Raw genomic sequence first — 144,179 nt, forward strand, 5'->3', positions numbered from 1 at the left:
TCTGGGCTACTGTGGATCCCTGCCGCATTCCAAGAAATAATTTTTAGTGAGGTGTTAAAGATGATGAAACAATTTGGGATTATCTTTTGTTTTTGTAGATAAGGCACTATGCAGCCACTTCCACCGGTTGTTATCCTCTACGAAAGAGGAGTTCTGAGTTAGCGGGAGTGGCTTCAAGTGCGAGACCGAGCGTTTTCCCCTAGAGACCCAAATTTTCAGGTCTCTAAGAGGAGAGGCTACCCCATTTTGCTCATCACCCCCAGACACCTTCCCAAAAGAAGGATTTGTATTACCAAGGTTAGAAATCGGGAGAATGTCGATACCTGTACGTTGAAAATTCTCGGCTTGCTGTAGTATCAGATTTACTATGATAGGAGAATAGAATTTAACCCTTATGCTCAATACCCTGACTCCACCCAACAGGGAGACTAACTCAATGTCCCTAGATTGAATATGGTGAAGGCTTTCAATCTCGCTAAAGCGCTTAAGAAGCCAAGCTCTGTTTAGGGGTAGGTCAACATCGAATAAAGGTAAAAAGTCTAACACAAGAACGTCCACAGGAGCCTTTGAGTTTTTTAGAGGACGGACAGGAAGGGAGCGGTCTCCAATCTCTAAAGCTACGGAGAAAGGAGGGGCCAGGGGGTTAAGGGCCCCAGATGGGTATAAGATTGGAGCTCCTGTCACAGTCAGTGAAGAAGGGCATGGGAGAGAACCCCCCATTTGTGGCATAGCTTCCAAAGACGTTGGTGGACACCGATCACTTTCCACCTTTAAAGATGTCGAAATGGATGAGTTCAATTCAATATCCGCCTTTAAGGAAGTGGAGGAGGGATCCAAATCAATTTCTTCGTTCTCCAGTGCAGCCAGAGAATTTTGGAAGATTATCCGACGCTGCCTTTTCTTCCTGTATTTTCGAATTGGTTTCCTTTTATTCCCTTTATTATTTTTATGTTTACCATTTTTTACCTTTACCTCATGTTTATCGTCCAAAGGTTCTTTTTTGTTTTCGGACATGAAGATAGGGAATAAATCTTGAACCACTTTGGGACCGGAAGTAGATTTGTTTTCTTCCTCGATCTCTAGAACTGAGTTCTTAATACAATTAGGCACTGCGGTTAAAGGCATAGCTACGGTATGTGTTTCCAAAACTGCTGTTGCAGCCTTCATATCAGACTCCACTATAGGCACATTTATTTGCCCCTTTGGCAAGCTGTGTTCGGCCATGGGGGGGGATACACTCCTCTTATCTGGCGACTTTTGTAACAGTGTCTTCAGTATTTGGGTAACTGAATCCAAGATACAATCCGAGCTGCCTACAAATTTCCCCAGAAGAAATAAGATGGAGGCTAATAATTGTTCCAGAGCGATCATGGATTCAGAAGTCGGTTTTTCACATGCTTCCGCTGGACGACAGATACCAGATAGATTGAGATCCGGGCTCCTGGAGCCATTTAACAAATCGGACATGTCCTGACCGTTTAACGAAGGGGTACTACTATACAACATTAACCCAGATGGAGTAGCACCCCCCGAGGGCTTAATAGGGTCCTGAGTCTCCACTTTAGCTGTGTTTACATAGCGGCCACAGAGTTCCAGGTCAATGGATAGTGAGGACAAATCGCCACCCAACCTATCATTCAGAGGGGTTTGAGGCATAGAAAGTTGATTCGCAGGTTCACTTACAGGTACCGGAAGTTCAAGAATATTCTCCACCTTCCCTTCAGAAAGAACAAGGGAAGAAGACACCGCTGCCGCTGATTGTAAAAACACGGGCTGCACGGGAGGAGGCAGAGGGTCTGTAGAATCTTGAGTATGAACGTCCTGGGCCATGGCACAAGGAGCTTCTTTAACAGCAAAATTAGATTTCTTTGAGGGAGGCAGGTCCCATAATTCAAAGAGTTATGTTCCGTTAGTTATGTTGTGTCACCTGCAGACTACATCTTCAGCAGTCTCCTTTGGACATAGACAGCTAGCGCCGGGACGCCCCTTGGCTGGGGCAACCATGCGCTATACAAACATTTATAACATAACATAACATAACATAACATAACATAACATAACATGCACGTCAATGCCACTGCCTATAAACTGCTCCCACCTTCCCTAATCAGGGCACCAGGGTATAAAAGTTGGACCTCAGACACCAACTCTTGCTCCAGCTAATCCAGAATGCTGTCAGGTTGATTTGTGGTGTATGCGGACACGAACATTTTACATTCGGTCTCAGATTCTTGCAATGTTTGACACTAAGCATAATATTACTTTCCAGGATAGGATCATCATACACAAGGCAGTATATACAAGCATTCTGTATTTCTGGGCAGTTATGCTCACTTGGAACATCCCAGGCCATAGCTTGCATTCTGCCTATCAGCCCTTATTCCAGGTCTCAAACATGAGACCAGTCCTTTATGGAGGCAGAGCCTTTCAGAGGTTGTAATAAATAAATTGGATCTGCCTCCACAAGCATTGTGTACAAAGCCAAACCTGATGAAGTTCAGGAAGTAGCTTTTCATTTCAACCAATAGGATCCACTTTTCAGTTGGATATGTGGTGCTCCTGCAGATGCTTGAAGCCATGCGGACATTATGACAATTAAAAGCAAATAATGAGAGACAACAAGAATTGACATGGCATGACATGACATAGCATGACATAGCATACAGTACTTGGAGGAGGTGTGATGCATTGCAAAGAAGATGTGTGTGTCGTTGGCTTAAAGATAGTATGTAAATCCATGGTAGGCTGTACATATTGAAAATAGCAGTAAACCCAGGACCACGTCTTGGGCACACCAAGGACTTGATCAATGAGCAAGGAAAGCCTTGAATCTCTAACCCCTCTACAGGCTTGACGGCGATGCCTAACTAGGTAAAGCAAGAAGGTAAAGTGGGACGATCATTGGTATCAAGCATGGCACAAAGGTCAATGAGTAATCAATGATGGATTAGTTATGGTGAAATCATGCAATGAAGTTGACTAGGGGCTATAACACAGGCCTCTGCAGCCCCTGCCGTGCAGTGGCCCCCCACCTCTACAGGGGGTACAATTTAGCCCAAGACTAATGAATATCTGTAAAATATGGGAGACAAAGGGGCCCATCTTGATATTCTGAAGGGGGGCATCATTTTGTTTCACTGCACTATGTCAGACTGACTGAGAAGATGGGTCTAATGGAGATTTTCTTTTTAGAAGCAGTATATCTTATTGCAGTTTTGAAACACTTTAGGTAATAACTGAGTGATAGAAAGGAGAAGTAAGGCAAAGGAGATCTTCAGAGGGGAGTGTCAGCCATTTAATGCTTTGCAGGGTGAATGGACCAAACAAAGGATTAACAAATTTGATCAGCTAGGTAAGCACTGCTGCTGAAGGGTGGTGAGTTTAGAGAGCGCTTCACAGTGGTACATAATAAAAAAGAAGTAAAATATATGATGGCCCATACAGTGAAATAGATGGCCAATAGATAATCCATAAACATATAAAGGGAAGTTTTAGAAAGCAGTAACACTTGATTATGTATGAGATACCGAATGTTACGGATAGGCTACAGATATGCTAGGTATGTTGTTTTATTATAAATCAAGCAGAGAGGAGTGCATCTCTTGGTTATACCAGGATTTTTTGTAGGAGATGTAGGAAGGTACATCCTGACTATGGTTGCCCCCAACTTTTTGCCCTGTATTTTAGCTGGTTTTGGACATAGTCGACCTAGGACCCTGCCAATCAGGACCCCAGGCCTACTGCTCTCTCTTTAAAATGGATTCCATGTACCCTAGGTACATTTCCAATTGGTACTGGGCCACCTTATCAGACCCTGTAACTCAGGGCATAGGTGTACCCAGGGCTGCCAGGGGCTGCAGCATGTATTATGCCACCCCTGGCTGGCCTCCTAAATTTGACACAACTGGCTGCATGACAGCTGGGGCAAAGTCGTGTAATCACCCTTTGCTGTAGGTGTAGTATACCTATACCTAACCCTAAAATGGACACACAGATTCCTATCAGTCACTCCTATGGCAGGCCTTGACAATCCTGAAGGCAGAGTGCTTGGAATCGTGTGAGATGGTGCTCTGGCATGAGCTGAGCCTGTCTGCAGCTTGCGGAACCAAGTCCTAATAGCTGTTCCATGATATCGCATACCATATACTCTTAAGTGCATTATAATCCTCGCGGTTAAATGCTAACTTTGGTATTGCTTTATCAAAACATGTCGAGTAAGGTGTCATACGAATTGGAATACTAACCCCTCGCCAATTCTGGCGACGGGGTTAGCATTCCACCCTTCTAGAGGGACACGACATGTATGTAACTGTGAACCCCGGTTAAAGTTAAGCAAAGCCTCAGCTCCACAAAATGGATGCTGCCACCACAGACACGAGTCTGACCCCCTGCAGCTGGGAGTCCTCCCAGTGAGGGGAGCCTGGACAAAGGGTTTCCTGTCAGGGGCGGTGCTAGCACCGTCCCAGACATGGTTTTGTGTATCCTGGGTAGGCAGGGCTTTTCAGGAAGGTGACTGCTGAGTGGCACCCCGGTGCTCACTACGCATAGGCCAGTCAGAACCAGTTCCAGGGGCACACCAGCCCCTGGCCTGGGGAAGTCCGGCAGGGGAGAGGGGTGTAACCACCCCCCTCCTGGTCCCACCCATAGGCAGGACCTAGTCACCGGGTCAGCCCCCTTTTTTAGTATAAAGATAGGAGCGGGCCCCCTGTTCAAATCAGATCATCTTTGGAATCAAGACACGACTTTCTGCGAAAGACATCAAGATTTCCTTCTTCAAGATTCTCCCTTGTGGCTAAGGAGTAGTCACCCTGCATCCGCAGGCACCATCCTAAGAACACTGCGGTCTGCTGCAAGTCCTTCTTCACGAATCCGACGACCCAGCTCGACGAGACCCGGCTTCCCTGGCACCTCTGACCTCTACTCACCTCTGCAGCAAAGCTGAGAACTGTGAGTGCGACGAGACCTCGAGGGACCGACGATCGCCAAGACTGCACGACTTCTTTGTAACAAGCCCACCGAGTCTTCCACTGGTGAGTGCTTTGGGGTCCGAGAAGCCCCAACCCTGCGCAGCTCCAGGACCCAAGATCAGCCTCCCTGCATCTCCACGATCTGCGTGGGGCCCTTCTGCTGTTTGCTGTGCACCGCGTTGTTTGGCTACTAGCCGGCTGGCTTGTGGCCTTCTACACGACGCCCGACGACATCACTGCTGCTGGTCTGGTTGCTCCAGACTGGCCCTTGCTTCCTTCTTCAAGAGAGGCACCCCGGACCATCCTGGTCCACTCCAGACGCCATTTTAGGTCCACCGCGTGGGCTTGAATTTGCCAAGGCTTTGTTGCCCAATCCTGGGTCCAGCGACGCCGACAGCTTCAATCATCGTGGGACAGCTCGCTCCTCCATCCTGGTCGCCGACAACGCCTCCTGGTCCGTGAGATCTGCGAGCACAGCGTCACCCACTCACCTAGTCGAGGTGGCTACCATCCGGTGCCCTCCTGGTGCCCACTGACTACTGGCTAGTAGTCTCGAACTTGGTCCCCTCTGCTTTCAGGTGTCATCTTCCATCGATCCAGGCTTGGATCCACCGAACTTTCTTCACTGGTCGCCTGCCAGCAACTTCTTTCTTCCAGGCTCCTGGTCCGTCAACGAGGATTCCCGACGTCCTTTGAGTCCTATGCAGCTGCAGCCCCTGGGCTAGGTAACTTCGGCATTTCGGTGCCCCAGCATAGCCTCAGTATCCAAGGGTCAGAATCTACTTTCGTTTTCCTCCTACCAGGTCGGGTTCGCCCGAGAACACTAACTTTGCAAATTCTAGCTACCATAGACTTTGTCCCGCATCCCGCGTGAGAGTGCACACTCTGCACCCGAGTCCCCTAGGCCTCCTGTAAGTAATCTGAAGGTTCTATAGTCAAGACCTAGCGATTCCAAAGCCTATTAGTACTGTACTTACCTGCTAGTAATTTCGCATTCCACTTTCAGAGTATATGGTTTTCCGTGCCCCTCGGGCATTTGTATATACTGTGCTAACTTAAGTATTTTCGTAAGAGTTTTGTGTTGTGCTTAGTACCCTGTCCTCATAAAGAGTACAGGGCTGTTGTAATTCTTAATAAATATCTCGTTTATTTTCATAGCACTTGTGTGGTGTCCTTTCACTTGGTATTCAAGGGGTATATGTGTGGTAAACAGCTGGCTTAACACGCCCTCTCGAGTCTTTAACCTTAGACTGCTCGTATCCACGCTACTAGGATAGCTGGTCTATAAGGTTGATTTACAACCAATCATCAATAAGGGTTGCTGGACTGATACATAGTGTTCACTAGAATAGTGAGCACTGCATATCAGGCCACCTTCTCACATTGGTGAGCAGCGGTTGGGATTTGAGCTTGCTGTTGTTTTACCACACGTATCCTAAGAATATCTTGTTGAAAGATCACATAAGTACTGTTAGGTACATATAACTTAGCTTAGAATACTCTGAGTTCTACTGAACCAGCTGTTGTAGCTCCTCAAGGCTTAGCACACCTTGGCTGCAACTCTTAGCAAGGGATCAGTAGGCAAACACATAGTGTAGGTAGGTGCATCACTTACACCACACTAGAATCAGCATGTCAGACAAAGGAGGAAACTCTGAGTATCCCCTTGTGTCAGTGGACCCTCCACAGGTCCTTACTTCAAAATATGCTGCTCTTAGCTTCCATGAGATGAGACAAGTGTGTACTCTCAGGAAACTAAAACAGGGGTCTAACCCCACCACTTCCTTTCTGATTGGTCTCTTAGAGGCTTATGATGCCAGTAGGGCTGGTAACCCAGACCCTTCTAATCCAGATGGAAGTTTTCCCTCCTTACAGGGACCCTTTGATAGCCAGGAACATCCCCTCCAGGAAGCAGATGATGCTGAGGAGGAGGATGAGGACCAGTTGTCAGGGGATGAGGCAGATAAGGGACAGGTAGAAGTCAGTAGACTAACCAGGTCCAACTTAAGCAGACATGAGCTTGGTACTAGGGGACCCCTGGGCCCACTCTCAGGTCAGCTTAACATTGGGAATGGACGAGTTAGGTCTCTATCAAGAGGCTCTAACAGATCCTTTCGAACCAATGGCTCTCTCAACTCTTCTCACAGAGGGATGTCTTCCCCTAAGAGGAGAGTGTATGAAGCTGAAGAAAGGGCAATCAAACTGAGGATTGAAAGGGAAGAACTTGCCCTGGCCAAAGAGAGACTTGCCCTTGCTAGAGAGCAAGAATTATGTGGGCTACAGCCCACTGGTGGCAGCAATAAACCTAGCAATAGGGAAAGGAGTTTTGATACAAAGCACCTGAATAAGATAGTGCCCCCTTTAAAGAAGGGGATGACATCCACAAATGGATTACTGCTTTGGAGAGAGCCTGCACTGTGCAGGGTGTTCCCCAAAGTCAGTGGGCAGCTATCTTGTGGCTCTCCTTTGATGGTAAAGGTAGAGATAAGCTCCTCACCACAAGGGTGGAGGATGCTAACAATTACAAAATCTTGAAGAATACACTGGTTGATGGGTTTGGTTTAACCACTGAACAATACAGGATGCTGTTCAGAGACACCCAGAAAACCCAGTCTCAAGATTGGACTGACTTTGTTGATTGTGCCACTAAGGCTTTTGAAGGCTGGCTACTGGGTAGTAAGGTTACTGATTTTAAAGGATTGTATAATCTAATTATGAGGGAGCAAATCTTAAATAATTGTCAGAACCAGTTATTACATCAGCACCTGGTAGACTCTGAGTTGACCTCTCCACAGGAATTGGATAAGAGGGCAGACAAATGGGTCAGAACCAGGGTTAGGCCTAAAAACCAGGGTGGTGACCAGAAAAAGGAATCAACCAAGCCTCAAGAGAAGGGTGGGGATAAATCCACAGAGAAGACTTCCCAAGGGCCCCAAAACTCCAACAAGGGTGGTGGGTCCCAGAACACTCCTTCAGAACAGAAGAAACCTTATTGCCATACCTGTAAACAGGTGGGTCATTACAAAAGTGATGCCAGTTGCCCTAAAAATGGTAATAAGTGAAATATACTCCCAGGTAATACTCCTAAACCTCCTGTTACCACTAGTGGTAATCCCCCAGGTGGTGGGAGTGCCCCCAAGAATGTGGTGGGCATTACTTTGGGCAATCAGGAGGACTATGGCCTAGCCAGGTTCCCTGACCACACTCTTGTCTGTGAGACTGGCATGGGGTTTGCCAACTTCACTACTGGACCCCATATTTTGGGAAAGTATAGACAAGAAGTTTTAGTGAATGGTCAGAAAGTTGAGGCATTCAGAGACACAGGGGCCAGCCTCACCATGGTGAGTGACCATCTGGTCCCCTCTGCTCAACTGACCCCTGGTTTTACTTATCAGGTGACAGACATTCATGGAATGAAGAGAAGGCATCCCATGGCAGTAGTCAAGCTCAGCTGGGGTAATGTCACAGGGCCCATGAGAGTGGCAGTGACAGATAACCTACCTGTAGATTGCTTACTGGGGAATGACCTGGAACTCTCAGCCTGGGCTGAGGTGGAACAAGAAACTCATTCCGGAATGATAGGCCTATCCAGACAGGTTAGTGGGGCAGTAATAGCTACAGCCCCAGTCCAAGCACCATTCCTCCCTGAAAAGGTTGGAAGGGCAGTGGTAGCCACTGCTCAGGCTCAGACAGACTTTCCAGAACAGGATAGGAGGGCTGTGACAGTCACAGCCCAAACACAAACTGAGTGCCCTCCTGAAAAGGTTGGCAAGGTTGAAATGGTCTCAGCCTCTACTCAAACAGACAGTGAGGTTGTGAAGCCTGAAACAATGGATCACTCCACTCAAACAGAGAGCATTGAGGAGGAAGAAGAGTCTTCCCCCTCCCAGACACTAGGTGAGAGCCAGCCTCCTCAGGGAACTGACTCTACCCCTGTTGAAGGAACTGCCCCAGAGGTAGTCAGGCCTAGCCTGGCAGAGCCCCTGATGGCAGTGGACCCTTCCCAGGTGGGACCCAGTCTGGAGCAGGTAACCTGCACCTCTCTACCCTGCCTCAGTCAGCCCAGGGCTGAAGAGATCAGGGAGGCCAGTGGTGGACCCAAAAGTGCCCCCTGTCCAAGAGAACCCCTTAATCAGCAGATTAGGATCACTGAAGCTGGTAAACCTAGCCAAGTGAAAATAGAACAGACTCCTGAGGGATCCCCCTTAAAAGTAGTTAGGGAACTCCCACAGCTGGACACTGTTGGGCACAGCCAAACATGGGGCCTAAAAACCCCAGACCTGACCTGTCCCTTCAGTAAGCCAAACAGAGGGACTCAGCCTCCAGCTTTAGGTAGCCAGAGGCTGACCCTGAGAGCTCAGTGCATCTCAGCTAAAGAAAGAAAGGCACACATGATGGATGGTGATTGGAGGAAGTTGAGCCCAAAGGTAGAGGAGTCTCACTTCAGTACTCCACCCCAGCATCAGCCTTCTTCTTTCCCAAGACACACCAGAGACAGAGATTCCCTATGGTGGAGACCCTCAGATACCCTTAGGGTGAGGGGTTGCCTAGTGGACCATGACACAGGGGGAAACCAAGCCAGAGCTGGTCCTTCCTTATATGGCCACTTAGGTAATAGAGGCTTACCTGGACAAGGATAGCCTTATCTCCTTTCGTTTGGGGGGGGGTTGTGTAGGAAGGTACATCCTGACTATGGTTGCCCCCAACTTTTTGCCCTGTGTTTTAGCTGGTTTTGGACATAGTCGACCTGGGACCCTGCCAATCAGGACCCCAGGCCTACTGCTCTCTCTTTAAAATGGATTCCATGTACCCTAGGTACATTTCCAATTGGTACTGGGCCACCTTATCAGACCCTGTAACTCAGGGCATAGGTGTACCCAGTGCTGCCAGGGGCTGCAGCATGTATTATGCCACCCCTGGCTGGCCTCCTAAATTTGACACAACTGGCTGCATGACAGCTGGGGCAAAGTCGTGTAATCACCCTTTGCTGTAGGTGTAGTATACCTATACCTAACCCTAAAATGGACACACAGATTCCTATCAGTCACTCCTATGGCAGGCCTTGACAATCCTGAAGGCAGAGTGCTTGGAATCGTGTGAGATGGTGCTCTGGCATGAGCTGAGCCTGTCTGCAGCTTGCGGAACCAAGTCCTAATAGCTGTTCCATGATATCGCATACCATATACTCTTAAGTGCATTATAATCCTCGCTTTTGCTTTATTTATTTATTTATTTATTGCTTTATCAAAACATGTCGAGTAAGGTGTCATACGAATTGGAATACTAACCCCTCGCCAATTCTGGCGACGGGGTTAGCATTCCACCCTTCTAGAGGGACACGACATGTATGTAACTGTGAACCCCGGTTAAAGTTAAGCAAAGCCTCAGCTCCACAAAATGGATGCTGCCACCACAGACACGAGTCTGACCCCCTGCAGCTGGGAGTCCTCCCAGTGAGGGGAGCCTGGACAAAGGGTTTCCTGTCAGGGGCGGTGCTAGCACCGTCCCAGACATGGTTTTGTGTATCCTGGGTAGGCAGGGCTTTTCAGGAAGGTGACTGCTGAGTGGCACCCCGGTGCTCACTACGCATAGGCCAGTCAGAACCAGTTCCAGGGGCACACCAGCCCCTGGCCTGGGGAAGTCGGGCAGGGGAGAGGGGTGTAACCACCCCCCTCCTGGTCCCACCCATAGGCAGGACCTAGTCACCGGGTCAGCCCCCTTTTTTAGTATAAAGATAGGAGCGGGCCCCCTGTTCAAATCAGATCATCTTTGGAATCAAGACACGACTTTCTGCGAAAGACATCAAGATTTCCTTCTTCAAGATTCTCCCTTGTGGCTAAGGAGTAGTCACCCTGCATCCGCAGGCACCATCCTAAGAACACTGCGGTCTGCTGCAAGTCCTTCTTCACGAATCCGACGACCCAGCTCGACGAGACCCGGCTTCCCTGGCACCTCTGACCTCTACTCACCTCTGCAGCAAAGCTGAGAACTGTGAGTGCGACGAGACCTCGAGGGACCGACGATCGCCAAGACTGCACGACTTCTTTGTAACAAGCCCACCGAGTCTTCCACTGGTGAGTGCTTTGGGGTCCGAGAAGCCCCAACCCTGCGCAGCTCCAGCACCCAAGATCAGCCTCCCTGCATCTCCACGATCTGCGTGGGGCCCATCTGCTGTTTGCTGTGCACCGCGTTGTTTGGCTACTAGCCGGCTGGCTTGTGGCCTTCTACACGACGCCCGACGACATCACTGCTGCTGGTCTGGTTGCTCCAGACTGGCCCTTGCTTCCTTCTTCAAGAGAGGCACCCCGGACCATCCTGGTCCACTCCAGACGCCATTTTAGGTCCACCGCGTGGGCTTGAATTTGCCAAGGCTTTGTTGCCCAATCCTGGGTCCAGCGACGCCGACAGCTTCAATCATCGTGGGACAGCTCGCTCCTCCATCCTGGTCGCCGACAACGCCTCCTGGTCCGTGAGATCCGCGAGCACAGCGTCACCCACTCACCTAGTCGAGGTGGCTACCATCCGGTGCCCTCCTGGTGCCCACTGACTACTGGCTAGTAGTCTCGAACTTGGTCCCCTCTGCTTTCAGGTGTCATCTTCCATCGATCCAGGCTTGGATCCACCGAACTTTCTTCACTGGTCGCCTGCCAGCAACTTCTTTCTTCCAGGCTCCTGGTCCGTCAACGAGGATTCCCGACGTCCTTTGAGTCCTATGCAGCTGCAGCCCCTGGGCTAGGTAACTTCGGCATTTCGGTGCCCCAGCATAGCCTCAGTATCCAAGGGTCAGAATCTACTTTCGTTTTCCTCCTACCAGGTCGGGTTCGCCCGAGAACACTAACTTTGCAAATTCTAGCTACCATAGACTTTGTCCCGCATCCCGCGTGAGAGTGCACACTCTGCACCCGAGTCCCCTAGGCCTCCTGTAAGTAATCTGAAGGTTCTATAGTCAAGACCTAGCGATTCCAAAGCCTATTAGTACTGTACTTACCTGCTAGTAATTTCGCATTCCACTTTCAGAGTATATGGTTTTCCGTGCCCCTCGGGCATTTGTATATACTGTGCTAACTTAAGTATTTTCGTAAGAGTTTTGTGTTGTGCTTAGTACCCTGTCCTCATAAAGAGTACAGGGCTGTTGTGATTCTTAATAAATATCTCGTTTATTTTCATAACACTTGTGTGGTGTCCTTTTACTTGGTATTCAAGGGGTATATGTGTGGTAAACAGCTGGCTTAACACGCCCTCTCGAGTCTTTAGCCTTAGACTGCTCGTATCCACGCTACTAGGATAGCTGGTCTATAAGGTTGACTTACAACCAATCATCAATAAGGGTTGCTGGACTGATACATAGTGTTCACTAGAATAGTGAGCACTGCATATCAGGCCACCTTCTCACAGGAGACACAATGGGCCTCAGGTTTTGCCATAGCGCAGCACCGCATGCTGCTGTGCTGCCCTACTGCAAAAGAAAAGGGCAAGAATGCACTGTATCTATGAGATAATAAAGATATTTCTCCTCGCTGTGCCTCCCAGGCGTACATTTTTGGCGCTGCCTCCAATTTATGATTTCTCATGATTCTGGGACAGTGTAAAAATGCCATGGATGTTGCTGGGAACGCCCCCAGCAATACCCATTGCATGCCTTTTTAATGCAGAAGACTATGTTAAAGGGGACAATATTTACGAGGCAGCATTAAGCCACAAAAAGTGTCTTAGTGCTGCCTCGTAAATATAGAGCAGGTTCCTGGCCCCGGAACGTCACAAAAAGTGACCTCTCGACTGCGCATGGGGCCTCATAAATGAGGCCCAAACTATCTGGCTCTTTAATGTTGACTGAGCTCCTTTGAACAAGTAGCAAGTTGAATCTGACTTGGGAGAAAGCTTCGTACATCAGGCGTTCCACCGCAAAACCCCTTCATTCTGATGCTGCCCCCATATTTACAAGGGAGGCCTAAATAGGAGGCAGCACCAGGGAAAAACTGGTCTTACCCTGGCGCAACGAGGAGAAATGTTTCATTTCTCCTCGTTTTTGCTGTTTTCATGTGTGCAGCGTTGTGCATCACACATGAAAACAGCAAAAGGCAAATGATTGTTTATGAAAAGTAAGGAAGATCCCGCTTCCTGCACATAAAAAATCATTTAAAAAAAATGCTGTTTGCAACTTTTATGTGTGCTGCATTCGGCAGCACATATAGAAGTTACAAAACAGCATTTAAAGATTGTTCATGTGCAGGAAGGGATACCTTCCTGCACATAAACAATATTCCCCTGCACACAGACACCCTTGCACTATGGTGCAAGGGTGTCTGCGTTGGCACTAGGCTTCTAACTGTAGAGCCAGTGCAGGGGGAAACGCAGGGCAGCAACATATTCTTATAAATATGGTGCAGCCCTGCATTTCTAAGTGAAGCGTTAAGCCAGGGAGGCTAACGCCTCACTCCGCCACTTACATTGTAAATGTGCCCCTCATTCTCTTTGATACATAATAATCCACGGACAACTACATGAGGTTAGTTAGTTTATTACAAAGCCAAAAATAACTGGACATAGAGACACCTCAACATGAGGATATAGAAATACGAAGGAATTAGCTTTAAGCTAAATTTAGATATGCAATTTAGATGGTGCAGCATGGACAAAACTATTACTTCAAGAAGTAGGATACAGAACATCAGTAAGCATAAGTCCAAATTTCCCTGCATCGAGGGTAGGTTAGTGAAAAGCATGAAATCTATCCCTACTCTAGCACTAAAATGACAACCCTACATAAGCATTTTCAATAGAAAGAAATGGTGTCAGTACATGGAGTCTTCCTAAGAAGACTCCACCATCAATGGGTCAAGTAGCATAAAGCCACACTCGAAAAGAATGAGCTTGTTCTAGGATGCTCTCTCTCTGAATGCAAGAAAGAAGTGGGCACTTCCTTAGTTTCAACAATCAGATATCCACAGGTAGAATTCCCATAGTGCACCTCGCACTCGCCATCCACACCTGGTACAGTCCTAATCGTACTTTTCCACGGTGTTGTCCATGTATCTCCTGTGCAACATTTTGTCTTTGGCTCCCAGGCCTTCTTCCATGTGATTCCCAATGTCCTTCCTTTATCGACCCAAGTCACACGATTGTAGCTTCTTCTCATCTTGCCTTGCTAGTAAAACAAAGATATTATTCTGCCTAAAAGAACGCTTCTTCACCTGCAATACAAAACGTGTGAAAGAACGGCTTTCACAGCACACATGGAATTCAAGCTATGAATTCTAAAGCGAGAGTTGTCAGGTACCTGCATTTCAAGCCTACGATTTCAGCTAACACATAAATACATCATTTAGGATCTACAAATCCACATAATCATTAATACATTTTCAACTAGTGCATTTGGCTACGTCTGCATTGTCACCATTAATAAAAACTGTTAGGGCCTCATTTATGAGGATCTGCCGTAGGGAAGCGCAGCAGGCCTCCCTGCTGCGCTTCCTTATGACAAAAGAAAAGGGCAGGAATGCCGCATATCTATAAGATACAACACATTCCTGTCCTTTTTCCCTGCACCAGCGCACAATATGCTTCCTGCGCCAACGCAGACACCTTTGCACCATGGTGCCAGGGTGCCTGCGTTGCGGGGATGATTATTTTTGTACAGGAAGGGAAACCTTTCTGTACAAAAATATTCTCTAGAGGCTTTTCCTCTTTCTATATATGCTGCGAGGAGAAATAAAGATATTTCTCCCCGTTGCGCCTCACTCACGCCCTCCCCTGAGGAGGCGTAAGATTTTGGCACTGCCTCAGATTTAGGATTTCTCGTAAATCTGTGGCAGTGGCAAAAGGCCATGGATGTTGCTGGGAACGCCCCCAGCAACACCCATTGCACGCCCTTTAACACGGAACACTGCGGTAAAGGGACTGATATTTAACAGGCAGCATTAAGCCCAAAAAAGTGTCTTAGTGCTGCCTGATAAATATCACGCAGGATTCTGCTCCACGGAACGTCACAAAAAGTGACGTTCCGATGGCGCAAGGGGCCTCATAAATGAGGCCCTTAGTACATAAGTATTTGTAAAGATCTCCATGTTAACGTTTTCTGCTAGTTACATTCCTTTCCTACGTTAATTCTCCATACTACTTATCAACAACCTAAAATACGTCACATGGTTACGTTAATACATTTCACAATTCTAACACTGCATGTTAATATAGTCACATATTATATGTGGGGACACTCTCCATATGATTATAATGAACCTTTACAAATGAAATGAGATTTCTGCTCCAGCACCACAAAAATCAGTTTTGGTGAATGTATGAGGAAAATTGCCACCTGAATGACCCTTATTTGCCCACAGCTGAATAGAGATATCACTGAAATTCTGCTGTTTGGCAAGGCCCATGCATATTGGTCAGATGACTGGTGGCCTTCTGAGTTGGGCTCGAACCCCCACCCTAAAAAGGTCGTACAAATCTCAGAATCCTGATTGATGAGACCCTCTCTACGAGAGAGCATTTATGATTCACTTGCGAGCCTGTTTTGAGACCATGCATAGGCCCAGAAAGGTCTTTCAGTGGCTCCTGTTACACACTAGAAGACCTCTCACAGAGGTATTCATTTAAAGCCGTCTGGAATACGGCAAAGCCCTCTTGGTAACAACTATTGAATCGCTACTCTATTTCTTCCTCGCTCCTCACCGGAGCCCACAGTGAAATGTCTTCACTGGTTTCCTGTGAGCAAACTTTCTCTTTTCAAACTCCTGTGCCTGGTTCACAAATCTTTGTGTGGTAAGGGCCCTGTCTATCTTCAAACGAAGTTCTGTCCATTTCTTCCAACTAGGAACCTCAGATCTAAAGGCCACCTTTTGCTTTGCCCTTGGTGTATACGCATGACCAAATATGGTGGGCAATCCTTTTCCTATCCTGCTTCCCACCACGGAAACAGACTAGCTTTCCATTTACAGTCCTGCTCTCACTTTGCTTGTGTTAAAAAACTGCTTAAGACCTTGCTCTTCTGAAACTCTTTCTCACTAATATTTGTGCTCCAATGATGAGACACTCTTTGAGGGTGACTGGTTGCGCTATATTAAATGTCAATAACATAACATAACATGACATGCAGAGGAATAAAGTTGCCCCTTTTTTTTGGTGAGGTCCTGGACCTGTCCTGTGACCTGGAGGGGCACCCCTACTGTGCCCTTATTGTACAGACAATGGACTATTGTCCCTTTCATGGGTTTAGTACATGGAGTGGTGGTGACAGTGTACCATGTTTTGTCATTCCATACTTGAGATCTGACCTTTTTATCTGTGTAATAGAAGACCTAGTGGCCCAGACTAGTAAAGTTCTACCTCTATGCATTAACCCAGATCTTCAAGTCAAGTCAAGTCAAGAAATTTGTATAGCGCACTACATACCCAGAGGGTTTCAAGGCGCTTAGGAAGGGGAGGAAGATTATTTGTCAAATATCCATGTTTTGAGCTGCTTTCTGAACGCTAGGTGGTTCTGGGTGAGGCGAAGGTAAGCGGGGAGTGAGTTCCATGTTTTAGCAGCCAGGTAAGAGAAGGATCTGCCTCCCATGGTGGTCTTGTTGATGCGAGGTACAGTGGCGAGGGCTTGGCTGGAAGAACGTAGTTGGCGGGAGGGGGTGTAGAAGGATAGTCGAGAGTTGAGGCAATCTGGTCCGATGTCGTAGAGTGATTTGTGTGCGTGGGTAAGCAGTCGGAAAGTGATCCTTTTATTGACGGGTAGCCAGTGGAGGTCTTTAAGGTGACCAGAAATGTGTTTGTTGCGTGGGATGTCTAATATGAGCCTGGCTGAGGCGTTTTGGATTCGTTGGAGTTTCTTCTGGAGTTTAGCGGTGGTAACATTCCTAGTGTCTATTGTGTGAGTTTGTGCATGTGTCATGGGTGCTATATGCATTGTGTGTATGAGTGAACTAGAGTAATGGAGGCCAGAGGAATCTGTTTTGGATACCTCAAGTCTGGCATTGTGCACAAGATTGAGGTGAGATCGTTTTCCTAGACAGTGGAAGTGAAGTTTATTGCTGACATTCCTAAAGTAGGAGGGAGATGACCCAGACACTCGAGTTGGTAGAGAGGTAAAATGCTCCTTTAGAAATTATATTAGGTATTTTCTTAAGAGCAGCTGCTGATTAGTCTTCTTATAGCACCGCCATTTGGAAGATGGAAGGAGACAAGGACGGGACTGCAGCCTCTATCGTTTAAGGTAAAATGGACCCTTCAGGTGAGGCCAGCCTTTTGTCTTTCACTTGTTCACTTTTTGGCAGGCTGATGACAGCCTGGTGCAGAAAGCTCACATCTTCATACCTCTGTTGTAGATGCTCCAGGAAGGAGACTACCCTTCAATTAGGAGCACCCCTCTACAAAAAGTCTGTATCTGGAAAGAAGCCTGGAAACGACACTTGAAAGGAGAAGCACTCAAAAACTCTGAACTTGCTGACAATGGATCCACATCTGCTGTCTGCTTTAACTGTAATAAAGTTGGACCAACTGACCAACTTTGAGAGAGGGTAGGAGCCAGGGTTGGACAAGCTGAAGAGGGCACCAGGTGTTTTCCCGGTGGGCCTGAAGGGTGGGTGCCGGTTCTGGACCGGTAGGGGCTGTTTTTGTTACTGGGGGCTGGTTTTGCAGCAGTGCTGCAATATCACCCTCTGTAAGAAAAGCGCTGCAACAGTGTTTTCCAAAAGCACTTCCCACTCCCTGGACCAGTCCTACCTAATTGCTAGTGCTGGTTTGCGTTGCCAGTCTGGACCTGGAAGGAGCATGCCAACTCTGCAGGAGTAGTGACTATTTAGGAGGAGTGAGGGGCAGCATGACCTAGGTGTGGTGGGTCTACAGAGGCATAGAACTGTGCAAAGCGATCTGTGTGACATAGTGTTGACGGGCCCCAGACTGTTCAGAGCAATTCTTGGTAGGAATTGCAAAGTTGAGGCGTGACCTGAGCTGCCAAACTTCATCTGTGAAGTTGCAGCATAACTTGATCTGCTGTTCCTGAATTGTGAAACCACACATGGCCTGAAGTCACTGCATATCTCTAAAAAATTAAAAAAAATTAAACATTAGACCTCTGTCCGGCTGGACAGGTTTAACCAATACAGTACTGATTGGGTCTGTATTCATTTATACACGCTTATCTCTAATTCGCTAGGGATCACTGTTGTTAAATACTTAATTCCCGAGGTCTCTGGCTGACTTTACTTGGGTCCCCTTGTTGTTTAAAAATATAAAGTCACTGCACCTGCATCCCATCACAGCATGACCCAGAGCTGCTAAGCTTGTGCGAGGCCACACCATCTGCTTGAACTAAAGCCCTGCATGGCCACATCGCCCTAGACCCAAACAGCATGAGCCGGCCTTCCCCGAGCACCTGCTGAACCAGCTTTGAGGAAAACCCAGTACTTCTCTGAGCATGTGTACTCGATTGCAGCTGTATCACCCAGAAACGACCACTGAGGAAGCTGAGATTAACTGTAGGCTAATGCTGAGCCTCAGAGAAGCTAGACGGTCATCCAAGAAGCATTAGCCTGGTCACGGACTGGGTGAGAACGAGTGAACGATTAAAAAAACTGCATGCTAACACAAGAGTACAGTGGTAAACTGCTCCTGAGCTTAAACACTCTTGAACCATAACCAGGGATGGCACTGACCAGACCGTAAGGGTGGAACTAAGGTCAATAACGGGAAGAGGCGATAACTTACTCTAGCACCAGAACACTAAATTGCATTCTGTGCATTTTCCTACGTGTCATTTTTTATTCTAAAGTGCATTAAAGTACTTTTCTTCTTAAAATTCAAGCACTGGGTTGGACAATTATGGATATGGGGATGCTGTTCTAGCTCCTGGTTGCACAGATGGAAAAGGCCTGTTGCCTTGTTTTTTCTTTCTCTAACATCTTAGGCAGCAGTCTAATGATGTCTTTGCTACAGGTGTGCTAAGAACCACCAGAGATGGTTAGCTTGTGTGCAACATAAGCAGGAGTGCTGGTAATGATGGCTTTGTAAAGGATGCAGCTTGCTTTGAAGACGGCGCAAGCTGGCAAGGGAAGCTGGTGGAGTTCCATCAAGATGGGAGTGGTGTGATCATATTTCTTCAGGCCCTAGTTGAGATGCCTAAGAGGCCACAGTGCAGGATATTACCACAATGTAAATGTGGTAGTACAAGGGTTTGAACAGAAGTTAAGTTCTGAAGTCTTTTTCTGGAAGAAACTGTTTCACTTCCTTTAGAAGAGAGAGCTCATACCAGGCGGATTTAAGTTTTAATTGTTGTTCCTTGTGGGTAGAGTTGGTGTCTAGGATGAATCCAAGTGACTTGGCATTTGGGGTCCAAAACCTTCAAGCTTTATGTCCTTGGTTTGCAGTATTTCTTGTTTGTTTTTCTTGATAAATAACCAAAATTCTGTCTTGATTGGGCTGAGCTTCAGGTAGGCATGGAGCATTTAGGTCTGTATGAAGTGCAAGCAGTTTTGAGGTATTGGATATCTGGAGCAGAGTATATTTCAAGTAGAGTTTTGTGCCATCAGGAAAGTGCTAAATCTTTATACTGTTATCTGTGAGCAGAGAGCCCAGAAGCTTCAATGAGAGGTTAAAAATGACAGGGGCCAGTATGGAACCCTGGGATCCTCTGTAGGTGACATGGATCGTTTGTGTCCTGGTGCTCATGTGATGGTGCTTATGTGGTGTGTTAGTTGAAAAAGTAGGAAGAGAACCAGTGAAGGACGTTGCAGGTGAATCCCATTCAAGACTCCAAGGTGCCAACGGGGATCGGATGGTCAACCATGTCAAAGGCAGCTAAAAGGTCCAGCATTATCAGTAGCCAGGGGTCATCTTCATCTGTGATCAGGAGGGCAACATCTATGACGTGTAAGGTAGCAATCTCCATGCAACAGCATGAAATTAAGTAAGACTGGTAGTTATGTAGAAGTTGTTTAGTCTTATTCTGATTCTGGAGTTGAACATAGACTGCTTTTTCAAAGACCTTGCCGATAAATGGAAGGTGAGTGATGGGCAGGTATTTAGCCCGGTCATCAGGGTCCACTGTAAGTTTCTTTAGGGTATGGAGATCTTGCGTGTATTCACAGCTTCTGGCAGGATCCTGTTGTGCTCTGTTCTTGAATAAAAAGTTGGAGCATTTTATTCGAGAATGAGACTGGGGGTGAGGATGGTTGCAGGAGGACTTCATCCCGGTGAGACATGTTTGAATAAAGTACTTTCCTTCATTGTTTCTGGATGTGTCATCTTGTTTCACTGGTAACAAGGAGCATTTCTACGATCTACCACCACCGGGAGGAGAGCAGTGGAAGAAGCCTGCATTATTTGGCCTGTGTGTTGTCGGCAGAGGGTGAGGTCTTGTCTTTCCCCGAAAGAGTGATGTCAGGGAGTGCTTAAGTGACACATCCCAATATTGCAGATGTTGGCTATCTAATGGGTTGTCGTTGAAACTGTTTCACTGGAATTACTGTCAATCTTTGGCAATGGCAGTTATGAGCTCTTGAGTTGTTGATGAGTGCAGGCTGCTTGCACTTCTTATTCCATCAGCATGTTTGCATCGGTGAGGTGCCTAACAATTATTTGCATAGCAACCACAAGCTTAACAGTGCTGGGACTCAATATGCATGTGCATGCGTGTTATAAGTGTGTGCAGGCCATTGATTACGAAACAAAGTCAACGTTCTTTATGTATATGGAAGCTTGATGTCAGGTTCCTGTCGCACCTCGCTGGGGACAAAGGATACAGACGGGGAACAAACTACAAGTCCCAGAAAGCTTAGCGATATAGGAGGCGGGGTATAAATTGGACGCCACTTCCGCCATCCGGTGTCGGATATTTTGGATGGTGACCGTCAGTGTTCGTATCGACTCTTCGTTTATGGAGCGAGTTTATAGAATCGTGTTCCGGCTTTGGAGTTCTTCCTTGTTCTCTGTTGGCAAGCCTTGCTGACGGCTTTTGCGAAGGACAGACGTTCTGGTGCTCTGATTACCTTTCGCGTGTCTCCGTTGGCGAGCCTTCTTGCATCGGCTCTTGCGGAGGACACGCTTGCTTAACCCCTGTTTGGAGTTTCATTCCGATTCCCACGAATTATAGTCCTCCTGATCAGCAGAAAGGTTATGGTTACTCTGGACGAGGTGATGGCTGCTTTAGTAGTAGTACAATCTGAATTGATTGCATCCAGGCAGGAAAGCACAGAATTAAGGAACCGGTTAGATAACATCCAGAAAAACCCCTTTAGTGCTGGGGCTTCAGGGTCTGGCACGGCCGGTGCGGTAGTGGTAGAAATACCCCCTAGCATTCCGCTAGCTAATCCAGAACGATTTAACGGGAAGGCTGGGTCAGTACAAGTATTCTTGACGCAAGCAATGATGCATTTTTCTTGCAAACCCCGATCGTTTCCCACCAATCAGTCAAAGGTTGCCTTCATCATTTCTTATTTAGTGGGGGACGCGGCTCAATGGGCAGTTCCGATTGTCAAAAGAAATTACCCATTGTTACACGATTGGGATGCGTTTCAGGCAGAGTTCACGAAAGTGTTCGACAGGAGGGCAGACACGTACACGGCTGATAAAGAGCTGTTAGAATTGCGTCAAGGGAATCAAGACATTGTGACCTATTTGAACAACTTCAGAAGGCTAGTTACGGAAACAAAGTGGCCCGAAGCTAAGCAAGCATCACTATTCCATCAGGGTTTAACAGAGGAAATGAAAGACATCATAGCTCAAATAGACCCCCAGCCAGTATCATGTGAAGATTTGATCAATTTGGTCTTACGATTAGATCATAGGTTGAAGAATCGCAAAGGCGATAACAGATCTAAGAACAAAGCTATTCCCTCTTCTGTACCGGTGAAGACCACTGACAGTTCCGTCTCTCACAACCCGGAACCCATGGAAATAGGAGCTGTCCGAGCGGCCTTAACCGCTACTGAAAAGGAACAGAGGCGCAAATATGGTCTTTGTTTGTATTGCGGCAAAAAAGGCCATTTCGTTAGAGAATGCCCTGTCAAACCCAAATCCTCCAAATTTCGATTAAACCGGGGGGTTTCAGCAGCCACGGAGAAGCCGGCGGAAAACTGAGGGGCTCTGGGGGTGATGAAGGGGTTCCCTGGAGTCATGTTAGTATCCCTTCTATGTTAAGCACTGTAGTGGGAGCGCAACATTTATTCATCAATATTGTGTTGATGATTGGCATGATGGAGGTGCATACACAAGCCATGGTGGATTCAGGGGCTACTGGCTTCTTCATGGATATGAAGGAAGCTGATAGATTAGGCATTCCCCTGGTCCCTAGAGAAGACTGTACCGAGGTGTTTGCAGTAGATGGCAGGAAATTGAATACAGGGCCCATCAGTTATCAAACGGCCATGACAGAGATGAGGTTTGGGTATCACAGAGAACGAGTGTCTTTCAGCATAGTTGAGGCGCCACAGTATGGGGTGATTCTGGGCATTCCGTGGCTGAAAAGACACAACCCCGACATTAATTGGGAAACAGACACTATTGTGATGAATTCCAGATATTGCGAGGAGCATTGTTTTCGATATACACAGAGTCCTTCGTTTGCTTTGGCATGTGGGGATAGATTGGCCACGGCAGCTGAGAAGGCCGTTACTCTTCCAGAGGTATATCAGGACTACAAAGGGGTATTTGATGAAGTATTGGCCGAAGAGTTGCCCCCACACAGGTCATACGATTGCCAGATTGAGTTAATTCCTGGGGCTGTGATTCCCAAGGGTAGACTGTATGCGTTGACGGAACCAGAAAACGCTTACCTGAGAACATACTTAGACAAGCTGTTGGAATTAGGGTTTATCCGCCCATCCAGATCACCGGCGGCATCCCCTTTATTTTTTATTCCCAAGGCTAATGGGGAATTAAGAGCTTGTGTAGACTTTCGAGCCCTCAACGCGGTAACGGTGAAAAATAGATACCCCTTGCAGTTAATTAACGTACTCTTGGAACAGGTGAAAAAAGCCACTATATTCACCAAATTAGACTTGAAGGGAGCATATCATCTCGTACGAATGAGATCTGGGGACGAATGGAAGACCGCGTTCCAGACCAGGTATGGGTTATTCGAATACCTGGTCATGCCTTTCGGGCTTTGTATTGCCCCTGCTGCGTTCCAGTTTTTCTTAAATGACGTACTAAGAGAAATACTGGATCGGCATGTCATAGTGTATATTGACGATATTCTTATTTATTCCGAGTCTGAGGAGATACATGTGCAACATGTCAAATCAGTACTGAGAATACTACAACAACACAGTTTATACTGCAAACTGTCCAAATGTGACTTCCATGTCACCACAGTCGAGTTCTTAGGGGTTATGCTCACCCCTCAGGGGCAGGAAATGGCTGAACGAAAGATCCAAGCTGTTCGTGACTGGCCTATTCCTCAAAATATCAAGGATGTTCAATGTTTTCTAGGATTCGCCAATTTTTATAGGCGCTTTATCAACCAATTCTCGAAGGTGGTGGCTCCTATAACAAGACTGCTGAAAAAAGACCAAAGGTTTGTGTCGGATGAGAAGGCACAGGAGGCGTTTGTGTCTCTAAAAGAAGCGTTTGTCACTGCTCCAGTATTGACTCATACTAATCCAGACATCCCGTTTATAGTTGAGGCCGACGCTTCAGAGGTTGCTATAGGAGCCATACTATCACAACGGAATAAGAACACAGGGCAATTACATCCAGTGGCTTTTATGTCACGGAAACTCACAGGGGCGGAACTCAACTACTGTATCGCAGAAAAAGAACTCTTGGCGATTAAGAACGCATTCACGGAATGGAGGCATTTTCTCATGGGGGCCAAGCACGTAGTGACGGTTTATACCGATCACCGAAACCTCCAGTTTATGTCGGCTGCTCGACATCTCACCCCTAGACAGCTTAGGTGGATGCTTTTCTTTTCAGAGTTCCACTTCATCATTACTTTCAGGCCCGGAGCGGACAACAGAAAGGCGGATGCCTTAACCCGGCAATCATCCACGAAAACACCTGAGAAAGGGTTCGTTACACCTATAGTAGACCCTGTTAAGGTGATCTGTGTTATCCAACCTGATGCCTTTTTGCAGGGCATACGGCAGGGGATGAAAATGGATCCTTGGAAGAGATGGTTGCAGATACATCCGGAATGGCAATTGCGACATGGTTTTCCGATAAACCAGGGGCGATTGTTGATTCCTACGGAACCCTTGCGGAAACAGATGTTCATATGGTGTCACAATTCTCCCAGTGCGGGACACGTTGGAGGGGATAAGACTATGGACCTAATTCAGCGTAGATGTTGGTGGCCAACATTAAGAGGCGACGTAAGGAGGTGGGTGACTGAGTGTGACGTGTGTGCCCGAGCCAAGTCAGATCATCGTCGTCCTGCGGGGCTTCTGCAGCCTATACTTACCCCTTCTACTCCGTGGGAGCGTATCTCATTGGATTTCGTGGTGGGTCTGCCCAAAGATCAAGGTTGTACGGCCGTGCTGGTAGTCATTGACTATCTGACTAAGATGGGGCATTTCATTGCTTGTCCGCAGGTACCCACAGCAGGTCAATTGGCGCGTCTTCTCATGATCCATATTGTGCGCCTGCATGGCTTACCGACTGTCATCGTGTCAGATAGGGGCTCTCAATTCACCGCAAGGTTTTGGAAGGCATGGTGCTCCTCTCTTCATATAAAGACGGCCCTGTCCACGAGCTTCCATCCTCAGACTGATGGCCAGACAGAGCGTCTCAACCAGACATTGAAACAATTTCTGCGGTGCTATGTGTCCCAGGGTAGGAACAACTGGGTGGAGCATCTATGGCTGGCGGAAGTGGCGTACAACAATGCGACACATTCTGCCACAAGAGTCTCGCCTTTCTATAGTACATACGGACATCATCCCAGGTTTCTTCCTTTCGTACAGCCCTGCATAGAGGAGACAGTGCCTGAAGTCTCCAGGAGGGTTTCACACCTAAAAAGGGTATTGGAACAGGTTCAGGACTCACTAAAAAGTTCCAAGGCAGCATATAAGAGTACGGCGGACAAGAGACGACGTCCAGGTCCTGTGTACCATGTTGGGGATTGGGTATGGTTGTCCACCCGGAACTTCAGATTCAGGCGCTACAGTGTGTTTAACCCTCGTTTCATTGGTCCTTTCCATGTGGTGAAACGCATCAACCAGGTAGCGGTGAAGCTGCAGTTGCCGATGCATCTGCGTGTTCATCCTGTCTTCCACGTGTCCCTGATCAAGCCTGCGGCAGCGGTGGTGCGCCGCCTTCCTCCACCTTTGTTGGCTACTGATGGTCTGGAGTACGAGGTGGAGGGCATTCTGGATTCAAGGTGGAGGGGACGTGGCCTTAGTTATCTGGTGGCTTGGAAGGGTTACGGTCCCAAAGAGAACTCGTGGGAGCCGGCGGCTGGTGTCCATGCTCCTCGCCTGGTGGCTGCGTATCATCGCCGATATCCTGGGCGTCCTGGCCCATTTTGGCGCTCTAGGTGAGGGGGGATGTACTGTCAGGTTCCTGTCGTGCCTCGCTGGGGACAAAGGATACAGACGGGGAACAAACTACAAGTGCCAGAAAGCTTAGCGATATAGGAGGCGGGGTATAAATTGGACGCCACTTCCGCCATCCGGTGTCGGATATTTTGGATGGTGACCGTCAGTGTTCGTATCGACTCTTCGTTTATGGAGCGAGTTTATAGAATCGTGTTCCGGCTTTGGAGTTCTTCCTTGTTCTCTGTTGGCAAGCCTTGCTGACGGCTTTTGCGAAGGACAGACGTTATGGTGCTCTGATTACCTTTCGCGTGTCTCCGTTGGCGAGCCTTCTTGCATCGGCTCTTGCGGAGGACACGCTTGCTTAACCCCTGTTTGGAGTTTCATTCCGATTCCGTTTCCTCCGTTGGCGAGCCTTCTTGCAACGGCTATTGCGGAGGAAACATCTTTTGTTTGAGTTCGTAATCCCTGGGGATCCTCCGTTGGCGAGCCTTTTTGCACCGGCTATTGCGGAGTATTCCAGACTAAGTTCCCAGATTGGGACGAATTATTTTGTTTCATTACCCTTTCCGAACAACTATCCAGGTAATCCTTGGTTTTCCTTATCTTTGGGTGACGTAACCCGTGTATCGTTTCAGGGAGAAACTGTGTACTTGCCTTAGTGTTTTAAGCACTGCCTACGCCCCTTCAAGGCTCTTTGGGAAAGAGATTAGGGTATGTAGTATCTTTCTCGTTAATAGCATAGATCTGTTATTACCTGGGTTTTGTGGGTTGTTACATAGTAAGGTTTGTGTTTAATGGGGAAGACAGACACAAGCTGAACTTATATGTTCTCAGTAGAAGAGAAGTATCTTCTGAGTTTTCGCAGTCTGCTTTCAAGTTACAGGTATAAAAACTGTGATGTCCTATTGCTATTCATGACCATAACATTAGGAGATCATTCATTAGAATTGATACCAATCATTGTGTATTCTGTCTCCACAGCTCTCCCTCCCCGCAGTCCCCTCCCTTTCCTTCCTGTTTTGCCCTCACCTGATCCTTCCCTAGCCCACAGCTATAACAGCAATCGGGGCTTGGATAGATCTGGAGGTGGCCTATTAACACCACAAGCTGATTCTGAGGACGGCGAGGATAACACTTGAAAAGAAATAAAAAGGAAAAAATACAGATGAATATAAGAGCACGTACAGGAAAGAAAACATTATTAAAGGTGACAAGTGGAAGAAAACATACCTTGTTCACCCTACACCCTCTCAACACACGAACCCATTGACCCACAACAAAATCCTCATCTCCACTAGCCTCCTCCTCAATATGGAATATGTACCTGGAGAAAAATATCTTGTCTGCTTTTTTGTCCATGTTGCAGAAAATCAAACGGGGGGAGCTAAAAGAATTAGGAAAGGTCACTTGGCTCCCACTGTTGTAGCATATCTTAATCACAAGAGAGTGAACTTCAGGATTTTCTGGTGCCTTCATGTACCAGTTATCTACCCAAAACCCTAAACCAATATTTGCCACTGGTGTTGTTAAGTGGTTACCTCTACGGTTATCAGGCAGCATCAATGTTCGGTTTTGCACTTAGGAACTCGCACTAGGTGAGTACCGGCTCCTTTTGAGGGAAAGTACTGATGGGACCTGGGTGGTGAAAAAGCTAAAATGACCTCCGGTATATAAAAGTTAACTCAGCTGACTCTCAAGCAACTATTTACGTGTCTTCTCACCGATCAATTTATCATGAGTGTCAATGGCTTGCATTGAGCCTTTTCATGATTCTCTATTCTCCTCCTAGGTCATGGACGAGGCAAGGGTGTTGTGACTATTTGTCAATGACCGCCCTCAGTGGCTCCACCTAGAGTGTCCTCTTCTGGCCTGAAGGCTCAATGCAAGCTGTTGATACTCATGATAAATTGATCGGTGAAAAGACACATTAGTAGTTACTTGCAAGTCAGCTGAGTCATAACAATAGATCTGTTGATCTCGAAAGCTGGTCCTGACGAAGGCTTTCACCCTAATGGGCAATAAAGGGCCGAAACATGTTGACCATATATGTGTGATGTTAAAGACAATTTACACGTCCAAACAACATCACCACCTCACTTTTTTATCGTTCCCCTGCATACTACACCCACATTAAACGTCAATCTTGCACGAGGAATGGAAACATGCATTATGATGAAGAAGATGATTAAGTCATGCAAGAAGTAATGAAGAACATAACTGATGGATGGAATGTCAAGGGAAAAGCATATGATGGGGAAGAGTTTTTCTATTGAGTGCAGAGTTGTCAATTGTGGGTGGTAATTTGTATAGGGGGGAGTTGTTGGTGGTGCTAAGGATGCTGAGAAATTAGTTGTTGAGCTTGCCCTTGAAGGCCGGATTGGGATGAGTGCCACTAAAAGATGCATGAGAAAAGAGTATTGGTGGCCTAGAATGGATCATGAAGTGGAATGGAGTATACAGAAGTGTATCATGTACCTGGTGTGATAAGTCTCAGAAAATGGTAGGTTTCCTGCTGGCAGTGTCTGATAAGTCTGACGAACCTTGGAAGAAAATTGCCATTGATATTAGCAGTCCATTATACATATTGGGGACAATTTCTGAATATGCTGTGGTGGTGGTTGGCTATTTTTCACGGTAGCCTGAAGGAAAGTTCATCGAATGGATCCAAATTAATGTTTTAATTGTTTTTCTGTGTGAGTTATTTTAAAAGAGAAGCTGTTCTGAAAACTATTGTATCTGAGAATGGAGTTCAATTTGTGTCAGAAGGTATGAAAGAATTTTTGATGAAGTTTGGGGTTGAACATGTACAAAAGTCTATTTATTATCCACAGAGTAATGGGTTAGTTGAGAGATGGAATAGGACACTCAAGAAGGGTTTACAATTGGCTTTGAGTAGTGATAGTGAGTGGAGGAAAGCTGTAAGTCAGTTTATTTGGTTGGATCTCACCACACCCCACACAGTAACTGGCAAGTCTCCTTTTGAGATGATGAGAGGTTGTAAGTCTTATTCATTGTTGTTTAAAGTGATTGAGAAGAAGGGGGTAGTTGAGGAGCAAGGTGTTGAAGTTGAGAATTGTGTTGTGGTGATTGGGTTTGTGTGTTGAGAGGGTGAAGGTTGAACCATTGACAACATTAAGTAGGAACAAGAGAGCATCCCCGCAGAGAGCATGTGTACAAGATGGAAGTTGGGCTCCTGTCCTCAGTTAGCAGAAGTGTATTTCTGGCAATCTTGAGACTGGAGGGGGTATAACCAGACACTAGAGTGAGAAAAGTGGAGACAGACATTCCCTTAGATGTTGTTCAGATTATTTCTGATCTAGAGAGCTATTACTTAGTCCTCCTGCACTGCCATTTGGTTGATGGCAGAGCCGTAAAGGGTGAGGACTGCATGATGAGGTTTTCAGGGCTGAAGGACTCCTTTGAAGGGCAGTCAACCTTTTACTCTTCCTGATCTTCGTCAGAAGTGGTTGCAAATAGCCATGATGAAACCTGCTCACACCTCTTTTCTCTGTTTATGGTGAATGCTCCACCTGGAGACTGCGCTGCTGTGAACATCATCACTTGAGCTAAAAACTGGATCAGGAAGGTGGCGTGGCTGGGACACATGAAAGAGAAACCAACCCAAACCAGATTGATGAAGGCAGCTTTGGAATCCACATCTGCTGTCTGCAAAAACCATATAAAGGTGGGAGATGCTGAACCACTTGTTTCTGTTTTTCATTTCCGAGTTTTCCTCAACCGAGGAGGGGGTACTCCACAGAGTACTCATGGGACTACTGCGCATTCAAGGGTTGGCGTCTGTCGGACAGCCTATTTCCCAGAGGTGAGGGAACATTACCGTAAGTCCGATCTGAAGGAGGAGTGGCTGAACTTCTCCTGGGAACCAAGGAGTTCCTGCCTGTGTGAGAGGGAACAAAGGAGCAATCCTGCAAGAGTAGAAAAAGTAAGGTACTGCAGTAAATATGTTTCATCATTAGGCTCCCTCCTCACATCGGGGCCACGAGATACCAGATGTGGGATACAACTCTCCACCTAGTAGAGTGGGTGGAGAGGAGCTGAGGTGTTTTAAATAGGGGATGCCACTGAGCTGTGTGAGTGAGTGAGGGGCAGAGTGCAAAAACAAAATCAGTGAATGATTAAAACTATCTCAGGGTCTCAATTTCGGCAGTCACCCTAGATACCTATTCAACCTGGTTAAATTTAAAGGAATCCCCATTAGAAGTTCACCCATGAGTCAAGCAAAGTTTCCTTACCATTCCTAGACTTATTGCTGTACCCAAAGAATGGAAGCATTTATTCCGAACTGTGCACCAAACCTATAGCTCGTAACTCGCTTTTAAAGTACACAAGCTTCCATCCCCACTCATTGAGGAACAATTTTCCTGTGAGCCAATTCCTAAGATTGCGGCGCAATTGTACAGAAATAAGGACATTCAAGGAACATGCACAAACATTGATCTCCCACCTACAACAACGTGTCATATAGAGAGCACAGAAACGATGCAACAAACAACAATCGCAATGCTCTACTTGACACAATAACTAAGAGCCCTATGGAACGGTTGGTTTGTGTTAGCTCCTATAGTCGCCTAACAGACTTAGTGAAGAAATCCATCAATAGCAACTGTAATATCCTTAACACTGGCTCTGCACTCCTCCCCAGGCCCCTTTTTGGTAGGTAGTCAGAACATCAAGGACATGATAGTTCATACACGTCCACACAGTACCATCTCTGTGACAAGATAAAACACACTATGGTCATCTGCCCCTGCAAAGGGACACTATGATTTTGGTCCTTGCTCGATATGTGCTTTCACATCAAGATCACTTTCAATAGATCGGGTTTGTCTACTCCTTGGTCGTTAAACTCTTTGACAAGCTTCAACACAGAAGGGGTAATTTATCTTTTGTGAGGTCCATGGAATCCATACTAATATAATAAAGAGAGAGCCCAAACCTTTGAGGCGGGTAATCTCAGGAACTACAGCACCAATCATAACACCCAATACAGCGTTGGAAAGGGCAGTTGCAGCAGAAGGACATAGGCTATGCAGACGCCCACCATATACATTTAAAAGGTGAGGAGGAGCTTTGCGCGTTTCCAAGATGGACGCGTGAGCACAGGGCTCCCGAGACCCTCTTCGCCTCCTGCATCTATCCTGCCACAAATCCTGATTTGGACGACGGGTACCTTTTGCTGATGCCCTGCTGATCCCAAAAACTTTTTGCGAAAATCAATTTGGCCGCCGGGAACCGGACTTATTGCGCCTTGAAGATTGCGGCCTACATCGTAGACCATCCACTGGCTTGAGTCCCCGAGGTACCCAGGTGGCAATTGAACAACAACGGCTGGTGTGCCACGCCTATAGCCCCTGTGGTACTTTCGGTTTCGCTCTTGGTCATTGTTGACGGCGATCTACGGCCGCTCTACACGTTTGTCCTGATCTTGCTGCCGGTCCTACGCTTGCTTTGGACCCTAGCCCTCTCGCCTTTGTGAGCTTGCCGTGAACGGGACCATTTTGACCAGATCTCACCGGTTCCGTCGGAGCTCATCGCTCATCATGGCGGGCAAGGCGGACGCCGAGAAACGGAACACCAAGGGTTCATAACGTGGTGGAGTTCCCCAGTCCCAGACCATAGAGCGCTTTACTCGCCTTAAAGGATCCCCAGGCGGAGCGAGCAAGGCCCTTGAGGGGACCGGCGATGGTCCTCCTACAACTGAAGAGCCGACATTGAAAGATGTTATGGGCGCCATCGCAAGTGTTAGAACAACTATGGGTCAACAGTATGAAACCCTTGCTGCTAAGATCGACACGCTGGCGATCGAGGTCAATCTTATTAGGTCGGACTTGGGGAAAACCAATGAGTACCTGGATATTAAGACCGCAAGCCTGACCACAGATGTCTCGGACCTCCAGGCTGAAGTTCGCAATCTCCGGACCTCCAATGATTTGTTTGCCCGCCGGCTGGATGATTTCGAGAGCCGGGCCAGGCGCAATAACGTCCGCATCGTGTGAGTTCCGGAGAACTCTGCGGATGTGTCTACAGACCTTCTGGTGGAAGATCTTGTCTTAAAACATCTTATACCTAAGGGCCTCAGCAACTTTTTCACGGTGGAGCGCGCTCACAGAGTCCCCGGTGGAAAGCCCAAGCTAGGGGCCGCTCCAAGGCCTATCATAGCCAGGATTTTTAATTACGGGACAGGGACGCTATCCTGCAAGCTTCACGTACTAATGGTCCCACTAAGTTTGAAAATGCGTCAGTCAGTTTTTATCCAGACTTCACGCAGGCTGTACAGAAACAACGCATGGGTTTTACGGGGGTGAAGAGGCGGCTCAGAGATATGGGACTGAAATATGCCATGCTTTTTCCGGCCCGCCTGAGGATTGAATATGAGGAACGTGCATTCTTTTTTGACCGCCCGAGGTGGCCAGTGACTGGTTGGACGTATTGCCTGCAAACCGTACCAACAACGAGAGTTCGAGAGGTGCCGAAGGTGGCTTGGAAGAACAGGAGTAGTGAGTCTGCGCCGGCGAGCCAATTTTTCTGGACTTATGGCAGTGGCTTTGTGTTCGTTCTGTTCTACAGTGTAGATACCCGGGGGTGGGGGGAATCGGGACTCTTCCTCCTCTGGGGACTTTTTTCTCTCTTCTTGTAGGTTAGTTTAATGGGGCGACAGGCACACTGCAAGTTGAGGAGGCTTTCTGGTCTACCGCAGGGGTGCAGGGTGGGGGAGGGTTTAGGGGGGTTCATTGGGGTGGTGGGGGGGTCTTTTCCTTTTTGTTTCTCTCGAGGCTGCGCTTTGTTCTGGCTTTTATCCTATGTGCCTGTTCCGGGGCGGGGGAGGCAGAGTGCTCAATGCCGGGATGGGGGGTAGGGGGCTAAGGGTGCTGAGCTGGAACATTAACGGTCTTGGTGATAGGATAAAACGGGGGACAGTTTTGCAATATTTGAAACGATGTTCCCCAGATGTGATTTTACTCCAGGAGACGCATTTAGTAGGAAATACGTGCCATGCACTGAATAGACGCGGCTACCGTTTGGTGGCCCACTCTGGATTTACCACTGGTTCGAGAGGGGCGGGTGTCCTGGTTAGAAATTCCCTCCCCCTAGAGATAGATGCCGTAGTGTTGGACGACAGGGGCCGCTATGCGGCTATTACGGGTCGTGGGAGGGGAAGACGATCTCCATTTTGTCTGTGTATGTTACGCCTGGCCTGCAATCCACCACATTTGTGGATTTGGGTAAGGTGATCCTGGGGTTTCCTGACGGCATACTGGTTGTGGGTGGCGATTTTAATTCTGTAGTCAGTGGGGATGAAGAGCGTAGCCCCCCAGAACCCTGCCCGCGTCACAGCTATGGCTGGGGAGTCTCTTGGACACGTTTGGTCTAGTTGATTGTTGGAGGCAACTGCACCCTGGACAGCTCCAGTATACTTTCTACTCGGGAGCTTATGGGAGTCTCTTGAGACTTGATTATATCCTCGTGCCAGCTGTGCAGATGGTCTCTGTAAGGGAAATCAGGCATTTGGCTAGGGGGATCTCTGACCACTCTCCGCTTTGGCTTACTATTGATATACAGATGGGGGCCGAGGGCCGGATCGCTCCGATCAACCCCTAGCACCTTCGTAATCCCAAGATTAGGTCGGAGGTGGTTAAGTGTATGGATTACTACTTCGCTGAGAATGAGGGATCGGTATCCTCCCCTGTCTCTTTGTGGGAGGCGTATAAAACTGTGATTTGTGGCCAAACCCTGTCCCTAATTGCTAGCGAGAGAAAGCGTAAGAATGCGGTGGTGGTGGGCCTGGAGAATGAAATCACCGAGTTGGAGGAACGGATGGAGTCTGGAGTCACACCTGAGGGGCTACATTCTTTGGCCCTTAAACAATCTGAATATAGGGCGCTGGTCACTGACGCGGCCAAGGTAATGAATCATGAGCAGCAGGGGCGTTTGTATGATGTTGGTGATAAAGCGGGAAAGTTGATTGCTTGGCTGGATAAAAGGGATAGATTGAATCGGGTGGTGCCTGTTGTTGAAAGGATGGATGGTACGCGAGTGGTGGACCCGATTGAGATAGTCCAGGTCTTTGCCCAGCATTTTCAGGCGGTTTATGCGCCGGTCTCGGATAGGCCGGAAGAGGACTCGCATTTGTTGCTTCGAGATATTGCACTGCCTAGCCTGTCGGATTCGGACAAGGAGCTTATGGAGGCGGAATTTTCCACCGATGAAGTAGTGCTCGCTATCCGCTCACTTCGTTCTGGGAAGGCCTCAGGTCCGAATGGAATACCAATAGAATTGTACAAATTGTGCCCTGACAAAATGGTGCCATATCTTCGTCGGATGTTCTCGTCATCGCGAGATCTTGGATCTCTTCCCCGAGATCAGAGATTAGCGTCCATTGTGGTCATCCACAAAGACGGCAAGCCTCGTGAACACTGCTCATCGTACCGGCCGATTTCGCTGTTGAACTTAGAACCCAAAATCCTGGCAAACCTTTTGGCAAATCGGCTGATTACGGTGATTAATGACTTGATCCATCCGGACCAATCCGGCTTCATCCCCCACCGCAATACCGCGCTCAATCTTCGTCGTCTTCATGGCGTCTTAGCAAGGGCGGGGTCTCCTGAGGAGCCGGCCATCTTGGTTTCACTCGATGCCTCGATGGCCCTCGATACGGTGGAGTGGGCATATTTGTGGGCAGCCCGTGCTAAGTTTGGTTTCGGCCCTAAATTCATTGGGTGGATCATGCTTCTGTATGAGCAGGCACTGGCTCAGGTGGTGGTTAATGGCAGGGCTTCGGAACCCTTTGCTCTCGGATGCGGTACGAGACAGGGATGCCCTTTGTCGCCACTCCTCTTCGCGCTTGCCCTTGAACCCCTGGCCGCATGGCTTCGCTGGGAACCTTCCCTTAAGGGCATCCGATGGTCCCCCGACTTCGAGGACCGAATATCGCTATATGCCGACGACATATTGCTCTATCTTACCTCTCCCCGTAAGTCACTGGGTGTCCTGTTTGATGTATTGCGTTCCTTTGGGAAGAACTCTGGTTTGGTCATTAACTGGGCCAAGTCCTGTATCTACTCGCTCACGGGAGACTTACCCCCTCTACCCCGCGTTTGCCCGATACCTGTTTCTAGAGTCGGCTTTAAGTATTTGGGGATCTACATCTCACTGGACCCCACGGTCCGCTATGAGCGGAATTTGCTACCTCCGCTTTCCCGGCTTAGGTCGGATGTTGCGGCGTGGTGTGGCTTGCCTCTATCCCCTTTGGGAAGAGCGGCCCTGTTCAAAATGATGTCTCTCCCCCGATTCTTGTATGCCATCCAAAACACACTTGATTTGGTACCGGCCAGCTATTTCCGTGAGATCGAGGGCCTACAGAGGAAGTTGATGTGGGGCGGGCGACCGCGCATCGCGTTGGCAAAATTGACTTTGCCCTGGTACGACGGTGGTATTGCGTTGCCTAACATTAAACGCTACTACTGGGCGTCCCAGTTGAGTGCTGTGAACCACGCTATGTACGGTCCTGTCCCGAATCCCGCGTTCGAGATGGACAGGTGGCAGCTGCCCAGAGGCAACTACAATAGAGCGCTCTATTCTAGAGCCGACAGGAAGCACCTGACGGGCCCCACTGCGGTCGCGGTGCGAATATGGGGAAGTGCGACCGTGGCCACAGGATGGACAGATAATCTGACTAATTATCCAGTATTTGGGTGTCTTTCATAGATTCACATGCCTGAATCATTCCCCGTCGCCGAGACGGGAGCCTCCGGTACATAAAAAAGTAATGTCCTAAGGACATACATAGAGAATATAGGCCGAAGGGCCTCCCCTTTGGGGCCTTTCCACGTCCTTATGTAAAAAGGACCGAACTCTCATCGTTAGCCAATCAGCTCCGACCTCCCTCTAGAACCTTCCCGGGAGGAGCCTCAGTCCCTCAGATTTTCTACCGCACGTTGTGCTAGGGAGTCTCCAACCTGAGCTCTTCAGGTTTTTCTTGCTTCGAAGTCTCAAACTTCGCTGGAAGTACACCTTGTACAAACAATATACATATCCGATCTTCGACTACTGTCTCCCATGTCGGAATCCAATAAGAAGGCTTCATCCATGGCGGACTCGCAAAAGAAAGCCCTTCTCAGGGCCTGTTCCTCCTGCGGCAAGCAGCGGATTCAAGCGGAGGACAAGCACGATCTGTGCTTATATTGCCTGTACCCTGACCACGTCCCTGACAAGTGTAGGGTGTGTAGAGCCTTCCCAAAGAAGACTGTTAAGGAAAGAGAGGCTCGCCTTCTCGAATGGCTCGACAGGCTTAAGGTCCGAGACACTCTGGAATCTTCCGAGGGTAGTGTCTCCGTGACCTCCAAAGTCTCCAAGAAGAGACCCAGGGTGCAGTCCCCTGGAGAGACAGACACTCCTCCTAAGAAGGCGCACAGGAAACCTTCGGAGGCACGTTCCACCACCTCCTCCGTGTCTGTTAAGGATGGCCAGAGGTTCAAGAAACCCGCTCCATCTACTAAGCGGACCACCTCGGTCTCGACCACTGTGTCGACCACTACGGCCTCATCGCCCTCCGCGACGGCCACAACGACCACCACTGCGTCCTCAGGCGCACCGGTCTCCTCGACCATTCCTCCGAAGCCTTCGTCCAAGACTAATACCGGACCATCGGCGTCATCGTCACCTAAGAGGTCCAAATCTAAAGGTACGCCTTCGCCGAAGACATCTCAAAACGAAGGATCGTCACCTAAACGGTCGAGGTCAAGTTCAAAGGGTCCGCCTTCACCCAAGAAATCTCAAGTCGAAGGCTCTACCACCAGTAAGTCGGCGATTCCCTTATCCCCGCAGAATTTGATGCCATCGACACTAACGGAGGCGTTCAAGTCACCAACACACACGGCGGGCGCGCCATCTTCACGCACGTCGTCGGAAGAGACCCCGGCGCCATCTTGGAAAGAATCTAGATTGGTCGAAGTCTCCATTCACTCGATTCCAACTTCCTCGGTTCCCCCAACGGTAGAGTTGGCACCCGAGCAAGAGCAGGTGACACTGCAGAGTGAGGAGTCCGACGAGGAAAACCAGGACGTTCACGAGGACCAGGACGAAGTTATGTATCAGGAACGCTCCTTGAACGTCCCCACGGAGAACACCCCGATGATCTGTTTGCCCCTGTCTCTGGTCAACGATTTGCGCTCCCTGGTGCAGGACTATAAACAACGGTTCCCGGATGCCGACAGCGGAACCCAGGTGCCGGTCACCCAAGCGCAACCGTCGGCCTCGCGCCCTTCCGCTCTCCAGGCCCGTCCTCGGAACCAACCCAAGCCTCGCACTCGGCCCCAGCCTCAGGTGGAGGACTCCTCGGAAGGCGAGGAGGAGGAGACGGACTTGGAGGAAGGCGAAGTGCAAGACGTTGACTCGGACCACAGAGACGACGATGCCGATGCTGCGTCATCACACCATTCGTCTACACCGGCATCCCCGCGACCGCGCCAATCTGAGACGGCGGACGTTGGGGGTTTCCACAAACTGGTGGACAGGGCAGCAAAGAGGTTTCACATGGCGGTGGAATCCACGGAAACGGAATGCTTCCTCCATGATTTCAAGGAGCACAGCCAGAAATTGGCCAAGTCTATTCCACTTATAGACTTTCTGTGGGAACAGGGCAAGAAGCTGATGCTTACGCCTGCCTCGGTGCCTGCGGTGGTTCCGCGCCTAGACAAAAAATATAAGGCCCCGATCACCGCACCAGCCTGCCTGACCGGCCACCCCAAACCGGACTCGGTTGTGACTCAGGCGGCCCAAAAGCAATCCCGCAACCCCTCCTCGCCGCTGTCCGCACCCCCAGATAAGGAAGGAAGGAAACTGGACACCATTGGCAAACGGTTCTCTACCACGTCCGCCATGACCATCAAAGTGGCGAATTCCATCGCCCTACTTGGGCGCTACAACCGCCAGCTATGGGAAGACATAGCCCCCTATCTGCAAGGCCTGCCATCCACGGTCCAGGACGAAGTGAAAGCTCTCCTAGCGGAAGGACAAAACTCCGCGGCTGAAATCATCGACTGCGCCATCGACGCAGCCATGACGGGATTCCGCCAGTTGGCCGGGGCTGCCGTGCTCCGCCGCCAAGGCTGGCTCAAAGCAACGTCCTTTCGACAAGAAGTCCAATCTAAGGTGCTGGACATGCCGTTCGATGGTCAATTTCTCTTTGGGGAGAAGATAGACGAAGCACTCCAGGCTATCAAGAAAGATACCGATACGGCGAGGGCTCTGGGCTCCCTCCAGTCCCGGAACCAGTCCTTTCGGGGGGGCCGCTCCAGAGGTCAGTACTCCTACAGAGGTTCCTACCAAAATCGGTCGTCCTACTCTTACGGCAACAGGAACCAGCCCCAGCACAAACAACAGACCCGACAGTCGTCCTATGGGAGGTCGTCCTTCAGAGGCAAATCCGCCAAGAAGGGCACTGGCGGCCGCCAGTGACCATTTACTCCAGCCAGTCCCACCACCATCTCAATCCTTTCGAATTGGGGGAAAACTGACCCACTTCCTCCAAAATTGGCGAAAAATCACTACGGATCGGTGGGTACTACAAATAATTCAACTTGGACATTCCCTCGAAATGGTCAACACCCCTCCCAACACTCCTCCGCTGAAGCGTGCTCACAAACACCTGCACCTCCTTCTCAAGGAAGTATCCGCCATGTTGGTCAAAGGAGCCATCGAAAAAGTCCCAGAGTCCCAGAAGGGGAAGGGTTTTTATTCCCACTTCTTCCTAGTCCAACAGAAAGGGGACAAATGGAGGCCGATCTTAGACCTCCGGGCGCTCAACGCCTTCCTGCGGAGTCAATCCTTCCGGATGGTCACAATCCAGGAGATCCTGGGGGCGCTGGAAAGAGGAGACTCGATGGTCTCCCTGGACTTACAGGACGCCTACTACCATATCCCCATCCTCATACGGCACAGGAGGTACCTACGGTTCGAAATAGCAGGCAGACATTACCAGTTCAAGGTCTTGCCATTCGGCCTCAAATCTGCACCACGTATCTTCACGAAGTGCTTGGCACCGGTGGCAGCCTTCCTGCGACAAAGGGGTCACCAGGTATTCCCCTACCTGGACGACTGGCTGGTGAAGGCGCCTTCCCCGGAGGGCGCAACTGCTTCCTCCAACGCCTGCAGCGCTCTCTTTCAACAGCTGGGTCTAACGATCAACCTCAAAAAATCCTGCACTACTCCATCAACGAGGATCACCTTCCTGGGGGCTACCTTGGACACGAAGCGCGCAAAGGCTTTCCCCTCGGAGGACAGGACCAACAAAATACTGTCTCTGGCCGCGGCTGTGGCCAAGAAGCCTCGCATCAGAGTCCGGACATTCACCTCCTTGCTAGGGATGATGTCTTCCTGCATTCTCCTCATACCACACTGCAGGCTTCGCATGCGTCCCCTGCAGGAGGCGCTGGCGAGACAATGGAAACAGAGTTCCGGCTCCTTCGAGGACATTATCACAATCACACCGGCCATCACAAAGGCCCTTCGGTGGTGGAGAAACCGGACACACCTGACGGCCGGCTTGCAGTTCCTCCTGCCGCCGGCACCTCTGGTCATCACGACAGATGCCTCACTGGAAGGCTGGGGCGCGGTTCTGTTGGACCTTCGAGTCAGCGGCAAATGGGACGCCCAAGAGAAACAACTACACATCAACCTCTTGGAACTGAGGGCAGTGTATCTGGCTCTGCAGGCATTCCTGCCACGTATCGGAACTTCCCCGGTGCTCGTCAAAACGGACAACACCACGACGATGCACTACCTGAACAAACAGGGGGGAACGCGATCTCTCTCTCTCTCAAGAGAATCGCAAAAAATCTGGAACTGGTTGGTGGCACACGGGCTCTCCCTCAAAGCGGAGTACGTTCCCGGGAAGGACAACACCATCGCGGACGCCCTCAGCAGACAGACCTCTCTCTCCCACGAATGGGAGCTGAACGGCGACACGGTGGCCCACGTCTTCTCGCAATGGGGGACCCCGAAGATCGATCTCTTCGCGACGGCAGGGAACGCAAAATGCCCAAGCTACGCAAGCTGGCATCCCCAACGGGGGTCGCTGGGAAATGCTTTTTCCATCGGCTGGTTCAGCGTGTTTGCGTACGCTTTTCCTCCGTTCCCGATGATACCGAGGCTCCTCCGGAAGATGAAGACGGAGCCGTGCACCCTGATCCTGATTGCTCCGTACTGGCCGAGACAACACTGGTTCTCGGACCTGCTTCGCCTTTCCATCAAGCCCCCGATTCACCTGCGACAACACCCGAACCTCTTAACGATGTCCGGAGGCCAGGTACACCACCCGAACCTCCGTTCGCTCAAATTATCGGCCTGGCTCCTGAGCACCGAGAGTTCGGAGACCTAGAGATCCCGCAGGACTGCAGGGCCGTACTAGCCAAAGCGAGAGCGGGCAGCACGAACAAGACCTACTCGCTGAAGTGGAAGAGGTTCTGCTTGTGGTGTTCGGAACAAGGCTTACACCCTCTCCGGGTCACCCCAGTACAGTTGCTACCATACCTCCTCCACCTGGCTCAATCGGGGCTGGCTCACGCCTCCATTAAGGTTCATCTGGCTGCGATTTCTAGATTCACCAGGACCTCATCTGGACCTTCCCTATGGTCCAGTCGACTGATAAAGCAATTTCTGAAAGGGCTCTACAGATCCTTTCCGAGGCCTCGGAAAGTCCCTTCGACCTGGCAATTGAACTTGGTGCTCAACCAACTAATGAAACACCCTTTCGAGCCCATACACCGGGCCACTCTCAAACATCTCTCATGGAAGACGGCACTCCTGCTCGCCCTGACGTCGGCCAGACGAGTCAGCGAACTTCAAGCGCTGTCTATTCAGGAACCGTATCTCCAATTCAGGCACGACAGAGTGGTACTCAGGCCCAACCCTAAATTCATTCCTAAAGTGCCGTCAGACTTTCATCTGAACGAACCAATTGTACTCAAGTCATTTTTTGCGAACCCTTCCACAGCGGCAGAAAGGGCGCTGCATTCCTTGGACCTTAAAAGGTGTCTCAAATTCTACTTGGACAGGACCAAAGAGGTCAGGAAGTCTTCTCAACTCTTTGTAGCCTACAGCAACCCGCGCATGGGTTTGCCCTTGACAAAACAGAGCATCTCCCGCTGGATTTCTTCAGCGATTGCTTTCTGCCATGATCAGGCCGGACGGCCTTTGACGGACCGAGTGGCTGCCCACTCTACCAGAGCGATGTCAACGTCAGCGGCGCTCTTCGCTGGAGTGACGATCCTGGACATCTGCCGAGCGGCGACCTGGAAGTCCCCGCACACCTTTTCCAGGCACTACTGCCTGGACATCGAACTGCAGAAGGACGCTGCAGTGGGACAAGCGGTGCTGCGCCATCTCTTCCAATAAGGTGAGCCTTACCTCGTCCCGCCATCCAGGTATGCACATTCTTCATGGATTTGTTCTGCTATATGCATGACTGTATATTGCCATGTTTTTCTCACGTTGTCTGTAATTTATGCAGGCCCGCTGGTTGTGAGAATGTGCTTTACCACTATGCATGTATAACTGCTGGCTACTCTGATTCAGGCATGTGAATCTATGAAAGACACCCAAATACTGGATAAGAAATGCGTTACTTACCTGTAACAGCAGTTATCCAGTATTGGTGTCTTTCATAGATTCACATGCAACCCTCCCGCCTCCCCGGTAAGGACTCACGTACCTCTATGTCTACATTGCGACACCCTATCTGGGTGCGTACGAAAATCTGAGGGACTGAGGCTCCTCCCGGGAAGGTTCTAGAGGGAGGTCGGAGCTGATTGGCTAACGATGAGAGTTCGGTCCTTTTTACATAAGGACGTGGAAAGGCCCCAAAGGGGAGGCCCTTCGGCCTATATTCTCTATGTATGTCCTTAGGACATTACTTTTTTATGTACCGGAGGCTCCCGTCTCGGCGACGGGGAATGATTCAGGCATGTGAATCTATGAAAGACACCAATACTGGATAACTGCTGTTACAGGTAAGTAACGCATTTCATCGACCCCCTTATATGCTGCGGAAAAACTGGGTGGCTTATGGACGTCGAAGGGTTTCGATAGATTGGACCTTATTGGTATTAGTAAAGTGGGCGACCTCTGGGCCAAGGGCAGAGTTAAGACCTTTGATGAACTCCAGCGGGAGTATAAATTGAGAGACAGGGAATATTTTTGTTATCTCCAAGTCCGACAGGCACTTGAATCGGTTTTCCCGGCTGGAACTACGATCCCGGAGTCCTCCCCCCTTGAGGATAGAGTGCTAGACGGGCACGTCCCCGACAGCACCATCTCTCTTATTTACAAAAAACTGATTAACGACCGCTCTGACCTTCTTGTACAACTTCGGGGTGCCTGGACCAGCGATGGGCTGGAATTGGACGATGAAGACTGGCAGGCGGCGATAACCTTCCCCAAAGAGGTCGCGATTCCGGCACGTCTCAGACTGGTGCAACTTAAGATACTGCACCGCATCTATGTCACGGGTCCACGATTGGTGCATATGGGTTACTCTATGGATGGGTTGTGTAGGCGTGGTTGTGGTATGCTGGCTACATTCCTTCACATTCTGTGGGAATGTCCGGAAGTGGTGGTTTTCTGACACCGAGTGCATGTGGTGATGGGTGAGGTGACGGGTGTTGCGTTACTGCCTGAGGCCAGACGTTGCCTATTGAATGTTTGGGAGCCGAATGACTGCACTGTTGCTCAGACTCAATGGGTCAAACTAGGTAACATGGTCGCAAAACGAGACATAGCCCAATTGTGGGGTTCTCAGAGGCCACCATCACTCTTAACTTGGAAAGAAAACATGGACTGGTCCATGTTTAGGGAAAAGACTGTGTATGTCTCCCGTGGCAGGCCCAAGAAATGGGGTAGGATCTGGGGTCAATGGAATGCGTACCGTGGAGAGATTTGCACCCCCCCCTTTCACTGACGCTCCTGATCCGCTTCACCTCCCTTGACTGTGCGTTTCAGATTCTCAGCTTCACGATGTCTGTGTTGTATCGTTTTGCCCTTGCCCCCCCCCCCCCTCTCCAGGATTTCTCCTCTTTCATAGTGTTGCACATCCATCACCCGTCTCCCCCTGCCGTATGGGACAGCCAATCTATTGCACAGTAATGCCTCGATCTTTTTTGTGTTCTGTTTTTTGTTATTATTTATAAAAATACAAAATGTGAAACCTTTCACTCATCCTCTTTATGCCACATGCTTCTCACATTATCGTGACTTTCCGCTGCCGGGCCCTCGGGTTGTCGGCTGATGAGCTGTGTATTATTGTGCTATTACTGATTTGTGTAACTGACCAGCCTCCGTGGTTGTAGGTCTGTAACTGTACCTTCTTTTTACAAAATAAAGGTTTTAAAAAAAAAAGGTAAAAGAACCGTGCCAGCAAAGTAGTCCCTTGTGGGCATGTCTGCGTTGTGCTGTGGGCGTGTGCTGGGGGCGTGTGGTCCGTTCCGCCCTTCATGCCATGTCTCATATCGTGTGCTAATCCCACCCTGCTCCCTTTAAATACCCATGCACCCCATAATCATAACCCACCCTTACTCCTTAAAATATCCCAACACCCTTAAACACTAACCCATCTTAACCCTATAAATATACCCTGTACCCCAAAACCCAAACCTATCCCTAAACCCTAAAAATACCCCTGTACCACAAAACCCAAACTTAGCTCTGAACCCTATAAATACCCCTGTACCTCAAAACCCAAACCTACCACTGAACCCTAAAAATACCCCTGTACCCCAAAACCCAAACCTGGCGACCCTGGAACCATGCTTGAGCCGCCATGCGCCGCCGGACTCAGATGGATCGAGAGCGGCCGGGTTGGCCCGGGCGGTGCCGGCGGTTGGGAAGAGTTGCCTCCTGAACGGTATACGGACCGGATTGAATGGCTCTGACATTGTTATCGCACAACGCGATTGCAGCACGCTTGCGAGGAATGGGCATACTGTGCGTGCTTCTTCTTTGTTCTGCCTTGGAGGTGTGCCGTGCAGACTCCATTACTGATCTTGTCCGACATCGGCGGACCACTCCTGGTTTCGCCCCAGCTCTGTACTTGAGACGGGATGGCTCTCTGCACAGGTCGCTCAATTATGGTTGGCCTTGCTAGCATCAGTGGCTCAGATTGCAGCTCCCTTATGCCGCACCCGCCCCAGCTTTCTCATTGTTTTATCGGCGGGATGGACGTGCCCGATGGCTCACAGCATCGGAAAGAATGCTCACCCCTGCCCTGGGACTGCAGTACCCTGACTGAGCTGGGAGATGGATTGCATGAGTCCTCTCGTGATGTTGAGATGGGGGGACCGCAGTCTGTAATGTCCTACGGAGCCGTCCTAGCTGCCCTTTGTGATCTACGGTCTGCGCTGGAAGATGGCTCCCGTGTATTGGGTGAGAAGCTTGATGACATCATGTTCGTACCGGGGCGGGCGCGGAGGGTCTGCTCACAGCAACGTTTGGATTTGCCTTTGCCGGTGATTGAAGGAGATACAATGTTTCCACATGTTCATAGCGAGGAGTGGACTGTTATTGACTGTATTGGCACCTGCGGACGGCCGTCTGCCAGCTCTAACTGTGCTACAATGTTTCTTCCTCCTTCGAGGAATGAGTCTATGTCTACTTTACTGCCACTATTGACCCGGGCACCGCCTATGCAGCTATTGGCCCCCTCGACTGCTATCTCTTTGCGGCCTCCGTTTTCCCCACTGTGGAACTTGTGCCGTCGGGCGAACCTGGAGGCGCTCTTCATTGAGGAAGACGGAGCTAATGGTGACTGGCGACGTCCATTTTGTGTTTACGTGCCTCTCCTCTCCCGTTCGTGGCCATTTTGTCTCTTTGTTTCAAAGGGGGCTGGCTTTCCCCGGAGGGTATATTTTGGGAAGCATCCAAGATCGGGCCAGGGCTAGGTGGTTTCCTTCGTGGTTGTGATTTACTGGCTGGCGGAGACTAGGGTTGGAATGCTTTTATAACTGATTCGGATGCGCGATATGTGATGACTCTCCCCATTTGCATTCGTAACTGTTCTTTGCTATTTTACTACTGTTTCATGGGGTGGAGGATGTATGTGTGGCTGGGGAGACCGGGAGCATATAGATTTGGCCCTCCTCTCGGTTCATATGTGACTCTTTTTTCTTTTTCTTCCTTTTCTTTCTTGCCTGTATTTCGGGTACTCTTTTTGGGCGACAGGCACACTACAAGGTGGGGGGGGGGTAGGCCGTCGCCTCTGCATGCGTGTAGGGTGGGGGGAGGGGGGAGGGGGCTTTTGTTTGTCTTCGGTTCTATGGGCCTTATTTTTTCTTCCCTTTTTGATCTTGCTACTCTCTTACCTCTTTCTTTGGATCGATGGGGTGGTTAGGTGGAGGGGGGTAAAGATCGGCACGCAGTATGATTAGTCATGATCTGTCCTTATATACTGTTTCGTGCCGCTACATTGACTATGTTTTTGCCTGTTTAAATGACTACTGGTGGTTGTTGCCCGCTCCAGTTCTAGATGGTTGTTTGGTCCCTGATCCTTCTTAGTTTCTATTCTTTATAGTATATTATAAAAGTTCTAAAAATTAACCTTCATACCTCCTGTTTCTCGGCAGTTCTCCTATGTTCAGTGTAACTCGGACTGATTGCTCTTTTGTACTGTGATACTGCTGGGATCCGTCTACCTGCAACTGTGCTTACAATGTTATCGAGGCCGGCCGGATGGTTGTAGGCCCGTATTTGTTTGCTATTTTTGAATAATAAAGGTTTTCGAAAAATTTTAAAAAAAAAGAAATGAGTACATTTCGAGACATCATCCTCTCGCCAGGACACCGTTTCACACATTTAACTCGGCTAAGTACTGTGGTAAGTTTGTGCGCTCTTTCCATCTGTTCTTATAGAGATTTGGACTCCGTGACTGCGGTGAGTTTCTTCAAGATCGGGCTTCATTCGCTCTTGACTCTTCCTTATTATCGACGTAGGATGGTACTCTTTCCCCACCAGTCCAGCTTCGTTGTGTAGCTTTTTTCCACATAGTCTCCACTTGCTTAATACTTGGCAGTTTTTCCACAGGTGGACACTTGGACTTTCAGGTGGTTTTGGGCCACATACTGTGGCTGGAATAACTGCCTTCATGACCGTTATGTCTAGAGGGTTTGTGAGGCACATGAGGAATAATGACTGCGTCCCTCTTTGTATATAATATCGTATCAAAGGCGGTTCCTTTCCCTTATGATGTTAGAATATATGGGAGTGCACACACAATGGAAGTGGCTACAGTGTCTTGGACACTTACCTTTATGTATGATTGATGTGTCTCCTTTCCTTGCACCTTGGTCAGCCAGAATGATGTTCAGCATGTTTGTGCTAACTAGGCTTCTTTTTCCTTTTATTTGCTCAAAACACTAGATGAACATGATTGCTTTTCACATTTCACTGCCATTGTTTTTTAATTTATTTGTTTTTCAGTCTTATTAGCCGAACTGGCCGCAGGGTACAATGTGGCTGTAAAGAGGTTAAGCTTATCTCCTCAAACAGGTAATCTTGGGGCATATTACCAAGGGCCATTATCGCCGCTTTAGCTGGACTTTTTCCCGCTAAAGCGGCGATAATTGTATCGCCCTATTACCAAGCTGTCACTAACACCAGTTAGCGACAGCTTGTAGGCGAAAGCGGGCATTTTGGGGCCCGCTTTGCATGTCAGCGATAATTATCGCTAATGACATGCAAATTGGGCGTGCCAAAATGTCAGCGACTGAAAACAGTCGCTGCAATCGCTATCGCCTATGATCAACACAGGCGTAGTTTTGGAAATATTCTCGCTAAGCGCGAATATCTCCAAAAGCTAACGCCTGCCCTGACCAGTTCTTAGCCATGTTATCCAATGAGAGGTGGATAACATGGCTAAGAGCATTGTCACGGTAATGCCTGAATATCGCTGTATTGACAGCGATATTCACGCATTTTGCCCGTTTTTTATCGCTTCTGAGATAAACCTTGATAATAGCAAGGTATCTAAGCGATAAAAACAGGTGAAGGGCGGCGTTAGGAATATTCCCGCTAAGCCAACATAGCGATAATTATCGCTAGTTGTTGGTAATATGCCCCCTTGTATTTTATAAAATGTTAATGGCGGAGATTGTGAATGTGCCTTGGGGCATCCCTTGAGCAACATAGTTATATAAGGCGATGCCTATTTTTTCCTTTTTTTCACCTGGAGGTGATGTATTAATTACCCATTGTTCTGGTGACCACACATGATTACGGCCATGATAGCCATCTTATTACATTTTTTGTGGTTTGCAAAGTGATTTGTACTGAAGTCTGGTCCTGAAGACTGCATAAGAACTCTGGTTGGAGTCTAGCAAAGGCAGAAACATGTTGACCATCGAGGGGGTATATATTTGCTCTGAACCTCCAGTACTCTCATTTTTAATCCTATTCAAAGGCACTACTGAATAAAGAAATTAAGCCCCTGAGATAGTTGTAACCATTCACTGATTTTGTTTTTGCACTCTGCCCCCCACTTCCTCACACAGCTCAGTAGCATCCCCTATTTTAAACACCTCAGCTCCTCTCCACCCACTACACTAGGTGGAAAGTTGTAGCCCACATCTAGGACCTAGCGGCCCGATGTGAGGAGGGAGCCCAATGATGAAGCATGTCACCCTTGGGTGAGTGAGGGTTCTCGTCCTTATAAAGGATCTGTTAATGTCCTTATAAAGGATCTGAGAAATCAAGAATCATCTCCAGTGACCTCGCCTCTAAAAAGGCTCTACTACATTTTACCATTGCTGCCTCACCCATTGACTCCTCTGTAAGGCATAAATCAACCTCCACGAATTCCACGAACATTGCATAATAGGGCACCTTTACCATATTTAGTGAATATGATATCTTCAAGATTCTTCAGAATACCAACCTTCCAACCACTTCAGCGACCTGCTGCCCCCTTCTATCTTCAAAGAAATCAAGAATGCACTGATTCCCACATTGACTAGGATTGTAAATGCTTCCCTAGCACAAGGCATGATCCTAGAATGCCTAAAAGCAGCTCGGGTAACACCCATACTAAAAAACCTAATGCTGACAAATCTGATCTCAATAACTTCCACCCCATTTCCAACATCCTCACTTTAGCTAAACTACTAGAAAAATGTGTGCAATCCCAACTCTGTGCCCACATAGAGAATTACCAGCTCCTAGACCAGCATCAATCGGGTTTTATGAAGTGGCACAGCACCAAATCGGCTCTCACTCACATTTTTGATGACATTTTAATAAAGCTCGATCAAAATGAATCCTGCCTCCTCGACCTCATATCCATCCTGCAAAATAGAATGGGTTTTTCTGATCAGGTGTTACAATGGTTCTCATCCTTCCTTCATCACAGAACTCAAAGAGTCAAGGCAAACTACTCTCTCTCCCAGTCCTCTCCCGTACTCATCAAGGATCCGCTCTATCTCCTATCCTCTTCAATCTTTTCTTGGAACCTCTTGCACATTCTCTAAATTCCATGGACATTCTCTTCCACAAGTATGCAGATGACACGCAACTATGGCGGAAAATCTCATCTGCGGAAAACATCATCTCACTCAATACTACCCTAATGTTTACTCACCACTAGTTAACGGAGAATCATCTACTGCTCAACACCTCTAAAACGGATTTCCTGCTCATCTCCCCTCCGAATATCATCCCCAAACTAGACCTTTGGCTGAGTCACCTTACTGCTTACAACTGTATGCCTCTCATCGTAGACGCAGCCAAGTCTCTCAGTATCACCATGGACAAGCACCTGAACATGAAAGGTCATATCAGCAATGGATGCAAAGGAGCTAACCGCTTGATGAGATCTCTCAGAAATATTAAACCTTTCCTTCCTCTAAATGATTTCAAGCAAGTGGTACAAGCACTTGTCTTGTCGAGGTTAGTTTTAAACAGCGCTACCCTCTGTGGCCTTCCTAAATACGATCTGGCTTCACTAAGGACTGCACTTAACTCGGCTGCTAGACTGGTTACAGATACCAAGCGAAAAGATCATATATCCCCAGTCCTAAAATCCCTTAATTGGTTGCCTTTTAAAGCACAAATTCAATTAAAGATTGCTGTTCTTACACACAAAGCCCTTCACCTTAATACTCCTATGTACCTTGCGCAAAAACTCAAACTATCCTGTGGCGTAAGAGCTTCAAGAAGCGCCTCTACCCTCCTCCTGAAACCACTCATCCTTAAGAAAAAGAGAAGTTGTCACCGAGCTTTTTCTGGAGCTGCCCCTAAGAGTTGGAACTCTCTCCCACTGGAAGTTCACAGAATATCCTCATTGAAGGCATTCAAAGTGGAAGCCAATAGATTCCTAATGAACAAATTCATACCCTGATAGGGTTAGACTCACGGGCCCGTTGACATTGCATCTGCTTACTTTGTTCTTACTTTTGATACAGCTCCCCCTTATTGTACACTGTGTTTCACCCTTGCTGCCCGCTGTAGGAAGGGGGAGTCTCTAGTTGGCGCAGTGTAGCACTAGCGACAAGCAGGGACTCTCTCTTCCTCGTCAGGGCTGAGGGTTACCTTCCAGACAGCCTCTGCTTACCCTCTAGGTAGTGTGGCTTAAGCAGTCTTAGGCTAATCTTTGGGGCACATAGGGTTAAACATTTGCAATATTACACCATCACAACCAACCCACCACACAATGACACCAAACTGTATTTGTAAAAATATATATCTTTATATAGATTTCAAGCAGGCTTGTAAATACAGTTGTCAAACTTTCAATAGCGGTTCCAGGTTACTTAAGTTCAGGTTGCCACAGTTCTCTTTTAGCAATAAGCAATCTTTCGGGCCTTCTGCCCAGATTCGACAAGGTTCAGTGTCTCGTAGCGCCCCAATGCGCTCTCTGCGTGGGCCTCGAGGGCCAGGAGCTGTGCGAGCCTCGGTTTCAGAGGCGGCTCGCGTTGGGAGCAGATAGCGCGGTTCGAGCTCGGGTTGCAGGACGCTCGCACCGTGAGGATACAACACAGTACCTTTCAAATTCTTGTGGAGCGGGCGGCTTCCAGGGGAGCTGTCCCACGTCGCGTTGCTTTTCCGGGGTCGCTGTTCGCTGCGGCTCTCAGCCGGGCAGGTCACGGGTCATCCGGGGCGGCGGTGCTCTGTGGCGGCAGGGTCCTTTCCTCGTCGTTCGCTCCGACCCTGGAGGCGGCGGCGGTGCGGTGGCGGCCAGTGGCAGTACGGTCCCCAAGTGCAGGACGTACCCAGCCAAGGGCCGGTTGCATCTGTGCGCTCACAGCTGAGCTGTCGGGCAGGCTACCGACCAGAGGGGGTTCTCACGGGGCAGCTGTCCATCTTCGCAGGTGGATTGACGGCTCGAAGCGCAGTCAATTCGGGAGCTTGGACCGGATGGGTCCTCCTTCACTTTGCTCTCGGGCTCCCGGTGCAGTTGCGGTCACGGTGCTCGGGCCAGCGGCGGCTGGACCTCACGTTGCTCTCGCTGTTGCTTTGGGCCCCGGTCACGGTGCTCAGGGGGATGTCGATGCCTTGGTTACGGGGAGCGTGGCAGGCTTGTCCAGCGCTCCCAGACCCCTCTGTCAGTACTGCGGCGATAAGCAGCACCCACAGTCGCTTTCTTCAGGATGTAGCGCCCACTGGTCCTGGGGCGCTGGTCAGGGGGCAAGTTCAACAGCAAGCCCTTGGAGATATTTCAGCAGAGTTTGGCACAAAGTTTCTCAAAGCAAAAGTCTTCTTGTAGTCTTTCCTTTTCCTCTCCTTCTGCAGCAAGGCACCAGACACAGGCAAGAGTCAGCACTCTTCCTTGTCCTTCCAGGTCCTTCTCGTCGGGCAGAGTTCCTTCTGTAGCACAAACAGGATCTAAACAGGATCTAATTTACAAGGAGCAGGGCTCCTACTTTTATACTGCATTTCTTTTGTTCTTGCAAGCCAGGGGGGCCTTTGCATAGCCACTTTCAGTCCTTGAGTACTCCGGCGGGTGTAATCCGGCTTCTGCTTTCAGTGTGAGGGGCAGGCGCATCAGACGCCCCACAGGAGGTGGAGCCAGCATTGTGCGGACAGGGGCAGCCAGAGTACCTTGTTGATGGGGCTTCGCCCTTCCTGGGCCAGGTGTCGGCTGAGTCATCAGTGGCTCCCCAGGAGGGTGGAGCCAGCATTGTGGTGGCAGAGCACAGCAAGATCCAGAGTCAAGAGCCACTCCTACCTCCCACTAAGGTGTAATCTGCGCATTCACCACCTGTCATCCCCCAGCCCTGTCACTCACACATCCCAGACAGTCAGATACACATACCAGCAGAGGCGGCCTGAAATGGTTAGGCAAGCAAAGGCTAACTTTCTAAAAGTAGCATTTGCAAACACAGGATACTAAAATAAACTTTACTAAAAGAAGTATTTTATCATCCTGAGTTCAGGCATACTAAACACGACTCCCTACCATGCTCCCTGAGCCTGCTGGGATTATAGGGTGTAATAATTCCAGCAGCCCGTTCTGGCCTAAAAGGGGCAGGTAGCCTTCAATAGTGAAATACGAATTTAGTTGTAAGTCACTACTAGGACATGCCACACACATCAGGGCTTGTCCTACCTTGCACTTACAATGCACCCTGCCCTCAGGCCTACCAGAGGGGTGACTAATATGAAGTCAAGGGAAGGTTTCGGGGCTGGCAAGTGGTTGCACTTGCCCAGCCAGCATGACAGTACGAGACCGCACGCGGGTTCTGCGGTGCCAGTCCCCAGACACATCTTACGGCTGCTTCTGTGGGTGGCGCAACCAGCGCTGCAGGCCCACTAGCAGTATTGGCATTCACAAGCCCTGGCACTCCTGGTGCGCTTTACTAGGGACTAACAGTAAATCCAATGCACCAATCATGGACATCAATCACATGTACAATTTACAGTAGGGAGAGCATATGCACTTTAGCACCGGTCAGCAGTGGTAAAGTGCCCAGAGTCATTAAACCAAACAAAATAGGTCAGAGAGAGTCTTGGAGGAAGGCAAAAAGTTTAGGGATGACCCTGCCAAGAGGCCCAGGTCCAACACAACCCCCTTCTGTCAGACTCCACGCTGCAGGATCCGGCTGATGTACATACAACTCCACCTCCCGATCTCACCAACACACTGGTAACAAAAACACAGTGGGTTCGAGCGATAGGGCGAGGGAAAATAACAGAACAAGGAAGGGAAGGAAGGGGGCAGCTGGGAAGGGATGGCTGAAAAGACAAGAAAACAATATATACAGGTTATAACTGTTCTCTGAGCAACCCCTGCTCTTATTACTCTCTCTCCTCAGATGTTAAAGTATTCACCTTTCTCGAATAAAACGCTCTCCTCCTCCTCCCTGTACATTGGGTGTGTATATAACAGCACCGATAGTCCCCTCCTTGAAAATACTGTGCTCTAAATTAACGTGTGTAATTCCACCAACCATGTGTATCCAAATCATAAATTAATCTCTTCAACGATAATGTCTGTTTTTTCCAGAAAGTAAAAAAATACTCCGTGAGGAATACGGCAAGACGTAGCTTCCTACTACTGCCTTCCGCTCCCTACCATCAAACTCGGTGTCCTCTCAAACAAAAGTGCTCCAAACACGGCAAGATGTAGGATTACCCACTATCTTCCGCTTTGGCAATTAGCTCTAAAGACACTAGTGCCGTTCTTCGTAGCGGCAGTGCGCAGAAGGCTGGCCCCACTACACTCCGCTCTCTGTTGTGTAAACCACAAGATATCCACTACCAGGGACGGCAGTCCTTTACTCTCATTGTAAACAATACAAGTGTCTTAATCCCAACAACGCGTTAAACGCCACGCGTTGTTTGAAAAACTCACAGTACTTGAGCCGATCTTTTCCGGTCCGTTCTTCCTCCGTTGCGAGTTCCTCTGCTTTCCGTCACGATGTCTGGTGACAGCAGGAACGCCCAGGGAGAACAAAGGTATCTTAAACACCGCTCCGCTCAAATCGGCAAACTCCGATATGTTTCAAAGAACCAGCGCGCTAACACTTTCACTCGCGCTGAAACCTCAACGAAAGGGACAAAACTTCTCAGTACATGAACCAGTGAGAAGACAAAACCGCGCTCCGCTTTGGAACTAATGCACTGCAGGTTTCAAAATCACGAACAAAGTGGGGAAGGTCCTCCCTACCTTTATTGAACCACGCCCCTTCTAAGGATTCTGGGAGATGTAGTTCAAGGGTAGGGTAGGCGCTTTTGGTGGATCCTGACAGTATGTCCCCGTCCCTAGCGCCTTCTAGGGCCAGGCTTAGCAGGAAACCTTTGACGAAAAGACAGCACCTTCCCAGGAGCAGGCACCTCGGAACAGCCCACCCCTTGCATGTATTCCTCCTTGAACTTGTTCAAACATTCCAGCACCCCATTGTGAGCCCTCTGCAGTATTAGTACCTTTTCCTTAACTAATGGCTGAAATTGGAGATCAAAAGGAATATCAACCGGCAAAGTATTGGCATCAATTCCGGAATTAGCTAGGAAGGGGAACATTCCTGGGGGACTATACCACTCATTCTTACTAGACCTCTCTGCCCTCATCATGCAATTAACCTTCCCTATAGGAATGATAGACTGTTTATCGTCCACTCCCTTCTTGATTGGCGGTATCTGTCGGGTTAATGTGTCTGTATTCTGACTACTCAACCCAGAGCGGACGGTGACCACCTCTTTCTTTGCCAATGTGGCCACCCTGAACTGACATGCGACTACCGCTAAAGGTGAGGATGCATAAGACACCAGATGTTCCTGACAATACCCAGATAAAAAATGTACTGTTCGAGTCCTCCAGTCTATAGAAGGGTTGTGGTACGTAAACCACGGCATCCCCAATATGATCTCGTATTGGGGAGCTTCTATGATGTTCAACGTTATCTTTTCCACATGTCTCCCTTCTGACACATCTATTGACAACATTACCTCAGCTGTCTTCTCAACTATTAGACCTGATTTTATAGGCTGTCCATCTACTGCCAAAACCTCCTCTGGTATATCTCTAGGTACTCTGGGTATAGCTAAGCGAGACACTAACCCATTATCAATAAAATTACCAGTGGCTCCTGCGTCCAGCATAACCCTGACTTGATGACTTTTTTGCTCATACTCTAAGGACATGTTAAGAACCAGGTGTGACTCATTCACTCCTATACCAGGTGAAGATAGGGAAGTGAGTCTCCAATCAGGTATCACTTTCTCTCGGGATGAAGGTGTTAACAAGTTGTCTGTCTCCCTTCCCATAGTGGAAACAGCTATTCTTTTATTCTTGTTCCAACTAGAGGGGTTTTGGGGCTTAGAAGGGCATTCACGCACGTAATGCCCTTTTTTGCCACAGTACATACAAAGACCGTGTACTCTTCTGCTTTCTTTCTCATCATTGGACAGAGGGAATCTAATAGCTCCTATCTCCATAGGTTCTGCCCTGTCTGCCGATGTCTCTAGAGCTCTAGGAGGGGAACTCACTATACTATTGTAACCCCTGTCCCATTTTCTTTTATCCCCACTCAGCTCAGTCAGCCTACCATCCAATCTCAGGACCAAGTTCACCATATCTACGCAAGTGGTGGGTTGAGGATCTATGTAGGCCACAGCGTTCTTCAATTCCTCCCTCAAACCCTGATAAAATAGGGACATTCTTTTGCCTTCGGGCCATTCAGTTTCTGCAATCAAACGATTGAAAGTGGTTAAATAAGTAATCAAGTCACTCCTACCCTGACGCAGGGACAATAACTCCTTATCTGCGCTGAAATTAGTGGCCCTCCTGTCAAAGACTTTCTCAAATTCGTCCCTGAACGCGGTCCAGTTGGACAACATGGCATCATCTCTTTTTACCAGAGGGACTGCCCAATTGGCCGCGTCCCCCACTAGATAAGAGATAGCAAACGCCACCCTGGAATGGTTCGTAGGGAAGGAGGCTGGTTTACAAGAAAAATGGAGCATGATTTGAGTCATGAAAGCTTGTGTTTTACGAGGGTCCCCCCCATATCGTTCTGGGGTAGCTAAAGGAATAGGGGGAGGAACGGTAACCTGAATCTGAGAAGGACCTGAAGAAAAAGGGTTTTTTGATAACTGTTCAACCCTATCCTTAAGAAGTACAGCCTCTGCCTTGGAAGCTGCCAATTCTTGTTGGACCAAAACCAGGGCCCTCAACACATCATCCAAGGTGGCCATATGTACCCCAACCGGATCAGGCAGAATGCAATTCGTGGGTTCGTGATTCTGTCAGACTCCACGCTGCAGGATCCGGCTGATGTACATACAACTCCACCTCCCGATCTCACCAACACACTGGTAACAAAAACACAGTGGGTTCGAGCGATAGGGCGAGGGAAAATAACAGAACAAGGAAGGGAAGGAAGGGGGCAGCTGGGAAGGGATGGCTGAAAAGACAAGAAAACAATATATACAGGTTATAACTGTTCTCTGAGCAACCCCTGCTCTTATTACTCTCTCTCCTCAGATGTTAAAGTATTCACCTTTCTCGAATAAAACGCTCTCCTCCTCCTCCCTGTACATTGGGTGTGTATATAACAGCACCGATAGTCCCCTCCTTGAAAATACTGTGCTCTAAATTAACGTGTGTAATTCCACCAACCATGTGTATCCAAATCATAAATTAATCTCTTCAACGATAATGTCTGTTTTTTCCAGAAAGTAAAAAAATACTCCGTGAGGAATACGGCAAGACGTAGCTTCCTACTACTGCCTTCTGCTCCCTACCATCAAACTCGGTGTCCTCTCAAACAATAGTGCTCCAAACACGGCAAGATGTAGGATTACCCACTATCTTCCGCTTTGGCAATTAGCTCTAAAGACACTAGTGCCGTTCTTCGTAGCGGCAGTGCGCAGAAGGCTGGCCCCACTACACTCCGCTCTCTGTTGTGTAAACCACAAGATATCCACTACCAGGGACAGCAGTCCTTTACTCTCATTGTAAACAATACAAGTGTCTTAATCCCAACAACGCGTTAAACGCCACGCGTTGTTTGAAAAACTCACAGTACTTGAGCCGATCTTTTCCGGTCCGTTCTTCCTCCGTTGCGAGTTCCTCTGCTTTCCGTCACGATGTCTGGTGACAGCAGGAACGCCCAGGGAGAACAAAGGTATCTTAAACACCGCTCCGCTCAAATCGGCAAACTCCGATATGTTTCAAAGAACCAGCGCGCTAACACTTTCACTCGCGCTGAAACCTCTACGAAAGGGACAAAACTTCTCAGTACATGAACCAGTGAGAAGACAAAACCGCGCTCCACTTTGGAACTAACGCACTGCAGGTTTCAAAATCACGAACAAAGTGGGGAAGGTCCTCCCTACCTTTATTGAACCACGCCCCTTCTAAGGATTCTGGGAGATGTAGTTCAAGGGTAGGGTAGGCGCTTTTGGTGGATCCCGACACCTTCCAGCCAAAACGCAGGGTAGACCAATCACCACTGTGATGGGCTTCCCTGCTTGGGGCGATAGAACATGGACCTGGCCCGCAACAGCAGGGGCACATTCCAGTTCTACGCCAATCAGAACCTATTTTAAATCCTCTGTACATACTCTCAGGGTCCACCCAGCTACTGCATGGGGCACCCTTCTCTTCCTCTGTGGACACCACCTGTGCAGCCTCTAAACTTAACTTGCTCACAGGTGTGTCCCAACAGACAGTCATCAAATCACAGTGGCCACTGACAGTAGTCAGGGCTGAGACCCAGGCCTCATGCCTCTCAGGGCTCCCAAACCTCTGTGGCCTCAGAGAGTGGGGGGCAGTAGCCCCAGGTGCTTGGCACCCTTTGTCCACTCTCCCTCCTGTCAGGTCAGGTATGTCATCCTGGCACTGACCCACCAGCCCAGGCCTGTACCTGGCAGCTGGACCAAAAACTGGGGTGGGCTTTCCCACACCCGGTCCTCCTCCTTGGGGCTCTGTACCCTCCCACCTGGAGTGGTACCCCCTTTCAGAATAGTCAGGGCACCTGTGGCAGGTGACCTGCACAATCCGCCCACCAGTTCAGGGGTGCTATCCTGCAACTGGGGCACCAGGTCAGGGGGGACACCCCGCACCTGGCCCTTAAGCCTAGGGTCTAGACCCTCTAGTTGAACCGGGGTCAGAGGCGAGGACTTCCTCCCTCTGCACCCCCTTCCAGAGTACTGCCCACTCCCAACTGGAGTGGTACCCCTAGAAGTGAAATGGGCCAGGACACTGATTACAGTGGTCCTGCCCTCCAGGTCAGACAACACCTGAACCTGGCTCTCCAACTCAGGGACCCAACCCTGCAGTTGAACTCTTGCCTGGCGCACCAGGACTTCCCGGGGAGCACGCATGCCCCCCCTGAGGGTGACACATAGCTCATGTGCCGTGCGACAGTCTGCCTGGCGCAGATCTCCCAACCCCTGTCCATCTGACAGTGCGGGAAGATCCCCCAGGACAGAAGTGGTGTCCCCATGGTCATTCACTGGGGACGCAGCCCTGCTGGCTGGCCCCTGACCCACTGGTTCTTCCAATGGGGACTCCTTCCCCCTCTCGCCCCTCCTTCTGGACTTCTGCACTCTCCCAACTGGAGTGGTACTGCCAGACACCAGAACTACTGGAGCTCTGTTTACAGAGCCTCCACGTTCTCTAGACACTGGGGGATCCCCCTCAGCGGGTGACTCATCCGGACAGCCTAGGCTCCCCACCTGGTGTTCCCCTAAAGAACCATCCAGGCTCTGAGACTGAGGTTGGGCACTACCAGGACAAAACCCATTCTCACTCCTTCCCCTCAAGGACAGGACGTGAGGCCCTACACCCTTCTCACTACTACAGGACCTAGCTGGGCTACTCTGCGCCACTCCCACCACTCTGGGCTGGAAGATACCTGAGCCACTCCCCACAGGATCACACCCCAATGCCTCTCCAGACCCTCTGGAATCCACCACAAGGTCTGCCTCCAATGTGAGCTCCCTGGGGTCAGAGAACTCACTCTCAAACAGGTGTTGGCATAGCTCTGGAAAACTGGGACTTAAAGTATGCTCTCCCACAATTGGATTACACAGCCCCCTAGTAGGGTTAACCAAACTATTCTCCACCTCTCCATCCAGCGCCTCACACACATACTCCACACCATCCTTCTGAGACTGGCCAGACAGTAGCAGACTGTCTCTGTCACACAACCCACACTCTTCTGGGCGGTCCTTACACTCACCCACCAGGACCTCAACCATGGGGGAATCCCTCCCACCACTAGGACCATGAACTCCTACGCCAGTCACCCTATTCCCTTCAGGGTCGCTGCGCACTACTGGAGCTACCTCATGCCCTTGAACCTCCTGGTGTAAGTTAACCCCCTCCAAGTCAGGTGCCAGATCTCTAGGTGCGCGCACTATACTGTCAGCACTAGATACCTTAATGTTGCTGCCACCATCTGAGCTGGACTCCACCTCCAACTCAGCAAAGCTCAATCTCTGAGCTACACATATTTCTTGTTGCTGGGCTGAAGCCCGCCTGGCCTCAAGCCCCTCGAGCTCCAAGTCAAGTTTCCTCATTCTTAAGTCATGCGCAAGCTCCATTTTCATTTCTTCCAGGGCCAACTTCTTGGTTTCAAGTTCCAGTTGGATTTTTAATTCTGCCAGCTTCCTTTCATGATCTCGGGCAGCCTGTCTGTCCGCCAGCTCCTCTGGTGACAGACCTCGGCCAGAAACACTGCTACCCAATGGGGAGGTTGCCCCCCTCCACTCTGGAGTTAGGGGTCCCTCCAGCTGCTGTTCTGCATCCTCAAATTCAAAATCCTTCCCAGGGGCATTCCTTGCCTTGACCCAGGCCCTCAGCGCCTTTTGGAACTGCTCCCTTCTGGAGAGTCCGGTCATGGAAATGTTCAAATTTTTGCAGAAGCTCTTGAGCTGTTTCCCGGTATAGTTTTCTAGTTTCTCCCAATCACAGTCAATAGAAGAAATGGATGGTGCCTTTTCCATTTTCACTGACACAGGCATGACTTCAAAAACACATGGATATCTCTTCTAGCAAAACATAAATCAAAAAAAGTCTGTGGCTTAGTTACTGGACTGCAATCACTGTGCAATGGTCAGAAGCTAAGGTATAAACACTGCAAATGTAAATTCGAAAATCCTCACCGCTGCGTCCAATGTAGGAAGGGGGAGTCTCTAGTTGGCGCAGTGTAGCACTAGCGACAAGCAGGCACTCTCTCTTCCTTGTCAGGGCTGAGGGTTACCTTCCAGACAACCTCTGCTTACCCTCTAGGTAGTGTGGCTTAAGCAGTCTTAGGCTAATCTTTGGGGCACATAGGGTTAAACATTTGCAATATTACACCATCACAACCAACCCACCACACAATGACACCAAACTGTATTTGTAAAAATATATATCTTTATATAGATTTCAAGCAGGCTTGTAAATACAGTTGTCAAACTTTCAATAGCGGTTCCAGGTTACTTAAGTTCAGGTTGCCACAGTTCTCTTTTAGCAATAAGCAATCTTTCGGGCCTTCTGCCCAGATTCGACAAGGTTCAGTGTCTCGTAGCGCCCCAATGCGCTCTCTGCGTGGGCCTCGAGGGCCAGGAGCTGTGCGAGCCACGGTTTCAGAGGCGGCTCGCGTTGGGAGCAGATAGCGCGGTGCGAGCTCGGGTTGCCGGACGCTCGCACCGTGAGGATACAACACAGTACCTTTCAAATTCTTGTGGAGCGGGCGGCTTCCAGGGGAGCTGTCCCACGTCGCGTTGCTTTTCCGGGGTCGCTGTTCGCTGCGGCTCTCAGCCGGGCAGGTCACGGGTCATCCGGGGCGGCGGTGCTCTGTGGCGGCAGGGTCCTTTCCTCGTCGTTCGCTCCGACCCTGGAGGCGGCGGCGGTGCGGTGGCGGCCAGTGACAGTACGGTCCCCAAGTGCAGGACGTACCCAGCCAAGGGACGGTTGCAGCTGTGCGCTCACAGCTGAGCTGTCGGGCAGGCTACCGACCAGAGGGGGTTCTCACAGGGCAGCTGTCCGTCTTCGCAGGTGGATTGACGGCTCGAAGCGCAGTCAATTCGGGAGCTTGGACCGGACGGGTCCTCCTTCACTTTGCTCTCGGGCTCCCGGTGCAGTTGCGGTCACGGTGCTCGGGCCAGCGGCGGCTGGACCTCATGTTGCTCTCGCTGTTGCTTTGGGCCCCGGTCACGGTGCTCAGGGGGATGTCGATGCCTTGGTTACGGGGAGCGTGGCAGGCTTGCCCAGCGCTCCCAGACCCCTCTGTCAGTACTGCGGCGATAAGCAGCACCCACAGTCGCTTTCTTCAGGATGTAGCGCCCACTGGTCCTGGGGCGCTGGTCAGGGGGCAAGTTCAACAGCAAGCCCTTGGAGATCTTTCAGCAGAGTTTGGCACAAAGTTTCTCAAAGCAAAAGTCGTCCTGTAGTCTTTCCTTTTCCTCTCCTTCTGCAGCAAGGCACCAGACACAGGCAAGAGTCAGCACTCTTCCTTGTCCTTCCAGGTCCTTCTCGTCGGGCAGAGTTCCTTCTGTAGCACAAACAGGATCTAAACAGGATCTAATTTACAAGGAGCAGGGCTCCTACTTTTATACTGCATTTCTTTTGTTCTTGCAGGCCAGGGGTGCCTTTGCATAGCCACTTTCAGTCCTTGAGTACTCCGGCGGGTGTAATCCGGCTTCTGCTTTCAGTGTGAGGGGCAGGCGCATCAGACGCCCCACAGGAGGTGGAGCCAGCATTGTGCGGACAGGGGCAGCCAGAGTACCTTGTTGATGGGGCTTCGCCCTTCCTGGGCCAGGTGTCGGCTGAGTCATCAGTCGCTCCCCAGGAGGGTGGAGCCAGCATTGTGGTGGCAGAGCACAGCAAGATCCAGAGTCAAGAGCCACTCCTACCTCCCACTAAGGTGTAATCTGCGCATTCACCACCTGTCATCCCCCAGCCCTGTCACTCACACATCCCAGACAGTCAGATACACATACCAGCAGAGGCGGGCTGAAATGGTTAGGCAAGCAAAGGCTAACTTTCTAAAAGTAGCATTTGCAAACACAGGATACTAAAATAAACTTTACTAAAAGAAGTATTTTATCATCCTGAGTTCAGGCATACTAAACACGACTCTCTACCATGCTCCCTGAGCCTGCTGGGATTATAGGGTGTAATAATTCCAGCAGCCCGTTCTGGCCTAAAAGGGGCAGGTAGCCTTCAATAGTGAAATACGAATTTAGTTGTAAGTCACTACTAGGACATGCCACACACATCAGGGCTTGTCCTACCTTGCACTTACAATGCACCCTGCCCTCAGGCCTACCAGAGGGGTGACTAATATGAAGTCAAGGGAAGGTTTCGGGGCTGGCAAGTGGTTGCACTTGCCCAGCCAGCATGACAGTACGAGACCGCACGCGGGTTCTGCGGTGGCAGTCCCCAGACACATCTTACGGCTGCTTCTGTGGGTGGCGCAACCAGCGCTGCAGGCCCACTAGCAGTATTGGCATTCACAAGCCCTGGCACTCCTGGTGCGCTTTACTAGGGACTAACAGTAAATCCAATGCACCAATCATGGACATCAATCACATGCACAATTTACAGTAGGGAGAGCATATGCACTTTAGCACCGGTCAGCAGTGGTAAAGTGCCCAGAGTCATTAAACCAAACAAAATAGGTCAGAGAGAGTCTTGGAGGAAGGCAAAAAGTTTAGGGATGACCCTGCCAAGAGGCCCAGGTCCAACACCCGCCTACACCTGTTTTATTGTATTACCCTCCTAGTTGTAGTTTGCACTGCATTTTCTTTCTCTCCCTTCCTCTTACGGATATTGTTACAGATATTGCTTTTGTCCTTCCTCCCATTATATTGTACAGCGCTCTGTTATCCCTCGGGATCTTGTTCGCACTATATACAACTTTATAAATAAATAAATAAAAATCCGTTGGAAAACGAGGCATTATCTGTGAAGCCTGCACAAATAACATGACTAAATTTGTCCTTCTCTGGGAACCAAACACCCAATTGTAGTGCCTGACTCTCAGAGGGTATCGTTACAGAGCAGTCTGAGGCTTACTCAAGGGAGTTGGTGTGGGCTAGTATTTGCCATTTGCATACGGTTTTTCGGCCAGGATACCTGCCATTTGGTAAGCCAGCAAAGGGCGTCCCTCAGGTGGATTAATTATTTGGGTTAGACAACAGGCGGGTTATCAGGTCGAAGAACTGGGGATTGATAATCTGGATATCCTGGTTATTAAGATAATTCCTGATGATGACCCTGCGTTTATATTGATAAATGTTTATGCCAGAGGGATTCTGGGAGGCAATGCTTCACCGACCATCTCCAGCCTGGATACACTTATTAAATCATTAAAAGGGTCATGCAACCGGACCATTGCGGGGGACTTCAACTGCATTTTCGAGCCCCTTGGCTTAGAAGATGGTAACCTCACTAGTAATGAGGATACTACTTGGGGTGTACCGCTCTGATGTTAGCTCCAATTAAGAAATGAACAGAAGCTTTCCTACAGTTAAAAGGTTCAACACTGGAGAGGGGGCTCCGGGCTGTCAATGATAGATCAAAATCAGACAGTAAATGTAACCCCATCTATACCAACAGGTTAAGAAACAGTGGGATAAATTATTTCCTCATTAATTTAGAATTTTGGCAGAGGGTGATTGACATGGAGGTCCTAAAAAGACCGGAGAGCGATCATGATCCCCTGATTTTATCTTTAGAGGTAAAGTCCTGCCCACTCCCGAGTGGTACAATGGATATTGTAACAGCAGATATAATTCTGTCTAACGACTGCCGTAGGTTAAAATGGGCTCAGATTTCTGAGTATGAGGGCACTCTAAATTGGATTAAGTTAATACTCGCAGATTCTCTCATTGCCCTCTCACAACTTGACCTTAATGAGGACACTCTTCCTGCCCTTACAACAGCTCACAAGGCCCTGTTTGCTAAGTTGAGATCCTTTTTTACAAAATCCAAAAAAGAACCAATATGTACCCTATCCACAAGTCAGCTAAGTGGTATGACGGGGCATGTAGGATAGCCTACAGGGATTTGTCTAAAGCAATAAGGGCAGGCTCAATGCAGGAGGTAAGGAAGTTGAGGTCGGGCAAAGAAGGCCTACGACGAAAATAGATGGAGGGACTTGTTAGACGCAGGTAATGGAAAAAATTGGTGCCTATTCTGGCTACTAATTAAGTGGGGCAGTGATAATGCCAGTCCGGTACCACTCAACAATGTCCCCCCAGAAGTTTGGGTTGCAAACTACCAGCCCCGATTTTCATCCCCTGCAAGTAGCCCAGAGCAGTACCATTGTGTAGTCCCGGAAATTCGCGATGCATGGGAACAGGACCTGGGTCGACCCATAACTGATGACCAATGGGAATACTGTTGCAGGGTTACGAGGCAAGTGTCTATGAATAGTAGACATAAGTTGCTACATTTTAAATTTCTTCTTAGGATGTACCATACTCCTACATGGTCCCACAAGATCGATCCTACTAGGCCTCACCAATGTCAGAAATGTACGGCCCCACACGCTGACTTTGCCCACCTCTCATGGAACTGTCCAAAGCTGCAACGATACTGGGTATTGATTCACAACACTTTGGGCGACATGCTTTCTATGATGTTGGTTCCCACACCGGAGATTGCACTGTTGGGATATACGACCAATTTTCCTAAAAAAGTCAGGAAGTTTGCAACTCTTGGGTTCCTGTTGGCCAAGCGAGAGGTGGCGTTACTGTGGGGCAGCAGGATGGTCTCTACGCTACAGGCATGGCTTTGCAGCTTAGTGTTTTGCAATGTGAATTGCGAGGAATATGCGACTCTGGTGCCCTGCGCCTCATGACCGGTGGATATATGGGGCCCGTAAAGAGCATATATTGCTAAGACACGTAGTGGGACGGGCATGCAGGTCACGAATGGCATTGTCCCCGAAGGAGTTGGTTAAGACGGGATGTATCATATTATGTTGCTATGATGTGATTGTTCCTCCGCTCTAGGTGTTACTGCTGCCATATTGTGGGGCTGGGCTGGGCTGGGCTGGGGTTCTCAGAAATGTGATGGGTGATGGCAGATGCCTACAGGCGGGGTAATGACTGTAATTGACTTGCATTCTTATTTCAATACTTACTGTTGCCATAAATATAACGTGTACCTTATATTGTGCACCACTGGGATATGAAGGCGCATTCGCTATGTACCGCTTTGAACATTACGAGTTACCGTGTATGTGTAAAGCTGAAAATAAAGCTTTAAATTGTGTAGTCCCGGATCAAGCCCTAACATTTACCCTAGTGGACATTGAGCGTGCCCTTGATGGGGTAACTGAAGGCAGGGCCCCGGACTTGGATTGTATCCCGGCCGACATATTTAAATCTGATCGGGAGAATTGGATCAAATATATTTTTATTTTTGCAAATGGCTTGGCCAGAGGCGCCCCCATCCCGGACTCCTGGCATGGGGCTGAAATTATCCCCATTTACAAAAAGGAGGATCGTGCCAGCCTGTCTAATTATTGGCCCATAAGCTTTATAGACACAATGCAAAAGCTGGTGGCCAGATTAGTGCTATACAGGGTTAATAATTGGATTGATGGCAACGAAATTTAACCCACCTATCAAGCAGGATTTCGTTCCCATGTTAGCACTATCGACCCCAAGTCTTTATAGATTCATGTTAATCTACTGGAATACAGTGTTCTTAGCTGGGGGGACCCTGTATACAGAATTTATAGATCTTAAATCTGCATTTGATCTAGTTCCCCGTAACAAGCTGTGGGACAGTCTTAAGGAATCAGGGATGCCTTTGGAGATCTTATTTTTCATCATAAAATTACACGAATCAACCTATGCCCAAGTCTGTTGGGGTCAACAGGGTGAGGTAACAGAACGTTTCCCTGTGAACAAGGGAGTTCGGCAGGGGTGTGTTCTCGCCCCTACCCTCTTCTCATTGTTCTTAAATAATGTTATCTCATATTACACCGATTATCCTACGGACGCTCCTACTATTGCAGGATCGAGGGTTCCTCTTTTAATGTTTGCTGACAATACTCTAATTTTGTCTAAAACACAAGTTGGTCTGCAAAGAGCCCTCGACCGATTAACTGGCAGATGCATCAAACAAAATAGATCCCGGTAAAATAGCAAATCGGTAAAACAGGCCGTTACCGAACGCAAAACCTGAAAACCCAATGCATCAACCCCAATTCCTAAAAAAATAAAGAATCGCAACATAACCCCCGCAGTAAGTTACCGAATCGCAAATTAGCCAATCAGTAATACCCAGAAAAAAATCAGCCCCCGCAAATACCGAATCGCTATTAAAAAGTCGCAACGAAAGGCATCAAAATTCGCAAATAACGAAAATGCCCAAAATCGCTATTTAGCATGAGCAAAATAAGGGGAATCTCAAACTAGAGGTAAAGTTGTTGCAAGGAAAAAATACAGGTGCATACAATCAGAAACCCTTCAAATATGCCTCTGGAGACCCTGTTTGTGTACCAAAATGGCTGTCCCCTATGTGCTTGCTAAGAGGAGAAGAATCAATGTTCTTGCGCAGCACAGGAGGATGATCCAGGACAGGGTTTACAGGGTGTGCATCACATTGCTGGGCCAGACAGAGGAACTAATCTATGAGTACAGACTGAACCGGGCTATGATCATGCGCCTCATTGCTGACCTGGAACCGCTACTGCAGCACCAGACCCGTAGGACCAACGCCATCCGAGCCCACGTCCAGGTCCTATGCAGCCTGCACCTGCTAGCGTCTGGAAGCTTCCAGGGGGTCATAGCAGAAGCCGGAGGCATGTCGCAAAGCGCACTTTCACGCTTCTTCCACAAATTCCTATATGCCATGCTGACATTGATACATCTACACATCACCTTCCCCACAACTTCACAGCAGTTGAAACGCACCAAACAGGAGTTCTACCAGGTGGCACAATTTCCCCATGTGATAGGATGTGTTGACTGCACGCATGTCCCCATCTGTCCCCCCTCAGCCAACGAATACATTTTCCGCAACCGGAAGTCATATAATTCCATCAACGTGCAGGTCATGTGCAATGCCAAGCACATCATAACGGACATTGTAGCCCAATTTCCAGGAAGCACACACGACGCATATATATTCCGACACAGTGGCATCCACAGGCGTCTGATCAACAGTGAATTTGGAGAGGGACACCTACTAGGTACATACTAATGCCTCATCATTAACTCCATCCTCACATATGTAATTGTATTCATGCTGCTAACCCTTTGCTCCCCACCCTGCAGGTGACAGCGCCTATGCCTTGCGGGAATATATCCTCACTCCCTACCTCAACCCAGCAACACCTCAGGAGCAGCGCTACAATGCAACACACATCAGCACCAGGAATGTGGTAGAGCGAACCTTTGGCATCCTCAAGAGTCGCTTCCGGATACTTCACAAGACAGGAGGTGCCTTGCAGGATGACCCAGTGACCTACTGCCAGATAATAGCGGTCTGTGCCATGCTGCACAACATTGCCACAAGAAGGGGGATACCAATAGAGGTGGACGGAGAGGATGACTTACGTGTACAGCAACCCCCCCCCCCCACAACACCAACAGGCACACGTGCCTAACACAGCTGAAGGCCAAAGGAGGCGGATATACATCACATGACATCACTTCTGAGACAAGTAAGAATGAGCCATCACAACATGATCTTGTTTGCAAATGTTTAATGCACATGAGCACTTGTCAGGTGCATACGAATGAGACGCCTACATGACGCAGATTCAAAACATAGGTGAGGATACATGTCCGTTGTCATCACGGGAGTATCTTGTGGTAGTGTAGGTGGCCCATGGTTACGTCACCATGGCCAGGGAGCCAATGAAACATGGCTATTTACGCCTCCCACGTACCCCCAACCTCCTGTCGCATGACTCCTCCACATCACTGCGATGTGTGAAAGTGGCTGTGGAGCTGCGTGCACTACGCCTCCTCTCGCTGGCCTCCGGCACAGTGATGTTGCTGACACTTGATGCAGCCTCACTCCCAAACTCCTGGCACTAAAAGTCCCAGACTGTAGATGCTCCACTGCAATGGTCACTTTGCCCAAGGCCGTTGCCACATCTCCACAGTAATGGCCCAAGCCGACCTGCAGGGACACAGATCTGCGTGACAGTACAGCTGTGCTGTTGTACAGCTTTGTGATGGCCCTAATAGAGGCACTGGAATGGAGCATGTTCTGCTGATGCCTCCTGCGCTCACTCTGTTGCCCTGCTATGATGGCACATGTGAGATCCTGTGGGCACAGCTTCATGTCTCTGTTACCCTCAGTAACGGCTCTGGTCATCTCACGCCAATTTTGTTTGCCAATTTTCCTATGTTTATGTTGATAGCACCCATGTGTCTCCCATGCAGGCGCTCAACCCGCAGCATCCATGTCTCAAACACACCGTAGACGTACGTTGGATCCTCAGGTCTCTCTGCAGCTCTACCCAGGGGCCTGCCCCGCTGTCGGACTCGGACACGTGCTGGTGTTTGAGCTGGCGAAATGACAACTGACTGCCGTGGAACATTTGTGGCTGCCGGCCTCTGCTCCGTATCCATCACCTGCAGGGAGGGTGAAGGACTGGGTTATTCTAGGACCCAGCGGTGCCAGGGATAACACCTGAAACCTTCGTGGGTTACCTGCTCCGGCGTACAAATGACAGAGACACGGGACACTTCCTTCGGCGTCAAAGATTCGAGGTTTATTTACTGCAGGGAACACAGAAGTCACAAGAAGTACAACACGTGTAGATTCTAGGAGACTGCTTCGAATTGTATCTGTAGATCGCTCTTCTTATACAGTTTTCCGTCATAGGATAACATGACAGACAAAAGGTTACAACCCAGTTCCCACAGTAAATATCATAGGGGGTCGCTTTCATGTATTCAGGGCCCGGAACATAATTACAGTAGCATTTGGCAGTTCCCAACTGTAAAAGTACATCTTCCCACCATTAGTGCATTCCGTTCCACTGTAAACGAATCAAGGAAGAGACAAAAACAGGTGCAGAGGAAGACGAGGATAGCGAACAGATCGAAGAGAGTGTAAAAGGGGAGGTATCAGGAAACACGATTTGCAGGAATCAAAGGAGACGTGCCTAATGAATGCACAACTGAGACAATAGACCAACACGGCATGATGAGCCTCCAGCGGGGCCATCTGCCTTACAGTGTCATCCCCCTCATCATAAAGACATCCTCAAAGGAACACGTGTCTTCCACAAGAGTTTGGGAATCCCAGGGTCGCGAAGCGGACAGCGTCCGTTCGCTGGCTACTTGAGGGCAAGAAACAAAATGGATGCCGTATCTAAGATGGAACCCGTGGGCCCAGATGGAGAAACCCACGAAACAGACTGTGAGAAGTTGGCCCGATATGCAACGTTCGCTATTCTAGCGACCGCTATGTATCGTTCCAACGACCCTTATGGTGTTTGGTTGTAAGTCAACCTATAGACCAGCTATCCTAGTAGCGTGGATACGAGCAGTCTAAGGCTAAAGACTCGAGAGGGCGCGTTAAGCCAGCTGTTTACCACACATGTACCCCTTGAACACCCAGTGAAAGGACACCACACAAGTGTTATGAAAATAAACAGTATATTTATTAAGAATCACAACAGCCCTGTACTCTTTATGAGGACAGGGTACTAAGCACAAACCAAATCTCTTTAGCAAATACTTCAAGTGCACGTTTAAACAAGTGTCCGAGGACACGGAAAGGTTAAGGCAAGTCGGAAGCGAGGGACTCGGGACCCTAGAGTAAGGAGGCTATGCAGGCACCGAAATGCCGAGTTACCTAGCCACGAGGGCTGCGGCTGCACAAGTCTTACAGGCGTCGGGGTCTTCGCTGACGAGCCAGGAGCCGGAAGAAAAGGAGTTGCTGGCCGGCGACCAGTGCTGAATAGTTCGTAGAGATCCAAGCCTGGATCGGAGATTGATGAAACCTGAAAGCAGAGGGGACCAAGTTCGTACTACTAGCCAGTAGTCAGAGGGTACCAGGAAGGCACCGGTTGGCCGTCACCTCGACCAGGTGAGTGGGCGACGCTAGGCTCTGCAGTCTCACGGACCAGGAGGCGTTGTCGGCGACCACGGTGGAGGTGCGAGCTGTCCCACGAAGGATGATGCTGTCGGCGTCGCTGGGCCCAGGATGGGGCAACAAGCCTCGGCAAATCTCAGGGCCACGTGGTGGGCCTAAGATGGCGTCTTGAGTGGACCAGGAGGGTCCGGGGTGCTTCTCGAAAAGATGGAAGCAAGGGCCAGTCTGGAGCAACCAGACCGGCGGTGATGGTTCTCGGATGTCGTCACAGAAGGACACAAGCCAGCGGCTAGTGACCAGACAACGTGCTGAGCAGCGAGCAGAAGGGCCCCACGCAGATCGTGGAGATGCTGGGAGACTGCACTTCGGAGCTGGAGCAGCTCAGGGTCGGGGCTTCTCGGACCCCAGAGCACTCACCAGAGAGTTACCTCGATGGTCGTGCTGGTTTTAAGAGCGTGCAGGTTCTGATGATGGCCGGTCCCTCGAGGTCTCGTCGCACCCACAGATCACAGCTGAGCTGATGACGTGGGTAGAGGTCAGAGGTGCCAGGGAAGCCGGTTCTCGTCGAGCTGGGCCGTCGGATTCCTTGAGGAAGGACTTACAGCAACCCGCAGAGTTCTTAGATGGTGCCCGCTGATGCAGGGTGACTACTCCTTAGCCACAAGGGAGAAATCTTGAGAAGAGTCTTGAAGTCCTTTCGTAGAAAGTATTCTTGATTCAAAGATGATCTAATTTGGAAGGGTCCCCGCTCCGGTCTTTATCCTAAAGAAAGGGGTGGGTACATGACTAGGTCCTGCCCTAAGGGTGGGACCAGGAAGGGGGGTAGTTACACCCCTCTCCCCTGCCGGACTTTCCCCAGGCCAGCGCTGTCGCCCCTGGAACTCGTTCTAACCGGCAGATGCGTAGTGAGCACCGGGGTGCCACTCCGCAGTCACCTTCTCGCAAAAGCCCTACCTACCCAGAATACACAAACCCTGTCTGGGACAGTGCGAACACCGCCCTCGACAGGAAACCCTTTGTCCAAGCGCTCCTCGCTGGAAGGACTCCCAGCAGCAGGAGGTCAGACTCGTGTCTGTGGTGGCAGCATCCATTTTGTGGAGCTGAGGCTTTCGTTAACTTTAACCGGGGTTCACAGTTACGTACATGTCGTGTCCCTCTAGAAGGGCGGAATGCTAACCTCGTCGCCAGGGTTGGTGAGAGGGCAGCACCCCGATTCGTATGACACCTTACTCGACATGTCTTGATAACGCGACACCGAAGTTACCGATGTGGTACGCGTTATCCTGGAACAGCCATTGGGTCTTTTCTCCGCAAGCTGCAACCGGCTCGGCTCGGGCCAGAACACAGTTCACACGAGCCCATGCACTCTGCCTTCAGGATTGTCAAGGCCTGCCATAGGAGTGACTGATAGGAACTCGGGTGTCCATTGTATGGTTAGATATAGAGCTACTATATCTAAAGCAAAGGGTGATTACACGACTTCGCCCCAGCTGTCATGCAGCCAGTTGTGTCAAATTCAGGAGGCCAGCCAGGGGTGGCATAATACATGCTGCAGCCCCTGGCGGCCCTGGGTACACCTATGCCCTGAGTTACAGGGTCTGATAAGGTGGCCCAGTACCAATTGGTAAATGCACCTAAGGTACATATCGTAATTTAGAAAGAGAACAGCCAGGCTGTGGGTCTGATTGGCAGGCCCACAGCCAGAGAAAGTCGTAAACCAGTGAAACAAAAGCAAAAAATCTGGGTGATCATAGGATTGCAGACCCTACTCTCCTACATGACCCCCCCCCAAACGTCGGAACAACTAGCTAACCTTGACCAGGTGAGTCTTCTTGTTCTAAGTGGAAATATCTGGAGAGCCCATCGGCATTGCCATGATCAGTACCAGGTCTATGTTCCACTGTGAAGTCCATCCCCTGTAGGGAAATGGACCACCTAAGCAGTTTGGGGTTTTCACCCTTCATCTGATTTAGCCACAAGAGGGGCTTATGGTCGGTCTGAATCTTGAAGTGAGTGCCAAACAAGTATGGCCTCAGCTTCTTCAGGGCCCAAACCACAGCGAAGGCCTCCCTCTCAATAGCTGACCAATTCTTCTCTCTAGGGGTCAGCCTTCTGCTTATAAAAGCAATGGGCTGGTCTTGACCATCAAAATTCAGTTGAGAAAGAACAGCTCCCACACCCAACTCAGAAGCATCTGTTTGGACAATGAATGGTTTGGAGTAGTCCGGACTCTTGAGGATAGGCGCCGTGCACATGGCCTGCTTTAGGTCATCGAATGCTTTTTGACAGCTCGCTGTCCACTGAACCTTTTTTGGCATTTTCTTACTTGTCAGTTCATTTAATGGTGTCACGATGGAACCATAGTTCCTGACAAACTTCCTATAGTAACCAGTCAGGCCCAAGAAAGCTCGAACCTGAGTCTGGGTGGTTGGAGGAGCCCAGTCCCTGATTGACTGTATCTTGCTCTCCAGTGGCTGAACCTGGCCTCCACCTACAAGGTGGCCCAGGTATACAACCTGTGTCTGCCCTATCTGGCACTTGGTGGCCTTGATAGTGAGGCCTGCTGCTTGCAGCGCCTCTAACGTCTTCCGCAGGTGGACCAGGTGATCCTCCCAGGTGGAGCTAAAGACAGCAATATCGTCAAGATACGCCGCACAGAAGTCATCCAGCCCAGTAAGGACTTGATTCACCAACCGTTGGAAGGTGGCAGGTGCATTTTTCAGACCAAAGGGCATCACCACGAACTGGTAATGCCCACCAGGGGTTGAAAATGCGGTTTTAGGCTTGGCGTCCTCAGCTAACCTGATTTGCCAATACCCAGCTGTCAGGTCAAACGTACTTAGGTAGTTGGCCGAAGCCAATCTATCGATAAGCTCGTCTGCCCTTGGTATTGGGTGGGCGTCAGTCTTAGTGACTGCATTGAGACCCCTGTAGTCTACGCAAAACCTCATCTCTCTCTTACCACCCTGGGTGTGAGGTTTCGGCACTAGAACTACGGGACTAGCCCAAGGGCTATCCGAGGGTTCAATGACTCCCAGCTCCAACATTTTCTGCACTTCACTTTTGATGCAGTCTCCAACGTGATCAGGCTGCCTGTAGATTTTACTCTTTACGGGCAAGCTGTCACCAGTGTCGACCTCATGGGTGCACCAATTGGTCTGGCTGGGTGTCAGAGAAAACAGATGTCGGAACGACTGAAGAACCTGTTTACAGTCGCTCTGCTGATGTTCGGAGAGGCTGCCACAAAAGACAACACCATCTACCGAGCCATCGTCAGGATTCTGAGTGAGCAGGTCGGGGAGAGGGTCACTCTCCTCTTCCTGTCCCTCATCTAGGGCCATGAGCAAACTCATGTCCTTCCTGTCGACATATGCTTTTAGCCTGTTGACATGAAGCACCCTGTGGGGGCTCCGGGGAGTTCCCAGGTCGACCAGGTAGGTGACCTCTCCCTTTTTCTCCAGGATGGTGTGGGGACCGGACCATTTGTCCTTGAGTGCTGCTGGGGCCACTGGCTCCAACACCCACACCTTCTGTCCGGGCTGGTAAACAGTCAAGACAGCCTTTTGGTCATGCCAAGCTTTTTGGAGTTCTTGGCTGGCCTTAAGGTTTTCGGATGCCTTCTCCATGTACTCAGCCATCCGCGAGCGGAGGCCAAGCACATAGTCCACTATGTTGGCTGCAGGCTTTTTGAGAGGTCTCTCCCATCCTTCCTTCACCAAACACAGGGGTCCTCTTACAGGATGCCCATACAAAAGTTCAAAAGGGCTGTAACCAACCCCCTTCTGTGGGACTTCTCTGTAGGCGAACAAGAGGCAGGGGATCAGGACGTCCCATCTACGCCGAAGCTTTTCCGGTAGTCCATGAATCATCCCTTTTAGGGTCCTGTTGAATCTCTCAACAAGCCCATTGAATTGTGGATGATAGGGTGTAGTGAACTTGTAGTTGACACCACATTCCTTCCACATAGCAGTTAAATAGCTCGACATAAAGTTTGCACCTCTGTCGGAGACGACCTCCTTAGGGAAGCCCACTCTGGAGAATACTCCGACTAGGGCTCTTGCCACAACAGGTGCTGTAGTGGTCCTAAGGGGAATAGCTTCAGGATACCTGGTGGCATGATCCACTACCACCAGTATAAACTTGTGCCCTGAGGCTGTCGGTGGTTCCATGGGACCGACGATGTCGATCCCCACCCGTTCAAAGGGCACCCCCACCACAGGCATTGGTATAAGGGGGGCCTTTGTCGTGCCACCTGACTTACCACTGGCTTGGCAAGTGACACAGGAGCGGCAAAACTCCTTGGTATCTTCGTTCATGTGAGGCCAGTGAAAGTGCGAGACAAGCCTGTCCCACGTTTTCGTCTGGCCTAAGTGACCTGCTAAGGGAATCTCGTGGGCCAAGGTAAGTAGGAAACCACGCTGAGACAAGGGTACGACCAGCCTCCTGGTCATGCCAGGCTTGGGGTCTCTTGACTCAGTGTACAGGAGTCCATCTTCCCAGTATACCTTGTGGGTACCTGTGGCGTTCCCAGCAGCCTCAGCAGCAGCCTGCTGTCTGAGGGGTTCAAGAGAAGGGCAGTCTAACTGGTCCTTCCCCAGGTCCTCCCTTGAGGGTCCCCCTGAACCCAGGAATTCAACTTGATCAAGTTCGAATTCCCTAGGCTCAGTTTCCCTCAATTCCTGTAGGTCAGCCTCCTCTGAGACTTGATCCACGACCTGGGGCAAGGGGGAAGGCGCAGCCTTAACCCTACCGCTCTTTTTCTTGGGAGGTGTCTGGTCCGTTGTTCCAGGATCCAGCACCTGTTCAGTGGGGCATTTCCTGACCTGTGACCTAGTCACAGCGAACACATGTGCTGGCAAACCTAACATTTCCATGTGAGTCCGGTGCTCCACTTCTGACCATTGTGACGACTCCAAATCATTGCCCAACAAACAATCCACTGGGAGGTCTGGACTAACTACAACCTTCTTTTGGCCAGTTACCCCTCCCCAGGAGAAAGCTACAATTGCCATACTGTGATTGGTAGTGACATTGCTTGCATTGGTCACCAGGAATTCTGTGCCTGGCATGATCTGTCCAGGGTCCACAAAGTTAGGCGTCACCATGGTGACGCTGGCACAAGTGTCCCTATAGGCCTGAGCCATCTTTCCATTTATGAAAGGCGTCTGTCGGTATTTGCCCAAAGTATTGGGGCTTACGTCAGGGGACACGTCCACGTCCCCTGTACTGACAAGGACAGCCTGAGTGAGCGTTCCAACTAAGTTGTCACGCCCCTCAGAACCCAGGGTTAACCCTACTAAACCCTTTGGAGGCGCACTACCACTGCTGACTGTACTAGGGGGCACAGGTGCCTTAGGGGCTGCAGTGGCAGGAGTCTGCCCTCCTCCTTTCTTGGTGCACTCACTAAACCAGTGAGATTTACTTTTACAGTACTGGCACCATCTTTTGGATTGGCCTTCTTTCTTCTTTTGGGGAGCCTGACCCCCACCCTCTTTGGGTTGTTGGGGACCTGTCGAAGACTTCTGGTCATTTTGTTCCCCCTTTGAATCTTTACCCTTCTGGTCTGCTTTCTTCTGACCACCTTGATTCTGGCCCTGGTTCTGTTTAACTCTCGTACGAACCCATCTGTCTGCCTTCTTTCCCAATTCTTGGGGAGAGGTCAGATCCGAGTCGACAAGATGCTGATGCAACAACTGGTTCTGACAATTGTTTAAAATTTGTTCTCTCATCATCAAATTATACAATCCTTCGTAATCAGTAACCTTACTGCCCAGCAACCAGCCCTCAAAAGCCTTAGTGGCACAATCGACAAAGTCAGACCAATCTTGAGACTGCGTTTTCTGGGTATCCCTGAACAGCACCCTGTACTGCTCAGTGGTTAGGCCGAACCTTTCAACGAGTGTATTCCTCAAGACTTGGTAATTGTTAGCGTCCTCTACCCTTGTGGTGAGGAGCTTGTCTCTTCCTTTTCCTTCAAAGGAGAGCCACAAGATAGCTGCCCACTGACTCTGGGGAACACCCTGCACAGTGCAGGCCCTCTCCAAAGCAGTAATCCATTTGTGGATGTCGTCCCCTTGTTTAAAGGGGGGCACTATCTTCCCAAGGTGTTTCGTATCGAAACTCTTTTCCCTATTACTAGGTACATTGCTGCCACCAGTGGGGACTACCCCACTTAACTGTTGCTCTCTAGCAAAAGCAAGCTTTTCCTTGGCCAGGGCAAGTTCTTCCCTTTCAATCCTCAGATTAGCTGCCCTTTCCTTCGCTTCGTACACTCTCCTCTGAGGGGACGTCATCCCTCTTTGAGAAGAGTTGTGAGAGCCATTGGTATGAAGGGATCTGCCAGAGTCTCTTGACAGAGATCTGGCTCGTCCATTCCCCATGTTAAGCGGACCTGACAGCTGCGCCGGGGTTCCCCCAGTACCGCTATCATGTTTGCTTAAGTTGGACCGTGTTAGTCTGACGACTTCTACCTGTCCCTTATCTGCCTCGTCCCCAGAGAGATCCTCATCCTCATCCTCCTCCACATCCTCGTTCTCGGTTGCGAGGTGAATGAGGTCAGGATCGTCTCGGGTTCCCTCGAGGGGAGGCATGTCTCCTTCTGGATTAGAAGAGCTACGAAGTTTCTCAGCTCTCCTGGCATCATAAGTCTCCAAGAGACCAATCAGAAAGGACGTTGTGGGGTTAGACCCCTGCTGAATCTTCCTGGAGTGACACAGTCGTCTTAACTCCTTGAAGCTCAGCACAGTATATCCTGAAGGGATGACCTGTGGAGGGTCAACTGACACAAGGGGAGACTCAGAGTTTCCTCCTTGGCCCGACATACTGTTTCTAGTGTGGTGTAAGTGATGCACCTACCTACACTATGTGTTTTCCTACTGTTCCCTTGCTAAGAGTTGTAGCCAAGGTGTGCTAAACCTTGAGGAGCTACAACAGCTGGTTCAGTAGAACTCAGAGTATTCTAAGCTTTTAGTTATATGTACTAACAGTACTTGTGCGATCTTTCAACAAGATATTCTTAGGATACGTGTGGTAAAACAACAGCAAGCTCAAATCCCAACCGCTGCTCACCAATGTGCGAAGTTGGCCCGATATGCAACGTTCGCTATTCTAGCGACCGCTATGTATCGTTCCAACGACCCTTATGGTGTTTGGTTGTAAGTCAACCTATAGACCAGCTATCCTAGTAGCGTGGATACGAGCAGTCTAAGGCTAAAGACTCGAGAGGGCGCGTTAAGCCAGCTGTTTACCACACATGTACCCCTTGAACACCCAGTGAAAGGACACCACACAAGTGTTATGAAAATAAACAGTATATTTATTAAGAATCACAACAGCCCTGTACTCTTTATGAGGACAGGGTACTAAGCACAAACCAAATCTCTTTAGCAAATACTTCAAGTGCACGTTTAAACAAGTGTCCGAGGACACGGAAAGGTTAAGGCAAGTCGGAAGCGAGGGACTCGGGACCCTAGAGTAAGGAGGCTATGCAGGCACCGAAATGCCGAGTTGCCTAGCCACGAGGGCTGCGGCTGCACAAGTCTTACAGGCGTCGGGGTCTTCGCTGACGAGCCAGGAGCCGGAAGAAAAGGAGTTGCTGGCCGGCGACCAGTGCTGAATAGTTCGTAGAGATCCAAGCCTGGATCGGAGATTGATGAAACCTGAAAGCAGAGGGGACCAAGTTCGTACTACTAGCCAGTAGTCAGAGGGTACCAGGAAGGCACCGGTTGGCCGTCACCTCGACCAGGTGAGTGGGCGACGCTAGGCTCTGCAGTCTCACGGACCAGGAGGCGTTGTCGGCGACCACGGTGGAGGTGCGAGCTGTCCCACGAAGGATGATGCTGTCGGCGTCGCTGGGCCCAGGATGGGGCAACAAGCCTCGGCAAATCTCAGGGCCACGTGGTGGGCCTAAGATGGCGTCTTGAGTGGACCAGGAGGGTCCGGGGTGCTTCTCGAAAAGATGGAAGCAAGGGCCAGTCTGGAGCAACCAGACCGGCGGTGATGGTTCTCGGATGTCGTCACAGAAGGACACAAGCCAGCGGCTAGTGACCAGACAACGTGCTGAGCAGCGAGCAGAAGGGCCCCACGCAGATCGTGGAGATGCTGGGAGACTGCACTTCGGAGCTGGAGCGGCTCAGGGTCGGGGCTTCTCGGACCCCAGAGCACTCACCAGAGAGTTACCTCGATGGTCGTGCTGGTTTTAAGAGCGTGCAGGTTCTGATGATGGCCGGTCCCTCGAGGTCTCGTCGCACCCACAGATCACAGCTGAGCTGATGACATGGGTAGAGGTCAGAGGTGCCAGGGAAGCCGGTTCTCGTCGAGCTGGGCCGTCGGATTCCTTGAGGAAGGACTTACAGCAACCAGCAGAGTTCTTAGATGGTGCCCGCTGATGCAGGGTGACTAGTCCTTAGCCACAAGGGAGAAATCTTGAGAAGAGTCTTGAAGTCCTTTCGTAGAAAGTATTCTTGATTCAAAGATGATCTAATTTGGAAGGGTCCCCGCTCCGGTCTTTATCCTAAAGAAAGGGGTGGGTACATGACTAGGTCCTGCCCTAAGGGTGGGACCAGGAAGGGGGGTAGTTACACCCCTCTCCCCTGCCGGACTTTCCCCAGGCCAGCGCTGTCGCCCCTGGAACTGGTTCTAACCGGCAGATGCGTAGTGAGCACCGGGGTGCCACTCCGCAGTCACCTTCTCGCAAAAGCCCTACCTACCCAGAATACACAAACCCTGTCTGGGACGGTGCGAACACCGCCCTCGACAGGAAACCCTTTGTCCAAGCGCTCCTCGCTGGAAGGACTCCCAGCAGCAGGAGGTCAGACTCGTGTCTGTGGTGGCAGCATCCATTTTGTGGAGCTGAGGCTTTCGTTAACTTTAACCGGGGTTCACAGTTACGTACATGTCGTGTCCCTCTAGAAGGGCGGAATGCTAACCTCGTCGCCAGGGTTGGTGAGAGGGCAGCACCCCGATTCGTATGACACCTTACTCGACATGTCTTGATAACGCGACACCGAAGTTACCGATGTGGTACGCGTTATCCTGGAACAGCCATTGGGTCTTTTCTCCGCAAGCTGCAACCGGCTCGGCTCGGGCCAGAACACAGTTCACACGAGCCCATGCACTCTGCCTTCAGGATTGTCAAGGCCTGCCATAGGAGTGACTGATAGGAACTCGGGTGTCCATTGTATGGTTAGATATAGAGCTACTATATCTAAAGCAAAGGGTGATTACACGACTTCGCCCCAGCTGTCATGCAGCCAGTTGTGTCAAATTTAGGAGGCCAGCCAGGGGTGGCATAATACATGCTGCAGCCCCTGGCGGCCCTGGGTACACCTATGCCCTGAGTTACAGGGTCTGATAAGGTGGCCCAGTACCAATTGGTAAATGCACCTAAGGTACATATCGTAATTTAGAAAGAGAACAGCCAGGCTGTGGGTCTGATTGGCAGGCCCACAGCCAGAGAAAGTCGTAAACCAGTGAAACAAAAGCAAAAAATCTGGGTGATCATAGGATTGCAGACCCTACTCTCCTACACAGACGAATGGTTTAGGTTAGCACAGCGAAAACACGTACACCTACTAAACTCGTCATTTGCGGTTTATAGATACCAGACTCGACCATATTCGAACAAGTCGAAAACACCACTTACGATTGTCACGGAACCTCAGACGCTCCTTTTGCCCTCATGTAGGCAAGCACTAGTCGGAATCAGAATCGATTTCGATATTCATCAGACCATCCAGATGCTGCTGCAACATAATTCTATCCATCAGCGTTCCTTTGGTAACAGGCGGCCGCCTTATACACGTCGTAGCACAGAGGCCACATAAGGCAGGACCACACTGCACACAAAGACAACACGTGAACAGGAATGCTACAACAACCCCAATGATCATCAGAATCTTCCAACCCCAAGTCGACATTAGGCCCCAAAACCACCCTAGTAGCGTCCAATCCCCTACGTCCACGTGTATGGACTCAGAGATCTTATGCAACTTCGAGATGGCTTGATAGACAGTTGGAGCGTTGTCAGGAATGAAAATACAGCAGCTCGAATGGATCACCTTACATACTCCACCTCTATCTGCTAAGACAACGTCTAAAACCATACGGTTTTGTAACGTCATAAGCCTGTCCGCCTGAAGCTCTGCTGTGATGTTACCAAGGGCACTTGCAGTGATATTAGCGGTCGATTCCACCACTCGAGTCAACTGTCTCAGGTTCCTACTATTTACCATAGGTCCCCAAAATGGCAGGAAACCCTTAAAGAAGTCTCCTGCTTGACCGGCAGTGTCCTCTTCGCTAATTACGCCTCTCACAACTCTGGTCTTGTGATAATCCGACCCAACAGTAAAGGTCGGCGGCAACAGATTCGCAATATAACAGGTGCCCGAGAAGTCAAAGGGCAACCATGTATATGCGCGATCATAGCACACAAAGTATGTACCCTTAGCAGCCAGAAGAACAGGGGAAGAGAGTGTCGGCAAAACGTATGTATCAACACAAGCACTCTCCCCAAGCTGAGCTCGCGGACTTCGACCTTGTCCTTTTAACCAGAAATTACCGAGGTGGGGTACAATCCAGATCGGGGACGAGCTCTTAAGCTGCCTATCACCCACTGATTTGCTATATTCCACCTCACTCAGATCCTGGTATGCTCGCACCTCTTCCTCTGGGATGAGCGATGCGTCAAAAATATCCCTATCTAAATCGGCAATCGCTCTCGCCAAAGGCTTGTGATGCGGGCCGGGACCATGACCTGGAGCACGTGGCTCTCGATGGGGGTAAGAATCTAGTGCGCTACGAAACATTGTTTGGAATGCTCGAGCTGAACCCTGGGAACTGTAAGGAAGGACCAAGTACGGAATTCCCCTATCAGTGGTATGTGGCATTAACCCACACACCCAACAATTCGTAGTGTTCATTACCAACTGATGCTGATGAAGGAGCTGAACGAAGGAATTGTTCATGAATTCCGCACGTCTAACCTGCTCGTGTTGTGGTAAGATGTGGAAGGAATGAGGAGAAACAGTGGAGGCAGGTTTAGGTTCAGAAGAAGGGGTAGGTGAGGCAGAAGGCAACAACAACTGTATCATATAATACACCCCACCCACCAATAACAAAGAAACAGTTAGGAATAGAAGGAACACCTGAAACATGAAGCATTTTGTATGTGCAATTCTATGCAATTCGAATCTTTGAGCTTGATTCTTTTCCAATTCCGACAGCTTCGAGAAAGCCATCCTCTAAAACCGTCCGCAACGTTCTTGACGCACTTCGTTCTGTGTAGCAATAGTCAATCCCCAGGATTTCCTAGGAACCAACGGTCTCCAACCTAGTGTCAGGACCTACTAACCAGAAGGAAGTACCCGCACGGCCCTACGGTCCACCCGGATGTAAGGTACTTTAATTAAACAGTATATACAAAATCTCCTAGCTGTGGAAACAAACCCATATGCCGAAAAGGACTCAGAATTTACAAAATCACAGTTATTCAAAAATGTTCAAAGTGGTAATGGGGTAACGTGAATGTCAGGGGAGGAAGCAAAAATATTTTTTATTAGTCTCTAGTGTTGGAGCGGAGGAAATATCTGCTCCTCCCAGGACGTGTCTGATCTTCAAACAGTTGGTCCGATGATGAAACAGAATCCTGTCGACCAGACAATTGTTCAGATCTTGAGTTCTTTGATGACAAATGTTCAACAGTATCGTCCGGCTGCACTGAGGTATCTCCGACAGGCTGAGCATCGCTGAATGGGACAAAGTTCGGTAAAACCTCACCCTCAGACGAGGCGATGCCCTTCCTCACCCACGAGTCCGCTGGCAAAGGGATCGGTACCTTCTTGGTGTGGGTGGCATGCACCCAGTGCTTGCGACCCTCCAAACGAACAGCAGTCCTCGTGGCAAGGAGCACCTGGTAGGGTCCAATGAACATTGGCTCAAGATTTCGTTTTCGGCCAAAGTTCCTCGTAACCACCCAGTCTCCGGGCTGGAGCTGGTGGCCTGGACCCTCCGTCTGCGTCAGCAGTGCTTCAAAGACCTGTTGGTGAATTAACCTCAGTTTAGCAGTCAGATCATGAAGATAATCGATCAACATTGGGTACTCAAGATCAGCGAACACACTGGGTCTAGGGACCCCCCAAACATTGGCAGGACGGCCGAACACAATCTCATATGGACTGAGCCCTACTCGAGAGTGTACAGTCGCCCTAGTTGACAGAAGAGCTAAGGGCAAGGCGTCAGGCCACGAGAGACCAGTCGTAGCCTGAATCTTTGCAAGTTTCAATTTGAGAGTTCCATTGTATCCCTCAACCAAATCTGCTGACTGGGGATGGTTGGCGCTGTGGAATTTTTGTGTAATTCCAAGGCCCTTACACACACTCTTCATCACACTCCCCACAAACTCACTTCCGTTATCAGACCATACAATCCGTGGCATTCCATACCGAGGAAAGTATTCCTTCAGTAGGACTTTTGCGGTGGACAGGGCAGTATTGTTTTTAAGAGGGTAGGCTTCAATCCATCGGGAGAATGCACAAACCACAACTAAGACGTATTTTAGGTTATTGCATCGCTCCATATGGATGAAGTCCAACTGGATCACCTCAAAGGGACATGAAGGAGGAGCAAAGTGGCCAGGGGGTGTAGGAGTTCCCTTGCCAGGATTGTACATCATACATATTATACAATTTTTGACCAATCTCTCAGCACACTTAGCGATACCATCATTCTTCCATACGGGAGACAACAACTTGCAAATACCTTTCGCACTAATATGTGACAAACCGTGTGCCATAGTCACAACGGCCAGCACATACGCATCCAGCAACATCCACCTTTTATTCTCGGACAAATCAATCCAACAGCCATTCGCATCCAGCTTTCCCGTACTCTCTTTCCACTTGGTCTTTTCAGTCTCAGTGGCCTCATTCTGAATCGCTTTCACACTATCGATAGTGTCTTCACACATACCAGTTTCTGCAGGCCACCTTACCGAACTCGTCACATACATTCTAGTTGTAGGATTCCTTGCAGTCTCCTTAGCAACTTCATCAGCGAACGCATTGCCACGACCAACATCATCTGTCACCTTACGGTGCGCACTACATTTAATAATCGCCACCTGCTTGGGCAATGTAAGTGCATCCAAAAGATCATTCACAAGCTGTCCATGCTGCATCTTCGTACCATGCGATGTCATAAAACCTCTTTCTCTCCACAATCGTCCAAAACTGTGTGCAACACCAAACGCATACTGGCTGTCCGTAAACACATTCACCCGTTTCCCTTTTGACAAAACACACGCTCTGGTTAAGGCAATCAGCTCCGCCGCCTGTGCAGAGTTCTGATTCAATCTCGCAGTCTCCACAACCGTACTCAACGTCACCACAGCATACGCAGTCGTCACATCACCATTCGGCAACTTAAAACACGAACCATCCACATACAAAGTACCATCGGGGTCTTCCAATGGAGTGTTTTTTAGGTCAACACGACCCTTCGTTTCCTCCTCAGTTCGTAAGTAGCAGTCGTGTGGAGCTACCTCATCTGATTCCATATTGGGTGGCAACAAAGTCGCCGGGTTTAGGACATTGCAGCGTTTTATTTGAATGTGACTTGCCAGAAGCGTCAACTCATAACCAGACAACCTTGCACTCGTCAGATGTTGAGTTTTCGTACGATTCAAAAGAGTGTCAACTGCATGCGGAACCATCACCGTAAGCATATTATCCATGACCAATCCTGCAGATTGTCGGATGGACACCGCAGCTGCCGCTGTTGCTCTCAAACAACTCGGCAATGCTCTAGCTACTGGGTCCAAGGACGCTGCTTACCACCGAATTGTTGCGTCAAAACACTCAACGCACAACCTTCCCTCTCGTGAACGTATAGTGTAAACGGCTTACTGTAGTCAGGAGTACCTAACACAGGGGCCAAACACAACGCATCACGTAGTTCAGAAAAACTTCTCTGACATTCTTCCTTCCATGGTAAAGGAGTTGGAACATCCTTACACGTAAGAGCCACCAATGGTTTCGCTAGTAATAAAAAATTTGGAATCCATTGCCTGCAGTATGACGTGATACCTAAAAAGGCACACACATCTCTCTGAGTTGTTGGCACAGTCATTCGAGCAATCGCTGCAATTCTCTCTGGGGTCAACCGTCTTCCCTCCTTTGACAATAAGTGACCTAGATAGGTTACTTCTTGGCAACAATATTGCAGTTTAGAAGGTGGCACCTTGTGATGCAAGTCACAGAGATGCTGCAACAACGACACCGTAGCAATTTTGCAAATGTCCTGTGTGTCCGCAGCCACCAATAAGTCATCGACATATTGTATCAAGGCCGCACCAGCCGGCAACACAAACGCGTCAAGTTGGCTCTTCAAGGCTTGACTGTATATCGATGGACTCTCACAGTAGCCCTGAGGAGCGCGTTTAAACATAAAGCTGCGGCCACCGAGAGAGAAACCGAAAAGGTCCCTACTCTCCTCAGCAATCGGAATGCTAAAGAAAGCATTCTTCAGATCGATCACCGAAAACCAGGATGCAGATGCTGGAATCAGAGTCAGTAAAGCCGTAATGTCAGGCACCACAGGGAACTGAGGAATCACAATTTTATTCACCTCCCGTAAATCGATGACAAAACGATAAACAGGAGGCTTAGATGGATCAGTGCGTTTCAAGATGGGTAACACAGGGCTATTACACACGTTTCCCCGAGTCTCCTCGATAACATCCTTTTCGATCAAATCGTAGATGATTGCTAACAACGCTCGCTCACCATCAAGGGAGATACAATACTGGGGAATACGTGGTAAACGCACATTCGATTTCAAATGAACAACATATGGGGAGATATCAAGCAGGCCCACGTCATTGGGACCTGTTGCCCACAAAGATGCAGGAAGAGAACTCAATTCCGGTGGGAGCTTATCGATGGACAAGTACATAGGAGAGATAACTCTCTCGCCCAAAGTAAGCTTTACTCCCGCAGGAGAACAATACAAAGTCGCATACAGACGTTTCAGCAAATCCAGGCCCAAAAGATTTTCACCACAACCAGTAGTCAAAATCAAAGGAGCTTTCAGCTCGCGTGGCCCAATTGTAAGGGGCAAAGGACGAGAAACCGGATTGCTAACAGGGGCGCCAGAGAATCCAACGGAAACATTTGTTAAGCCAGACAAAGGTGCGCCAGGGAGTTTCGAATGCATGATGGAACTTTTCGCTGCACCAGTGTCCAACAGAAAAGGCTCAACTACGCCCGAGGTGGCAACTGCAACGTAAGGCCCTCTCTGATCAACCGGAACTGATACTACTCCCTCTCCTTGTCTATGGCTGTCCTAGTAATTACTGTCGTCAGCACCCTGATCGACGTAATAATCATCAACATTGTATTGTGCGGATCTGCATGACAATGATCCACGCTGATCGAAACAATTATTAGAATCAGAGGAATTGTTAGAACGATCATTTTGAACACCGCGACCTCTACCTCGTGAAGCCTGTTGAGGACCACTACGGCCTCCTCTAGAAGAATTACCACTATTCCGATCACGCAGAACCGGACAATCAAATTTCAAATGACCTTCACCCCTACAATAGGCACACTGATTGTACCCAAGCATAGATCTCTGCGAAGAAGAGTCATTTCGTGATTGTGACCTAGATGACTGCGATTGCGATCTATTCCGCTGCTGAGAATCATTCTGATTCGAGCGCGGAGGGTACGCTTGTTGCAACAACACTTTCGTTTTGAGCTCCTTCGTCTTTTTATCTGCTCGATCTGTTTCTTCTTTTTCTCTATTTTCATAATATTGAGCCGTAGCCAATATCTGGGCCGAAGTGGAAACAGCCCACGCACTCTCAGAATTTCTCAATTTGTTGCTTAGGTCCGGCAACAAATTTGACACAAATTTGTCCACAAACAATCTCTGACCTCCCTCAGTGCCCATATCTTGACCACTATGATCGATGAATGCCTCCTCAAACCTCGTGAAGAAATCGGAGACACTCTCGTCCTTCTTTTGCTTACAAGCGGACAATTTGTCCCAATTAACTTTCATGGCTGGCATAAGTGTCTTCATAAGAGTAATTATTCTCTGAGGCAAAGCCGTAATCAACTGTTCAGGCTTAGCCCCACCAACTTGCAAGGCATCCGCGGCTCTAAGTGCAGCCCAGTCACCACCTAATTCTGCTGCATGATCTTCCTGGCGAATCTTTGCCCATACCGGTTGCGGTACGACATTGCCGAACAGCATATCGATGTCGGCAAGATTCATTATCGTAGCATCCACTAGCTGCGACAATTCTTTGTAATACCCTGCAGGATTTTTGCGAGTGTCGGGCAAAGTCTGCTTAGCCTGCAAAACTTCCGATCGTTTCCATGGGAGGTGTATCCACACTCTCTGGAAGTGTGGCAGAATAATAGGGTTAGCCTGTGCATCACCAGGCATCCACACTGGTGGAACTTCGCGCATGGGAAACTGACCAGGCGTAGCCATCCATTCCTCAGTTTCGTCTTTAAACAATGCTCGAGGCATTATAGCAGGACGAAAAGATAGTAACTGCTCGACAGCACGTCGAACATTGCTACCCACAATTATACCGCTCGAAAACTGGAGCTGAAGGTCCGTTAGAGCGGCCGATACATCATCAGCCGCATCTACTGATATCTCATCGCGTAAGAGCTTACACATGTCTTCAAACACGAGCCTTTGTGTCGGCTCATTGAATTGAGAGAAAGTCTCAACAACTATACGTGACGGATTCTTAAGGGGATATCTAATCCAATTTTTCGCCATATTATATAGCGTGTCACGTTCCCTACCACCAGGAAGCTGACTTGGTCTTTGGGGAGCATCAGAACCAGCGGACCCAAGAATCGGCCCAAGAGAAGTGAAGAAGTTAGCAGCAACAGTAGGAACACGACGTCGAGCAGACGGGGTAGAAGAGTAAAGCAACGGGGTAACAATAGCAGGGTCAGAAACAGAAGGAACAGCAGGAGTAACCACAAGAGGGGAAGTAGCGGGAACAGGAGTGTGAGAAGGTATAGACGGAGGAGCAGTAGGAACAGGAGTAGGTAGAGGAACAGCTGCCGGAACAGCAGGTGGAGGAACAGGAGGGATCACAGGAGCTGTGGTATCCTGTGCATATGGAGGTGGCGATTTCAGTAGATAAGACAACAGTGGGTCCTCTACTGCTTCCTCTCCTTTCTTATCCGTACCCGTCGGTAAAGCGGGATAACATTTATCCACTGTCATGCGTTGCAATCTATCAAAAACTTCCTTTTCCTTCTCTTCTTTGTCTCGCTGAAACTGCTCTGCATTTCTCATCGTTGTAACAATACCTTCTCTCTTATTACGTTTAAGCTGCTTGATTTCTTTCTGCTTGGCTTCCTTACGCCATAACCGAAAGGAATCAAACATGGCCGGCCTTGCTTTTCTTTGGAACAATTTAGCTTCAAGATTATCTAAAATCGGGGCCTCAAAACTACCGTGAGGTGGCCAACTAAGGACACCGTCATCTTTAGTGTAACGAACCCAGCAATCATTGCATGTGATAGGACCCAAACCATGTCGACTATATAATTCGTAAGTTGGAGTTCCGACCGGAGGTACCGGACACGAGTCCTCCAACCGGGAATCCGAGCCACAACCTCTAAAACAACTGAACAAAGTACTACGGCCAGGCATCGTGCACACTAACCGAGTTTCACAAACGTCAAGGGTTATAGGATTACAATGTCCCTGCAAAAGTGCAAAAACCCTCGGTTTTTGGCGACTGCAGACGTCAAATAGTACAACGAAGAACAAATTACCAAGAACCACAAATGCAATGGAACCATGCAACAACTAAGCACCCACAACAACAAAGGACTCTGGGAGCGACCCACAAATACTTAACTCAAAGCTCAATGGCGTCACCAGGAAGGCCCGTCAATCGTCTCGCTGTACTAAGGTCTACGCCAGGCGCCAAAACAGGTCTACAGTCAGGGCAGCAGTCCGTCGCAGCCGTCAGGAGGCGGGGGATCTTCACGGGAAAAGTCGTCGGGCCACTTGTTTCGACAACAGGATCGATGAAGCGGGGTGCACCTTCCCTCGGAGATTTCACACGAAGTTCCTCACGATCGTCGGGCTTTGGACCGGTACCGCTGATGCAGCCCCACGTTGGGCGCCAACTGAAGGACTGAGTTATTCTAGGACCCAGCGGTGCCAGGGATAACACCTGAAACCTTCGTGGGTTACCTGTTCCAGCGTACAAATGACAGAGACACGGGACACTTCCTTCGGCGTCAAAGATTCAAGGTTTATTTACTGCAGGGAAAACAGAAGTCACAAGAGGTACAACACGTGTAGATTCTAGGAGACTGCTTCGAATTGTATCTGTGGATCGCTCTTCTTATACAGTTTTCCGTCATAGGATAACATGACAGACAAAAGGTTACAACCCAGTTCCCACAGTAAATATCATAGGGGGTCGCTTTCATGTATTCAGGGCTCGGAACATAATTACAGTAGCATTTGGCAGTTCCCAACTGTAAAAGTACATCTTCCCACCATTAGTGCATTCCGTTCCACTGTAAACGAATCAAGGAAGAGACAAAAACAGGTGCAGAGGAAGACGAGGATAGCGAACAGATCGAAGAGGGTGTAAAAGGGGAGGTATCAGGAAACACGATTTGCAGGAATCAAAGGAGACGTGCCTAATGAATGCACAACTGAGACAATAGACCAACACGGCATGATGAGCCTCCAGCGGGGCCATCTGCCTTACAGTGTCATCCCCCTCATCATAAAGACATCCTCAAAAGAACACGTGTCTTTCACAAGAGTTTGGGAATCCCAGGGTCGCGAAGCGGACAGCGTCCGTTCGCTGGCTACTTGAGGGCAAGAAACGAAATGGATGCCGTATCTAAGATGGAACCCGTGGGCTCAGATGGAGAAACCCACGAAACAGACGAATGGTTTAGGTTAGCACAGCGAAAACACGTACACCTACTAAACTCGTCATTTGCGGTTTATAGATACCAGACTCAACCATATTCGAACAAGTCGAAAACACCACTTACGATTGTCACGGAACCTCAAGGGGACATTTACCCTGCGGCTTGGTGTTGTCCGCGGTGGTGGTGGTGGTGTTGTTTTCCACGGTGGTGGTGATGGTGGTGGACGTACTTGCGGAGTTTCAGCATCAGTCAAACCCGTGGGTTTCAGAGATTATGAGGCTTCCGCTGTCATCTGAATCCATGGCTGATGCATCTGTGTGTGAAACAGTGCATTGTTATTATTTTGTCTGGATGTATCTGTGTTGCATACTTTCATCTACATAAAGGACATATTTGGACTGACAATTGGCCCTGTGCTGCTGGTCTCATTTCACTAACATTAGGGATCAGACATGCACACTTTCATGATATGACTACAACTCCCATGATGCAACACTCTGGTGAGTGTATATGCTTTAGGCACAGCTACATGTGCACTGTGTTTGGCCTGGTGGAATGGGCAGGGGTAGACAACACGCTGCGTATCTGCACTGGCATGCATCTTACCTTGTTCTCCTGCCGCAGCACCAGAAGTGTCCGATTGGGTGACTACCACAACAGCTTCGCGCTCAATGGTACCCCCAACGAGGTCCTCGAGGGCTGTGTTTGACGTTGGATGTTCCCCCTCCTGTGCCAGCTGCATCCTTCACCCTTTCTGCAATCCTCTCCTTCGTCCTTTTCCTGAGGTCATACCACCTCTTCTTCAGATCGTCTATGCTGCGGTGGGTGACTACTGCAGCATTTACCCTCTCCTTGATGCGCAGCCAGATCTTGCGCTTCTCTGCCTCAGGCACCTTTAGTGACAGCTTGCCAAAGAGCCTGTCATGTTTGCTGCTCACCCCCTTGATTAGAAGTTCAAGTTCTTTGTCAGAAAACTTTCTCTTCCTCTTCCTGGGCGTGTCCTTGTCCTGGGGTGCATCCTTCTCCATCCTGGAATGCAGTGCAAAAGCTGGTTTGTGCTGTCACTGTATCTCTCTCCTCAGCTCCTGTGCTCTGCCTCCTCCTCTGAGCTCCTCAGGGCACTGAATGAAGCATGGGCTGGGTTACTTCCTGGTTGTGATGTCATCAACCTGCTTCCGATGCAACTTTTTTTTGCGAATTCGCTAATACCGAAATCGCAAATACCGAATCGGTATTTGCTCATTCGGTGTTTGCTAATCTTTATTTTGGAGTCTCGCAATCATGGTTTCGGATTTATTTAGTGATTGTTTGCGATTCGGTATTTAATACCGAATCTGTTGATGCATCGCGGTATTTGAGTCCTTATTTGCGATTCCTTATTTTTCGCAAAGAAGGACTTCTTTTACCGATTTTTGATGCATATGCCCAATAGTCTCTTTTGTAGTGACCACGACTTTGTAGTCAATGTTGACAAGACCAAGTTCATGGTCTTGCACAAACAAAAAAATTTGAAAGCTAGAGTAGAAATGAATAATTTGTCCCTGGAACAAACTGACTCCTTTACATATCTGGGCGTTACTATGGGCAAAAGGTTGAACTGGAAGCCACAGATGGATCTGTTGGTCTTGAGGCACAACCAACTAGAAGGGGCCCTCTTAAAGAACACCGGCAATCCCAAACCAAACCAGTTGCTCTGGCTCTAGCTATTTACCAATGGAAGGTTAGAGCTTTAATTATTTATGGAGTTGAACTTTGGGGATTCGAAAATCTAGTTCCATTAGTCAAAGCTCAGAACAAGTTTCTGAGGGCATTGACCGGCCTTCCTCAATCGACACCTCTTAGACCATTACTTGCAGATCTGGGTTGTGTTTCTTTTGAGGAGGATGCAGGTTTTATACCTCTTGCCTATTGGCGAAGACTTTGGACTACCCCGGAGTTAGCGCCTTATGCACGAGCAGTTAAGTATATTAGAGAAGCTGATAAATCCAACAAAATCACATGGTTACAAAAGATTAGGGCCACTTTATTGGCTATGGGCCTCATCCATTTGTGGGAGGACCCTGAAGGGAATTATTTCCCTTCCAAAATACATTTTAAAGCCATATACAGGGACATGGTCAGCCAAAAGTCTCTTTCTCTGGTGAATGGTTCTTCCCTAACAGATCTCTTTCTGGATCACAAAATTGAATATAGGCTGGAGGCTTATTGAGATACCATCACGGACCCTGGTGACAGGAAACTCTATCACCAATTTAGAGTGGGCTCTCTCCCCCTAAAATCTTTTACTAAAAAGTGGGGGATCAATCAAGAAACAAAATGTCACCTCTGCCCATGTGAGGAAGAGACCTTACCGCATGTTCTGTTTGTATGTCCTGCATACAAGGGCCCTCGTCATAAATGGCTTAAGCCGGTTTGCGCTATAATAAGAACAAGATCTTGTCAAACGGCTTTGCGTATCTTAAAAACTGATACTAGTGAAGTCATAGTTATTGCTATGGCTAAATTTTGGAGCTGGACGTGGGCCCTTAGAAGGATTAGTTTGCAAGGTTCGACGTAACATGATTGTGTTAAGTGTACTGTGTTTTAGTCTTTTCTAATATATTCTGCTCATAAGAATGAAGCGTCTAGCCACAACTTGTGTGATTAGACATAATGTTTTTTTTACCATGAATTTTTACTTGGTTTTAGGAGGAAATGATTCACAATCATTTTATTGTTGATATGTTTTCAGAATTTTAACAGAATCCTACCATGATATGTTTAATATTTTTTTTTAAAACAAAAAAAACCTACCCTTCGCGGGCCCCCGCACTGCCACCTCGTGTCTTCTTGGTGGGGGTCCCGGCCTCAACCGGGATCCCTGCAAGCCCACACATTGGAGGGCAGCCGTGGGAGCCCACCCCTAGTTGCCCCCAGGAGGGGAGGCCCAGGAGGGTCTGCTCCAGGGCCCCTGGGCAAATTTTTGCGGGGGCGCAACGGCGCACCCCCAACTTTAATTCTTCGCTGGGGGCTCGACGGTGCCCCCCCTCCTCCTTCCACCCAAAGTTGGGATCCCGGGCCCCTCCCCTGCAACTCTTCACGGGGAGCGCAATGGCGCTCCCCGGCTTAGTTTTTAGTGGGAGCCAGGGTGGGCTCCTGGCCCCACCTTGGGGGCACCTTCAAGGGGTGCGCAAGAGCGCACCCTGGCTTTTCTTCATTTTGTGCAGCCCACGGGACCTGACCCACCCCGGGGGCCCATTCCAGACCGGCTGCGGAGCCCCACGTGCTTCATCGTCGGTCCCATGAAAGGTCAAGGGTCGCCTACCTTGCGGGGGCCATATCTCAACCCCTAAGGGTCCAATCTTCTCAATTTTTGCATCTTCTTGCTCCTGGTGGCGCCCCCCAGCCACTGGGAACCCTCTCCCTTTCCCTCTGGGCCTCGCAGAGGGGGTATTCAGCAGGGAGCTGTCTTCAGTGGCTCCCTCCTCCAGCCTTTCACCTGTCTCTCCCCCTGCGCCTCTCTACCGCTTGCGCAGAGGCCCAGCCTGATGCTCACTGGTCCTGGACTCTTCTTCTGGCACTATTCTGCCTTCTGGGACAATCAGGGTGTTCCTCCTTCCAACTGCCCATGGCGCCAGGTTCCAGCACCCTCTGCCTCCACAGCCAACACCCCAGAAAGAGCTTTTCTTTGTGTGCAATCACTTTTTAAAAGTTGAGTAGGGGGCTGGCAGGAAGTCTCTGTTTGTCTTACCAAACAGCGACACATCACTTCACTGCCCCTGCTCCCTCCTTCCTGCCCAACCTTTGGGTTTGTTCAAAATGGCGTCATCCAGGGTCTCTTGCCACATGGGCTCTGAAAAAGCCCCTTCCCCCCTCCCTCACTTCCCTCCTTGGTGCAGCCTGGTGCCTGGCACCCACTGATAGCTGCTGATGGAATAGCTCGTGGTCCCACCCATCTTCTCTTCCTGGAGAGGAGACCTTAGCTTGTGGAAGAAAGGTTTTCAATCCATCCTGCTGAGGTCAGCCCTCAGCCAGGCCCTGGTTATAACTGACTCAGAGAAATGGCAAAGTTCTGGATGGCCCAAAAGCAGTACAAATATGACTTTGGACTCTGCACAATACTTCTCACATCCGCTACAGTGGACTTTGTTGTGTTTCTGGAATCGTAGGCCTTATGAAAGTTAATCTAGCCCATGGGCTCCACATCCCCATAGGAGAATAATGAAGTGAAAAACAGTAAAACACACTGGCTTTCCCTGGCAGGTTCCTTCCCAGTGTATAAAGCCTATTCTATGTCACCACCCAATTCTGCATAAGTTCTGCCACACCCTTCACTTTGTAGCTGCTCCTGGACTGCGCACGCTAGGAATCTCCCCTGCGCAGCCCCTACACGTGTGCACATGCATGTACACTAGTGTCTGCATGTAACCAGCCCAGTGTCCCTTACCTGAGCTGCAGCGCAGTGGCCTGGTCAAGCCAGGGGGATATTAGTAAAATCCGCATGCAGTCTCTTTCATCCTGAGTTCACTGTGGCTGAGTCCCAACTTACGAGGCTCCCCCACAGTAAAAGCTCAACAATTAGGTGCTCAAAAAGTGAACAATCCAGAGGGCCCACAGTGTCAGAACCACCATCTAACAGGATCTCTACCCCTTATTTCTAACACACATCCCCCGACCTCAGTAGAACGTATCTCTAGTGAGTTTCATGTAAAGATAGGGAGTGATACGTTCTCATTTGGGATTGTCTGCCTTAGATTCTTAGTGTGGTAGTAACTACAGCAATTATCCCTGATGTAGGGGGTCTGTCCAACAGTGACTCTTCATCAAACACGATCAAAGAGACCAGGAGCACTTATCAGACTGTGCAGCATCATTGTAGGAGCCACAACTCTGTTAAAGTGTTTCGGACGGTCTCCTTAAATTATCCCCTTCGTCATCACCAAGGCACCAGGAGCCATGTGCCCGATTGGTAGACCTTACTGAAGACTGGATAAGAGCCTGGTTGTGGCACCCCTTGCATTGGTGATGAAGCCCATGGACATTGTGGCCAGAGCACTCCCATTCCGGTCCCTCAAAAATTAAGACTACCAAGCCTGAGGTGCCCCCAGGTACCCCAAGGTGAGTAGAAGATCTTGCACTGTGGAGAGGTGCCTGGGCCATTCAGCTCAGAAGGCCATTCAGCTCAGAAGATATGTGGTGGTTGCCTCGTGACACCGAAGACAGCGCCTGAATGAAAGTGGTCCTTGTCTGCCTGCATGTTCTCCACAGGCACGCGAACTGTGCAGGTCACCTACGTATTTCTAGGGTCTGCTCATTTCCTCTAGAATGCATGTATCTTCGACGACATTGCAAGCTTGCAAGTCTCTGTAGTTTTGTTACAGAAAATGCACTGCTGTATGTAACTAATCTAATTACTTTACTGTAAATGATGGTTCATCAGCGCGGCAATTCTACTCTGAGATATGTAGACATTGAAGGAAATAATTAAAAGTCTAGGTCCAACTTTCTGGAAGAAACTACCAAAAGTACCACAAGATCTGGCAAATTTCCCAAAATATAAAAAAGCACTAAGAGACATCTGGGGGAAAGGAACAATTGTAAGATTGTCCTTTTATTGAATGTTGACATTTGAAGGGGATTTGTTGTTTAATGCATGTCTTCTTTTCTTTTATTTCTCTCTCTCTGTGTTTTACTAGGTATGGTGAACATACCTCACTCTGTACATAACCACAGAGGCTTTGGATCAGCCTCATTCAGCCATTGGCTTAAGACATTGTCAGTTACATCTTGGATAAACCCAAATGATTAGTTTAGTTTCACTTCTGTTGGAATGCACAAAGTACTATTTAGACCAGAATAGTCCACTATCAACACATATTTAAATATTTAGCTCATCCATGCATTGTATACACAATGTAGCATCTGTTTTACACTATAAATAGGCATTTTTGCATTGCTTTTGTCGGCGAACATTAAACCTGTTGTCTCTGCCTGTGGTTGTTCTCATATTTGTGCCAGCGCCTCGAGACCAGTCTTTTGGCAGGTTTGTGGTGTTTTATTACACAAATAAACTAGACACACCCTGGCAGTGCTGCATGCTGTTAAGTTGTAACTTTATTTTAGTATTTCATGTATTATCTGTTGCTGCGCAGCTTGGCTGTATTTTTGTCTCCCCTGAGGGGTGTGTGCGTCTGTGCAGTGCTAAAGAAGCTGATCTGTTGCCGACCGGCTACTAATGAAGGTCAGCATTCTTGAGTGTGAAGTGTCCTGAAATGTAAGTTTAGACACACAGAATTTGAGCAGAACTAAACATCGACTGATTACATGGAAATGTTAACGTGTGATCAACAGCCCTCTCTGCTGGGTAACAGGATGTGGGTACGAAAGAAGCTTGTTTTCTTTTACTGTTGATGAGGGTGTTTCGAACACAAACAGTTGCGTGGGCCACATGACGCTGGAAAAGCCGCGCGGGTAGGCTTTATATTTTCTAATTTACTGCGGATTTTCCCCAAGTGTCTGTTCGTTTGTTTAGTCATATAATCAGCTATCTTGCCTCCTCACGTCTGCCCTCCTTCCTAATTTACACGCAAAGCTGGCAGAGTTCCCGGACAGTTTCTGCACCTCTTTAGGGCACGCTGTATCTGAGTCTGCCCGTGGGGTTTGGAGCATTATTTAGGAAATTGTGTGGGCACTACCCAGGTGCCAATGGGACATTGGTCCCCTCATACTCTGGGGAGTACATTCCTAATCTCAACTGCTCACTAAACAGTGAGCTGCCGAATCTACTATTTGCATTTGGTCAAAAGCTGTGTATCAAAGGCTGGGAGACAGGGTCTGAGACACACTAATGGAATCTCATGGACACAACCTCGCTGGCATTTCTGGTCGTTTTGTGACAGTGTGGGAGTTGAAGGATCCGCCTTGCAATGTCATTATATGCACAGATATGTCAGTGTGCCACAGGATGGTATTGAAATCCCCCTCGCAAAGCACTGCACTGGCTTCCAGTAGATGCCACTATTGAATTCAAGGCCCATTACACCGTCTACAAGGCCTACTGGGACAACGGTCCAGGATATATGCAGAAATTGGTCTTGCACTATAGCCCAATCAAAAGTCTGTGATCCAAAATCTGGGCATCTAATCAATCTTTGAGGTTACAGGAGGTTAACACACAGAGTGTCGGAACCGTGTTATGGCTAGGGCTTTGAGGACTCCTCTTATCTCATAGTTGTGGGGCCATTGCAGACGTTCCCCTAAACTCACCTCTCAATGACAGTGCAACCATCAACTCCCAAGAGGGCAGTTGGCATAACTGCAGTACTTTTTAAGGCCAAGGTAGCTCTGAAGGCCAGGGGTAACATTGTGCCTAACACACAGGAAATGTGGTACTTGGTACACAGGTACAGTTTCAAAGGTGGGAGCTCATCTTAAATTGAGCAAGTTTACATCTAGGAGAATGTGTCCTAAAGTGTTCTCACACCACTCCAATATGGCCCCCATCAATGCTATTGAGCACAGGAAAAACAGGATGCCTTCCTTTTTCGAGTCACAGGAGGCTGAACTAGTGTACATAGCTGATAGGCACATTCAGTCAGTGCCTGGCAACAACATGTATTAGTGGGCTTTACTCGCTTCCCATTTACTTTGCATCCAGTCTGTTCCCTCATTTTATACCATTGCCTTTTTTCATATACCTTTTTGTAAGAAATGTTTCCTCTGTTTCTTTCCTTCATGGTGTCTTCAGACCTTTTGATGATTTGCTGAACACCTGCCTTATGGAGGCAATCACTCTTGGATTCCTTGCTATCCCATGAGCCCATACAGGTGTCACATACTTTTGAAGACTATGGGTCTGATTTACTCACATTTCATGCTGTGTTTGGGCCACAGAAGTGATGCACACCAGTGCAAAATGATTATTTGGGAATTACTTACCAGCGCAAAATTTATTTTGAATTGTACTAATTTCTAAAAGTAATGCAAAGTGTTCATCATTCGTTTTGACACAACGCCCTAGCTACTATCAATGCTAGACAGGGATATGTGCCAAAAATGTTGCCTATTTGAGGCAGGCATTACAAAGAAGAATAGTTGTTATTTATCCAAAGGTTTCTGACTTTGCATGTGTGCTGCACTGAATAGAACTCATCCAAAGAGGGCGATTTTGAAAGGTTGCCAACGCATAGCATTTTGCACTGGTAGGATAACCTTCCAGTGCAAAACCTAGGCTAGACATGACAGAAAAAGCTCGTTTTTACTAGAGTGCAAAGGTGTGTGCATGGTGCTATTGTGCACCAGCACTGAGGAGAGAGCAGGACAGCGCCATATCTCAGTAGTCCTTCTTTCCCCCTCTCACAGAGAGCAGCAACCGTGGCTGCTGCACTTCATTGATGTGTTTTTAGTAAATCTGCCCCATGTGTTTACTATCATTATGCCACAATGTGTTTGACATCGGCAGGGTGTGTGCAAGTGTTCCACTTATCCTTCCCTTGTGTGTTCCTCTGTCTGCCCGGGGTCCTGTACCCAGTGCCAAGTGCAGGGATACCTGGGAGGCTGGCGGGTTGCAACATTGCTGGATTGTCTGCCTTGCTCTGCTTGAAGCCTGACAGAGGGCCGCAGAATGTGGACTGCCATGAGCATCTACATGAGGCCAAACTCAGCCACCTATGATCCAGGAAATCTCATCAACACTGCACTATCCAGAACTCTTCAAAGGTCAAAGGTCAGAATCAATGGAAACTGGACCCAGGCGCCGCCCTTCCAATAGGACTACCCAATGCTCCTGTCTCCTGATGTAAATGGCATATTCCAGTTTTTCTAGCCTCTTAGGTAACACATAGCGCTATACAAAATTCAAACACATGAACACATGAAGGAGTAGTGTGTTAGTTAACAATAAAGACAGATCCATACCCTCTAACTCTGTTGTTTTCGAGGCTAATGTGATGTTAGGGTGGCACCATACATTGCCTCTGATGACCCAGTTTTTTTAATAAATAAACTGCGATACTGTCGAAAGCTCGCACTGTAGGAGCAGGGTCGCGATTATGAATAATTGCTCACGTCATTAAAATTTACCTTGGTGTATTTTGATATTACATTACTGATAACAGCATATACGCTGATGCTTTACCCAGTTTTTAGGAACTCCGCATGATACATGCTGTGGGAGCATGGCTTGTATTTTAAAGTGGAAAGATATTTTATTATTGTAACCTCGAAGTGTTCTAAAGAGGAGGTTGTGTGACAGCCGGAGGCCTCTTCCTCAGCAGTCTCCATTTATCAGCCCCTAAAGTGGAGAGCCTGTGGTCTGTGAATAATAACTACCGCACTTAACATAGTGGGGCTCCTGGTATATTTTACGAGCTGCTAAAACTTGATGTATTGCTGCCAGTGCATGAAGTACACTTACATTAATGGTACTATTAATCAACTCGATTTCGTGACATGATGCTTCATCAAAGCGGTAACATATAGACTAACCTTCAGTAATTTGCCTTCGCAGCAGAAATCCCACCGGTGACCCCTCTGTGAGCGCTGAGCAGCTCTGTTCATCCGGTGCACGTGAGGTCTCTTGTGAAACAGAATGAACTCTTGCCATATGTGTCTCCTGCTCAGGAAAACGCTTATTACAAGCTTCAGCCACGCATGCCCCCCCCCCCCTCATCATTACTACACTAATCAGCAAAAAGAAAAGATGCACGTGACTCCATTTGCAAGTAGAGATATCATTTCCAAAGGGGCAGAGATCTAGTTTACAGCAAGGAGCTGCTGAAAGGTGCCAAATATACGTGCTCAATATCTGTGACAGTAAAGTTTGGTTTATGGTGGGGGTGTTTCTGGCCTTTCTCTGAAATCTTGGATTTTTGGTTTTAAAGAACAGGTCCTCGGATGACCTGTTCTTTAACAAAATTGTAAATCATACATTGTTTTCTTTGCATAAGGTGCCCAGCTTTGAATGGTGGCATGGGCATGGGCATGCTGCCAGGACCTTGGCAGGCGTGACTCAAAGTTACATATAAATGTTTTCACGCTCCAAACTACAAACCCATCTTCTAAACCCTTCGGGAAACTAAACAAGCACTGCTTAGTCTGATTTGAGACCATGGACTGTGTTAACGGAAGGCATTTGAGCACATAATTTGAACCTCTAAATACAAATTCATGTTTTGCAGTCACACTACCAACGCATGTCTACTACAGCGGAATACGTTACTCTGGCTTGAGGATATATCTGCTCACAGGATGGTAGAGTCGTTATTGCAAGGGAGGGATGCTAAGAAAGGTTGGCAAACGTCCACAAATTCCCATAAATTTGCATTTGTGGGTATTCACACACATATTTTACAGTTTGTTCTCACCCTAGACTGGCACACAATGTGGGTAACATTCCAAATGTATCCAGATGTTGAGTAAAAGGTTCCCCCACAGATCTAGGGAAATTAAAAAAGGTTTGCATGTGCAAATACACTTTTGTTAAACCCTTACGGAAATACACCCTCTTCATATGTAGGCAGGTATAAATGCTCACGCATACGACAACCTATTAAATGCCGTGAGTCTCCCAGCACCCAGGAATATTCTTAGAATTCTTTGTGAATTCCAAAAGCATAACTCTATTCTATCTGTAGGTGTAAATCTATGGGAGCAGCTTTACCATTTTTTGGAAGCATTGCATCCCTATGTGTGGTTTACAGATTAACTGAAATTTGATGATTCAAAAGTACCTTGATCATTAGATAACACAGAGCAACCTACACCCTATTAATCTTAGAAAATTATACCAACAAAAAAAATTACATTAATGCATTTGACAGAAAGCAGTTACCCAATGAATCATCAGCTGATTTCTACTATTTAGCTACTTCAGCTAACAGAGGATTTTAACAATTTTAAACAAATAGGTGACTCGTTTAGGAGCGCTAAATAGCAAACAATTTGTCAATATTTTTGCGACCTCCTCCCTCACTTCATCATGTCTATCTATCGTCTAGAGGCTATGAATTTTAAGGAAGTGTTTAATAAATGAAAGCAATGTTTACATTTTGAAACTTTAAAGCAGCGCTTAATTTAAGCTGGGGGTTTCCGGTGTTTTGCACCGACACTTAATTGTCAGCACCAACACTTCTGACTTATGACTCATGATGGCGCTGTCTGTCTATTTTAGGGATGAGCAGAACAACAGCTGTTTATGAACTGAATACACATTAACAATGGCCAATGCCTGCCAGCCAAGCCATTCATATAGCTTTGGGGGCTTGGAAAAAGTCTGAATTGTCTCACTTGTAAGAGCGTGATAGTTAGTAGTTGTGTTGGTACTGTCATTGGGGGTGCTGGCAGGGACAATGGATGGTGCAAGCTGCAGCGGGCTCCTGACGAGGGCCTGGCACTTATATTTTTACAAATGAATCACTGCTTTAAAAAATTTGTGTTTTGATCAAAACGTCTTGCACCCTATGCCGTTACTGTGTTGATACTACACAACTGCAGACTTTCACAAGAAAAACAAATCCTACAAGATTGTGAGCTGTTCAGAGGACAACTTCTAAACCAACGTGGGAACTTCTTTTGCACCTTTACACGTTCTCTTTGTAGGGAAGTATGTAATGACATTACATTTATTACATAGTGTGGTCATGTGTACAGCATTGATCATAAAACTGTTTAGGACTAATACGTACGGGTTTGCTAACGCTGGATTTATACAAAACTCCATAGTTGGTTACACAGCACCAAAGCAAGCTTCCATGGATTTGCTGTGCTAATTCTTATCGTTTTGCACATTTGCATAAACTAATTGCACAACCTTTTTGTGAATCACACCGTTGGAGTTAAATCAGAATCAGTCAAAATGTACCAAGCCCCCCAGAAGTAAGCTTATCAAGGTCACTAACAAATAACTATCGCATAGATCAAATTGGTGCATTTCATAGCATAATTGTGAATCCAAAAAGCTGAAGATTTTGCAAGTAGATCTATAGGCTCTTGTTAATAGTCTGTACTAAGATACCAGATCTCCCCAATGGTTTATGGTGTGTTTCTTATTAAAGGGCAATTTGAGAATGTAAGTATGGGCCATAATATACTACTGGGCATCATTTCCCCAAAACATATGCTAAAATACTGCAGGTTTTACAGGTAGTCCAAAAAACCCAAGCATGCTATGTGACATGGCTACCTATCAGTTTAAAAAAAGTATGACACCTTATTTATAGTCTACAACTTTTCTTCCATTTTGCTTTCTCAACAAGACATTAATATGGAGATCATGTATCATATATCATCACTGAATCCCAACTTGTAAAGAAAAATGTGAGACAATGAAAAAGCATAGTTAGTTATCAGGTTTGATAGATGTAGACAGCAGATGTCATTTATGTAGTATGAAACAGTGTGAAAACTTAATGACATTGTAAAATTGAAATAAATACATAAATCGTGAAATGCTTCCATATGAATCATGAAATTACTTACACAACATCAAAAGAGTAGCCATTGTGACCCAGGAAGTGATGCCATAACATTAGTAATAAGAGAACCCCATCCGCATCATTGACCTCTTAGGAATCATCTTGAAATATTTTGTAACAGCACTCACTTTGTTGCAAAATCTCTGCTGGTCATTTTCAGTAAATAGAGGATTTTGGCTCCTAGCCCAGACAGAAGCTTCCTCTTTTCTAAAATTATTTAAATTGTCTCATGAACATCAGCTATCATTTAAAAAAAAACTAAACTCACTTTACCTAAACATTATCTTGCCATCCTATTAAAATACAATGCTTTTGTCCCCAATACAAGGTTCTATTTAGCAAGTAAACCAATTTGGTTTACAAAATCAACTTGCTTTCTGACAATACAGCAGTTTTGTACTCAAATATCTCTGAAATGCAGGGTTCCTGTATAAAAGTTATATCCTCTTCCTGAACTCAGCCAAAAAGCGGCCGGAGCAACTCTTCGATCTGGTTAAAACCAGCAGTAAAAAAAGCTTTATTACAGGTTGTCGATGATGCATTTCGAATGCTAGATTCAGGCAACTCCTGCCTCCTGATTCTCAACCTATCATCAGCCTTTGGTCAACCAACACAATCTCCTAGAAACGCTCAAAAATCAAATGGGCCTTAATGGCATGGTCCTTAAATGGTTTGAATCATTCCTCATGGGCAGATCGCAGAGGATAAAAATTGACTGCTGCCTATCAACACCGATTGAGGTTGAGCAAGGAGTTCTCCAAGGATCTATTCTTGCCCTAACCATATTCAACCAGTACAATGAGCCACTAGGAGAACCCTTTAAGAAAACAGTTATTTTCTCTTTTCAATCTACCAATGATGCACAACTAAAAAGGTCTACTCACCAAACGACATCTAACACCGAGCCATCAAGCTAAACTCTGTTCAAAACTGGATGGCTTTTCATCACCGAAAATGTAACCCTGCAAAACTGAATTGCTCTTCATCTCCCCGTCAAAATCAACACTTCCATTACAATCCTCTTCTGTAAACCCACCATTGTTGACAGTGCCACATACATAGGACTCAGCCTAAACAAGAAGCTCAGCTTGCAGTCTCAAATCAGCACCATCACCAGCACTGCATGCTATCAACTGCATCTTCTCTAGGGAATCCACTGCTACATTCCAGAGCAAGATCTAAAATATCTTGCTTTTACATTGGTGCACTCCAGAAACAACTATTGTAATTCTCCTTTGTCTGGTCTTCCCAAAACTCATATTACCTCACACCCCTTGAAATTGATCCTATAGTTGGCAGCACACTTCGGCTATGGGGCCAAAAGGAATGACCACATCACACCTAATCTGGTCTCTCTCTCTACTTGGTGCCCATTGAAGGTAGAGCTATATACAAGACTGCCTCCACACACACACACATCCCACTCCCCATTACTTGGCAGACAACTCCAGATTTCAAGATGTCCTAGGCCATCGCAAAATGCCGAAGCATTGATGCTAGAACCCCTGACATTAAAAAAAAAAAACAACTTCAGGCACAATTCTTCTCAGGTAGTACAACCAGATTTTGGAACTTACCACCTCCAAACCTAACACTACCATCTACATAATGACTTTCAAAATGCAACAAAAAGCCCTCCTAATTCAACGATAATTTAGTTAAGACATTGCAGCTCATTTTCTCTAATGACAACATGTTAACTCACCTCTTGGCACAGAACTACACTACCTCCACTTCATCAGGTGCATAAAGCATTTTCAATGTCCTTTATACCTAGTGTATACCTAGTGTTCTTTATACCTAGTGTTCCCTTTTCTGTAATGATTTACCATTGTGTTATTCTAGAGTTTATGCAACTATATTTGGTAATTGTTGAACTCTCTGAATCTATCTATGTAACGACATATGTCAACCGTAAAGCACTCTGGCACCTTTGAGTAGTGTTTGCACTATATACAAATGGATAATTAATTAGTAAATAAACTATTGGCCTGGATTGAGATGATTGGAAAAAAAGAGTGCAACAAATGCACAAACTGGTGATCTAGGAAACTGGGATGAAGTTCAACAGTTATGGGCATGAGTCAAAGTGTTGTAAATAAATCTCGGACCCTGGTATAAATTACCCGATTCATGCCCTTATATAGGTATACTTTATCATTTCCTTACATAGGCATAGAAATCATTACCATATTTGGCCTAAACCATACAGCCCAAATACGGCATGGATACTTCCACTAAGCTCCAAGAATTAACAAAGTTTTCTTGAAAAAACCCGCCATCAGCAGCCCGGGACTTCCCCCTGCTTGAATATTAAGTTCTCCTAGAACTCCCGGTGTTTTCCAAGAAATGAGCCTTTGAGTGACGTTATTAAGTCCAAACACGCGTCAAACTCGGCACCTTCAAAGTATAAATATGCCTTGATTTGCTTAAACAAGCACACAGTGGTTTGGAGCAGATCGACTATCTGCTTGCCTGACGCCCTGCAGCAGCAAGTGCCGAAGGAAGTCGACCCTCCAGCAGACGCACTGCGAGACTCTGTAATTTCTCCTGCCGAGAAATCCAGCTCCAGTGTTTCCAGGCTACCCTTGCGGGTATCTGGGAAATCGAGTCCCGAGAACGAGATACAAGACCTCCTTCATTCTAGAGCAAAGGTACGGAGCTGATTAGACCTCTTAGAGAATTATTGGAATCGGATTCCTGGCAGAGAACTCCAAAAACTTAAGCTACTCCTCTTATACTTCCTCCCTCATACTAGACCTAGGTTAGATACACCGGGGTAGGCGTATTTAGAAGCACCAGTTGAGTATTTTAGTCATCATTTTATCATTGTATGTATTTTATGTATTTTATACATTTTATGCACTTTATGGCTTAGAAACCATATCATGCTTTTACAGTACTACTTTATAATACTATTCATATTATATGCATTGTACTTCATAGTAAGCTTTACTATTGTAGCAGTTCATTTTCAATGCTTGAGAAAGAAGACTGTTCAATAAAAACCTTTTTATTGAAAATGACCGTCTCTCTATTCCTCTTGCACCTCTGGTGAAACTAAGCATGCACGATTGACTGAGTGAAATAGTTATCTATTGTTTCCACGACTCTAGAGATTTGATTTCTTATTTTTGGGAAACAAAGTTGTCATGTTTTAGGTGGTTGTCAGAAACTAATCCCTTCTTGTTTATTCGAGAAAGTTTCTAGTGACCTATGAGCTAGCTGGCACTCACAATTAAGTCTAATATAACCGGTAGAGACCTAGTAGATCTCAGTCCTACGTCTAAGCTACAGGATATATTATTCCAATGCTCAGAGCCTATTGGGAAGATAGGAACTACACTACATGGCGCCCAACATTTGGTAAGGCGATAATTTAAAGCTAGATACTAGAGTAACTTAGTCGTGCTTTTCACACAGACCCCTCTTTCTCGTAAAAACTCCAATAGACGTCTGGAGTGGGTGAAAGGGCATAATATCCGCCAAAACTTAGTAGGACAAGAATCCTATGTATTAGTTTTTGGTTTATTCAACGTTGAGGGATACAGTGTTCCAAAATATTGTGCACCTAATCTTTGTTTCCCTGGAAACTTGTTCTGCAAAACTTTCAGTAAATAAAAATGTCGGAGAGTGACAACGAAAGGGAGAGAGCTAGAATAGCAGCTCAAGCAGTCTTAGATGACAGAACTCTCCAACAAAATGACCCGGATGCTATAATCATCCCGGCAAATGTAAGGAAAACCATAACAATAAAACTTATAGAAAATGGGGTATCATCGAGAGGTGGTAAAGTTATATTTGTGATAGAGGCACATGAATATCGGCAGACAGAGGTATTCTATTCATGGATTACTTTTCCACAAGCAAATCCAGTAACACAGGAGTTCCACTACTACAAAGCAGAGGAACCTCCAGCAGAATACGTTCCTTTCGAGGACGTTGAAATTTCACTAACTTACCAAGAGCATCTGTTCTGGTTTAATGGCGCCCTAAAACATCAAAATCACATTACCAGGCTGGGTCCACTAGGTAGACCAGGAGCTACATGGCCGGTTCTAGCCAGCTATACACCACATTCTAACATTGAAGAGATGTCAGATTAGATAAAGATAGATTAGATGAAGATGAAGATAGATTAGATGAAGATAGATTAGATGAAGATAGACTTTTAGCTCAGCTAAAACAATTAACAAAAGCATATAAACAATTGGTTCAATTGACAATTGACAGTCCAACCTGCTGCCAGAAGTTAAAAGAAACAGATATAGAAGACCAACCATATGAACTTGTTATAATTATTGAAAAATCATATGAAGAATTAGGTAGAGATAGTTTGGGTGGAAAACCATTGAAGCCCCAACTAACTGAAAATCCTAAAAAACATGTATTAAGAATAATCTCACTACTCCAAAGAAGAAGTGGGAGAGTAATAAACAAACTCTTCCTAGAGAAAAATATTCTCAACCCAGAGGAAGGTCTCCCCAACGGAGAGACAAGTCTCCCCAAAGGTAGCCCTCTGAAAAGAGATATAATCTTAGGAATAGGGATAATTTGAAAAAACCTGATAGATATCAAGATAATGATACACGTCCCTCTCGATCTTTTCAGACTTCCTCGCAGAAATCGGAAAGAAGAGGACGGTCAGAACACAAGGGAGAACGCGTCAAGTCCAAAGACAATGAACCTGTTCACCAAAGTAAAAAAGCTGCGGGCATATTATCAAGGGTGTTTATCTCTGCTTTTTTGGCTTTAAAAGCCAAGAAAGCGGAGATAAAATTATCTCCCTATTACCTAGCTGTCGCTAACACCAGTTAGCAACAGCTAGTAGGAGACAGCGACCATCTTGGGCCCCACTTTGCATGTCAGTGATATTTATCACTAATGACATGCAAAGTGGGCGTGCCAAGATGTTAGCACCTGGAAACAGTCGCTAACATCGCTATCTCCTATTACCAACTTTTGGAGATATTCGCGCTAAGCGCGAATCTCTCCAAAAGCTAACACCTGCCCTGAGCAGTTCTTAGCCATGTTATCCAATGGGAGGTGGATAACATGGCTAAGAGCATTATCTCGGTAATGCATAAATATCGCTGACTTTTCAGCGATATTCATGCATTGCGGTTGATTTTTATCGCATTTGCGATAAACCTTGGTAATACCAAGGTTTATCTGCGATAAAAATCGCCGCAGCTCAGCGGTAAATTTTTGTCTCTAACCAAGCAATAGCGATAATTATCGCTATTGCTTGGTAATATGCCCCTGAGTTTTCCAAAAAGAAGGTAGCAAGTATAAAAGTTAGACATGCCAAGGATCTTCAGGACACAACTCAAGAACGAGGAGTGGGCTCAGACAATGCTAGACAGCGCAGCAGAAGTAACAATAGTTCGCAAGATCATGAAGGATCATCTGGAGACAGAGGACTTGAATGAAGGCATTCAGGTTGAAACTGCAGACACCAGGGTTAGTGTACCCCATAGGTTATATGAAGTAACACTCCGGATGGAGGGGGACATAACTAGAAAAATAAGAGCACTCTTTTGGGAGAAGCTCTCTAAGGGCTATGACATTCTCTAGCTGAACAAGACTGGCCACCTGAATTTATCAGGGAGTGCCCACATGGCGAAGAGATAATTATGCCAGCCTTCTCTAATCACATTCCAATTCATAAAAAATACACATATGCCAGAAAATGGGCAGTAGTCTAGGCTCCAGCATTATATAAAAATCACGCAAGTTGGGATGAGGATTCTCCTCACCATAAAAGCCAGTTAAAAAACCAGCCCACTGCACAAAGGCTGTACCCAGTTAAGCAAGAAGCTAAAAAACAGGTCAGGGAGATTTTAAATCAACTTGAATACCAAGGGGTGATTGAAACATGCACCTCGTCTATGAACAATCCTTTGTTTCCTGCATCCAAACCAGACAATTCATATAGTCTAGTATTAGATTACAGACACTTAAACTCTTGTTGCAAAACATTTGCAGTACAAAACTCACACAGTGCAGCACTGATGAATAACATTGTGCGCAAAAAATATAAAACGACATTAGATATTTCAAATGGATTTTTCTGTGAAAATATTGCACCAGAAAGCAGGCGTTTGACCGCTTTCTCAATTTTGGGGACACAGCGACAATTTTGTTGTCTCCCCCAAGGATTCAAGAATAGCCCAGGGTTATTTTCGGCAAGAGTAACGGAGTTACTCCAAATGTACGATGATGAGGCATTATCTTATGTCGATGACATCTATCTCACAGATGACGACTTGGACAAGCACTTGACAAGATGGAAACCATAATACTTGGGTTCGCTTCTGAGGGGTATAAATTAAATTTTAAAAAATCAAGAATTGCCCACCTTAATGTCATATTCTTGGGATATGAGTTGTCAAGTGAAGGCAAAAGCCTAGCAGCAAACTTTCTAGAGAAATGTGCGCTGCTCCAACCTCCAAAGACACTGAAAAAATTACAGTCAATTCTAGGTTTCCTGAATTTTGGAAGAACTTACGTTCTGAATTACGCAGAGAGGGTTAAACCTCTCTAAGGATTAATCAAACCTGATTTTAAACCAACACATTGGACGTTCAGTCCAAACAGACATGTTAGCAAAAACTAAACTAGACACACGCGAAAACGTGCGCAACCTTGTAATCCGAATCATCGCAGGAAGATGCGGAATCACGTATCTAACCTTTAATGAAGGAGAAACGGTACCAACAGCTTACAAATCACACTTGTACACACAAGAAGAAATGAAGTTCACTTCTACAGAGAAATCTCTGACAGCGGATCAAACTGCTGTAGCAAAAGAGAGAGCTCTCACGCAGGGTAAACGCATAATGATTGTTACACCTATACCTGCCTTAGAGGCAGTGACAAGAGCAAGCATTCCTAATTTGAAAGCTCTACATCCGAGATGGATACAATGGGTTAACTCTCTTGCTGCAACAGACGTTCAATACTTTTTTGACCCTAGTCTAAAGACACAAGAATTTCTCCAATATGAACACGAATGTCCTCTGCCGATTGAAATTCTTCCTCTTGAACATTATAGCTGTATAATATATACAGATGGATCAACACAGCCGGCAATTGGTGGTAAACAAGCCTATAGTGCTGCGTGCGCGATTGTTAAAAGTCGCTGGCGCAAAGGCAAATTTAGACCTATAGTCACAAAAACTCAATCACTCGGAGACTGTACAGATCAGCAAGCTGAACTACAGGCTTTCAAGATGGCGCTTGAAAATACCGATCGCGAATTCCCCACACTTCGGGGCCCATTAGGATGACGGGCGGACTTTGTCCGCCCGTCATCCTACCGGTGATTGGGACCGCCCGCCATAAGGGTGGGGGTCCCGTGGGGGCTATTAGTATGTGCCTGCCACAGTGGCGGGCACATCCTGTAGTTGTAGCATTGTGGCGGGTGGTGCACTCTGCACCGCCCGCCACAATGCAAAAAATGCATTTTCACATTTACATATGCAAAGCGGCAGGCACCGCGCGGTGCCTGCCGCTTTGTATATGCAAATGAAGGGGGTACCATAGGTACCCCCCCTGTGCACCCCCACCTCGGCCTTCAACATGGGGGCCCGCAGGGGCCCCCAATGGCAATGACCGCTTGCCTTTCCGTGGCGGGATCGCCGCTGCGGAAAGGCACCTAAGGCCACCCATGCAAATATGGCTGGCGGTGTCTGATAGACACCGCCACCATATGAAACCATTTCCGCCCCGGCCGCAAGGCGACCGGGGCGGAAAAGTGGCGGGCGGTGTTTGCCACCGCTGCGGTCCCCCCGCCATTGTAATGTGGCGGGGGGGGAAAAGGGTGGCGGGCGGGCATTTCTGTCGGGCAGATCGCCACCGCCACCATGGCGGTGTCGATCCGCCCGAATTCATAATGGAGCCCTTATAGTGTGTGATTCGTATTACTGCGTCCAATCTTACAATGAGTATCTGCAGTTCAAAACGGATTCAACGACGCTAAAGGTGGCACAATCAAGCATAAGTTGCTTTGGAAACAAGTAGTTCCTTTACAGAAAGAAATACAAAAGACTCATGTGATACATACACTGAGTCATCAGCGTGATGGCGTTCACTTTGCAGGGAATTCATTGGCTGATGAAGCTGCGAAGTCAGCTGTGCAAGCCTCTTCCGTAGCTACAATTAAACGCTCAAAAAGATAGATAGATGGTGAAACACTATTAGCAGTAAAAGCTTCAATGGATTGCAATCATGCAGAGTTACCTCTAAACTATCCACTCGGAAATACATACATAATTGATGATAAACTCCGTTCCTTTTGCTCAAATCCCTGGAGTGGGGGACAGAGTAATTTCAAACAGGAAGCGGAGAGCCTACTTGATTCAAGAAGCACATATGGGAGAGGGTCTGAGACATCAAGGGATCTTGAAATCTTTAATAGAGTTAGAAAAAATGTACTGGTGGCCAAGACTGGGAGTTGATGTATACAGTTTCGCAATTAATTGCCCAGACTGCAACAGATATCGCAGTAATTAACTGCCCCAGACACCTGACTACAGAGTGGCCAGCCAGATACAGACACCTCTGTTAGACAGCAATAGGCTATCTACCCGCAGGCGTCCCTACAGACAAATGCGGTCCCACAACTACTAGGGCGAGATTTATTTTGGCATGGCCCCAGCGCTCGGCTGAACCAGAACTGTTATAAAGGATTTGCGAGTCTTCATCAGCACATACGCAATAGGCACGCTACATTCTGATCAGGGTCCTGCGTTTAGCTCTCGAGCTTCCAAGGAGGCCATGTTTAGTTTGGGAGTTGCATTGCGGTACTCTAGTCCCTTCCATCCTGAGGGTAATGCGGTAGTGGAAAGAAAAAACTGTGACATAAAGCAATCCATAACACCAAAGGTATTAGGTTCGGGTGATGGTGAGTCAAACATCTAATAAGTGTCCAACGTAGTCTTAACAATCTGCCAAGAAATTCTCTGGGGGGAATCACTCCTTATGAGCTACTATTTGGTACTAGAATCATGATCGAGGATCTCGATTGTCAGACTTCACTGGTAAAACAGAAACCCTTTGATATCAAAGATGTTTGGCTGTCTTACAGGACTTAAATGAAACAAGAAGAAGTCTGAGTAACACAACACAAAAGCCAACAGCCACTGAAGATAAACCACCTGTCCCAGCAAGACCTGTCTGGATTCCAAAAATTGGGGATCTAGTCAGGAAAAAGATAGCAGTGAAGAATGAATTTGGGCCTTCTTATAGAAAAGCAGTACCTGTCTTAGCAATCCAAGGAATGAGATCAGTAGTACTACCGCCCCTTGCTGGTAAAAAGGAGAACAGAGGTGTGTCCAACGACCTGGTAAAACCACAACATGTGGCCAATAATAAGTAGTAGGCCAAGTGGACTCCCAAGATGTAGCAGACAGCCAAATCTTGCTACAATCTAAGAGCTTCAAACTGAAAGACTTATCACTTTTGATAAACCTGCAGTAAGAAAAGAAGGACTATGCAATAAAGCAATGGAACTCGTGCCTCTTGAAACCCAAATATCTGTTCGACCAGAAAAACCAGTCTACAATGATGTAGCACCTGAATACACTAATATGACAAAGGAGAAATCAGTTCCAGCGATTTCAACGAACCCCGATGCCATTCAAACAATTGACAGAACTGCAGCTGGATATTTCATCAACTTTGATAACTTTTCTGAGGATCCAAGTGAACCTGAAGATACAACAACAAAGAAAACTCTCAAAGAAAAAACGACAGAACTTTTTCATGAACTTGAAAAAATATATCTGGTTTCACCATGGACTGAATTTTGGATTGGTTTAGGTGCATTTTTCCTCCTACTCTGGCTAATATTGGTTTTAAGCCTGGGACAAATGAGAGATGGAAAACACAGTACAATGGACACAGCAAGTCAGAAAATCAACTTGGTCCTAAAACTGCACAAATCATCACATGTTGAAAAAAGAGAACTGTCATCAGCGGCTAGCGCGACTGACTCCGGAATCTGGGGATCACGGTTCGATTCCCTGCACCGGCGGCAGATTAGCCTAGCACCATGTGACTCTGGGCAATAGCTTGCTTAATCTTCCTGACTGCCCCCAGCGCCTAGAGACCCTTGCGGGTGATTGTGAGCTTTACAAATGTGGATTATTATTATTATCAGTAAACATCACAGCCATCCCTATACCAGGCGGTATAGCATGGGATAGAACTGATTATGATATCTATGGCCCGGTAGAGATGCTGAGGATTCCACATCAGTTCAAGGTTTCTTTGAATGACTTTGTAACACCCAGCACATTCTCTGATGATTGGGACTTTGAGACAATTAATAATATGATGTCTGATTTAGAAATGTCTGTAAAATATACTGAACATGACTATAAACAAACGTATTATTTTAACCATTTTGGCCATCACTATTTGCACAAATCTGCAAGCCCTAGAAATATTTTTATGTATAATCAATGGGAACATTGTCCAACACCACAAAAAGGCAGCTCTAAAACATTTTATGAAAAGGTTCCTTACTTCTCAGGGTTTAATGTTACATATCCAGAAACGTTTTATTTCAAAAATGTAAATAAGACAGGATTGAAAACAATGTTGACCAATAACAAACAAATGTATTCTGCAAACTTTTATGCTAAGTTGTCCACATTGGGTTACGACTTCTGGAAAGACAACATCGAGACATGTCTGGGGCATAAAAGAATGGCAGGTGCAAGGTTTGGAAGCTTTATTCAAAGCCTGCATTATACCTGAACAAAATAATGTTTTTAAAAGACACTGTGCAACAAACCTCTTGTCTTGGCATAGCAAAAATAAAAGATTTAAATAAACTGAGTATACCAAAGCCCATACCTGAAAATAACAAAACGACAGAAGGGGAGATAGACGTACAATATGTTTTCAAATTGAACAGAACTAGTCCTGATTGGAAAAAATGGTTAATCTGGCCCACAGACACCAATAACTGTCAAGATAGATTCCTGAACAAAACACAGGGTTTAATTCATAACAGGCCAGATCCAAGATACTCCCAGAGACAACATCCAGGGATAGTAACAACATATAGTGTAGGGAAACTATGCCTTGAATGTCTGAAAACTTCTACATTTCCAAAAATTAAACAACACTTGACTTTACTGAAAGAAAGCAATGATTTGCGAGATTTCTTATTGGGACCTCGCAAACCACAGCAAAAACGTTTCATATACACCGGTATATATGCTGCGTACAACGAGGCTTGGAAAATAACACAATTAGAAACTGCAGAAAGAATTCGAGAAATTGATCGTATTAACTTGGAGAAAGCTCTCTCTGTAGTGGCAATGGGTTAACTACTCTGTCCTCCAGAATATATTAATTTGACAGCATTGTATCCTCTGCAATTGACATAATGGAACAAGACTTGCTAATGTTACAACATGGCCAGTCTCAATTACGTTCTATAATGCAGCTAGGATGGACATTACAAAATCTGCGTTCAGGCTACGTGCCATGGAGGCTTATCAACACAACGTCATTGTTTACTGGGTTTAACCTTACAGATCAACAAATCTCTTTGGCACAAAGAGGAGCAGACTATATGGTGCTGAGCATTGAAAAACTGGAAATATTGCCATTGACAGTTTCTGAGAAACCTGTAATAGAATGGATAATTCATGGCACCATCATGATTCCAGTGACGATTTTCCAATTTCAGTATTGTCTACAGCATATACCAGAAAGCCTATATGAAAGGTTGGGTAAAGAATACATTAAGTCAACATGGACTTTACCATATACACACAAATGTTGGAATAAGGGAAAAGAAGCATTCCTTAGTGGGAAAAATTGTAAAAATTCACTAAGTGGTACACATCTGTGCCAGGGTATTAATTTACACGGAGCCTGCGATGGTTCTGCAAATAACCTTTCATGCCACCTGCACGGTACTCCCTCCACACTGATAGAACCCGTTTTCAGGCAGCTATCCAATGGCAGTTAAGTTATGTTGAATGATCACAGCTGCTGTGGAATGGTGCCAGGAAAAGTTTATCTGGTTAGTGTGTCGTCCATGGTCACTTGTAGTATGCAAGTATTGTATCCAGCTCGCAAGTCAGACAGTCAGACGGCAATATGGCCTTCACTGAATAGCTCTTCTATATGAATTGTTACTTTAAGCAGACTAAAGTCTATTCTTTTGCAAAAATCTGTGCCACTGACATCATCAAAAGAAACATATGATCTGCAAGTTGCAAGGACATCTGAAGAGATACATGCATTATTATCAACAAACTGCCCTGTACATTTCGCAGAAATGTTATGTCAAATCTTAAACATGTCTGATACCAGTGGCATCGCACATGTATTTAAGACGATTTTTTCGGGACTGTGAGCACCATTTGAAGCAGTCCTTGGCATTTTCCCAAAGTTTGTGCACTCTGTGTTCGGCGGCCTGCCTCTCATCTTGGGACTCGCAGCAGGAATACTATTTTTATTTCTTCTGCTCCGATATGGCAAGTCCAGTAACCGGCGATACCCAGAACCTCATGGAAGAAACGGTCCGTGCCCAGAGGTATCGTGAGAGAATAACACAGCTTCTCGGCTTGGCTCGTTTAAGAGATCTAAATACGACATGGCTTCTCTCGTTCAGACCAATCTGGCAAGATTGCATCTTACCTGTTCTACGATGCCTGATTTGCGGAGAGGAATGCGTGTTGGACATTTGTCTTACACTTCCATCAGTCCTGCCATCGGATGTCGACGCCTTGCTAGGTCCTGTAACGGCTCATGCATTGTGTTGCCCCCAACAGCTACAGATCCTGATGACGGCATTCATTGAGATCTCACCAGTAAGTCTAACTAAGGGTGAGGTACGAGAAACACCAGGCACACAGGTACCATCTGATATGACCATTGCTAACGCGGCAACAAGCGCTGACGGCAATGCTTCTCATCTATGCACATTTGATCTGCTAAATCAAGTGGTTCCACTTTCATCTACTGTGGTAGACGATTTCTTTGCCAGCCTAGAGGACTTGATGTTTTCTCCTGACACCGAGAATAACTTTTGAGTCATGCACACAGTGTTCTCTGAACTCTGAAATTCGGCCTTCATTTTTCAAAACAATGACTTCTAACATTTGGAACTCTATTTTCACAACAAATTGAATTTTTTTTCTCTTTCCAAAACATTGAACTTTTTGGCACAAACTAATCTGCTCAAAGTAGAACTATTCCTACAGAACAAGTCATTTTTTGAAGACTGACTAAAAGAACTATTTGGCCTCATCCCTATTAATAGTAAGATTGCAATGACATGTTATGTTATGAAATGATCTCGACTTTTCTTCTGTATTTTAAGAGACGTTATCATAAATATAATCTCATGATTCTTTTCAAATTGCATAAATTAGACTAAAGACTGTATGCTTAGGAAATTTTCCCTTAAGTATATTGTAGAAAATTCTAAAAATATTTTTTCTGCATACCCTGTTCAAATGCATTCTTTGTATTGGGGTGGGATTGTAAACACTAACTTTAGATATGTTCAGTGCTTGCTAGGTTAGCTTTATTGAACTTAATATCCGTGGAGTGGGTGTTGAAAATGAATCTCGGACCCTAGTATAAATTTCCCGATTCATGCCCTTATATGGGTATACTTTATCATTTCCTTACATAGGCATAGAAATCATTACCATATTTGGCCTAAACCATACAGCCCAAATACGGCATGGATACTTCCACTAAGCTCCAAGAATTAACAATGTTTTCTTGGAAAAACCCGCCTTCAGCAGCCCGGGACTTCCCCTTGCTTGAATATTAAGTTCTCCTAGAACTCCCGGCGTTTTCCAAGAAATGAGCCTTTGAGTGACGTTATTAAGTCCAAACATGCGTCAAACTCGGCACCTTCTAAGTATAAATATGCCTTGATTTGCCTAAAGAAGCACACAGTGGTTTGGAGCAGATCGACTATCTACTTGCCCGACGCCCTACAGCAGCAAGTGCCGAAGGAAGCCGACCCTCCAGCAGACGCACTGCGAGACTCTGTCATTTCTCCAGCCGAGAAATCCAGCTACAGTGTTTCCAGGCTACCCTTGCGGGTATCTGGGAAATCGAGTCCCGAGAACGAGATACAAGGCCTCCTTCATTCTAGAGTAAAGGTACGGAGCTGATTAGACCTCTTAGAGAATCAGATTCCTGGCAGAGAACTCCGAAAACTTAAGCTACTCCTCTTATACTTCTCCCTCGTACTAGACCTAGGTTAGGCACACCGGGGTAGGTGTATTTAGAAGCACCAGTTGAGTATTTTAGTCATCATTTTATCATTGTATGTATTTTATGTATTTTATACATTTTATGCACTTTATGGCTTAGAAACCATATCATGCTTTTGCAGTACTACTTTATAATACTGTTCGTATTATATGCATTGTACTTCATAGTAAGCTTTACTATTGTAGCAGTTCATTTTCAATGCTTGAGAAAGAAGACTGTTCAATAAATACCTTTTTATTGAAAACGCCCATCTCTCTATTCCTCTTGCACCTCTGGTGAAACTAAGCATGCACGATTGACTGAGTGAAATAGTTATCTATTGTTTCCACGACTCTAGAGATTTGATTTCTTATTCTTGGGAAACAAAGTTGTCATGTTTTAGGTGGATGTCAGAAACTAATCCCTTCTTGTTTATTCAACAACGTTTCTAGTGACCTCTGAGCTAACTGGCACTCACAAATAAGTCTAATATAACCGGTAGAGACCTAGTAGACCTCAGTCCTATGTCTAAGCTACAGGATATATTATTCCAATGCGCAGAGCCTATTGGGAATATAGGAACTACACTACAAAGGCTCTGCTAAAAATGCAAAGTCTATCTCTATTTTGTACAGTAGTAGCTGCAGGCAGGGGAAATTGGTGAGGCAGCGCAGGGTGAATAAAAAATAGAAACATACAAAGCTTACCTGCATCCTGACGTCCGTTGCTGCCTCTTCAGCTCTGATGCTCAGACAGGCTCCCGGACTCCCCTGCACCAATCCAGACGCTACACTCATGCTGCTATGAGCCCGCAGGAAAAAAGTGTATCGATTGGGCAGAGGGGACTGGTTCCATGCTCCAGCAGGAACTGGGAGCCCTTTGCTCCGGTGCCCTGCTCATATCTCCAAGATATAGCCTGGAGCTATCCATGTATGCATGTCAGTTTTGCCAGCAGTGGACGGCTAGCCAAAACGACATGTGCACTGGCAGTGCGTGCCCTGAGCCCACCACTCCTCATGATCCTGATGGCCCTGCTATCAAGACTCAGCTGTGGGAGGAAAATAAAATGTTAATAAAGCGGTTTTATAACTGCTTTATTATCATTTTATTTTACACACTTTGGCTGGTTCCAGCCGTGGAGTGACGCTCCTCCGCCATAACGGAGGAGCCACCCCTGTTCTTGTATGTCTTCCTTTCTACCCCGTTAATTCACCATTTTCTTCTAATATACTGGTGAGCTGACTGCACAAGGTAAGAGAAAAGGATGCTGCTGATGCTTTGAGGGTCACACTGCAGTATGTATCAGCCTTGCCACTCCTGCCTGGATTGAGAGCCATTGAGGACTGAGGAAGAAACTCATCAAGAGGTCAGTGGGACACAGGCCAGAGCATTATGTGCTTGCTAAAGGAGTTTGTGCGGAGGAAGGGTCAGTGTGGACTATGGCGCTGACGAGGAGCATGACCTAGGGAGAGGATGGTTGCAGGCACTAGAGACAGGCATTAATGGCCAGTCAGCAATCAGCAGCCTTCACCCAGAAGAAGTGTCCCCTCTGCTACAGGGTGTGATTTATCAGTCATATTGTCAAACTCATCATTACAGCAGTCAGTGTCTTCAGGTGCCCTGAAAATACCCTCATTTGCCGTTCAATAAAATCAGGTACCGTACCAAAGGCCCCAATTGTCATGATGTGTTCCAGACATCCCCTGAAGTGCAGTCATTCCGATGGTATATATATAATATTGGGGAAACATGCCTGTGGGACACGCCGCGTCCCAGAGTGGTTCGGCCCGTTCATCACTGCTTAATGCGCATGCGCTTTTAGGCGGTGCGCGCTTAAGTTGACATGGCAATATTAAGGGGGTTAAAGCATGTGCCCATGATTATGGCAGCCTAGTGGTACACACAGGGCGGAGCATGATCTATGTCTATGTACAGAGGGACTATGGCACGGGGGACAGACCACTGTACACAGGTGAGGTAGTTGTGACTAGTGTAGGTCTAGGGTGTGGCTGAATTCCACGGTATGGCGTCGTTGAGGCCATTGGTTTGGGTGGATAGCCGATATATCCAACGTTGTTCCTTGCTGAGTAATTTCTTCTCATTATCCACTGCCAGTTCTGGTAGTTGTTCGATGATGGTCCAGGTCAGATCATTGGGAGTGTGTCCCTGGGTGATGAAGTGACTGGTCAGTTTACTAATGTTCTTCTTGCACCTGATTGTGCTCCTGTGTTCTGTGACTCTAGTTCTTATTTTGCGGGCGGTCATTCCGATGTATCGGAGGCAGCAGCTGCAGGTAAATAGGTAGATCACGTTACGTGAATTACAGTTTGTGTGGCTGCGTTGAGTCCACACTTTGTCTGGTTCTAGTATCAATGTTTTCGTATGGCTGGTAAGATGGCACACGCTACAGTCATTGCATGGATAATGTCCAGAGATTTTAGGCAGGCCCCACGCATTCAGGATAGTGTTGGGTTCTCTATAAGTCAGGGGTCTGGGGCGGGTGCTCACGAGTTGGTCTTTCAGGTTGTTGCACCTTTTGTAGGCAAACCTAGGGGTTTCCCATTGTCGTTGTCCAGAGTTTAGGATTTTCCAGTTTCTGCGTATGAGTTTCGCCACCTCATTGGAGGCTGTGTTGAATGTGGTAACACACATGATGGGTTGGTCACTCTTGTCCTTGGGTACAGTTTCCAGAAGGGCTTCCCTATTTTGGTTCCTGGCTCTTTTCTTGGTTTTGTTAATGATGGCCCGGGGGTAGCCTCGTTCCTCCAGTTTCTTAGACAGGTCTGCCGACTGATTTTTGTAGTCGGTTACTTGAGTGCATTTTCTGCGTATACGCATAAATTGCCCAAATGGTAAGTTTTCCCTTAAAGGGCGGAGATGGAAACTTGTGTAGTGGAGGAGTGAGTTCCTTGAGGTAGGCTTGTAATAGGTGGTAGTGATCAGTTGGCCATCTTTGGCCCATATGTTCAGATCAAGGAATACCAAGTGGCTTGCACTCCCACTGGGTGGGCCCGATGATGAAGCATGCCACCAACTAGGTTGGTGGGTGAGGGTTTCATGAATACACCAACAAGGTGCCTGTGACAGAACTAATTTGAGTACTGTAACACTTTGGTCAACTTAAACTAATGCTGTAATGTGCCACAGCTGTTTCCTATTCGCACTAATCAATGCGATTATATGCCCCAGGCACATAAGGCCAGGTAGTTCCATAATATGCTGTAGGCTCGTCAGCTGGTAAATATTATGATGTTGTTCTTGAATCCCCTACCATAGCTCATAATTCAGTTATTACAACTCACACCCCAAGGTGTCTGGCTCATAGACCAGGACATCCCACCAGATGCCCAGGTCTTCCTCCCATAGTCTAGTCAAATAACATGATGTGCACCAGGCTCTTCCACGGGCCAGCCAGATCCAGGATGTTCCAAGGAGTCGCATTACACAAGCATGCAATCGTGCACGGAAATACACATACAAAGACTGTTGAACACATTCAGATGTATACACACACACACACATGCACACACACAGAAAGGTGCATACTCAGCAGCATTCATAATGCACCTATCCAGCTGACCTTTTCCATGTGTTGCTGCTCAGCTTCAGAGGAGGAGGGGAGATAGGACACTTGGCACTGGCCTTGCTGCAGAGAGGCTCAGGAAGAACACAAGGCACTCCTTGTGGCCATCTTTGTGGGTCTACAACATGCCTGGGTGTTGTGCATCAGGAATCAGAGTGCCCCAGGTCGCGGTCTCCTGCAGCACCCCAGACCCTGCGTTAAGGCTCAAAAGGGAGCAGCTGAAGTCTGATCACTCCAGGGGCTAGAGAGAACCTCCACAGCAAAAGAGACGGTGGCAATGGATTGACAGTTCTGTTTGGCTCACCGAGGCACGCGTCTGCTCTCCTCATTTCCTGAGTCCGACCGACATGCTCAGTAAATATTGAGCGAAAGTGGGCACTGTGTAGACATTACCATTGCTCAGGATGATGCCCTATTCACTGGCAAACCTGATACAACCACTCTGACCTACATACACACTGAATGAGGAAGGAGAATCTCTGCAGTAACTGGAAGCCTTTAAAAATGTATTAGTATGCAGCATAGTGTCTTACATTGAATGGTTTCGCCAATGTAAACCATGTAATGCATGGCTTCCAGTTTCAGGCTTCTGGAGAAGTGATTTTAGAACACTGAAAGGAGTTGTAACAGTCTTTCAAGCATCAGGGTGGACCTCTTCATAGCCCTAGATAACATCAACAGTAATCAGTATCAGTGATCATCATTACTCCTAGATCAGGTTTTCCTGATCAAAGCTCTCATCAAGTGAGCGTGACCCTCATCATCAAGACAGGGAAGCCATGTTGCTAACATATCCACCAGTGAATTCCTTTCTAATTCTGCTTCCTTATACTTTCAATAAAGATTAATTATTCATCCATTTTTATAAATTGAGGCCAGGCCTCGTCTATGATTAGAACCAGCGTGGCCTGTTACTATCAAGCAGAGGATGGCAGCAAGACAAGGAGGAGACGAGGGATGCAGGACTGTGATGAGGATATGTGTAAAGATATGGCAGGCATAAGCGAGAGTTCACTAAGAATGGGGACCTAAGTGGAATACCGCTCAACAAAACTTAGGTATAGCACCACTCCCTTCAAGAAGGCTGGGTAACACAAGACAAAACACAATCAACTAAACTGCAAGGATGATCAGCTGTAACTTCCAGGTAGAAATGCTGCATGAATGTGTGAGGGGTAGCTCAAAGTAACAGCCCAACACATTTTGGATAAAAGACGCTCTGTGCTTTCACACCCAGGAGAAAGGTATCCCTCTTATGGAGCAACTCTTAATGTCCAAAGGAACAGCCTGTTAAGATGTCTGATATGCAATGGCAAATTTTACCCAATGGATGCCATCAAAGGTTTCTGATCCTCCCTGCTAGAGCCAAAAGTAAATAACAAGTAACTGCAGGAACTAAAAGATTCAGTTCAACATAAGTAATGATTAGAATAGGTAACAACCTTTACAATGCAGTCATTACAACGCATGCTATTACAATGCAATATAAGTAATGGGGAATAGTAATTTTTACCCCTCCCTTATCCAACACTTACTAGCTGCTTTGGAAAGTAACAGTCCTTAGTTGCTAACGAAGATGACATCCTGGTCAGTGGATCGTGGATGGTCATTTTGTCATTGATTTTGTTTGGGTGATGACTATCTCACCAACTATTACAGGACAGTCATACAGGCTTCTTTCTTTGTCCAGGGCGTAGTTTGAATGAACCAATCAGATTCAGGGTTTGAAAGATTAGTAGACAGCACTGCATGGTGTGAAACACTCGTTCCTATTGGAGCCCATACGAGACATTCAACTTGATACCACATGATCAGCCTAGGTAAAAGGGACAAACAGCAGGCGAGTGCATTTTCATGGTACCAGACCTTGAGGGAGGTGAACTCGGTCACAACTAAGGAAGGTATGTTGGGTGGCCATAATTTGGCTTTTTTATAAGATGGTTGTTGTCTCTTGTGATAAATGTATGGGCAAGGGATGAATTCCAAGACAGTTTACACCAGCTCCTATAAATGGGTTACTATTTTATTTGCACGAGTCAGGAAGGGGTAAGCTGTTGTTTGTGATAGGAACGCACCCCATAATTAAATATAGTGTTCACCAATGGCTGTTATCTGGACAACTCTAATATATTTGTAGGAGTTTGCATGCCTGATTCTGACCAACCCGGATATGAATCTGGGCATAACTAAGCAGGGTAAAACAAGGTAGGATGGGAAGTATGAGTAGCAAATACGATATTGGTTTTCGAGATCTCCTTCAAAAACATATTAGCTTACTCAGAGGCAGACTTATTAGCAGATATGGGTTTCCCTTTTGATCTTGTAGGAGCCAGACACCTGTGGGTGTAAGTAGTTATCTTTACTCTTGAACTACACAGTAGTGGAGCAATGTTTTTCTGTGACTGACAAATCGGTATTTGTTGTTGGTCTGTTTAGGTATTTAAGCAGAACTTGATTGGTGGTTCTTGTAGTATGATGGGATGATGATTATTGCGATCCAGATGCAAACTATATAATAATAAGGATGACATTTGAAATATTCACTACTGACAGCTTGAAAGATTGATGGTAACAACAGTCACAAGTAATGTGAGTGGATGGATGAACAATGTGCTCATGAATGGGATGAAATACAATTCTTCCCTCAAGCCATTGGACCTAATAGAGTAATCTTTTGAAAAGGTATCAAGTGCAACAGGCTAATTTCAGAAATATACTCATAAATCTGATATACTCCTCTGGGTAAGAATGGCAACTATGACAATGGCCAGCTTTTCGTTTAGGATTGTTTTTGAGGTGTTGGATTGGTCTTATTATAGTAATACAAATCACAAAGGTTTAGGTTTTGAAGAGAGGTGCAGTACCTTCTTTTGCCATCTAATGGTTGGAATGTTGTTAGCAAAACATGAGGTGCCTACAAGAATCGAAATTTGCCTAGCTTAGTAACGGTAAGTTTAAATTCTTTTAAGGACACGGGGCGAGGATTATGCTTTTCTTCTTTTGCTTTAATTCTTATACAAAAAACACAGCAGCCAGAAAAGCAGTGAAAATGATTTTTTCTTACAAAGAAAAACATCATTGATCTAACAAAACCAAGTAAGTCCAGTCCATAAACATCAACTCCCAAAAGTCCCAGGGATAACACAGTAACGGAGTCCTTCCACACTGTCCACGACTTCTAGAAAGCTCGACCACCTTGTGAAACCCTCCTCTTTCTTTGGGCAAGTCACTCTTTCACACTATTGATCCTGCTTGGTTGCATTGTGTCCTGCAATATAAGAGAACCCCGTGAGCTATCTCCGATCACCTGCTCTAAAAGCAATTCCACATAGAATAGATGTTACTATGCAGGCAATAAACTGTGAATCAGCACACCTGAAACCAGATTGCTTATGTAAGTACGGGTGGGTTCGCACCAACTGTGCCAAGGGAGGGATAATCCACGCCTCCGTGTCCTTAATAGAATTGAAACTTACCGTTACTAAGCTAGGCAAATTTCGATGCTATGTCAGGACCGGAGGCTCCGATTATGCTAGTTCAAAGCTTACTTACCACCAACTGAGCCACCTCCACCACCGGTTTAAAATAAAACCTCTTGAAAGTGGAATCGGAAGACCAATCTGCCGCCCGCATAAGGTCCTCCAACCGAGCTCCTAAAGAAAAAGCCTTCGAGGCCATTGCGCCCCTAGCCGAATGTGCTCCAAACTGCTTCCTATCAATACCCGCTTCCTGCATGACCCATCGTACCCACCTGGCTATCGTGGGGGAAGAGACAGCGTGATGCGGTTTCCGTAAGGCAATAAGGAGTTGCTGTTCGCCCGGAGGGCGAAGTTCAAGTGTCATTTCCTCATAGGATTTCAGACAATTTACAACACATAGTTTGGGCACATCCGCAAAGGCCGGATAAGAAATTGTCCTGGAATCTGATTTGGTACGATGACCTGGAGTAAACGTAACCCCATCTGGGGAAAAAACCCTTGCAGTAATGTCCAAAGCTCGGACGTCTGAAACCCTGCGACAGGACACCAAGCACAAAAGCATGGCAAATTTAGCTGAAAGTTCCTTTAGAGAAAGATATTTATTCGGTTGCCAGGACAAGAATAGGTTCAGGACCAAATTGACGTCCCAAAGGACTGAGTAACGAGGCTCTGGGGGTAAAGACAAACAAATTCCACGCAAGAGCCTACAGACGAACAGATGTTCTCCAATCGAGTTACTGTCCACCGGACAATGAGCTGCAGAAATCGCTGATCGTATCGCATTGATAGCTCTGTAAGCCAGGCAATCCGTGGCCAGCCCTGCCAGAAAATTCAACACTGGAACGACACCCGCGACCACGGAATCCAGATCCCGTCGAAGACACTAACACATCCATTTAGACCACGCGTACCGATATCGTTTTGATGTACTGTCTGCCCAGGCCTTTGCCAATCGGCCTTGAGCCGGTTCCGAAAGGCCCGGGAGCAACCAACGTCTCCTGAAAGCCTCCTTGCCATGAGGCGGAGAGATCCTTGGAGAATGAGGTGGTGACGCTCCCCGTCCGGATGCAGAAGAAGGTGAGGAAGCGGGGGGAGTAGGATTGGAAAATCCCTGGAAAGTTCCAGAAAAACCGGAAACCAGGCTTGAGACTTCCAATATGGCATCACCACCACCACATCCGCCTTCAACGGGCGGATCCGGGCTGCTGTTTGTACCACCATCACAAACGGCGGAAAGGCGTAACCCCTTTCCCAACTCCAGACCTGGAGAAATGCGTCCGTGGCTTCCGCCAGAGGATTGGGCCTCCAGCTGAAGAAGAGCGGAAGCTGATGATCCAGACGGGACGCAAATAGGTCTACCGAGAATGGACCCCAGAGGCTGTTCAACCATTCGAAGGCCAGAGTATCTAGCCTCCACAGGCTGGAATCTCTCAGATACCTGGAATGCCAATCTGCCGCTGATTGGCCTGGCCAGGAAGGTACTCTGCCGTCACCGAGACTTGGTGTGCCAAGCAATACTCCCAAAATTATTTTGCTAGGTCCACCAAGTCACTGGAACGGGGAACCCCAGCTGATTGACATAACAGACTGCTGAGGCATTGTCCATTTTCAACAGCACGCACAAGCTCGCCTAGTGCCTGGTCCAACAGCAGATAGCGAATGATCCTGTGAGAAATTCAAAGCAATTGATATGCAACTTCTGTTCGTCTAATGACCACACACCGCCAGTGGAGAACTCTCCGTAACGGGCACCCCAACCGGACTTGCTGGCGTCCGATTCTATGACCAAATCTGGGTCGATTCGAAAATTGCTCGGCCATTCCAGGCCTCCATGTGTGTCAACCACCATGACATTTCCTCCCTGGCGTCCTGCGACAGGGGAACTGACTGATCGTACGATAGGCCCCTCCTGAGGTGATGCGCCTTCAGGCGTTGCAAAGCCTGGTAATGGTGGGGCCCCTGGAAGATCGATTTGATGGAAGAGGACAGGAGACCTACTACCCGAGCGATCTGATGGAGTGAGGTCTGGGGCCTGGAGATGGTCTGTCTCAAAGTGTGTCGGATCTTGGCCATCTTGCGAGAAGGCTGACTCAATGAAGAACTCACGGAATCCACGATGAACCCGAGGAACACACAGAGAGAGGATTCATTTGTCCTTGTTGATAACAAACCCCAAGCTCTCCAGAAGGGATACCGTCTGCTGCAACTGGGATATCAACTTCTGCGGACACTGCACCATGAGGAGGATGTCGTCCAGGTACACAATTATCCTTGACCCCTCAGAAATTCCACCACCGGGTGAAGCACTTTTGTGAAACACCATGGTGCCGAAGAAAGATTGAACGGAAGGGCCGTGAATTTGTATACCTGAGCCTGCCGAAGAAACTGGAGGAAACGCCGATGAGGAGGATGGACCGGAACTACCAGGTACACATCCTTGAGGTCCAATCTGACCATCCAATCCTGAGGTAAGAGAACATCCCGTAAAAGATGGATCCCTTCAATCTTGAAATACCGTGTAACTCCTTGAGGTTGATCACCGGCCGCCTCACTCCGTCTGTCTTTTCCACCAGGAAGACGTTGCTGAGGAAACCGTTGGGGTGCAGAGCTGATCGACAGATGGCTCCTTTCTTGAGCAGAGCGGACATCTCCTCTTCGATCAGCTGGGCATCGGAGAGGGAGAAAGAAATGGGATGCGGACGTTTGGCTTGCCGTGGCTGGTCGTAAAACTCTATCTGAAACCCCTTCACGGTCTGAAGGACCCAGGCATCTGCCGTGAGAGCTGACCAATCATCCTGAAAATCCACCAAGTGCCTCCCAATACGTACTTGCTCTGCAGGGATGACACTTACCTCCTGACTGACCACCGCCAACTCCGGCGGTGGTCAGTCAGGATGGTCCTTGAAGCCGACTCAGCCTCGAAAGCGGTGTCCCTTGGTGGGGTAGAAGTTGCTAAAGTTGGCTGAGGTATTGTACTGCCCTCGCCCGGAGCCTTGTCCCTTTTACTGGTCTGCTGACCGCCGCCGCTGGTCACACGGCCCCTCCTGCAACCGGTCCCTTCGGAAAAACGAGTCTGGAAAACTCTGTTGATATTCGATTGGGCCTTATCTAGTAAGGTGAATGTGGCAACAAATTTCCCCAACTCTTTCACAAAGGGGTCCCCAAACAGGCCCCATTGAGCCACAGCTCTTGCCTCAGAGCACGCTAAGTCGCCCCAACTTTTGGTCATGCTTGATGGGCAAAGAGAGCCGGCTATTGCCCTCTATGCCCAATTGAACAGCACTTCGGGTGAGATCACAGACCCCGTCACCTTCCCCTTCTCCGCCATGTCCAAGATCTTCGTCATTGGGCCAATGGTGTCCGCAAGTTTATACTGGCAGGATCGCCAGGAGCGGTCTATTCCCTTGCGAGGATCTTTTATGTACTTCGCAAGGAAAGTCGCCATCGGGAATAAGGGCCACTTTCCCCTCTAACGTGGGACGCGGACATTCCGCCCTAAGGCATCCCCGAGCTTCCTTCTCCAGAGGCTTGCGGAGGCGTCCCGCCACAAACTTGGCCAACTTGCCCCTAGGTGCCCTGGCTACGGAGCATGGATGGATCCAGCATACCAGAAGCGTCCTGAGGCAACGCGCCCGTGGAACTAGCCGGACGCAAAGAACGTGAAGACCCCTCATCGTCGTCAATGTCAGTAGGGGAACACCCATCTTGAGACGGGGAAGCAGGTTCCATGGACACTGTGGGCTCCGTTTGCGGGGGAGTTGCAGAAGGGGGTGGCATGGACTTGGCCAAGAAGGCACTCTTCAAGTGCTTGAAGGCATCCTTGTCCACCCCTTGCGCCCCCTTCACGCCACCTTCCCCACATACCTTCTTGGGCGGCGGGGGACCCTCTTCTGATACGGGAATTAGTGTGAGGGGTGTCGGTCCCCCATGAGCCTGAGCCAACCTAGCACACTGCTATAATGCGGCTAGTCAGGCCTCCTCCATAGGAGCCACTACCTCATTCACATACTTGTGAATGGAGGTATCTACGGCCTCGAGCAAATCGTCATCAAGAGGTAGGTAGTGAGTAGCCTCCTCCTCCTCATAATAACTTCCCTGTTCCATGGCTCACAGGCACTCAGCAAGCAAGGCTTAATTCTCCCAGATCGGGCTGAACCCACTCAAGAACCCATCAGGCAGCACTCAGGGATGACGGGCCAGCAGTAATGTCACCAAGGCCCTTGGCAGGCAAGAGTTTGCTCCCCTAGCGCAGGGTTAACACACCCAACAACCCAGCATACAGCACTCAGGGACGACGGGACAAGCAGTCAGAGTGGGTCCCCTCAACTAGCCTGAGGTAGACAGCACCCTGAGCGCGCAGGCCGTCAGTCAGACTGAGGCGGCCCAGCAGCCAACAAGCGCGCTCCCCACGAACCAGTGTACAATCTCCCCTTCGGCGAGTGAAGTGGGAAAACTCCCTGAGTACGGACCCCAGCGGGCGTGAAAGTAGTGCAAATAGGGACAATACAGACCCCGAAGGGCGTTCAGGTTTGGCGGCTGGGGGACGGGCTCTGGCGGACTCGTCTCTCCCTCAGCGCAGCTCCGCTTTGAAGTCATCGCTATCCTGACTTTAATACGCCCCGTCGATAAGATCAGCCATCTGCCCCATTATCTTTAATCAAGAAGAGGTGGAGAAAGCCATCATGTCCACTACCAAGCACAAGGCTCCTGGTCCGGACGGGGTGCCTGCTGATTTCTTCATGTATTCCCCAAAATTGTGGGCCGAAGTCCTGACAAATGTGTTTAACGCAGTGAATGATAACCCTGTACCTGCATCATGGAATATCTCCACCATTGTTCCCATTTTTAAAAAAGGCCAGCGGGATGACCCAGGCTGCTATAGGCCTATATCCCTCTTAGATTCCTCGGTAAAAATTTTAGGCAGAGTTCTTTTATCTAGGCTAAGGGAGAATGTCGAGGGTTGTGGTGGATTATCCGAAATCCAATATGGATTTAGGGAAAAAAAGGCACTATTGAACAATGCATTAATTTACATCTGCTCATCTCCAAATATACTGTAGCTAAGGAGGGGTCCTTGTATCTTGCATTCATGGACCTCTCCTCCGCTTTCGATTTAGTCAATAGGACTAAACTGTGGTCCATTCTGTTGGAGATTGGTATAGATGAAGCATTAGTTACCTTTATGTCCTCCCTGCATCAGGAACTCTTCTCTAGCGTACGCGTGACCAACGAGGGCAGGTGCACTGCTCTCTTTAGATCCCTAAGGGGGGTGCGGCAGGGCTGCATTTTGGCCCCCTTACTGTTCACCATCTATATCAATGGCCTGGGTGCGCACCTCGAGGGGCAGGATGCCGACGTCCCGCGTGTAGGAGTAACCAAGATACCGGCACTCCTATACGCCGATGACGCCGTGCTGATCGCCCGCACGGGAGTTGGCCTCCAGCGCCTATTGAACGCTTTTGGCACGTTTATGGACCATCTAGATCTTAGAATAAACGTAGCCAAGTCACACACCATGGTGGTGGGCACAGAGTGCCGCAGGAAGAGAACTAAAACATTCACCTGTAGGGGGGATTTGGTTAGCAGGGTTTCCACATTTCCCTATTTAGGTATCTTGTTCGACCAGAAAGGGACATGGGGCCCACAGGTTAGAGCTAAGAGACTGGCGGTCACACGATCAGCCTCAGCAATATTGAGCTTTGCTGGTAGGTTAGGAGCTAGGCCTATGGAAGCCATCCTAAAAATTTATAATAGTAAATCTGTGGCCATTGCTTTATATGGCTCAGCACTGTGGGGATACGCAAATGTGGAGCCTATACAGAGAGCGGAGAATGGATTTATCAGAGCCCTGCTCTCTGTACCTCAGTCTACTCCAACGTACTCCGTACATAAAGAAGTTGGTCTTGAATTTCTTTCAGATAAGTTAAGCCTGGCCCCCTTGCTTCTCTGGCTAAAAATATGGATGAACGACGAACTTCCATTAAACCACAAGATCCTGACCGATGTCTTGGCATTAGATAAATCCAACAAAATTCCTTGGCTGGCATATCTAGCAAAAGTTTTCTCTGATCTAGGTCGCCCGGAGCTCTTTACTTCCCCGGAGTCCATCAGGATCCAAGACATTGATTTAGTAAGAAAGTCTTTCATGGGAAGGAAAGAAATGCATCGTGAAGAGTGTGAACTAGCAAAGCCGGCAGTGAGGGATCATTGCCTGCTGCTTACTTCACCTTCACTTGCACCTTACCTTAGTTATGTTACACACCCTTTCCATAGGTTTCTTTTAACTAAATTCAGATTTAATTTGCTGCACTACTATTTAGGTTCTTTTACCAGTTGGCAGAAACCAGATTTAGCTCCGCCCTGTTGCTGTGACCAGTTTTCACCACAGGACACAATGCATTTTGTTATGTTTTGTAGTTTGTACTTAGAGCCTAGGAAAAAATTCCTGTTACCAATTCTCAAGGAGGCCGGCTTCACACAGGTGAGACCGGCTTTGCTCTACTTACAACTATTACCTAACCCTCATATTACTTATTGCGTTGCTAAATTCCTGACAGCCGCCTCCAGGGCAAAAGCCCCCAGCCAAGAATAATTATTAATGTTAACTACATTTTTCTCTTAAATCGTTTTTTAAATAATTTTTAAAACTGTATTTGACTTTTGTATCATGTGCATTTTTGACAAATCTTGTATGTAATGTATTTTATCGTTCTTTTCTTTGTATGGCTTTTAAAGAGCCGAATAAAGATATCTTGACTGACTGACTGACTTTAATACATTATATGAATTTGCCATGCGGACAGATCTAGGCCTAGTTGTACATAATTTTGGGAAATATCCTAGATTGTATTTTGTGAGAAACATTTTATTCTATTTATAGACACGATTGGGATTCTGAAAGACTTGTGAAGATCTAAAATGTGTACTGAGAGGTTGTCTTGAAGAAGGTGAAAATATTTGTTGCTTTGTACCAACAAAATGTATTGATATTCTGCTTAAACCCAATGGCTATGGCCCCCAATACTGATGAATGTAAAGCATAAAAGCATTGTTCAGGATTGGAATAAAGCCATGGGTTCTTTTTGATGTTTGATTGGGAGTATGCATGTTGACCGAGAGAGATTTATGGGGTGATTACTTGGATATGTATGTCAAATTATTGTTTTGAGAAAGGATTTATGAATTTTGTATATCTATGAATGGGTTTTGTCAAAACTAATGGATTTTGTATAAGCTGGTTCTGATTAATCTTTATATCAAAATATATATTTTGCATATACAATAAAATAAATATGTATTTCTCTTCTAGCTTGTAGTTAAAGTGCAACAAGATACAATGTATGATTATGAACACTGATATGGTGATTTATTTTAATTATAATGTAAGCCTTATAACAGACCCTTTACAAGATGGTGATCACTCCATAGGATGGTGTCGGAGAATACCAACTAAAGATGAAGAAAGGTATTTTTTCCTGTGATGTCAGTTCCTGTTAGATTGCATGTTATTAGGCAGTTTTGAGTACAGGATATCACAACACATTTGCTTTCTTATTCTCACTGCATTCTACATCCCCTCCATTTTTATCCCAGAATTTTGGTCCTAGCAGCTGGAACATTTACAAAATTATTTTCCTTGAATTTGGCCTGGCTCTTTACTTCCTCCTGTTCTTTCAGGAGCAGCATTCTCAACATGTATAATCTTGATCTTCAATCAAGATTCATAAGCTTACCAAGGACGCGTCCCCTTTGTAGGTTTTTCCTCTTATTTGGGACCCTCTTAAAGCGACACTTCATACCTTTTCTGGGCAGGGTGGCACCGTGACTATTGGGAAGAGTTGCCCTTTCTTCATGCAACCTAGAACAGAATTCAACAAATCGTTCATGCGTGTAGTCCTTGACAAGTCTATTCTATTGCAGTGGTAAAGCAGGTCAACCACAGACCCACCTCAGACATAAAATAAATGATTCTGAGCATTGACCTTGACACTGCACTCCTGTTTATGTCATGACTTAAGGATGTTATTGTGAGGATTTCAGCAGAGAAGGTCCCCCTAGTGGGGGCAAAGGAAACCTGGGCTACTAGTTCAACTCATCCAGCCAGTGCTTTATCTAAGGACAAGACCTTTCACCTCAAAAATATAAGAGCACCATTTGCAATGCTTTTTTCCTATGAGTAGTTGTTTCTAGACTCTTGTGTTAAGATTTTCCCAAAGTAACACTTGCTTATTCTTAAAATATTTTTTAGGAGTAAGCATATCTGAATTCTGGTAATTTATGCTGGGACACTGGATGTAGAGGTGGTGGGGGGAGCTGCAGCACCCCTAGAAATAACCTTGCTGGACTTCAGAAGGTGAGCACGCAATAAAGATGCCTTTAAATTTTGTGTGTATCTTGTCACATTTGTTGCATATTCAAAGGCAAAGGTCAAATGTCAGGCTATGTCTTCTGACAAATTGCTGCTTATTTGGAAACTGGTGTTTACTTATATTTGATTTCTCTGACAGCAAAGTGAGAGGATTTTGTAAAAGTGACCTAGGTGGCAATTCTGCTGGGGTATAGGAAGTGAAATGAAAAGCTGTAAGATGTAAAATATTCTCAATGCACAACAACTGTTAAATTCCTGTGCATTTACTATACACATATTTCAAAATATATAAACAATTAGCAAAATACAAAGTAGAACACATTTTGTAACTCTGAAGTTTTAGGGGAACAAAGATATTAATAGAATTAAAACAAATCTAGACACTTTACTCAGTGATGCGCAAGTGATAAATATTCACTGAAACAAAATTACCACACATTGTGTGTGTGCAATATAGTTTTGCCGTTACAACTACATGTCTATAGAAATGTAATACCATTTCAACGGGAAATGTGCTTTCTGTAAATCACAGTGTGCTACCACTCCAGTGCTCCAAAATGCACTACTGTGACATACCACACCATTACCACTCTCCTCATGAATGGGCACTGCTCATTTGCTGCACTCATTCTATGTGTGACGCTTGGATTTTTCACAATCCCTATGACATCAGTGATATAAAATTAATGACAGCACTCCCACTCTGAATGTTCTTCCAGCACCACTGAATTTATGATGGAGACTAACAGAAAATGCTTTGTGGTTATGGTCTCGATATTCTGGAGTAATGCACAACTAACGCAGGAGTAAGATGCAGGATCAATAAAAAAAGCTCTGTGAGTCAATCACTAATTACTAAGCTTAAGCCTTTTTCATCAGAATGTATTTAGTTTCTACATTATCTATTTTTGCATGTTTGATTTAAAACTTTGCATAAGTGTGCTAAGCAGTATGTTCCATTTTACGTTTTAAATGTCATATTGTCCTGAAATAATAGACTTAATAGATTAATTTTTACCTTTACCTTTATCGGTACCAGTATTGCAACTTTTATTTAAATGCGTGTGTCTACTAACGTTATCAGTTAATCCAAGAGAAGCCTAGAGCTCTGGCACTATACTACACAAGAAGGCAGGGGTTGTTTTACTTTGGAGAGCTACCTTCCGGAATAGCTCTTGTGGCAAAATTAAAACACACAAGATGATGGACAGAATGTTGCACATGGCAAAGCATTCACCCCCAGTCACAGATCTGGGTTTAATCCATCGTTATTTTGCTCACCAAGCCACCCCAGTTCAGACATGGCCATATGCAAATCAGTCTTGACCCTGTGCCTCATGGGAACAGTCCAGCCCGAACTGCCAAGCCATGTCTTCCCTGGACCGGAATCAAGCATCTTGTGGCAAAATTGGCATGTTTAATTTAAGACTGATCCTTTTTTCATCATCTTATCACGGGTTCTACAATAATTTCCCACTTTTAGATGAGGGTGTGTGTTGTGTCGTGATAATAAAGCACGCGGAGACAAGTAGACAATTCTATGCTTTATTCATATCTTCTTGTATGTGCCCCATGCACGTCTGTCCCTGTGCCCTAGCTGCCCAGTAGTGTCCTCCCCACTCCCTGACTGGAAGTGGTGTCCGGTTCCTATCCACTCCTACCAGTCAGGTGCAGGGTCCTACTGCCCCCTGACCCAGGTCACTACATATCCCCCTTTGAGGAAAGAAAATGACGGGAAAGTTCTAGGAAGATTGAGAGAGAGAGCGGTAGAGAGAGAGAGAGAGAGAAAGAGAGCGATTCCTGATCCCCATCATTACATTTCCTCAATCAGTCTTTTTGGCCTTTTGCTCACTCTTCTTTGACATGCTCCTTCTATTTCCTTCTGTGATACCTCTTCTTGTCTCTCACCGTTGTTTGTCCTTCTTCCTTTGCTGTCCATAACTTCATCTTTCCCATGTGCTTTGTTGTTCTTTGCTGCTGTGTCTCCTCTGTTTCCATTCAGTTCCTTTTATCCCTTGAAGTGGGAACTATTTCTGGTGATCCTGTAGGGGCCGATGCAGCTGTTATCATTGGTCCCTTGACATTTATGATTGTCAGTGGTTCATCTGAGAATGGGCTATCTGATTTTCTTGACTGCCCCTGTCTCACCAACACTGAGTCCCCTTCTTCAGGTGCGATGGAGTGGTGTGTCTCCTGGCGTCCGCATAGACTTTCATCTTGTTTTTCGCCTCCCGATCTGTTATTGCAATGTTGTGGTGCTCTGGATGCACCTTTGCATCTAGTTGGGGCAATCTTGTCCTGCTTGTCTTTCCTAGCACCAGTTCTGCTGGACATCGTCCCGTGGAGCTATTAGGGGTGTTTCGATAGTCTCTTAGTATTTGACAGAGTGCTTGTCCAATGGAGATAGGCGCTAGTTCTGCTCTTTGGACTGCTTTCTTTATGTCCCTCATGAATCTCTCCACCATGCCGTTTGCTTGTGGCCACAGAGGCATTAATTTCCGGTGGTGAATACCTAGGTGGTCCATGAACTTGTGAAACTCCTCTCCTGAGAAGGGAGGACCATTGTCTATACTGTTTGTGGGGAACCCCACGCTGCAAATATGTCCAAAAGTATCGGTAACGATGCGGTCGCTGATGTTGACGAGACATGTCACAATATGGGAAATCTGGAGTATTCATCAATGAGCTCTAGCAAGTAATTGCCCCTAGTCCAATGGCCCATAGCAGTCTGCTGCCAACGTTGTCCACACTGCCCTGGAAGCTCCAACATTTGTAGTTGTTCTGGCTTTGCTGGTTGTCCTGTTATTTGGCATAGGTGACAGTTCATGATAGTGTTCTCCACCCCGATCCATGCCTGGGAACCTTACTTTCTCCCAGAGCATCTTTTTTGTTGCAACCATGCCTCTGTGGGACTTATGTGCCAGGTTCGCAGTCTGCCGACGTAGAGCATATGGCATGACTATCCTGGTTCCTCGTAGTATGATTCCTTTTCTGTCTCTGATAGTTCCTCGTGTATGTTTTTGAATGCCAGCATTTCTTACCTGTGAACTCCTTCTCCCATGGCGCTGTTGCTGTCCCGAAGTATTGGAAAAACGCCATAGTTACTCCCTTACTAAAAAAATCAGGGTCTGATATTCATAACCCGGCAAACTATCGGCCTATTTCCCAACTTCCTTATTTGTCTAAGGTGATAAAGAATTTGGTCAACAGGCAGTTTTCAAAATTCTTAGAGACCAATGATCTACTGGACAGTTCCCAAACAGGGTTCCGGGCCAACAATTGCACCGAGACAACACTCCTGGCAGTGTCTGACAATATCAGAATGTTATTTGTCCTTCAGGAAGCAATTAAAAACATTTCTTTTTCCAAAATCTGACTAAATACAATCCTTACTCTGCTATCTGTTAACTACTCACTACTGTCAGGACAGCGCCGTGATATCCCATTGGGGATGATTGTTTGCGCTCTATAAATACCATTGACATTGACATTGTCTCCATCTTTGCTGTTGTGTTATCATTTTGACTGCTTGCATTGTGGCATCCTTTGCTGTCTCTTGTTCTAACTCTGCGATTGTTATTGGTGCAGGAGAGTTCTTTCTTAACACATAGTTGAGGTATTATTCTGCCATTGATGTGTTCTCTGGTGCATGCCGTAAAGGATGTTGTGACATGTAGTCAGCCGGGTTGTGTTCTTTTCCCGGCTTGTGCACGATCTTGAAATCATAATTCTTCAATCTTATTCCCCATCGTTCAATGCATGGTGGTATCTTTGCATTCGGACTCCTGTGTATTGTCACTAGGGACTGATGGTCTGCTACGATGGTGAACGGTTTCCCATAGATGAACATGTTGTAGTGTTCACAGGCCCACACCACTGCTAGGCTTTCCTTCTCTGGCTGGGAGTATGCCCTTTCGATGTCAGACAAACTTTTGCTCGCATATGCAACCATTTCCCTGGGTGAATCTCTTCCAGGCATGTGTTGTGCTAAAATTGCTCCTAAACCTACCGGGCTGGCCTCTACAGTCAGCTCAGTGCATAGCATGTGTAAAAATAGGGAAGATGATCTACAGTCATTACTGCTTCTCTAATGGCCGGCCTCAAATGCCATTGATGTGTTCTCTGGTGCCTACGGTAAAGGATGTTGTGACATCTAGTCAGCCGGGTTGTGTTCTTTTCCCGGCTTGTGCACGATCTTGAAATCATAATTCTTCAATCTTATTCCCCATCGTTCAATGCATGGTGGTATATTTGCATTCGGATTCCCCTGTATTGTCACTAGGGACTGATGGTCTGTTACGATGGTGAACGGTTTTCCATAGATGAACATGTTGTAGTGTTCACAGGCCCACACCACTGCTAGGCTTTCCTTCTCTGGCTGGGAGTATGCCCTTTCAATGTCAGACAAACTTTTGCTCGCATATGCAACCATTTCCCTGGGCGAATCTCTTCCAGGCATGTGTTGTGCTAAAATTGCTCCTAAACCTACCGGGCTGGCATCTACAGTCAGCTCCGTGCATAGCGATGTGTAAAAATAGGCAAGATGATCTACAGTTATTACTGCTTCTCTAATGGCCGGCCTAAAATGCCCTATTGCATTCCTGTGTCCACAGAAATTTCTGACCTTGGTTTGTTAGGTCCCGAAGAGGTGTGCTCACTGTGGTAGTCTTTGATGTAGCGAGCAAAGTAGCTTGCTAGGCCAAGAAATGACCTCACTTCCGCTACTTCTGTTGGCGGTCTTGCCTTTTCCAGTGTCTCCACTTTGCTGGGGTCCGGCCTCATTCCTTTTTTTAGACAAATGTGACCAAAAAATACTAGTTCATTTCTCCCCAGTTCGCACTTGTCTTCATTTAGAGTTAAGCCTGCTTGTTCCAACTGGTTGCAGACCTCACATAGGGCATTGTCATGTCCTTCATCTGACCTGCTGAACACCATTATGTAATCACCGTAGTTCAAATTGTTTTTTACTGGCCTTATTACCTGCCTTATGATCTCTTAAAATATCTCTGCTGCTGATGATATTCCTTAGTCTATTGACGCAAAAGAGACCCATGTGAGCGGAGAAGGTAGTGATGTACCATGATTGCGGGTCAAGCTCCAGTTGATGGTATCCTTTGCACAGGTCTAGCTTTGAAAATCGGCATGCACCAGAAAGACAACTGATCACGTCATTTAGATGCGGTCCAGTATGCCTTTCCCTCTCAATTGCCGTGTTTGGTACTCTCATGTCAACGCATATGTGAATCTTTGAGGTGTTCTTCTTCGGCACTGCTACTATTGGAGACACCCAGGGGGTCAGTCCGTCAGCTGGCTCTACGATATCTGGTGCCAGCAGGCTTTGGATTTCTTCTTTTACCTGTGGTTGCAGATGTATGGGCACTCTTCGGTGATGTTGAGCCACAGGTTTTATCACTTCATTGATGCGCAGTGTTATTTGTTTTTCTTTTAGTTTGCCCAGCCCTTGTAGTATGGCTGGATGTTCTCTCAAAATGTTCTGTCTTTCTGACATGTTGTATGTCTTTGCTAGTAGACCCATCACCTGTGCGGTGAAGTTGCTTAGCAGACAGGGTGCTGGAATGTCTCCTCGTAGTACATGTATTTCCTCTCTGCTTGGCTTTTCTTTATAAGTTAATGTCTCAGTGAACTTCCCCATGTTCACTACTGGTTTTCTCCAGCCCCAGGTGAATACATCAACAGTGGATCATCTTCTCGTATTCCGGCATGCCCATTATGTTGCAAGTAGCTCCACTATCCAATACGAAGCTTGTGCTGTGTCTTCCTACTTCAGTGGTCACTGTCGCAGTTTTTTTTATCTGATGTTTTTCTACGAGATGAATGTGTTCTGATGTGCTGTCTTCCACTGGGGCATCTGACATCAGATACAGTCGTTTCGCAGCCTCTGGCGCAGTTGCTTTCTCCGTTTCCGCTGAGGGACTGCGATTTTCTGTTTCCATGTGCCTTGCGTATCTGCTCGTCATCGTCCGTGGTCTTGCTGGTCTTCCTCATTCACTTTTAAATTGTTCACTCATGCAGGCACTTGCAAAGTGGTTTTCTCTGTTGCATTTTCTGCATCTGTGGCCCATTGCCAGTCACGCGCTGGTATGTGGAAAAAGTCCCGATCGATAGAATGTTCTTTCTTGGTGGCGGTATGTTGTCTCTATTCTTGACATTTCCAGTTGTACGGTTCGCTTGTTCCACTCTTCTTGCCTTTCCCAGTTCCATCTGTCTTGCATGTGTTTTTGCACTGGCCTCTGCTTGGGCCATGGTCAATATTTTTTCAAGGGAGAACGGTTCCTTCAGAATTCGTGAGCGGAATTCCACCGACTGAAAGCCTTCAATGATGCGCAGTCGTATCGCTTGTTCGTTATCAAATTTGTCAAATTAGCAATACGTTACTAGTTTCCACAATTTGGTGCAAAATCGCCGAGGTACTCCTCTGCTAGTCGACACGTGGTGTTGAACGTGTACCTCTCGAAACCGACATTTCTTGGGCGTCAAATTTGTCTGTGAGACACTTTATCAGTCCCTTGTATGTTGCTGTTTGATCTCGGGGAAATGTTATTAGCAGTTCTTCAACCTTATCACCTACAAAGTTTAGGAACAGGTCTATGTTCTGGTCATCCGTGTATGCCTTGCATATGGTGCGCATGTATCATTCAAATTGCCTTATCCATCTCTCCCTCCTAATGCCTGTTTGTGGTTCCAATAAGCTGAATGGTAGTAGTCTGCGGAAGACTGCATTTGCTCTATTCTTGTCACTTGCGTCTTCTGTCATTTTGTAGTGGTGCCTTTCTTTTGTTGTCTTTTGTTTCTGTATTTCACCTCTATTTTAAAGTAATTTCCTTTATTTATTCTTTATTGCCGTTGTTTCCTCTTTATTTGGTGTAATTTCCCTTTGTATCCACCTTTTTCCTTCTTTTCTATTATTTTTGGTCTTTGCCTGACTCCAAAATGGCCACCTAGCATTCTCTATCTTCTCATTGGTTCCCCTGCCTGACTTTAAAATGGCCAGCGTGATTTCTATAGGGCGAGATTTGCTGTTTGGTCTATGGCCTGACTCCAAAATGGCCACCGGGTCTTTTCTAGCATTTCATTGGCTCTCCCGCCTGACTTCAAGATGGCCGCTGAGCTCTCACGAGCTTGAAATCTACATGTGGGAGGCTCAGGGCTATCTTTTCAGTCGGCGGTCGTCTTTTCTCACAGTCGGGTGCCCTTCTTCTCTCTCCTCACCTCACTTTCGTTGGTGCGGCCGTGTGGGCTCCCGATGTCGCTGCAGGTTCTTACACGCAGACCAGGATAGGCTCCTGGCTCCACTTTTCTCGCTACCGGATGGACTCCTGATGTCGCATTTTCGCTTCCTGGTGGTCGGCGGACCAGGGTGGGCTCCTGGCTCCATTTAGAATGTTGTAGGGGGCACGCTCTTCTGGTGGTGACTCACCTTCTCGTCGCCAGTTGTTGTGTCGTGATAATGAAGCATGCGGAGACAGGTAGGCGATTCTATGCTTTATTCATATCTTTATGTCTGTGCCCACATGCACGACTGTCCCCGTGCCGTCGCTGCCCAGTAGTGTCCTCCCCTCTCCCTGACCAGAAGTGGTGTCCAGCTCCTGTCCCCTCCCTCCAGTCGGGTGCAGGGTCCTAGTGCCCCCTGACCCAGGTCATATCGTGGAGATGCTCATCTGCAATAAGCAGGTTACGTAACAAAGATCTGTGCAATTTTTCGCACGTTGCTGATTTACAGGGGGCACCTGCCTATTTTGTGCCACTACAGTGGCAAATTTTTTAGGGGAACATACCAATTGACCTGATAACCAATAATTTCAAGGCATTGGAGACTCCTTTGAAACACATGCACCTGTTTTCAGTCAAGATGGCTGTCCTTTAATGGAGCTCAGTGAACCACTCACCTAGGCTGCCCATAAAAGTGTTGAAGCCACCTTTCACCACTAAGATAGGTAACCACCAGTGGTCTGTAGGGTGGCAGGATGAGTTGCGACCCATTGAAGTACAGAGACTATGTGGCTACAGTGAAAGGAGAGACAAAGACAGCCTGTTCTTCTATGGAGGCTTCCAAGACAGAGCCAAGCTACATAGAGAACACCCAGCTTTCCGTGATCCAGACATCACTGACCTGATTCTTAAGAATCAGTGGAAAAGGAGCACAAGCTAAAATTGTTCAGGAAGTAGATCCTTTTTGACACACTGGCACAGAGCAGCTAGCTCCAGGATATAAGGAAAGAGCTGCTAAACTTGGACATGCAGTCCTCTCCTGCTACCCTGTGCATCCGAAGGTGGTGAAAAATGGTAACTCATATGTGTTCTCCCAGAGAGAGGCAGCGCAATCTTTTTGGGAACTGATGGAAGCTGATTCAGATTTGGGTCAAGATGAGAAAATGGGGATTTTTTGTCATCTCAACCACTTGAGCTTCCCAAGTGGCATAAATGGCCCTTTGGGGATTAGAAGTGATGTACAGATTTGTTTTTAGACCTGTTTAGGTTTACCATTTATGGATGTGATAGGCTTCGTTCCTAAAGACTCCTGCCTTCCCACTGTTATCGTTTTGAGCCCTATCTTCATACACAATCCAGTCGTATCTCTCCATTTTCCCTTTTGACCTTCCCTTTGTTCTCCTATTGGAACACCAGGCTACAACATCAGCCTTTTTTTAAGTAATACTGACCATAGATCATGGAGTCTAGGGATTAGGCAGGTTTGAACATTATTAATTTATTTGTGTATGTATTTTGTAGGATCATTTACAACCAGAAACAATGAGCATCATTAGGTGAAACATTTTGAGACACTCCAAACAACAAATCATACGTAAAGTCAAATATTTTGTGTAAAATGAACATATCTACAAGATATCTGGACATAAGATGAGTCTGTTGGGACTTGAAGATCTGCATTGTCCACTCCAAGTTTAGTTTTAGAGACACCATAGGAGTCGTAAGTGTTTCAGTTCCTTTATGAATATTTGGAAAGAGGCCTTTGTGGCAATAAATTTCCACATTTTTGGGACACTTCTTGAAAATGATTGAGAGATGGTTCTTTGTTTCTTATATTGAGGTTGTTCGAGGAGGACGGATTCAGCTCTACGTAGTGAGTGGTCGCCAGTAAGCATGAGCGAATTTTGCAGATCTCGCGTTCGCGAATTTTGCGGATTTGCGGATTCGCAATCCGCAAAATCCGCGAATTCCCGCGAATTTGCGGATTTTTTTTTTTGTGTTCGCCCGTGTTTCTGCCAGTTCGCGAGGGTTTTGTACACTTTCGCAAATTGCGAACTTACCTGTCGGGTCGCAAGTTTCGCGAACTTGTTGTTTCTACGTGTCCAGCCTGTTTGGGACACTCTTCTTCATCACTGCCACTCTCTGTCACCACTGCCACTCTCTGACTACTCATGCCACCCTCTGGCCCACCCATGCCACCCTCTGTTTCATCACCACACCCTCTGGTTGTCCAGTGTACATTATTTTCGGCAAAGCAAAGCACACCTTCCCTGCCTCAAGTGACCTGAATTAATTTGGGGCTGATTAATGTGTCACAGAATATTTTTTTAGCTGGCACCTGTTTCCTTAGTGCGCCCTGATTAGTGATCTTTTGCACTTGCTAAGTGCTTTCATTGTTGCAAAATTAGTTACAACACCTGCCCTGCCCCAACTGACAATAATGAATTAGGGGCTGATTAATGGATTTTAACTTCCAGCCTGGCTCCTGCTTGTCTCCCTTAGCTGTAATTCAGGACCTTTGTGGCATATGTGTAACTATTCTGAGGTTCAGAGCAGGGTCACATAATAGTTTCAACTGGCAACTGAAATCTGGAGGGGCCCCTCAGGAAGCACTACAGGAAATGGCTACAAATGATGAGCCTGAACTTTTGAACCTGGTAAGTAGTTACTTTCAGTTTTGCTAAGATCGTATTTCTGCAATTTTGCACTTATTCGCGGGGCGCGAACTCACGCGAACTCACGCGAACAGTGCGAGCAGTGCGAGCAAAATCCGCTGCTCGCGGATTTGCGGATTTTGCGGGGGATTCGCAAATCTCGCGGATTGCGGATTTCCCGAAAATCCGCAAAATCCGCGAGCGGAACGGATTTTCCGCCCATGCAGCTGACGGACTTAACTTATGTACCATGTGTTTCGAGGCACCCAGGAATAAGGTATTGTGAGCGATTCAGGGCATTTCAAAAACTCTTCAGGCATAGAGTACCATTTGAGAGTACTCGGGCTGGTGTAATGTGATCCAAACATTTTGCAATTGAACTAATCACGTGGCGAGCAGCCTTCAGCACAGCCAATGTAATTTGAGAATCGTGAGAGTGAAGCAATCCAGTCGTGACAAGACTATTATTGTACTACTTTTTTAAGTCCAATTCTGGTATAAAAAAACTCATTTTAGTAGCTTGGGTTGGGATTGAGTATTCTTTGCTGTGCTGTGTGTGAAGGTTAAAATGTGTATCTAGCATGAAGCCCAATGATTTAGCGCACTGAATGTTACAAGGGTTGCTGTCCCCTATATTCTGTCCATCTCACAATGACTGGACCAGGATGGAGCACTGAGTGGATGAGGTGAGTAAAAATTTGATATTCATGGGGTTTAATTTTACGTGGTGAAAATCCATTCTGTGATTCAATATCTTCTCGAGTCTATCAGGGCAGGAGTATGTCCTCTGCATGGGGGTGATATGAGATTATTGTGTGGTTTTATTTGTTGTCTGCTCGGATAATGCGTGTGTTTTTGCCTTTAGAAATGTTAATGAGGAATAATGTGAAAACCTTGTGTGGATCAGAGCTAACTAAACCTGTAGCGGAACGAACTAAAAAGGCGTTTACATTGGCTGGATTCTCTGGCTATTACTATTGGTGGCCACACCACCTCTGTCCTGTCCAGTTCCCATGTGAGTTATCAGTGAGTTTGACTAGGTTCTGAAATGTATAAAGAGTGTTTCACAAGTGTCAATGAGTGGCCAGTCTAGATGTGAGACCTTGTCTCTTGACCTCTGCTATCACACCAGATGTGTGCCTGCCTGGAACAGAACACTCCACATTCACCACTGTTTCTGCTTGAAGTCCATGCCTAGGGGCGGTGACACAACATAACGTGGGCACAACGCTGATCCTGATCCACAACATCAAAACACTTCCAGAGCATAGAACATACATGCATGACTACAACAAAAGCAATTACCCATGCACCAGCGTGCTACCCGTCCACAAATGTCCTTCCACACCTGTGAAATGCAATTACAATACAATGCAGTACCATCCAATACATACTTGCGATGAAGTACCCTATCCATAGGGGCATCTTAGAGTCCTGTGTAGTGCAAAGTCGAATCAGTTGGAAGAGGTCCTAAATACCTCCAAAAGAGACTTACCAAACACGTACCTAACAGAAACCTTAGGTCCGGGGCGCGTGGTCTCCTACAAGTAAAGGCTGTGTCGCTCTGGAGGAAAATCACTCTCGTATTTAGTGCCAAGATACTGGAATGAGCTACCAGATCCCCTTCGCAAAATTGCTATTTATAGCACAATCAGAAAACAGCTAAAAGCTTTCCTATTCTAATTTCTCTTGTCTTCTTTTCAGTCTCAGGAATATTTCTAGTCAAGTGCCGAGATGCCCCCGGGTAAGTCAAGCACTATAGAAGTATCTATAACATAACATAATATAACATAACATAACATAACATAACATAACAGTTCCCACTCCTGTTGTATTTTGCAAACGCCACAACGAGTGACATGCGCCTCCCTGGGTCCCCCGCAGTGGCAGTGAATCCCACCCTCATCAAGACTTTCTGTCACTGCCCATTCTCAGCCTTCCTCGGTACTCACTTTTATTGCACAAGTAGTCATTTTAACACGTTACCAATTTGACGCCACACTGCAGTAAATAGCTCTACACCCGACCCGCACCGTGCTTCTGCACATATTTCAGTTGTGGGGCACACATAAGAAAGGTGATTCAAGGAGACCTAACACTGCAATGATTGGAAGCACGTGACAGCTTCAGAACTTCTAAATCAACCGTGGTCACGCTGACACCAGGGTGTTAATGCACCCTTATTTTCAGATTACTACATGAGTCTTACCAATTACCTTCTTGAGAAAACACGGAGGTGTTTTGTTTGTAACGGGCAGGCATGATTTATGTATTTGTTTTTGACTTTGCCTTTTGTAGAGGTAACCACAGCAGAGACCTGTTTTCTCCGTTACCTAGGACGGAATCGCTGGCTGTGGATTCATTGCATGGCCTTGTTGACTTATCTGCTTCATGGATTTTTTTTATTAACAATCCCCGCCAATGTAGAGTTAAGAGTTCATTGGTGGCTGCCCACAAACAAACAGCTACCTTGCCTTTCGGCTGTTTAATGCTGTGATTTCTACAAGGTAAGAAAAACCAGGATCTGTCTTGTTGTTTCTGACCTCTGAAAAACACGGTATAGCCTCCTAGTTCACGCACAGCAATTTGTACATTCCCTGTAGAAAATCGATTGAAATTATGATGTTTAAAATTAAGCTCCATTAATGATTAAGGCATGCAACTGTCCAGGAATAATAACGTTTAAACAACAAAAATTTCATAAAAAGAAAAAACTTTAAGGATTAATTTTACGGGGGGGTCTAATCCATGAACATCAATTCACCAAAATGCAAGGAGTAGCGGAAATGACATCACACACCATTTGCTTTGCAACCCCTTCACATCATTGACCCTTAGCGCCTCAACAGCCATACAGGTGACGGAATGGGCAAGGCATGGAAAAAACAGTCAGTAAATAGGACTCATAAAACCCTGTTTAATTTCTGTTACTTACGCCTCCGTCATGACCAGTCAGATAAGAGGATACATAACATCCAGGGGTTCTGGTGTCGTCATAAAACATGAGGTGGAAACCAGAAGTGGCAATATAGGACCGTAGTGCACATGGTACCCCTTATGAGTTTTTATATTACATCAGTATTTTGGGGTACTTAGCTTGAAAAGGCTGTTTTCTTCACAGTGCAGTTAACAATGAATATTGATTGGAAATAGTATATTTAGGATTTATCTTGCCCAAGCAAATTGTTGATTAAAAAAATATATAATGGAAAGGTCAGTGGATTTATGCTGCAGGGTTTGCCGAAACATTGGATTTATCAAGTTTGCTGCCTAATTGGTCATTTTATTCTGCATGATTTAGATATCCTTGTCAAATAATTTAATTCTACTCCTGTCAAATCACCAACACATGTAATGTGGGTGTGTGAAATTCACTTCATCAGATGGTATATCTGGCACCCCCACACTCTTATCTTGATGTGCTGCTGCACCTTATATTTTCATGCACCCTCGCTTATAATGCATATGAAGTACTTAGTTGCAAGCATGAGAGAAAGACTAAATAGAGAAAGGTGTCTATTTATAAAAATAATTTCCAAACGTTTTATGTTTTTTTACCTTCTACGACTATGGATAGAATGGCACGTGGGAAGCAGCAGTTCCAAATAGTTTTCTATCTGGGAGTCTTTTCACACAAAAAATACACGCCAGCACTTAAAAAATCATCCAATGAGTTTCCTATGTGAAAGCAAAAATATATTTCCATGCTAATTTCCTACAGACGCAAAAAGTTCATTGATAATGTGAGTCTTCTGTTCTTTCTTTAATGTATTCTTTATTTTCTTTAAAATACACAGGCACAGCCAACGCGTTTCATTCCCTTTCGTGCCTTGGGAATTTCGTCAGGGCTGCAAAGAGATTTTGACATGCATAAGCATTTTGTTTGCCTTGTGTTTAAGTGAACATTTAAAACAACATTAGTCTAAGTAACATACAAAATTCAAATTAAGACCGTATAAAAGACTGTACCAATAGACCTAGTTATATTAAGATTACATACCAAATGGCATGCTTGCCAGTTCATTGTGGAGGCAAGTACACCCTCACCGGTACATTGCTACCACAATGCAAATAAAGAATACATTAAAGAAAGAACAGAAGACTCACATTATCAATGAACTTTTTGCGTTGTTGACTTTATCGAGTGCACCTCTCTATTCTTTTGTAAAATTGCTCTGGCGGACATCCTTGGCAGCGGATGGTGAGAGTAGTTGCACCACTAGTTACTTGGAAACAGAAAAAGTTGATGTGCTAAACCTTGGTCTGCTGCTGTGTGCTTTGGCTTATTGTATAATTTTCTACAGACCTTTAGCCTAAATATCGAGTTTCCTTCTGATATCCTAGTTATTGGTATTTGTTATTACTCTCCTTGTAGATCATTCTATTTTTCAGAGGGAGTCCTAGCAAACCCTACTGCTTGTCTTAGGATTTCTAATGACTGTAGGAATCCTTGAACAATTATATAGGAATTACTATAGAAACAAATTACAGATAGTAGAAATGTTAAGCTGCAGCTCATGAGCATGGAGTGAGATCCTTATTTGGAAATCCTTCGACAAATTGAGACTAGAGACGAGGACTACAGTGATGCACACCCATGTGTGTATCTGTGTCTGTGACTGCAAATCCACACATGTGAGCGTGTATGTGAAAATGTACATGTTGACAGCAAGCCAGTGTTCGCTTGGTCAGTGACTGAGTCCCTGTACAGTAATGCAAAAATCAGCACAACATATCAGAGCCAAATGTTTCACTCCAGTTTTTCTTGGTAATTT

Source organism: Lissotriton vulgaris, chromosome 3_1 (genome assembly GCF_964263255.1).
Source record: "Lissotriton vulgaris chromosome 3_1, aLisVul1.2, whole genome shotgun sequence".
NCBI classification, from domain to species: Eukaryota; Metazoa; Chordata; class Amphibia; order Caudata; family Salamandridae; genus Lissotriton; species Lissotriton vulgaris.